At 41.4% G+C, this 144,179-nt stretch overlaps 1 protein-coding gene and 1 long non-coding RNA gene across 2 annotated transcripts; both read right to left on the minus strand.

Moving 5' to 3' along the window:
- Positions 1-24,274: 24,274 nt before the first annotated feature.
- On the minus strand, positions 24,275-82,099 carry LOC128933545 (inositol polyphosphate 4-phosphatase type II-like; the record flags this gene model as incomplete). Its single annotated transcript, XM_054270547.1, has 14 exons — positions 82,035-82,099; positions 66,689-66,819; positions 63,547-63,651; positions 60,207-60,315; positions 54,498-54,675; positions 49,579-49,791; positions 44,760-44,904; positions 36,513-36,684; positions 35,518-35,642; positions 34,485-34,602; positions 32,657-32,797; positions 30,011-30,108; positions 26,250-26,362; positions 24,275-24,424 (listed from the first exon to the last, which is right to left on the minus strand). Coding segments are annotated over exons 1-14 (1,806 nt in total), but the record flags the coding sequence as incomplete, so codon positions are not given.
- Positions 82,100-89,003: 6,904 nt separating this feature from the next.
- Positions 89,004-97,525, minus strand: LOC128933553 (uncharacterized). The gene is made up of 3 exons (XR_008482795.1): positions 97,474-97,525; positions 94,277-94,356; positions 89,004-89,078 (listed from the first exon to the last, which is right to left on the minus strand). It is a non-coding gene; the product is annotated as an uncharacterized LOC128933553 (long non-coding RNA).
- Positions 97,526-144,179: the final 46,654 nt, after the last annotated feature.

Raw genomic sequence — 144,179 nt, forward strand, 5'->3', positions numbered from 1 at the left:
CCGCTCCCGGACCTCTTTCGGCAGAAGCCGCACACCGCAGAGCACTGTGAGCGGCAGAATCGTCTTTGCGCGAAGAAGCAGCTTCTTCGTCTCCGGGAGCCGGAGAGCGGCAACTTCGCAAAGGTGATGAAACAAGCTGTACAACACTGCGATTGTGTGCGCAGCTTGCCAACTGAGAGAAAACAGTACCTGACCACTCTCCTGCCTTTTCTATTCACATGAACATTCGATTGCAAGCTGTTTTGGACAACTTTCTTTCTCTTCTTGCAAAACACTCGGCAGACCTCCGTGCAGCCTCTAGAACACGGTGGGAGATGTTTTCTGTGCTGGCGAAGTTTCTCCTTGCCAGACAGAGTGGAAAAGCTTTTTGCTAAGATGTAGACGAGAAGAGAGGCTAAAGACGAAGGTACGGTGCTCTGCAGAGCTAAGCACCGCTCCCGGATCTCTTTCGGCAGAAGGCGCACACCGCACAGCACTGTGAGCGGCAGAATCGTCTTTGCGCGAAGAAGCAGCTTCTTCGTCTCCGGGAGCCGGAGAGAGCGGCAGCTTCACAAAGGTGATGAAACAAGCTGTACAACACTGCGATTGTGTGCGCAGCTTGCCAACTGAGAGCAAACAGTACCTGACCACTCTCCTGCCTTTTGTAATCACATGAACATTCGATTGCAAGCTGTTTTGGACAACTTTCTTTCTCTTCTTGCAAAACACTCGGCAGACCTCCGTCCAGCTTCTAGAACACGATGGGAGATGTTTTCTGTGCTGGCAAAGTTTCTCCTTGCCAGACAGAGTGGAAAAGCTTTTTGCTAAGATGTAGACGAGAAGAGAGGCTAAAGACGAAGGTACGGTGCTCTGCAGAGCTAAGCACAGCTCCCGGGCCTCTTTCGGCAGAAGACACACACTGCAGAGCACTGTGAGCGGCAGAATCGTCTTTGCGCGAAGAAGCAGCTTCTTCGTCTCCGGGAGCTAGAGTGAGCGGCAACTTCGCAAAGGTGATGAAACAAGCTGTACAACACTGCGATTGTGTGTGCAGCTTGCCAACTGAGAGAAAACAGTACCTGACCACTCTCCTGCCTTTTCTATTCACATGAACATTCGATTGGAAGCTGTTTTGGACAACTTTCTTTCTCTTCTTGAAAAACACTGGGCAGACCTCCGTGCAGCTTCTAGAACACGATGGGAGATGTTTTTTGTGCTGGCACAGTTTCTCCTTGCCAGACAGAGTGGAAAAGCTTTTTGCTAAGATGTAGACGAGAAGAGAGGCTAAAGAAGTAGGTATGGTGCTCTACAGAGCTAAGCACAGCTCCCGGGCCTCTTTCGGCAGAAGGCGCACACTGCAGAGCACTGTGAGCGGCAGAATCTTCTTTGCGCGAAAAAGCAGCTTCTTCGTCTCCGGGAGCCGGAGAGAGCGGCAACTTCGCAAAGGTGATGAAACAAGCTGTACAACACTGCGATTGTGTGCGCAGCTTGCCAACTGAGAGAAAACAGTACCTGACAACTCTCCTGCCTTTTCTAATCACATGAACATTCGATTGAAGGCTGTTTTGGACAACTTTCTTTCTCTTCTTGCAAAACACTCGGCAGACCTCCGTGCAGCTTCTAGAACACGATGGGAGATGTTTTCAGTGCTGGCACAGTTTCTCCTTGCCAGACAGAGTGGAAAAGCTTTTTGCTAAGATGTAGACGAGAAGAGAGGCTAAAGACGAAGGTACGGTGCTCTGCAGAGCTAAGCACAGCTCCCGGGCCTCTTTCGGCAGAAGGCGCACACCGCAGAGCACTGTGAGCGGCAGAATCGTCTTTGCGCGAAGAAGCAGCTTCTTCGTCTCCGGGAGCCGGAGAGAGCGGCAACTTCGCAAAGGTGATGAAACAAGCTGTACAACACTGCGATTGTGTGCGCAGCTTGCCAACTGAGAGAAAACAGTACCTGACCACTCTCCTGCCTTTTCTATTCACATGAACATTCGATTGCAAGCTGTTTTCGACAGCTTTCTTTCACTTCTGGCAAAACACTCGGCAGACCTCCGTGCAGCCTCTAGAACACGATGGGAGATGTTTTCTGTGCTGGCAAAGTTTCTCCATGCCAGACAGAGTGGAAAAGCTTTTTGCTAAGATGTAGACGAGAAGAGAGGCTAAAGACGAAGGTCCGGTGCTCTGCAGAGCTAAGCACAGCTCCCGGACCTCTTTCGGCAGAAGCCGAACACCGCAGAGCACTGTGAGCGGCAGAATCGTCTTTGCGCGAAGAAGCAGCTTCTTCGTCTCCGGGAGCCGGAGAGAGCGGCAACTTCGCAAAGGTGATGAAACAAGCTGTACAACACTGCGATTGTGTGCGCAGCTTGCCAACTGAGAGCAAACAGTACCTGACCACTCTCCCGCCTTTTGTAATCACATGAACATTCGATTGCAAGCTGTTTTGGACAACTTTCTTTCTCTTCTTGCAAAACACTCGGCAGACCTCCGTCCAGCTTCTAGAACACGATGGGAGATGTTTTCTGTGCTGGCAAAGTTTCTCCTTGCCAGACAGAGTGGAAAAGCTTTTTGCTAAGATGTAGACGAGAAGAGAGGCTAAAGACGAAGGTACGGTGCTCTGCAGAGCTAAGCACAGCTCCCGGGCCTCTTTCGGCAGAAGGCGCGCACCGCAGAGCACTGTGGCGGCAGAATCGTCTTTGCGCGAAGAAGCAGCTTCTTCATCTCCGGGAGCCGGAGAGAGCGGCAGCTTCGCAAAGGTGATGAAACAAGCTGTACAACACTGCGATTGTGTGCGCAGCTTGCAACTGAGAGAAAACAGTACCTGACCACTCTCCTGCCTTTTCTATTCACATGAACATTCGATTGCAAGCTGTTTTGGACAACTTTCTTTCTCTTCTTGCAAAACACTCGGCAGACCTCCGTGCAGCCTCTAGAACACGATGGGAGATGTTTTCTGTGCTGGCACAGTTTCTCCTTGCCAGACAGAGTGGAAAAGCTTTTTGCTAAGATGTAGACGAGAAGAGAGGCTAAAGACGAAGTTACGGTGCTCTGCAGAGCTAGGCACCCCTCCCGGACCTCTTTCGGCAGAAGGCGCACACCGCAGAGCACTGTGAATGGCAGAATCGTCTTTGCGCGAAGAAGCAGCTTCTTCGTCTCCGGGAGCCGGAGAGAGCGGCAGCTTCGCAAAGGTGATGAAACAAGCTGTACAACACTGCGATTGTGTGCGCAGCTTGCCAACTGAGAGAAAACAGTACCTGACCACTCTCCTGCCTTTTCTATTCAAATGAACATTCGATTGCAAGCTGTTTTGGACAACTTTCTTTCTCTTCTTGCAAAACACTCGGCAGACCTCCGTGCAGCCTCTAGAACACGATGGGAGATGTTTTCTGTGCTGGCACAGTTTCTCCTTGCCAGACAGAGTGGAAAAGCTTTTTGCTAAGATGTAGACGAGAAGAGAGGCTAAAGACGAAGGTACGGTGCTCTGCAGAGCTAAGCACAGCTCCCGGGCCTCTTTCGGCAGAAGACACACACTGCAGAGCACTGTGAGCGGCAGAATCGTCTTTGCGCGAAGAAGCAACTTCTTCGTCTCCGGGAGCTGGAGTGAGCGGCAACTTCGCAAAGGTGATGAAACAAGCTGTACAACACTGCGATTGTGTGTGCAGCTTGCCAACTGAGAGAAAACAGTACCTGACCACTCTCCTGCCTTTTCTATTCACATGAACATTCGATTGGAAGCTGTTTTGGACAACTTTCTTTCTCTTCTTGAAAAACACTGGGCAGACCTCCGTGCAGCCTCTAGAACACGATGGGAGATGTTTTTTGTGCTGGCACAGTTTCTCCTTGCCAGACAGAGTGGAAAAGCTTTTTGCTAAGATGTAGACGAGAAGAGAGGCTAAAGAAGTAGGTATGGTGCTCTACAGAGCTAAGCACAGCTCCCGGGCCTCTTTCGGCAGAAGGCGCACACTGCAGAGCACTGTGAGCGGCAGAATCGTCTTTGCGCGAAAAAGCAGCTTCTTCGTCTCCGGGAGCCGGAGAGAGCGGCAACTTCGCAAAGGTGATGAAACAAGCGCTACAACACTGCGATTGTGTGCGCAGCTTGCCAACTGAGAGAAAACAGTACCTGACAACTCTCCTGCCTTTTCTAATCACATGAACATTCGATTGCAAGCTGTTTTGGACAACTTTCTTTCTCTTCTTGCAAAACACTCGGCAGACCTCCGTGCAGCTTCTAGAACACGATGGGAGATGTTTTCTGTGCTGGCACAGTTTCTCCTTGCCAGACAGAGTGGAAAAGCTTTTTGCTAAGATGTAGACGAGAAGAGAGGCTAAAGACGAAGGTACGGTGCTCTGAAGAGCTAAGCACAGCTCCCGGGCCTCTTTCGGCAGAAGGCGCACACCGCAGAGCACTGTGAGCGGCAGAATCGTCTTTGCGCGAAGAAGCAGCTTCTTCGTCTCCGGGAGCCGGAGAGAGCGGCAACTTCGCAAAGGTGATGAAACAAGCTGTACAACACTGCGATTGTGTGCGCAGCTTGCCAACTGAGAGAAAACAGTACCTGACCACTCTCCTGCCTTTTCTATTCACATGAACATTCGATTGCAAGCTGTTTTGGACAGCTTTCTTTCACTTCTGGCAAAACACTCGGCAGACCTCCGTGCAGCCTCTAGAACACGATGGGAGATGTTTTCTGTGCTGGCAAAGTTTCTCCTTGCCAGACAGAGTGGAAAAGCTTTTTGCTAAGATGTAGACGAGAAGAGAGGCTAAAGACGAAGGTCCGGTGCTCTGCAGAGCTAAGCACAGCTCCCGGACCTCTTTCAGCAGAAGCCGCACACCGCAGAGCACTGTGAGCGGCAGAATCGTCTTTGCGCGAAGAAGCAGCTTCTTCGTCTCCGGGAGCCGGAGAGAGCGGCAACTTCGCAAAGGTGATGAAACAAGCTGTACAACACTGCGATTGTGTGCGCAGCTTGCCAACTGAGAGAAAACAGTACCTGACCACTCTCCTGCCTTTTCTATTCACATGAACATTCGATTGCAAGCTGTTTTGGACAGCTTTCTTTCACTTCTGGCAAAACACTCGGCAGACCTCCCTGCAGCCTCTAGAACACGATGGGAGATGTTTTCTGTGCTGGCACAGTTTCTCCTTGCCAGACAGAGTGGAAAAGCTTTTTGCTAAGATGTAGAGGAGAAGAGAGGCTAAAGACGAAGGTACGGTGCTCTGCAGAGCTAAGCACAGCTCCCGGACCTCTTTCGGCAGAAGCCGCACACCGCAGAGCACTGTGAGCGGCAGAATCGTCTTTGCGCGAAGAAGCAGCTTCTTCGTCTCCGGGAGCCGGAGAGAGAGGCAACTTCGCAAAGGTGATGAAACAAGCTGTACAACACTGCGATTGTGTGCGCAGCTTGCCAAGTGAGAGAAAACAGTACCTGACCACTCTCCTGCCTTTTCTATTCACATGAACATTCGATTGCAAGCTGTTTTGGACAACTTTCTTTCTCTTCTTGCAAAACACTCGGCAGACCTCCGTGCAGCCTCTAGAACACGATGGGAGATGTTTTCTGTGCCGGCACAGTTTCTCCTTGCCAGACAGAGTGGAAAAGCTTTTTGCTAAGATGTAGACGAGAAGAGAGGCTAAAGACGAAGGTACGGTGCTCTGCAGAGCTAAGCACCGCTCCCGGGCCTCTTTCAGCAGAAGCCGCACACCGCAGAGCACTGTGAATGGCAGAATCGTCTTTGCGCGAAGAAGCAGCTTCTTCGTCTCCGGGAGCCGGAGAGAGCGGCAACTTCGCAAAGGTGATGAAACAAGCTGTACAACACTGCGATTGTGTGCGCAGCTTGCCAACTGAGAGAAAACAGTACCTGACCACTCTCCTGCCTTTTCTATTCACATGAACATTCGATTGCAAGCTGTTTTGGACAACTTTCTTTCTCTTCTTGCAAAACACTCGGCAGACCTCCGTGCAGCCTCTAGAACACGATGGGAGATGTTTTCTGTGCTGGCACAGTTTCTCCTTGCCAGACAGAGTGGAAAAGCTTTTTGCTAAGATGTAGACGAGAAGAGAGGCTAAAGACGAAGGTACGGTGCTCTGCAGAGCTAAGCACCGCTCCCGGGCCTCTTTCGGCAGAAGCCGCACACCGCAGAGCACTGTGAGCGGCAGAATCGTCTTTGCGCGAAGAAGCAGCTTCTTCGTCTCCGGGAGCCGGAGAGAGCGGCAACTTCACAAAGGTGATGAAACAAGCTGCACAACACTGCGATTGTGAGCGCAGCTTGCCAACTGAGAGAAAACAGTACCTGACCACTCTCCTGCCTTTTCTATTCACATGAACATTCGATTGCAAGCTGTTTTGGACAACTTTCTTTCTCTTCTTGCAAAACACTCGGCAGACCTCCGTGCAGCCTCTAGAACACGATGGGAGATGTTTTCTGTGCTGGCACAGTTTCTCCTTGCCAGACAGAGTGGAAAAGCTTTTTCCTAACATGTAGACTAGAAGAGAGTGTTGCCTTCCGATGCAAGGCAGGCGACCTGGTTCAGACGAACAGCACGGTAGCCCTCTCACTAGGGCCACTCGGGCCAATGACACACGCAGACATCAATGTGATGGACGGTCAAAAGGCGTTTATTTTGTCGTCTCTTGGGTTTTTATAGTCTAAGGGGTCTCTACGTCAGCATTGGTCTGTCTTTACCTTCTATGGTTAGTAAGAGGTGGACTGTTACTGGGTAGGGGATGGAAAGTTACTGGAATTTGGTTAGGCGGGTTACATTCCTATGTAAGTTTCTTATCTATGGGAGGCAGATGGTCTTATCTAAGGGGATCTGAGGGTCCTGGCTTTCCGTGACATCGCGAGATCTTCCGCAGCGCCTTTCCCTGTCTACCACATCTCCCCCCCCCCTTTTCACAAATGGATGAGGTAGTCATGCCTATAGGTACTTAAGTGAGGTATAAGGTCGTAGCTTGACAAGGGAAAAGGGTCTTGGGAGTCCTGAGTAAGCTTTTGTCAGACAAGCTCGGAGGATCTTGTGACTGACGGTGTTCCCTGGTTGAATTCCCTGGTTGAATTCTCTGGTTGATTTCACAGCAATTGTCGTCGGCGTAAGAACAGGATGTTGGTCCGTTCCAGGCGGGTCTGAACGAACGAGACCAGTTTGTTCAGCAGGCATGGTCCGAAGGTGACTGTTAGAAACAGCATGGCCAATGGACCTATCAGGACAGAAATCAGAGTGGTTAGCCAAGGTGATTGATTGAACCAGGACTCGTACCAGCCCTGTTGGGCCTCCCTGTCTTTCTGTCTCTGAGCCAGTCGGTTCCGGAGTTCTGCCATGGAGTCCCTCACGACTCCCGTGTGATCTGCGTAGAAACAGCACTCCTCCTTCAAGGCGGCGCACAGGCCCCCTTGCTGCATGAACAGGAGGTCTAGGCCTCGCCTGTTCTGCAAGACCACTTCTGAGAGTGAGGAGACCGACTTCTCTAGAAAGGAGATGGATTTCTCGATCCTTTGCAGGTCCTCGTCAATTGTTGCTTGCAGCTGTGACAGTCCTTGGTGCTGGGTCGCTAGGGCTGAGACTCCTGTGGCCGTTCCGGCTGCTCCCAGGCCGAGCAGCATCGCGATAGTTATACCTGTCAATATTTCTCTTTTGTGGATCTGGCCGGTTCCCTCAAGAAGATGGTACATTTCTTCGTCTGAGTGGTACAGGATCCTAGGAACAATCAGAACTTGGACACAGAAGTCGTTAGAGTCATTGAATTTGGGAAGGAACACACAAGGACTCACTCCGGATCGCTGGCAAACCCACATCCCAGATGCGGCTGGGACTGCCCATTTATTGTTTTTCCTGTTAGGCTTGACGATTTTGGTGCAGACATTGCCTTTCCGCCTAGCTAGGGTTGCATTGCCAAAGCATCTGCCTCAGCCTGTGACTTGACTCAGGGTGATTCCCTTGTGAGGGGTGTCCCATCTGCACTGGTGCGGGGCGTCGGCTGAGGAGTAACTAAAGGGAGTGTTTAGAGCGACTCCTTCGAAAAAGGGGGGTTTGACATCGTAACAAAGCCAGCAGGATTCGGTTAGGTTAGGGTTGGATTCGTTCAGGGATACAAAGGTAGCTTCTAACATGCGAAGGATTGGGTCTGAGTCTGACTCGGTTAAGCGGCTCATCTGAAAGGTCTCCGCTTGACTGGTCGGGACTTTGCTGACCCCTGTGGGTAAGGTTTTGGGGTAGGTTACGTTTCTCCCTTTCGGCACGCTTTTAATCGCTTTGTTGGGTCCGACTGCTCGGGGTGCTGACGGTTGAAGCCTGATAATTTGCACATTCGCCCTCTCTTTTGACCCTTGAAGGACTACTGTCCACGTTCTGCCTGTGGCCCAGCTAGGGTGATCTGGCTGCAAGACCGTCATGTTGTACTCAGTGCATGCCCGAAATCTAGGGATTTTATGTTGGTTTCGATGGAAGTTCCCGTGAAAGAAGAGGGGTATTTTGCAACCGATGGGTGCCCAGGTGAACTGTAGGAATTTGTCTGGCTCTTGTGGATCCCACCCAGGCCCCGATGGCCTGGCATCTGTAACTATAGTTTCGCAACCCCAGTGCCCACAGTATCCCCACCCTGGGTGATTGCAGTAACTTTTCCCGGGGTTTGAAGCTGGGCACCAGTAGGATAGGTACGAGTGTGTGACGTGTGGGGAATAGGGGTGTACCTTTGGCTGTCCTGGAAACAGGTCGGTGATGCGGAGCACGAAGGATGGGGTGTTCGGTGTGGTGATTTGTCTGAGCGCTTTGCCCCTACTAAGGTGTCGCATTACCCACCTGAAGGGCTGATGGGGGTAGTGGTCTGGGCTGGCTTGCCCCCTGGCAACAAGCCCCAACAGCAAAATCGCACAGAAACACCCTTGGTGCTTGGGTCTCACCCGTGCGGGTCTCTCGGGTGCTGCTTGGCGGCTTGGTGGTCTGTCGCTTTCATCCGGAACTGGAAAGTACGCGTTACGAGGACGTCCCACGAGCAGGTCCTGTAAACAGATACTCGCAATTCTCGTCAGTCTCATTCTGCTCGCCCTGAAGGTCCGGTTTAATCGACTTAAGTGGACACCACCTGATTTTGCCGTCCTTTTTGACCGCTGCGTACCCTCGCCCTGTGAGCACCAGCCTCCAACCCTGTTCCCACTCGCCTAGCTCGTTTCTGATTACCACCTGCGGGCCCTCTTCTAGCGTTCGAGTAACCCAGTGTTTTTGAACGGGACTGTTTGTTTCATCTCCCCTAGGGAATTGATTCAGTGCCAGCAAGGCGGTTGCCAGCATACGTGCCTGATCTCCTGGGGGAATGGCGTTGGCAAAGCCCTCTGCTTTTGCCAACACTTCTATCTTGGTTTTCAGGGTCTGGTTTGCTCTCTGTACTATGGCCTGTCCGGTACTGTTATGTGGGATGCCGTGCACTAGCGTGACACCCCATTTCGAGGCGAATTCCTGTACTTGTTTGGATTTGAAGTTGGAGCCGTTGTCCGTTTTGATCTGCTTGGGGATGCCAAGCCAGGCCATGGCTGTCAGCCAGTGCTGAATTGTGGCTTTGGAATTGGTTTTGGGGTGCTGTGTAGCTACGATCGCTCCGCTATAAGTGTCTACTGTCACTGCAAGCCAAGCTCGGGGCCTTAGTATTTCGCACCAGGTGAAGTCTGACTGCCAGATTTCTGAGGGCTTGAGGCCTCTCGGGTTGACTCCGTAGGACCAAAGGGGTGACTTCTGGCAATGAGGGCAAGTGGCTACCACATGTTTGGCGTCCGCCGTCGAGATTCCGCATCTCTTCGCCAGTGCTTTGACTCCGATGTGGAGCGACTCGTGCAGTTGACGAGCTCTTTGCAAGGTCCAAACGCCTTTCGCTGCGGCGTCTGCTTTGTCGTTGCCGATCTGAAAGTAACCTTTGACTGGGTCATGGCTGTTGATGTGGATGACTGACACGGTGCCCTGTCGCGAGGAGAGTGCTTCTTCCAGCATTAGGGCTGCTGCTGATGTTGACACTTCGATGAAGTCGAGGGAGCTCTTTGCTTGCTGTGTCAGCTCCTTGGGTTCCCAGGGGTGCTTTCCTTTCATGAGGTCGTACAGAGGGTCCATGATCTCGGGAGGAATCAGGACGATGTTGCGAAGCCACTGCAGCGATCCCACCAGGCGTTGCACGTCGTGGAGCGTCTCGATGTCTCGGTTGATCTTCATCTCGGGGGATGTCACGTAGGAGCTTGTGATGCCTACTCCCAGGAAGGTCACGCAGGGTCCTCTCTTGATCTTTGCGCTCGCGATCTCGAAGCCGTTGGCTTGAAGGGTTTCCGTGACTGTGGACACCAGGTGATCCACTTGGCTTGTCGATGGTGCTGCGACCAGGATGTCGTCCATGTACTGGATGATGGTTGCGGTGGGGTATGAGTGTCGGACTGGCGTCAGTGCTTTGTCCACGGTGATTTGGCATATGGTGGGACTGTCGACCAGGCCTTGCGGAAGTACTCTCCATTGGAAGCGAAGGTTGGGCCTCTCGCCGTTCCGAAATGCCACGGAAAAGGCGAATCGTTCTCTGTCCTCAGGGTGCAGGGGTATTGAAAAGAAGCAGTCCTTGATGTCCAGTACTGCACACGGCTGCCCTGTGGGGACGGCTGAGTTCGTGGGAAGCAGTGTCTGGACTGGACCCATGGGTCGAATCATCTTGTTCACTTCTCTCAGGTCGTGGACGAGACGATAGCCTTGTCCGGACCTTTTGGGGACCACGAATACCGGGGTGTTCCATGGGCTGGTGGAGGGTTCTATGTGACCCTTTTCCAGTTCTCGATCGACCAGTTCCAGCAAGGCTGCCTGTCGGAGGAAAGAGACCCAGACACCAATTGGTTCATCCAAGTCCAATTTATTGATCGAATACGGCGGGTTAAATATGGTTCTTAATAAGCTTCATACATATTGCAAAAGTTGAGCTCAGGATTGGTTAGTTACATATCAGCAACTACACCTACTTCTACATTCTTGTGCTTATTCTTCTGTTACATTCTGCAGATATTCAGGACTAATCTCACCTCCCTTTCCTCATGTTGCAGCAAGGCCATCCGGCATTCTTGCCTGTCAGCAGTCACTGAATCAGAGACTGCTGACCTCCCTTTCAAGCTTAACCAGCGGCATTAAATCAGTATGGCCTTTCTCAATTAACCAACTCTTAATAAAATCCTCCACATTTCCCCCGCTTTCTTCTTGAGCAAGGAGATTAGTTTGCCAGGTTTTTGCTATCATACGGCTAACCATGTTTTGAATACAAGTAAAAATACAAGGCAAAATAAGCAAAAACATTAAGATCACACCCAGTAAGCCGATAGCATATGTCACAATGTTCCTTAGCCATGGTCCAAGCCCTAAGCCTTTAAGCCATTCGTCAATTCCTAAACCTTCTTCTTCTTTGAGATTGTGAAGTCCCTGTTGTAGTTCTTTTATCTTAGTATGAATGGACACCGAATGATCAGACAAATTCATACAACACATTCCCTCAAATTCTTCACATCGATGCCCTTGTGCTAAGAGCAAAAAATCTACAGCAGCTCTATTTTGTAAAACAGCATGGTTAACACTTTGCACATCTGCAGTCATCATGTCCAGAATTTGGGATGTCTGGTTCAGCTCATTTCTTGTCCAGCACCCTAATTGTTTTGCTAAATTCATAGCCTTATTGGCAGATCCTCCTGGTAAGATATTTGAAACTACTACTTGTCTGAATGTACCCCAAAACTTTGGATCTCCAATCTGGCTGCAGTCCAAGTCATGTATACTACGCCTTTTCCTGTTTGATGTTTGACTGAGCTGCATTAGCAAGGATACATTAGGGTGAAACAAGGACAATTTTCCCAAATAACAGGGTCCACCCTGTGGCTTAGCTGGTACACCATTCCACGCCCTGTCTCCACAAATTAGAAATATTCCTGTAGGTAATTTCATTGGTGCCGTAATGTTTGTGCCGTTACATTGACTGTAATGCTGTGGAGAGAATTCACTCAAATTCAGGGATGAATCCAAGGTGGGCCATGTGTCTTTAGGTTGATTTAAATTCTGGACATCCAAGGGTTTGAAACTAAACCATCCGCCAGCTGTGGTGTTAGACATACTGGCATTTGCACTTCCAAAAAGATCTAATTCTTCAGGAGGAGAACGCAAGGAAGTGTTAAGTGATTGGATTAGTAAACATTGGCGATAGCCATCACTCTGACCTGCAGTATATCCTTGCTGTGCTGGCAATGTGATGTTAGACATGTTACGCATGCATAAGGTTCGATTATTTATTAAACTGCAAAATTCTCCAGGAGACCACACTGGAAGTCCTACCAAGCATGTTCGAAATGGATTAGTAACCCCTCCAAGACTAAGACAAAGTGATGATTGATTAATTTGATTAGCAAGTGTTACCCATAGATTTTCTCTTGGCTGACTGAAGTGTGTTATTCCTACTGCTTTAACTGCTACAGCGTTAAGCAGTATAATAAAAACAAACTTCATTTTTCTTTCCTTTTTGCCTGTTTTTTCTTCCTCTGCTGTCTTTTACTTGACTTGTTAGGCTGATTAAAATGGACCTGAGTCAGTCTTTGAATACACTGATCTAACCCCAAATCAGCATCCTTGCTCACAGGTATAGCATATGGCAAGTTTAAAGGCAAATCAGCTTTACAGCGAGCTGCTATAATGCGTGAGGCACTAGTAACTTCAAGCTCTCTAAGTGCTTGCTGCAACTTCCATCTAATATATGCTATAACCACTTGTTCTGCACTCTCAAAAAGCTCCAATCCTGCCCTTCCTGGCAGACCAGTATTTTGTTCAAGAGCTCTAACCCAGACAAAATCTTGAATCCACTTCCCGAAACAAGGTCCACACCATAAATTTGCTATTGTCTTTTGTGAGTACCAATAAATCTTATTACAACCTGCACAAAGCAAAGCTATCCATGCATAGCACTTATCAGCATCCCTTTTGCAAACATAACAAGGAAGTGAATGTAAGTAGGGACCAGTATAAAAATCTGTCTCTTCGACCCAATGCAACCAATTTAATGGTGGTGATTGCAAAGCCTCTTCACCTTTCTTACTATATAAGGCTAATAGTTCAAGCTCTTTCTTTAGCGCAAGGCGTATTTTATTTCGTAATCGTTGTTCCTGCTCGTTATCTTCTTCAATAACTGTATCCTCCCGAGGGTCCCACAAATGTAAAATTGTCCTAATCATAGAAAACTAATTAGCCTTATTTAGAAGAGGTTGCTCCCTTTCTAGCCTTCTTTTTCTTATCAGTTTTCAGTTTTGCTGCTCCTAATTTCACTGGTCCCGTCACTTTCAAACTTAATTTTTGTAATTTTTCAATGCAATGATCTAATGCTCTTTCAGGATTCCCCCTGAAGGGCCCTACAATAGAACGTTGTGTTAAAGGTACTAATTTTCTACACCTTACAGAGATTATACGTGATTTACTTTGAACCTTAATTCTACTTACAACACATTGTACTTCCCAACGATAATAAGCAAGAATTTTTTGTTCAGGAGACTCATAAAGATTTAAAGCGACATACGCATTTAGTCCCGTTTGTCTCCTTAATTCATCTTGCCAGTTTTTACCCCACGTGTGCTTGTGCTCGCAAGTATGACACCATAAATCCCGTAATAATGATTGTTCTATCCAAAAAGTATTATCACAGCCCCCACAACGTAGAGCTATCCAGGCAGCAAAATGTGGATCATAACAGTCAAGGCAATGTTCCTTTGCTGGATTTGTTAAACGAAAAGTTGATAATGAGTCAATAAAACCAATCAACTCCTGGGCCGTCCGATAGTGACATGTCAGTGCTCTGTCCAACACTTTCGAGTGTCCCTTCAGCTGTAGCAGCAGTGGTTGTAGGACTAGAGGCAGTTTCTCCCTCAGTCGCTCCCTGTCCTCCTCTGTGAGGCGATCCACTAGAGGCTGCATCAAAAACAGGTTTAGTCCACTTAGCAGGCACCCACAAAAGTCCTGTAGGTGAAGAAACACAAAGATACCCCCGACCCCAATATAATACTTTCGCAGGTTTTTCCCATAATCCTGTACTCGGGTTCTTATACCTAACCCAGACCTCTGTCTCCTCAGTATTTTTCTGACCTGACCTTGGATGATGTTTAATCGCAGGAGGGGTATCATCTTCTCCAAAAATACATAAATGATTGATCACATACAGAACCTTGGCCAAACATGATTGTGGGTCTGTTAAGTCTTGATGCTTCTCAATATACCGTTTAAGGGTACCGTTTGCTCTTTCCACTATTGCCTGTCCAGTAGAAGAGTGTGGAATACCTGTCACATGCTTAATGGACCACCGATTTAAGAATTTCTGGACCCTAGCACACACATAAGCTCGACCATTATCTGTTTTGATGCTTCTTGGAACTCCCATAACAGCAAAGCAACTTAACAGGTGCCTAATAACATGTGTAGCTTTTTGTCCTGCCTGAGCCGTAGCCCATATGTAGTGACTATATGTATCTACAGTGACATGCACGTACTTAACTTTACCAAATCTAGGTACCTGTGTAACATCCATTTGCCATTTTTCATTTATTTCCAAACCTCGAGGATTAACTCCCACGCCTAAACCTATTCCTTCATTATGATAACTACATATTGGACATGCTCTAACAATGGCTTTAGCTTCTGATAAACTCAGCTCAAAATGTTTTGCAAGCCCTCTTGCATTTTGATGATATCTGCTATGTGCTTCTCTGGCCAATGTATGCTTGTCAATAGGACAAGAGTTATCAATGGGTAAAGTAACCAATTTGTCTGCACGTTCATTCCCTTCTCCTAAACCTTCAGACCATTTATGGCTCCTAATATGAATCACAGAATACACTGCACTTCTTTCTCGTAAAGCTTTCCTTAATTGTATCAATAGTTCATACAATCGTTTATTATTCACTTCCTTAATTGCTGCTTCCTCTATTCGTCTGGCTACTCCGGCAACATACATAGAGTCTGTGACCACATTTAAAGGCTCCTGTAAATTAGACACTGCCCATACTACTGCCAACAATTCCAAAGTTTGTAAACTATCTGCAGGATCTGCTGTAAGAAGTTGATGCTTCCATTGTCCTTTTTCTTGCCAGGTGACAGCAGCACGCCTTGATTTCTTTCCCGCATCTGTAAAAGCTGTAATAGCTCCTTCTATAGGGCGTTCTTCCCTCAATGGTCGAGTAATCCAGTTCCATTCTGTCATCCATTGCAAAACTTTAGGCACTAATTTGCTGGTTTCTACTTTAGCAGGTGATGCTAATAATGCTTCCTGCAAGTTCTTTGAATTAATCAAGTACCAGTCTGAAGTCTCTTTCTCCATAGGCAATCTAATGGTAGCAGGTTCTCGACCATCCACTTCAATAATTCTGAGACGCCCTTTTTTGACTAACACAGCCCATTGTTCAATTTTTGAGAATATTGTTCTCTTATGTTGTAGTGATGGTGACAACCATTCCAGAACTCGTATCTCCCCCGTTTTCTCCTGTTGTTGAGAGAGAGCACCAAGCAAATGGCAAGGACTATTCCAAATAGTAAGGTCAATAGGGCAGTCGAGTTGTCGACGAGACACATATCCCTGTTGTACACAATTACTAATTTGTTGCAAGGCAAGATAGTGCTCCTTTGTCAGGTGTACAGGAGTAGTAGGATCAATACCCTTTAACAAAGGCCACAGGGTTTCTAATAAATGATTTGGTATTCCCACAATAGGTTTTAACCACTGTAAATCTCCCAGCAACTTCTGTGCATCATGCAAAGTTTTAATGTCCAATTGTAATTCCAATTTTTGAGGTATTACTTTTTGATCTGTTAAAGTCCATTCCAGATATTTCCATGGTGTGGTGGTCTGAATTTTCTCAGCAGCAATAACAAGCAAATATGCTGAAAGAGTATCTCTAATACTGTCAATCTGCAGAGAGGAGAATGGTTGTTGCTGGGCAAACAAAATGTCGTCCATGTAATGATATATTATAGTTGCTGGCCACTTACGAGGTAGTTAGTGGCTGTAATGCAGCATCAACATAAAGCTGACACAACATCGGGGAATTACGCATGCCTTGCGGAAGAGTCGTCCATTCAAATCTTTTATCTGGCTCTCCACGATTTATTGCCGGTAAAGTAAAAGCAAATCTCTTCATATCATCAGGATGCAGCCCAATAGTGAAAAAACAATCCTTTAGATCAATAATTAAAAGTGGCCAGTGTTCTGGGATCATAGCTGGATTTGGAAGACCAGGCTGTAAGGCCCCCATTGGTTCCATCTGTTCATTTACAGCCCGTAAATCATGTATCAAACGATATTTCCCTGATTTCTTCTTGATAACAAAAATAGGTGTATTCCAAGGGCTCGTAGAAAGTCGTAAGTGTCCCTGTGAATATTGTTCCTTTACCAATTCATGGGCATGCATAAGACTCTCCCCTTTTAATGGCCATTGCTTAACCATCACCGGTGTATCCGTTTTCCAGGTGAGTGGAATGGGGAAAGTCCAAGCAATGGCAATTACCCCAAAGGGTGATGATTAGTTAACACCACTCCCAATTGTGTTAAAATATCCCTTCCAATTAAACAAGAAACTGTAGGTGGTAATTGAACAACTGAAAACACAGCAGATACTTGTTGATCATCAATACACACTAACAAAAGTGGTGATCTACTTGCTAATGTAAATCCTCCTACTCCGGTGAGCATATTTGATGATGGGAACAGAGGCCAATGTTGTGGCCATGCTTCTGGAGAGATAATGCTGGTATCTGCTCCTGTATCCAATAATCCATAAAGGGTTATGCTTTGATGTCCATGGGTAATTTCCACCTTTTGTTTTGGTCTATTTTGTAAATCCACAGTTAAAAGTGTAACACCAGTAGAGCCAAAACCCTTTTCATCCCGCGTTTGTCCAGTAAATGATGGTATACCAGATGTCATTTGACATAGTGGTATTAATTGTGCAATGCGTTGTCCTTTTGTTATTTTAATAGGAGGATAAAGGGTGTAAACCATAATTTGTATTTCCCCTGTATAATCCGCATCGATAACACCAGGCAATACAAATAATCCCAGCATAGTTATTGAAGAACGTCCTAATAACAATGCTCCACATTTTTGTTCATTCAAAATGAGAGGATCCTTTACTCCAGTTGGTATCCTCTCAGGCCGATTCGTCATTAATGTGACGTCTACTGCTGCTGATAAGTCCAAGCCGAGGCTGCCTTCTGTGGCTGGTTGCAGACAGGGGGTGGCAGCGATGTTGCGTCGGCAGCTGGTGTTTCCGATGTCACGGCGGCTACTTGTGTCTGGGCGCGGCTCGCCTGCTGCGCGCTCCTGGGATAGTTTCCCGACCGGCGCCTACAAGCTTTAGAGTTGTGGGAACTGGATCGGCAGTTGTGACACCATATCCCGGTTGCTTGACATGTTCGTCGCGTGTGTCCCTCACTGCCGCATCTGTAGCACTTGAGGAATGGTCTCGAGCTCTGCGTGACCGCCAGTGAGCCATTTCGGAGAGGAGCAAGAGCAGCTAACACCTGACTTTGAGTAGACTCTGCTTGCTTTTGTAATCCTAACCCTAGCTCCTTTATTGCATCTACTATAAATGCCTGTGAAGCTGTTGGCATTAATGCCATTCGCTCTAATGCTTCCTCAATGGTCCAATTTGCCCCCAAAGTAGCTAACACTCTTTGTGTTGCTGGATTGCTATTTTGAAGGGCACACTGCTTCAATAGCGCCCCCTTCATGTAGTCTGCGACACCAGCCCGATCTATAGCAGTAGCTGCCCTGTCTATAAAATTCCCAAATGATTCTTCTCTACCTTGTTTAATGCCCATATAAGCCGGTAACCCTCCTGGTTCTTTAACCATATCTATTGCAGCACGCACTAACCGCATAGACTCTCTAAGCTTATCTGCTCCCGATATCATCTGTGCCTCTGTACGCAAAAATGCCCCTAAGCCCATAAGCTCATCTACTGTCACTCCATGTAATGGATCTCCTTGAGCTCGCTGTACAGCAACTGACTCATTTACCAAAGCGTGCCAATGTGCATTAAACAGTAACTGCTGATGCTGAGTAAATATCAACCGAACTATTCCTCTTAAATCATTTGGGCATAAAATCTGAGTATTAAAAAGATAATCTAACATTTGCCTAACAGGTTCACTTTTTACTCCAAACTGACTAACTGTAGAACGTAACTGAGCTAGCAGCTTCCAGTCTAAGGGCTCATAGGCTGCTATATTATGCGTAAGGTTCCCCTGTGCATCATATTGTGGTGTATATGTAACCGGACATGCAAGACTAGAGACTACTTCCATTGCCTCACCATCCCCCATTTGCATTACTTCTTTTGCCACAGCAGCCCAAGCTTCCCTTCTCTGCTTAGCCATCTCCCCCCATAGGTCACTGTGTGCCCCCGGGATAGGATCTGACTCTTTAAGGGTGCTATGCTGCTGGCATTTCGGTACCGAGACCGAGGTTTCCGGCGGGGGATTCAGCCCCCCCGCCGGAGCTGACTCATACTGGGGAAGCGGCAGAGGCAAAGCCGGTGAAACCGGAGCTGGCTCGCGCGGGGGAAGCGGCCCCCCCCCCCACCGAAGTCGAGGGTGAAACCGGAGCCGGCTCACGCGGGGGAAGCGGCCCCCCCCCCCACCGAAGCCGAGGGTGAAGCCGGAGCTGGCTCGCGCGGGGGAAGCGGCCCCCCCCCCCACCGAAGCCGACTCTCGCGGGGGAAGTGGCGGAGGCAAAGCTGGAGACGGAGGTGAAGCTGGCTTGCTCCCACCCCCACCATCCAACCTGCCTGAAGCTGGCGGCGGAGGCGAGCTCTTACCTCCACCATCCAGCCTGCCCTCCTCCCCCAACAGTAAAGGTGCAGACAGTTCCACACTATTTATAGGAAAATCCTGCACACCACTCTGCTGGGGACTCTTAGGCATAAGTATCTGAGTTACAGAAGGTGCCAGGGGATCATCCTCACTACCATACCCTATATTCTTCTTATAAGCTTCTGTTGCCCTTTCTGCTGCCTTTCTCTCAGAAACCTGCTGAAGCAACGTATTATACACCACCCGCCATAACTTGCCAAATTTCTTTGCTGACTTATCATCATCTAACACTGCATCCCACAGGATATCCCCAAACTTTTTCCACTCTGCTATCTCATGAACTGTATGTGGGTTAGCAAAAATCCCTTTAGAATGACCATAAGCTAATAACCCTGGTAACTCCTTTTTTAAATCTACCCCTTTTACTCCTCGCTTTTCTAAATATGAGGAGAATAGGTCGTATGTCGCTTGCCTATCCATACCTATATATCAGCGCGCGCTGTTGCAGCTCTTCCAGGCTCCTGCGACATGTAGAGACTTGAGATACCATTGTAATCCTCAAGGGTGCTATTAAAATCCGGCACCGTCCCGGCTGCAAGGACTCTCACCCAACTTCCTCGACCGTGGCGAATTTATAATCCAAAAGAGCGAACGTTCAGAATGCTGCCTTTGCCCGCATTCTCCACCATTTGTCGGAGGAAGGAGACCCAGACACCAATTGGTTCATCCAAGTCCGATTTATTGATCGAATACGGCGGGTTAAATATGGTTCTTAATAAGCTTCATACATATTGCAAAAGTTGAGCTCAGGATTGGTTAGTTACATATCAGCAACTACACCTACTTCTACATTCTTATGCTTATTCTTCTGTTGCATTCTGCAGATATTCAGGACTAATCTCACCTCCCTTTCCTCATGTTGCAGCAAGGCCATCCGGCATTCTTGCCTGTCAGCAGTCACTGAATCGGAGACTGCTGACCTCCCTTTCAAGCTTAACCAGCGGCATTAAGTCAGTATGGCCTTTCTCAGCTAACCAACTCTTAATAAAATCCTCCACAGAACTCAGGTAAACCAGTTTTGTGCCTCTCTGTCTCTTGGAATAGACTTAACACTGAATGATAGGAAACATTCAGGTATGGGTGAAGGGAAAAATAAGAATATTGATGCCTGCAAAAAGAGACTTGGAAGTGGCAGAGACATTATAAACAGGGTTTTAATACGATGTGAATTACAAGCACTTGATACAGAGGGGATGATATATTGATTTTCCTCATTCTGAACTATGCCTGTCACTAAGATCAATGGAAGTCACAAACCTATATCAAGGAAATTATAATATGTGGAATTATTTATAGAATGGCTGCTCCAGGTACACATCAATTGCAGCATCATAATGGCCCGACTTATGACTGAGGACAAAGCCATCTATTACATATTGTAAATGAGAAAGTGTGCATTGCCATCATTGCTTCATTTTCCACATTTTTCATAAGTGAAAGGAAGAACTAATAGAAGCATTCTTGTACAGCCTTTTTTTATAAAGAAGCAACAAACATTGTAGAGTTTATCACTAAACGACAACAATTCCACTTACAAACTAAGTCATTAAAAGAACAGCTACAGGCAGTATTTTCCAAAACAGAGTTATGCAATGTACACCAAGGCAAATACGCTGAAACTTTGGGAATCACTTCTGGATTGCTCAAAATTCTGGGCACCCTGAAGAAGCTGAAAAGCAGCAGCACACAGGAGGGCAGCATCTCCAAGCTGCTGGTGGCAAGGAAGCATGAACCTGTAAACGCATGCTTCCCTTTTCCACTGCAAAAGCTCTGTCACCACTGGCAGACAAAGAAAAAGTCTAATGGCTACACAGGCAGGCACCTTTATAATTTTCATATCTCAAAATTATGGCATTTCCAATAAAGTCTGCTTTTGAATCACCATTTACTTCTACAGTTCACTTAGTTTCACAGCAGTCTCTACCTCCCACTGTTAACTCTTAAAAGAAGCCTTTCAAAGGTCAACCCAAACTGTTAGGATTCTAGATGGTAAAACTGAATTTTTCATGTCTACTTGTTCTTCTGAAAGGCTTAAAAGCAATTTGTGGCAATCAGCACAAAGGGATTTGATTGACAAACTTTAACAAAGTGATCTAGAGAAGATTCATTGGGAAAAAAACTGCTAAAATTGCAAATTAAATGGCAAATAGTTTTTCTCTGTCTGCCCTTGAAGGAAAATAGGTTCTCTTCTTAGACGTGAAAATTTTGAATTCGGGAGGGAAAAAGAGGAATTTGGCTGGGTTTTTTTTGTATTTTATTTTTAAACCTCTAGTATTGTGTTAGACTGATAGCAACCAGCATAGTTAGAAGATTTATTTCTTTACTATCCTGATGGTGCAAATTATTTTGTATGCTACTGCCACTACTGCAAAGCCTTTGCTTTAGTCCTCAGACAATCCTATTACCCAAGTCAAAGTAACTCATTTTTCACCTACTTTAAGTCAGTTCTGAAATTCATATACAGGGCAAGAGCAGGATAAAGCTTTTGTCTGTTTGAAAGTACAGCATAACTGATAGATTTTACATTTTTGTAATGGTGCTTCAACCTCATATACCCATTTGCTTGTTTAATTTTTAAGTATTATTCTGATTTTTTTGCCTTTACAACATTCTTCTGTGACTTCAAATTACTGTTGCCTGCAAATATAACTAATGTGTTAATCTTCTCAACTTTCAAATCACTCACATGACATAAACCCACTCAAAACCATTTATATTTTGATCTACAAAAACCTACTACATTTTTTTACTAACAAGTTCAGGTTTTTTAAAATTATATTTATGTCTGTGAAAATTTTCCAATCTCCTACTCTACTCAAAGCTATTCTAACATTATGGCGATTTTATGTAATTAAATTATTTTCCTGTCTGGTAACTTACTGTAGTTTACATACTTTTGTATTTATTGGAGACATACCAGAAAAAAAAAAAAAAGCATTTGAAATGCCAACAAACAAAATTTAACACAGAAAACTCAGAATTCATTAATGATAAAATATGTAGTTATGAAAGACTGCACAAAACTCATTCACTCACTGAATCACTACAGAGACTGAGGGATTTATGCAAGGTGCAATACATCCAGAACAATACAGCTCAGTTCAACACACCACATCTCACTGCATTAGTAGCACTTGTAAACTAAACCTACAGCTAAGCCATCTCAGCTCATTTACTCTTTATAAAATTACCTTTTCTCTTCAGAGCAGCTATCTTTGCCAAAGGACAAAGGGTTTATGTGGGCAAACCTACAGTATTAATCTACACATTAAGCACCTATTCTGGCAATAATAAATATGAAGGTCCAGAATTACCCATTACAGACCGTAAACATGCTTGTTTACTTATTAGGATCTTTATAAAGCCACCATACAAACAATTTGTGTTTAAGAAAAGTCCAAGATATGATTCAGTTACTTCTTTGCAGGCTGACCAAAATATTTTCTATTAGTTTTGCAGTGACCTTTGTTATATGTTATTCTAGTGTCGGGGATACACATTTTAAAACTCCTCTTGACAATGTGATTAGAACTGTTACTATATGATTAAAACTATATGATTAAGCTCATTAAAACCAATGATGAAAGTTTCTTTAGATAATCTAGCATGTGGATTAATTTTATGATTGACATTTGTTTGCTCAAGAAGGTTTTTTTATTCATCAAAGACTCAGGTAATGAAAAATCTTTACATCTTTTAATTACACATTCCTGATAATATCAGCCTCAATTTCTGCATAGTTGCAATTTAGAATAAAACATGTTTTAATTCACTTCTTCTAAAGCGCAGTAAAGATTTCATCAGGTATTAGTGGCAAACACCACCAGTCCAAACCTACTTGGATGTTTCTTTTCAATAACGTGACTAGTAAGAATTGCCATGCGTAACAAATTTTTCTTTTGCTTTCTCAGTGTTTGTGTAGATGTCGAACAAAAAATTTAATGACTGCGCAAATGGTTTTTAAAATACCCTCAAAATTGAAAGATAACTTTTTTTAAAAGCAACTGCTGCTCAGACTACTGCTCATATTCTACACTCGGTGAGCTGACCCTTGCAAGATTTCACATATCTGTCTCACAAACTGTTAATGACAGATAAAACACACCGCTGCAAAGAGCCTGCCCTGAGGTGACCCAGCAGCAGTCAGGCTGCTGCTCAGGCAGGCCTGGGCTCTGCTGGGCACTCAGAACCAGCCTCAGACCCTGTGCAGGCAGGCCTGGGCTCTGCTGGGCACTCAGAACCAGCCTCAGACCCTGTGCAGGCAGGCCTGGGCTCTGCTGGGCACTCAGAACCAGCCTCAGACCCTGTGCAGGCAGGCCTGGGCTCTCCTGGGCACTCAGAACCAGCCTGGGCTCTGCTGGGCACTCAGAACCAGCCTCAGACCCTGTGCAGGCAGGCCTGGGCTCTGCTGGGCACTCAGAACCAGCCTCAGATCCTGTGCAGGCAGGCCTGGGCTCTGCTGGGCCCTCAGAACCAGCCTCAGACCCTGTGTGCCCGTGGCCCTGGGCACTCAGAACCAGCCTGGGCTCTGCTGGGCACTCAGCACCAGCCTGGGCTCTGCTGGGCCCTCAGAACCAGCCTCAGACCCTGTGTGCCCGTGGCCCTGGGCTCTGCTGGGCACTCAGCACCAGCCTGGGCTCTGCTGGGCACTCAGAACCAGCCTCAGACCCTGTGTGCCCGTGGCCCTGGGCACTCAGAACCAGCCTGGGCTCTGCTGGGCACTCAGCACCAGCCTGGGCTCTGCTGGGCACTCAGAACCAGCCTCAGACCCTGTGTGCCCGTGGCCCTGGGCTCTGCTGGGCACTCAGCACCAGTCTGGGCTCTGCTGGGCACTCAGAACCAGCCTCAGACCCTGTGTGCCCGTGGCCCTGGGCACTCAGAACCAGCCTGGGCTCTGCTGGGCACTCAGCACCAGCCTGGGCTCTGCTGGGCACTCAGAACCAGCCTCAGACCCTGTGTGCCCATGGCCCTGGGCTCTGCTGGGCACTCAGCACCAGCCTGGGCTCTGCTGGGCACTCAGAACCAGCCTCAGACCCTGTGCAGGCAGGCCTGGGCTCTGCTGGGCCCTCAGAACCAGCCTCAGACCCTGTGTGCCCGTGGCCCTGGGCTCTGCTGGGCACTCAGAACCAGCCTGGGCTCTGCTGGGCACTCAGAACCAGCCTCAGGCTCTGCTGGGCACTCAGAACCAGCCTCAGACCCTGTGTGCCCGTGGCCCTGGGCTCTGCTGGGCACTCAGAACCAGCCTCAGGCTCTGCTGGGCACTCAGAACCAGCCTCAGACCCTGTGTGCCCGTGGCCCTGGGCTCTGCTGGGCACTCAGAACCTGCCTCAGGCTCTGCTGGGCCCTCAGAACCAGCCTCAGGCCCTGTTCGCTGGCAGCCCTGGCCTGGCTCAGAGTTCCATGGAGCCCCACGTACCTCCTCATGCAATCCAGCGCCCGGATGAAGAAGTCTTTGTGCAGCTGGTGCTCGTCCCTCAGGATGGAGCACTGCTCCAGCGTCACTGACATGGATGTCCTGTCTTTGGCACTCTTGCAGCAGGTGAAGCGCACTCCGTTCAGCTTGCGGCAAATCTGAAACACGGGCAGGCCCCACAGGTCAGCCCTTCCTTCCTACCAGGCTGCGCAGCCCTACAGCTCTGCAAGCCCAGCGAGGGCTTCCAGACAGCTACAGCACTTCTCAAGAAGAAAACACCTTCTGGAAGTTAGTACCAGTACACTGAATTCCTGAATTTGACATGGGACTTTCATAACTATAAAAGAAACAGTTCCTTCACCGTTTCCTCACTGAATGCAGCAGCTGCCCTGTTCAATGAAAGCTAAATTGTCTGAATATCTGATGAATGAAGATATGGTGAGTCTTAACTCACAAACATGAATGTAGCAGACTAACTTCTTGTGAAGGTATGGAGTCAGACACATCTAACTTACATAGTTTTTATTTTCAACAGGTGAACTGTTCAATGTATGGCTCACAATTAATAAAGTTTAACAAATTGCTGCCATGGATTGTCTACTTTCACTTATACTTTGAAAAAGTTATAACACATAAAGGAAACATGACATTTTGGAGGATGATTCTTCCTCTTAGGAATCAATCTGTGGTTGTATCATTCCATTAGTTTATACTATGGTTTCAAATGATATTTTACTAGAAAAAGAAAAATTGAAGGAGAGCTTCTGTGCCCAAATCTACCATTTCCCAGATATAACCTGTCCTGAGAAAAGGTAATACTTTGCTTACACCTATCCCTGGGGAATCACAGGTGTAATGGTACAAAACCTCAAAATGTTTGTGAGAATGCAGCAAGGCAATAAACTACAGCAGGAATCACAAAAAGAAACTTCCCGCATTGGCTATCATGGGAGAGCTCGCAGGATGAACTGGAACATGAACTGAAACATGACCAGTGTCAGTCCAGCAAATAAGTGTTTCTTCATCTAATGCTAATTGCATTCTTAGAAATTCTATTAAACAATAAATACTATTAAATTCTATAAAAATCAAAAAATACTTAGAGCCTTTAAGTTCTTTGTGATACCATGGTGAGGACAATCTCAAAAGTTTAATTTAGGGAACCAATTAAGGGAATCTTACTTAGAATCCAAAGAGGTACAGGATAGTGAAGGAGAACCTATGAGTGTTTCTTCCATCATATAATTGAAAATTTTAAAAGTTAAATCTGTTTAAAAATTTGAACAGTTGCACTGGGATTTAAAACAAGTACTATATGATAATCTGCTTAAATAATTATGTGAAAGAACTGTTTCATTGAAGAGATTAATTCTCTTTGCACTAGTATCTTTGGAAGCCCCCGATTCATTGGGGCTATTCGATGTGAATGAGTCCTAAAAAAATTTTAAAATATTAAAAAATCATTTATAAAATAAAGTAAAAAAATCCCAGGTAATTATTCTGGATGAGTGATGGGCTCATATGTGGAATCTTGTACTTCCACTGCAATAAAAAAGTGATATTGCACAGCTACTGCACTGACAAAGTTTTCTTCTTACATCTTTTTCAATAAATAAATGGAATATAGAATAACAGTGTGTAGATCACTAGGACCAGAAATACACATTTCAGAAAGTTAAAGTAAGGGAACCAAGCAATCATGTCCCACATCATACCTCAAGGACACTAAAAAATTATTTTGAGTAATTTTATATTATCAAAGAATGGATATCAAACAAATCACTCAAATTCTAGCAGGTTCTACCAGTTTAAAAAGTGAGAAAAAGAAATTGTCTGCAAAAAACTATTACAGCACATCTGCCTCCTTTAACCAGTGAGTTTTCCAGTCATTTCCTTAAAATCCATTGCAGTTACAAAGTCAGCAAGCTTATGAAAATGAGTTTATGGTTAGTTCATCAATTTCTTTGAAACAAGAGAGCTCACCGTTGCAGCCAGCCACATGATTTCTACATTCTTTCTCTTTTTGGCCTGGATATTTTGATGAAGACTTTCTAGCAATCCCTTTAAATCATTTTGTTCTTGAAAATGTGGTAAACCTGGGAAAAAAGGACGAAAAAAGTTGCTCATTTTGATAAGGTTGGTGATATGATTGTCCCGACTAAAGAATGCTCATGGTAAAGAACAGGTCTATTATTTACAGCCTTGTTTTGGAACACAGGATAGAAATTACCAGCTAAATAAGCAAACCTTATGTCTTTTGAGTATTGCCTTGTCCTCCCTAAGATCTTCACGTGGAAATTTGAAGTATCTTCAACCTTTATCTTATAAATGGATGGTGAAAAACAAAACCAAATCTCTGCTGTAGTTCTGTTCATCAGCTATTACAGACATTCAAAAGAAATCAGAAAAATAAAAAAAAAACTGAGTGTATTACAACCTGCTTTGATGGGATGATTATTTTTTAAAATTAAAGTAAAAAATTAGGGTTTTGTTTTCAAATTGAAACATCTAGTTTTTGTTTTAAAATATGCCTTAGATTTTTCTATAATGTAAGATAAGGGTTAAACAGCACTTAGTATCCCCTTTAAAAAGTAACAAAGTATATTTCTCCTGAAATTAAGTGGGGCTTTATTTTGAAGTAGAAAATAATTTCAAGTTTGCTTAAAATCCAAAAATTTACCTGCTTGTTCTGGGTATGGAATTTAAGTTGAAGTTTAATTTATCCTACATCTCCAGCAAAAATTCAAGAGTAGGCAATTTAATTTCCCCCTCTGTTTCATATGTATATAGAGGAGGGATTTTTCTAATGTTGCATTTATCCTTGCTAGTTCTGAAAATCAATAAAAACATGCAGAATCTGTTTTTTGAAATTATTTCTTCTCATGGTGGCAAAGTAAAAAGAATTTAAATCATAGTTATCACCAAATAAAGGGGCCAGAATCAAGTGGAACAAAGTGAAACTAAATTGATCAATGGATTTCTTCAAGCAGAGAAAGTAAATTATCCATCCAGTGAGGGGAAAAAACCCCACAACCCAAGCCCCAAACCCAAGCCCAAAAACTTATACTCAATTGGAAGAAAAAAAATGAGGGAAGTATTAATGAAGGTCAATATCCATTCTCCTAACGTGATCCAAGTTGGAATGATCCCTCTCATCAACAGGCTTTTACCTTTTACATCTAATAAATTCTGTAGTTTCCCTTATCCATGATTCATAGTAAGAAGTACTTTAAATCTATTCAAAAAGAACTAAGTTGCTCCAGTCATACTGTGCTGTCTAAAAAAACTCACAAACAAACAAGAAAAAAAGAAAAAGGGAGGAAAACATACATCCAGAATCTGTTTTGCAATAATTTTAATGTGGATTGTTTTACCTCTGTATCACAAGCTCTGATTGTACATTAGATAATGTAGAGCACATAAAACCACATCACACTCTGCTAGACTATTACACTTGTGCATCTGTTTCTTTAAAACAGAGAGCACAAAATGGCAAAGATGCTTTGAGATGATGCAAATGTATCACTAAACATTCTGTTGCTCCCAGTAGCTTTCCTTTGGGTCACAGCAGAAAACGTGACATCTCAGAGGGATGACTTCAGCACAGGTACAGCAAGAGTCTCCTAATTCACAGTACTGCCAAAGGGGTTGCACCTTGACTGGAAATGATCAATGGCCTAAACTCCTTGGGTCCCCCACAGTACCAAACCACCAAATCAGGCTGATAAGGGGGAGAAGCCTGGAAATACCAAACAGCCTTTTTGTTTTCAGGTACTTACGTACTACTAAACAACTATCTTACGTTTTTGGACCCTTACTGTCTTAGTATTTCTATAAAAGCAGTACCATTTTGAGCTATATTTGGTCAGCATTTTTGGTAGGAACCTTGCTGGAAACATGCTCTTATTTTCAGTTTCTGCTAAAAGAATTTAAGAAGTTAACAAATGGGTAAATGACGAAGTGTATGTTCATCCTAAAGACAGAAAGTCAGTGGATGCTTAGTTACAAGCAAGACTATTATTGCCAAGGAGAAATACAGACACAAGAGGAAAACTAACAGCGAAGGTGGCAATACCTTTCAGGGAGTGGGAAATTGAATTCTTTGAAAGGGAATATATGAATGAGGCAGCAGGCCAGGGAGGCTGCCAAGGGTGGATCCAACAGCCTGGCAAATAGGGCTGCAAATGCTCAAATTCTGTTGGGCTTTTTGAGCACTGTTTGGAACTGACAGCTTTGGGAACACAGTCCTGCATTGATTTTGTAGCACAGATTTGGCATTATAGGAAATTATCTGGATAGGTGGGACAAAACCATCAAAAAGCCATCAATATTGAATGCCTCTCACGTGGCCCCAGCACCAGGGTTGCTGCCAGCCTTGTATGGAGGTTTGTCTTCCAGACGAGGGGGAACAGGAGTGGGATTAAGTCCTGCCACAAATGAACAAGTTTGAGAGCTTCCCTTTTTTCCCAGGGGGCTGGTTTAAAAGGCACATTTCTCCAAGGCAAAAGACTGACTCTGTATACTGGCAGGGAGCTACTGGGAAGGGCAGTGGAACCAAAAGATGCTTTATGTTCCACAAAAAATTGTATAAAGAAGAGACTGAGTTCTTAAAGGTAAAGAAAAAAAGCAAGAAAGTTATAATAACCAGAAAATACACGATGAACTAGACACAATTAGTTCTCAAAAGCCTTCACAGTCTGAAAGAAGTCCAGGAACTGTGTGGCTCACTAATAATCCTTCAGGAAGGCAGTACAAGTTTAAATTGTGTTAATGAAAAGTAGCCAATACTGTCTGCATGCAAATTTTTGCTTTTATAAAATAAAATCCATTTATGAGGTAGCAGATCTACCTTAGTCCTAACCTGCATGAGGTTAGTTTTTCGAGGATGTTTTCTTAGCAAGATTCCCCTCAATTAATCACCCAACTTATTGTATGAGTTTCTCTGTAGACATCCTGGAAATAAATACTAGGTCTGGGGGGGGATGGATGGGCATCCTGCCCATCATTTAGGAAGGGCTTTTGTTTCTGTCAAAATGATTAACAAATTAAAATCATCCTGATATAAGAGATAAACATGTATACATACGCATGTGATGTATTAAAGTTTTACATAGCATTTAAACATCAGGCAGTTAAATCTCCCACATTTGGGACTATAGTTTGGGCATTAAAACTAACAGGATTCGATTGATGCAGATGTTTTCTTCAGTCCTTGCTTCTGGCAATCAGAGTAACAGCATAGTAATGCTTATGTTTATAATACAGAAGTTCTATAGAAGTGGAATACAGGGCCTATTCCAATGAAACCTTGTCGTTCATATAATGATGATGTGGCTCATTGCTTGTATTTGATCTGCAGATTTCTCCATGGTTCACCAAACCTCAACATATTTTCAGAATAAGAACAGAGGGTATGACTGAAGCTGATGAAATTTCCCACCAAGTATTTATGTAAAAATACAGTAGGTACAGACTGTCCTCTACATGAAATATTAACAAACTTATTATTTTAATAACTTAAAATAGCTGTTCAGTTCATCATTCCTCTGTTTCATTTTCTCTGTAGTTTCTGCTGTGGCACAAGGCCTGAAATCACTCCTGAGACCAGCAGGGTCATGTACAGGTACAAAATGTTTAAATTTATGGAACAAGTTATGGGATTCTGCTAATATTACTGTCTTATAACCTTCTACCTACTCAAAGCTTTTCAAACCGATTTGGACATTGCATTATTTTGTACTCACAATCAGGAGGCATTTTTTCTGTAAATAACTTGTAATATTCTTTGAGAAGCTCTAAGTTTTCCTGGTTAATGTTTTCCTGCAAAGTGGTATCTCCAAACCTATGAAAATACACAATAAATTATGAAAAAAACCCAAAACCCACAAACAACAACAAAAGATAAATTATCCTTCATAGTTATTTCTTTGCATAAAGAAATAACTTTGGTGCTAAATGCATTAGATTTTGTCAAACATGCAGTAGTTAAGTTCTTGTATGCTTTGGAATTAATTTTTGGAAACGAGATCATCGCTGATGCATACTTCTTCCAAAAGTTTATTAACAAAGCAATCTATTTACAAACATGCAATAAGGCACTTATTCTTTTCCCCTCACAAATCGTGAATAAATGGAAAGGCACTTTGGGGGAATTCCAATTCCAAAAATTGGGTACCACAGGCAGAGAACACCAACTCTCCATCTCTTAGTGCTGCTACTGCTTAAGCATACCAATTTCTGTAAGAGCTGGATAATATGGAAGTGACACAAGATGGAAGAGAAGCTTATCTACAAAATAACTGTAGCTATAAAAACAAATATCTTTCTCTCTGAGACCAAGATTTCTACAACAGCCACATTTCACATGCCAAGAAACTAAATCTCACGGTACTACAGGAGATATGATTGTAAAGACACGAATGTCCCCATGACAATTAGGGCCAAAGTTTTGAAATTCATCTTCAGAATAGATTTGAAACGGGAATGGAGGAGTACAGGAAGAGAGGCATGGGCAGATAAGTGAGAAACTCAGAGAGAAGGGGACACAGATCAGAAGATACCAAATATGCTGCTAAATTGGGAACAAGGGAAGCAAATATTTCAACAGGCCACAGGGAGAAGATGTAACTACTTCCTTAGTAGCCATTGCTGCACTGTCACATGAGAACATTTCTTTTAAATCGGAAACATTCTCAAGTGTATTCTATCAAAAAACAAATTAAAAGATTTTTTTTCTAATACAGTAACATTTCCTAGAAATTTGCCACGAAAGTGTTTTTATATTCTCAGGTTCTTTATCCCACAAACCCCTCCATGTTTTTAGCCATAAATCGTGTGTGGTGTTTTCAGTCTCAAAAACAAATGTACAACTTTAGGAGTTAAGCAGCATTTTGAATTAAGACAAAAGCAGACTGTAACTGCATGCATTAAAGCTGCTTCTGCATTGAACTTATTTTCTTGGCAGATATTAGTACATATCCATATTTATAAATATGCAGTTATTTTGTTTTCTCCTATGGCTTTCTTTGCACACAATGTAAAATGACCACTGGGAACAACACTTCCTGCCACTTCACTTGCAAGCCAGGCATCTTTTCATACCAACTCCTCTACAAGCCCCCAGGTAATCAGGCTATTTCTAAATGTTGTCAAATTTTTCCTCAGACTATTCATAACTCAGCCCTTCCTGCCTATCTCACTCGTGTAAGCTCCCACCAGCCTGCTTCTTGCTTACCACATCATGTCTTACCTCTTATTTTTTGAGTGTCCCACTCAGAACTGTCATGACTGATTTTGTTGGTTTTGCACATTATGAGTTTGGCCACGTCACTCCTCTCAGCACTTTTCTCTTTATGTCATCAGAATAACCTATTTTCATTTTCAAGAAGTTTCCAAGTTCTCTAACCAGCTATCCAGCTCTTTCACAGTAAAATGCCAGATTTTACTGTCTTTAGATTCAGTCTATGTCTCCCATTTCAACTTTCTGCCTAAATTTTCTCACATACCACCACTCAACTTGGAGAAGTGTCCCATAAACATTCACAAAGCTACCTGATGACATTCTTTAGTAGACTTCTTTAAAAGACTGGGTTTACTTGGCTGTCTACAGTGAACAGGAGATAAAATCCTGTGGTGTTTAACTTCTTGCCTATTACCCAGGTTAAGGATTTTCACTGTCTCCCTCCATTACTCCAGCTACAGCTTTGCTATAAGCTTTTGGCTTAGAGCAAATGCAACCTCAAGATAAGCATTAGGTATTTTGGACGCTCTGTTAATAAAAGCAGCTAAAAGAAAACAAGTTTTAACAAAGTAGCTGTCTGTATTGACATCTTGACTTCTACTTTGCAGTTTTAGCCCTGCACAAATGTGGTAATTTAACATGACTGACAGATACCCTTCTCTTGGAAGAGAAAATTAATACGTTGGTGAATCCATGACTATTATTATACTAATTAATTCGTTTCCAGCAATCTGTTGCAGAGGAGTACTAATTTCTCTAGCTTATCACTTGTTTGGTCTCTTCAAACCCATCTTCAAGATGTAAGAATTTTGAATTTTCAAACTTGTGTGAGAATTTTAGAGTACTGCATACAACCAAAATTCTGCATCTGAAATAGAAATCCATTTTGCACCTGTATCCAAGAGAAACATGGCACCAACTCTGTGAAACGGAGCCCTGCTTATGATCTTATCTTCATCTAGACTTTTTCACTGTTCTACATTGCTTCATAGCTTGTGTTTATTTCCTTTAATACCTTTGAAAATACACACTGAGTCAATGTGAGATTGTCTAAGAGCAAATAACAAAGAAGATTTGTTTCTAATCCTGAGAGATAGCCTGTACCAGCATGGAGTACTTGGACAGAAAATGCAACGTGACTTTTCCTTACCTCTCTGCCAGTGTTTGCTGCTCATTGATTCCAACATTAAAGAGCACTGGATACATGCGAAGCAGCTTTCCCTCTTTAATCTCTTGTGGCAGCAGCTCAAACATCTTTGCTGGGAGCTGGACCTCTATAATGTAATGTTCACTAGGAACAATGAAAACAAGAGTGAGGATGGGGTTCTTGAATGTCAGGAAAAGTTTCTTCAGCCAGAGAATGGTTGAGCAGGTTGAACTGGCTCCCCTGGGAAGTGTCACAGCACCAAGCCTCACAGAGTTCAAGAAGCATCTGAACTCTCAGGCACGGGGTGTGATTCTTGGGAAGCCCTGTGCAAGGCCAGGAGTTGCACTTGATGATGCATATGGGTCCCTTCTAACTCAAAATATTCTGTGATTCTGTAAAGAATGTTCCAAAAGCGCCTCTAATAAAAGAATGGCCTCTAATAAAAGCATGTGAGCTCCTGAACAGAATTTCACCTCCCCTGGGTGGCTGGTGTCTACCACCCACACCAGATGATCAGTGCACTGCTAGACAGTGCCACACACTTTGGATTGATTTGTTTGTGCACACAGAATGTCAGGTTTAAGCACTTTCCTAGAAAAAACAATTACAAGTAAATATGCTGACTCTTCAAGATAAGAATTTGTAGTTTGATTTTTCTGTCTTGCATTTCTACAGTCTTTCACTCTCATTTATTGAGCCATACCATATAACAACCAAAATAAAAATGGAGGGTTTCTAAAAAAATTATTAGAAAATAACTAGATTTTCACCTTTTCATCTTTTCTTTTTACGGTTCACTTCCAATGCTGTTTGATAGGAGCAGTCTTATCACAGCTCTAAGAGGAATGGCACTCCTCCACATAAACCTTGTAGATTTTATTTTTAAAATTTTTTTAATTTTAATTATTCCCAATGTATTGCCTATCATATTCCAGCCTTCCTGTTATTTATTCAATCCCTTCTCAGAAAGCCCATATGATGAGAGTGAATCATCCAGATTAATTAAGTAAATCAGTGGTGAAAGCCCCCTTCAGAGGAAACATATATTTTCTAAAAGTTCCTGCTTTTAGCTGAATTTAATTTACAGTCATCTTAAGAGCAATGATACTATTAAGGAAGTGATTTTTGCAAAATAAAACTATTTGGAGCTTCAGACTAGAATAATAATAAAGATGAAAAATCCATTCCAATCTTGTTAACCCTCAAATAGCCAAAATAAACGGAGTATTGCAGTTTATGTCCTGACATTCAGCAGTACTCACGTGAGATTCATAAAGGATAAGTGATTTTGTGCAAGGATTTCTGAGACTGCCTATGTCCTGTGTGATTTTCAGCAGCTAAAAAAGGCTTCCATTTTTAAAAGTGACTACTAAGTTTTTAATACTAAGTGGCATCGGAGTTTTTTGGTTTCCATCTTAAAAACAATCAAGGCCTAACTCTTGGAACTGCAGTTTCATTTCTCATGCTGAAATACAAATTCAGGACATTCAAAAGCAAAGTTTCTCTGTTAGAGACCACATTTGTAAACAATGGCCTTGTCACTTGTCCAGGGTTCAGTATCCATGTGTGAATAATGCACCAGCAGCTCTGCACAACACAGACGCTGCTCAGATTAATCTGTATTAGTAACTGGAACTTCAGCTTTTTATCAGGAGAGTAACCCAGAGCCTACTGGCTTTTAGAATCCCTACTAACTCACCTTCTAAAAAGTAAAACAATGCACTTTCAATAAAACAGAACTCAGCAACAAGAAAACCATTAGACGGGTTTCATGGGCTACAGATTAAAACTGCAGCTCAGTTTCCTGGGCTCCAAGAAACAAAGTTCTTACCGCCTTCCACTTATAATAGGCAAAAAATCTTCTGACTTGGCTTCAATTACTCTAAACATTACTTTCTGCAAATCTGAAATGCCCACAGCCATGTCTTCGAGCATCCCTGCTTCTTCACCTACATGAAAAGATTAAAGAGACTATTAACAGAGTTGGCAGATCAGTCACTGTATAGGTCAGGGCAAAGCAATATATTTTCCAGTCTGTGCATCTAAAAATCACAGTTCTAAATCCACATTACAGTAACCTACATAAAACCAGACTCATTTCTTGAACTGCTGACAATTCTGTGCCCTAAATGGTAACCATGAGTATTAAGCAATTCTGAAAATCAGCCTGCTCTATATAGACATAAAATAACCTCAGAAAAGCCATTTTTGTCTATTCTGAAAGTTTTCAAAAGGCTTTCCTGCTGATGGAGGACAAAGGTTTTGAGAATAAAAACAAGCATCATGTAAAATGGAGAAGACAGCTATCTCCAAATGAGCAACTGCATAATAAAGCTGCACAAATGCTAAATTCCTCTACTTTAGTCAAAATCTCTGATTCAGGGAATGATTCTAATAGATCTAGTTCAAAGTTTGAAACATAAGGCAATTTCTCCCTCCAAATTTCCTTTTTAATGCATATCAAATAATGGCATGTGTAACAAACTATGAAACTCTTTTCAGGCTATCTTCACATTATCAGCACTGGGGATCAGGGCCGAGGCTGATAAAAGCAGTAAGTGTTTAAATCTTCCGTTTGCATTAGTTTTATAAACCTGCTATTTTGGGTCAGGTCTGCATGGAACAATAAGCAGGCCGTGTTCTCTGAGGAACTCAGAATGAAACAGATTAATAACTTTTGCTGCAGAATTAACAACACAGTGTCAATGACTTCAGCTGTGCTATTATGTGCAAGTCTACTGTCTTGTAAGGACAAGATTTGATTCAGCAAGCCAAATAAGAGGCTTGCTGAGGTTAAAATAAGAACTTCCTGGGTAACTTCTGGGCAGGGAACATAAGGAACTTTGTCCAAGAGCAATACTTACTGTATGTGCTAAGGAGTCCTTCATACTGCACCAGCAATCCAACAGTGTGAAGCTGTTGTAAAAATCCTTGATCATGTAAACCTGTGTGCAATTTGATTGCAAAACCACAGACCAATCCAGCGAGTTGTAAAGATAATTAAAAGATGTGCAAGAGTGTTACAAGACAAACAGATACAAGACATTTCAACTGTTACAAGACAAACAGTTAAAATGAGGCTTGCCATCATTATACACAACAGAGGTAGCACCTACATATTTGAGAAATCAGCATAGGTATTTCTGTTTAGTGACTAAGTACATGATTTCATAATAATGTATTTTGATGGGTTTTTTGGGGGTGTATAAAGTAGTGAAATATTCTGTTAAGGTATATTAGATAAGCTTAATTTGTTTTGTATCATTGTGTGTTATTTACACTGACATAAATAAGACCAGAACCTCACTTGTCAGGCTTCAAACATGCAAGACTGTGAATTAAACATGTGAATTCTGATGGATTTGAAAGTGGTTCAACATCTAATGTAACTGAATCTCCTAGGCAGCTGCCAACTTAAGAGAGAAATTAAGTGAAATGTTTAGAAAAAAATCTATCTGAAAAAAACATGATATACAGGAGAAGACATAAAGAGCTTCAGTTATTTGCCAAGAAAAGACAGTTCTAAGGAAAGACATGCTAATAGTATTTAAACACTTAAAACACTGCCACAAACTGAAAACAAATTATCTTCTCCCTATTTCCAAGGTGACCAGGAGAAAAAAATCTCCCTGGCTTGGATGCTGCCTAGCCAGTACCATGGATTTCTACTTCCTATTTAATTTCTTACCACATTATAAATTATTTAGGTGAATATAATGGAAAATAAATGAAAAAGCTGTATCAAATTGTAAGGGAAAAAAAAAAAAAACAATGAGAAAGAAACCCACAAACACTGGCATGAAGAGTATGCTTATAATTAGAGCAAGAGAAGGAAGTGAGCGACACAAGACAACCTACTGCTTGGCTGAAGACGATGTCTCTCCTCAGGGTCAGCATCAGGCACTGGGGCAAGCCACAGGCAAGTTCCTGGAGCAGGACAAAGGCCATGGACTGCTTGGCCCTGGTCACCACCTCTGCCATGCAGGCCTTCAGCGTGACCACCTGCGGGTACAGCTGCTCGTACCAGTCACCTACAACACGACAGGTCATCTGCTCCAGACTGGAAAACTCGCAGTGAAAAACCCTTCTTCACTAGGAAGGATGGCAGGAGCAGCTGTGCACATCACCCTTCCCTTTAAAACAACCCCTGCAGCTCTCCCCAGACCACTGTGGGACCACAAATGCCACTGGAGAACATACTTATAAGCAGGATTCCATCTTACCACTGGGAATGGGGTTAAATCCCTGGCCTGAATCCAACTGCACTCTGAAACAATGGTCTTTTCCAACAGTCCCAGCATCCCTGTAAAACTGGTATTCAAGTGTCACAAACAGAGTACACAGGGAAACACATAAAACCTCATTTAGCACACAGAGATTAATACAGTGGCGATGGAGTCTCCTTTCAGGACTCAGAACTGGCTATATAAGAAATGAAATAGCATCAAAAATGCAAAACCAGAGAGAATAACCAAATATTTAAGAAAAGGTGGGTGCTGGAGGGTAAAACACAATAACAATTAGGTATCTGGAAGGGTATCACCTACTTAATCTACAGGCTGGAAATATAAAAAGCTTCAGACCATATTCCTTTTTTTTTAGATTCTATGTTGTTCTCTTTAAACATTTAGAGATTTTGAACTCATTTTAGCTATTTCTATCAGAGAGATGCAGAGTATTTTGAAACATGTTTTTCTCTATGAAAATACACGCTAGGCATATTAAAAAAAACACTCATGAAATGATTGAAAAATGTGATTCCTTAATACATTACAAATGAAACAGTGATAACTAGGAATGGAGGAGAATTGGAACACCTTACACAAACTTGCCCAATAATCCCAGCTACTCCTGAATTTTATATGATTTAATAAAATCAGACCTGCCTTGTAGTTGCATATGGCTTTGCCTACCCCTAAGTTGAGCAAATAATAAAAACAAATAAATAAATCCCCCTCCTTCAGAATCTACATCTCAGTTTGATTGTACAGTTTGAAATGAGGGAAATCAACACTCTAGAAGAATCTATATAAAAGTTGGGAATGCAACTGACAATGCAACAGTCTATAATTGGCTCATATTTTCTGTAGGTCAGTGTAATTAAGAATCAATGATAATTAAAATCTGTTGTAATTAGGTGCAAGACAGCAACGTGTTGTTTCAGGTAACATTCTGAGTCAGGCCAGTAAAACCTCATTAGAACTGAGGAAGTTCTTGAGGCAGAAGACAGCTGCCTGTTGCCAGTCAATTTGGCTGAGCTCCAGAAAAACACACAAATTAATAAAACTGCAGCCAAGAAGACTGCAGAGAGCTTTGAAAGCTGGGAGAAATTAGAGAAAGCAAGGAGCAGGAAAGGGGAACAAGGACAGAGCATGCACAGAGAATCGGATGAGCTCTTTGTTAACTTTGTGGTCAGACAACATGAGTTTTACCACAGTCATACATATTTAACCATGAGTAACACAGACTGAGGAAGCATTCCCTGGAAAAAAGCAGTTCTGAAGCGAGTGTCATCCTGACAAAACAGACCATGAGCCACCCCCAGGCACAAGCTCCAGGTGATTTTATACATGTCATTGGCTAACAGAGTGATGACACGCTGTGTGCCAAACGCTGGTGTACACGTTTTAGAGAGGCTGCTGGAAAAATGGAGAGCTTGCAGCGCAGAGCTACCAAGATTTAATCTCCTTAAGCTGATGAAAAAGACTGAGCAGCAACTTGATTTCCCCTCTTCCTGAGGAGAAAATAACAAGAACTAACTGTGGTGTTTATTCCAGGGAATAAAAGCAAAAGAACAACCAGAGGCTGCTGCAAAACACAGACGAGTTTAGAAATAAGGTAGACAAAAAAGTGTAATGTACTGGAAGCCAGTGTAGACAGATCAGGCAATCTAAAGTCTCAGTCAAATTACAATCCTTTATTAATTTAAGCAATATACATATGCCAATAAAAGCATCAGCAGCAAAGTAAGCTCAAAGTCTAAAGTCTAAGAGTTCTCTTAGAGTGACTCAGTAAATCATATTGTATACATTTTAGAATAAGATATTTTTCAGAATACCTTTGTAGAATCACTTCAGGAAAGGAATAATACAAATTATTGCTTTTAACACATTCATGGACTCACACACATTGAGCCTTCGGATCTCAACTTTCTTTTAAATTAAAATCACAGCGGAAAATTGTTTGAAGAAGGGGTGAAGAATTAACTGAATGAGTGACCATCTAAAAAAAGGAGATTAGAAGCAAGAACAGAAGCGACAAGGAGACTCCGGGATGACTGGCAGGTTGCTAAAATGACATGGGCAGCCTGTCAGTTTGGAACACTTAGCATCCAGAAGAACTGTCAGAGTCTCCGGATAAAGCAAAGAAACTCAGCACAAAAATAGAGCTAGTCAGCCACGGGAAACTAAAACAAGGCATGAAAACCAAACATATTAAATTAAAAAATTAAAGGATGAAACTAAAAGGACAGTACCACCGCTATGCAGTTAGAATGAGATTAAAACAAAAGTGCATGTTCCACAAAGCACTGAGTAAATATTCCATGTTCATTGCCAAGAGAGTGATGGCAGCTCAGTCTGTGACAGGATTTGCCCTTTGGTTACTGGAAAACGCCCTTCAGCCCCATGTTCCTGTAATCAACAGGCTGTGCAGGCAAATGACCTGCTTAGCACCCAGCTAGTCAGTTCTGCGTGCTCATATCCAAGTTGCAATATGTCAAACCACATGTTAAATTTTATAAACTTTGGCAGAAAAGCAAGCTTCTGGTCTTTTCAAAGTCAGGCCCACTGAAATGCTCATTAAAATATGCTGGTAACCAAAAAGGATGCTTCAGCATAGTACTCCTATCTCCTTTAGCCCTAGCAACAGATTAAAAAAGCCAATTTTGTCACTGCTATTTGTGCCACCTAAAATCCATAAATTGCTTTAAGTCACTTCAAAACTTGAATGGTATGAAGTTAAAAAACCAAACCTTAAAGAAAAAGCAGAAGAATGCATAATGTTGTGCCCTTAAAGCAAAGGGGGGCACTACAGCCACACAAATGTAAGAAATACAAATATAAATGTGACGTATAAATGTAACAGCAGATACCCACGAGGTAACGTTTCACTTAAATTAATCACTCGCTACCTGATCATAAAAATATTCCATGACAGAATTGAAATAATTAGATGTAAAAAAACATAAATGAGTTGTCTTTATGTCACAAAGTGATCATTAGACAAACTCTGTTTTAATGAAAAAGGCAGGCAAATCAAACCAACCAACCAACACAGCAGCAGTAAATCCCTAAAATCAGCATGAAATAATTAACCCAGAATTTGATTTTACTGACTTAGGAAAGGAACAGTCTTTGAATTAATGTTTTTTTTTTTTAAAGGGAGGTTTAAAAAGACAGAAGATTGCACATATTCAACTTTGCACCATAAAAAGGTCAGTGCCTTATTTCTTTATTTTGCCACGCAGCTCTTGGAGCTCAGCTGAACTGCAGCTGAGGGCTAAGCTCTTTGAAAAAGGAGGAGGCTTTGTACTCATAATGCTGCAGCAGTTCTTGCAGGAACAATAAAAACCTGAATAAGATTTCCTGGTGTTCCTGCACTTGAAGGTAGCAGTTTGCTTTGCACAGTTTGGGTGTCCAGAAATTTGGAATTCTTGGGATTTATTATTCCACTGCAACCATCCAAGATTTTCTCCACTGTCACATGGATTAATAGCTAAACCCAAAACCATCCAATAATACCTACATGAGCATCTCAGCATGCTTAGTCAGAGTGAAAACAGAAAGAGAGGACAAAGGTAATAAAAGACAAAGCTAAGAAAATCTAATACACTTTAAGCATAGGAAGGTTCTGTGAATGCTGTGCAACTAAATATTCTTATATCTTGTTTTAGTTTGTTGATTCAGTTAAACAGTCTTTCCCTTACATATTTTTCAGCTTCTGTTTTTAGCCAAAGTACTTAGAGAAAGTACTGCTGAAGGGGATTGTCTTGTATTCCTGGGCTACATTCAGCCCAGATAAGGATCCTATCAAAAAGAAAAGGATGACACAGAAGAGAGGGGAAAAGGGGAAAAAAAAGCATAAGTAAAACTTTTGTAAATACAAGCTTCAAAGAAAAGGAAGGAAAAATGTGAGGAAGAGGAAGGAAAGAGAAAGCTTTTCACATGTGACTGCTCTAAATAAATTATGTCTGCTGCTCAAGGACACAGACCACAGAAAAATTTTTCATCTTCATGACTAAACAATATTTTATAATAAAAGCTTTTCTGAAGATTCCAATAAAACTAGAGCACGGCTTTATTTCCCACAGAACATAGCTTTATTTCCCACTTCTACCAGCCTGCATTGGAAGGGATGCAACGAAAGATGTAGTCCCCATCCCCAGGGCAATGAAAGTCCGAAATTTTGAATCTAAACTTATATAGTCCCCAACAGGTATGAGATAATACAAGAAAAATAAACCCACATATGTCTGTAGCAATGTGAGTATGAACAGAGGTCTCCTGTAATTCCAGCTAGGAAATGTGGCAATGTTCCCCAGGTGCTCTTTGCAAACCTATGCTGAAGGTTATCAAGGGCCAGTTCACGGAGCTCATGATTCCATAATTCACTTAAAGGCAAAATCCAGGTGCAATCACACTGGCAACTCAAATTGTTTGTGATGCTAGGTGGATCCTGTGTGTATCAAATGGGGGAGTCCTCACGCAGAGGCAGCGAGGGAACGGCTGGGTGGGAGCTCTGACAGGAGGCACGAGCAGCAGACAGAAACAGCAGCCACATGCAGCAGCCAAGCACAGACATCTGTCGGGGCTGTGCCAGCACCAGAGCCAACGCTGTGTTCCACTGGCACCTCTAATGCTGCAGGACAGGCTTTCACATCACAACTCTCACGGAAAACGAAAAGGCAAAAGTGAAAAGAATTTAATGTTGTCACATATTTCTCCAAGGCAAACCAGACTAGAGTCAGAAGAACAACAAAAAAGCCCTCTCCTTAAAAATCCTTCTACTCTTCCTGATTTATCCTGCAGAGGATTCATAATCCTGCGACTGATGAAACCATAGCATGTTACCTTGGTAACTGTAACTCAAATTCAGTCTTTAGAATACACTCAAAGGTCAGACTGCATGAAAAGTTAAGGCTAAGGAAGGTATAATTCACATTGAAAGGCAGAGTACAGCAAAAAAAAGTGCTCCAGTATCTCCAATTACAAAGATTCCAAACAACAAATATAAACATGTTTGAAAAAAGAGAGTAAGACCACACAATGCCATAGTCACTGAGACTGCAAATATCAACCTACTTTAGGAAACTCTGAATATATGTTACAACAATATCTAAATTTATATGAAAATGCTATTGCATCAAAATATTGTCATAATATTTTCTATCATCTAAAATGAACAGATGTGCATTTTTTGAAAGGTCTTTCATTGCTATATGCTACAAAAAACCAGTCAGGTTCACTAAATAAGCAAAAATTTAATCTCATACTTCAAGGCTTATTTGTTATTATTTTGTTCAAAACTCTGCATTCTTTTTCTTACAAAAGCAGCCCAATTTCTCTGAGTATCAACTAAAGCAGTTTCAGACTTAAAGATCAACCTGTGCCATATATTTGCAGTATTAATGAAATACATTATGCTCAAATATGCTCAAATTATGTATAATATATAAGCAAGATGTGGCAAGCTTTTCATTTATGTCACGTTTGTGAATTTTAAGTAGTGCAAAAGTCTGTTATTTTAGAAATGTATCTATGGGCGTACACAGTGTGATTTTGTATCTAGGAAAATGCTGTGAACTCATAATCAGGCTTCAAGTTTAAAATGAAGCAGAATTAAAGCCAAATTTGTAACTGTAAACGTGGAATCTCAACCTCTGTGTAGTTGCTTCACAGTGCAGCCTTAGGGTTTCACGTTAAATTTCAGAGAGGGAGATGCAGAGAAAAACAAACATCTACACCCACACTCTCATAGAGAAGTCAAGCATGAAAAATTCTGGCCCCAAAGTTTTGAAAATCATTAGGGAACCAACTTTGGCACACACCTGGAAAGCTCTTCGGAAAGCTCCATCTTTCAAGTTAGTCCTATAAAAGAAAGCAATTTTAAAACGTCTCCATCTCTATGTGACCTTGAAAGTCCTATAAACTGTCCAAGGCATTCCTAAAACGATGTCTTACTCAAAAAGGACATGAAAACACAGCAGTTTGCCCCACAGATCTCTGCAGCTCTCATGCGAGGGAGTGTTAGAGAACTTTCAGGACAGCTCAACAAAAGCACTGCTCTCACTGAAGGACACCTGTACTTATTCAAGAGAAATAGGGATGGCTCTGAAATGAAGAAAAAAGCAAGGATTTATTCCAGCATCATAGCAGTTGGATATTTTTTGTGTCTTTGGCCCACCAGCTCCAGAAGACAACCTCTCAGCTGGATGAAGCTCATCTAAATTTTCTAACCATCACTATTATCATTATTGCTAAGCAAGAGCTACCTTTCATTCTACTTGATGACTTGATGGCTGCCTTATTACAGTACTTTAAATGATGCAACTTTGCTTTTTCCTTTTTTGTTTTTGGCTTGTGACCTAAAAGTTGTAACCAATATTTCATTTGCCTGTGCTGGTTAAATCCATAACACGGCGTATAGCAGAGGAGATACTCAGGGGGTTGAAGAGAGTGAAGGAAATTAGGGAAAAGTCTGTAAAAGTCTGTAAAAGGCCCACCATCTAAGGATTCTCCCAAGTTCAAAACTACACCTACCTAGCTGTTGAATATTTGTACTTTCTCTGAGGAAGGCGGGAAAGGTGTAGAAAGCTGTGTTGATATTTTTCACCTGCAAGCCTTCACTAGAGAGCAGAGATTATATCACCCTCCTGTCTAACATTACATGCCTGGTAGACAGAAACTTAGAGAACCAAACAGATAAGGAATAAGCTGCTCTCTGAACAAATCACACAAAATCAAGTCCAACACATCTTGCACTGAAAACAAGGATGCCAGGACTCCAGCATAAACCTCTCACACTGGTAAAATGCAGATGTTACAGCTGCATTAAAAATCAATACTACAACCAGAATTCACAGATCTCACCAGTACTACACAAATGACATAAAACTTTAAAAGTGATTTTAATTCTTGTTGTGTAAGAAATAAATTACAAGTGAGTACTGATAACTTTAAAAGTCTTTATATAAAATGATGTAATTAAATTCCGTGGAGAACATGTAAGGGAAGACACAGGATAAAATGCACAATGAAAAAAAAGAAAATTGAAACTATACAAAACTGTACAAAATAAAGCAGTTGTGTTGGTTTGTTGTTTTGTATGGGGAGTTGATTTATTTAGCCAAAGAGTGGCACAAAGGTTGGCTCTGATGTCCTTCCATTAGGACTACTACCACCATCACTAAGGATCTGTTTCATTTATTGCAACACACTTTCAGACTAGAAAATCCCATTAGACTTATTAAGCAGATATAATCTATGCATCAAGAATGCAAACATGAATCATAGGAGAAGATCAGAAGAAGATCAGAAGATGAGAAGGAGAAGATCAGAAGGTGACAAGGACCCTTGTCACAAAATTTTCTTTACATCATCCCACTGAATTATTCCATTTGACCTTTTGACACAGGCTGACAGGTATATCCAGGTAAACATGAATTTTATCAAATCAGAAAATAAAAATCAGTATATCACCTCAGAAAAGCAGAAGCATTTGCAGGAGAATGACACTGATTCAGAATGTTCACCTTTCCTTACAAATTTTCTATGGGGTAAGACACAGTCCAATTTTTTTTTTCCTCAAAATACTACACGCAAGTAAAATCTAGAGTAAATTAAATTACATCAGCCTACAAAAAGAAAAGACTGTAGTTTCAAAAGGTTTACACTCTAGCACAAACAACTGCACATGGCAAGCAGTCTGAGCACACATTAAAGCTGTACTTTGATAAATAACCTCCCACAAATGTGTAAACCTTGCCATTAGCACTCTCATCAAAGATACTATGGAGTCTTCTCTAGATGACTTTTCTGTAGCTGTGCAAATTTTTCTTTACTCTTGTCAATGACTAAAAAAAAAAAAATTAGGGGAGGTTGCTTACCGCCTGTATGCAACACCTTGCAATCTTCTGCTGAAGGCTCATTTTCACCCTCTTTGATGTTGCTGATGTTGTCCTTTTCAAGCAGCCTGTCCACTATGGCAATAAGGCAGTTCAAACTCTTTGCCACGTTGGCCCAGACCCTGTCCTGAAAAGACCAGAATTATCACTGCATGTTACTGCAGAAAAAAAACCAAAAAGGGACAATAGTAAGTTATTCATGATGTTAGCATACGACTGCTCCTCTCATCCTTCAGCCTATTACCAACCTGAGCCTTTTTCATGGAGATTCTCTTGCAGCGTAAATGAACCCAAAATTTTATGGTTTTAGACACTGTGCACAAGCGCTTCAAACTTGACATAATGCAGACAAAGTTTCAGGTCTAATAGCAAGGAACTGAGCAGCTTGTCTATTTAAATGATACCTTAAGAGTACAGACACACTCAAAGCTTGACAAATGAAACCTTGTGTGGGCCAGTTTTGTCACAGTGTTTAATAACCTCTTTTTGATAATTTAACATATCCTGTATTTTATCACATCAGTTACTCTGCTGAAGAAAATGTTAATTCAAGGACTAAAATGAGAAACTTGCTGTCATGGCATATTTATTAGCTAACACAATTTCAGTTTTGTTCCTCACCTCTCACACAAACTGCAACCGTCACACTTAACTGAGTTTACAATAGGAGAATTAGGGAAGTAATAGAGAGGTACAAAAAGTTCTGTACAAGCAGAGAGGAAAAGAAATCATGTGGAGCATAAGAAAGAGCTGTTATGGATCAGAGATATAGGGAGGGTCCTTCAGGTGCTGGATGCTGCAGAAATCAAAGCTTTTGCACCTACTTTTGCAGCACTGAATAAGAAGGAAGAAACCAAGCCATACAAGTAATGAGGCTGTTCACAAGACAAGCAATCAGACTAAAACCAAACCATAACAAACCCACAGAAACCACCCTTCCCTCTCCAAGTATATGTTTCAATGCTGAGTCATTCTGAAAGTATTGCAGAGCAACCAGAGTTTGCTTGAGGGTTAAAAATGGGAATTTAACATCACTGCTTTGTTTTGTATTTTACAGAGCCAGAAGCATTATGTATTTGTCAGGTCTTCAGGCAGAAAAATGAAGTTGCAAAAATACCAAGAGAGAAGGTTAAAGAAAACTGAGAACTCAGAGAAATAGCATAGTTCCATTTAAATGGCAACCCTTGGATTTTGAGTGGAGGCAAATCTAGAGCCACTGCTAAGGCAAACATTTAAATCTAATGTCGCTTTTCAACTATATGCCTCGCTTCAGCCTGACTAGAGGGATCTTATCTTATGCCCTGCTCCCTCCTCCTGAGGACACAAAAGACTGAGGGCAGGTATAGATTCCTTCCAAAGTTTCCTCCTCTATGCACTTCAAGCAATCCTGAAAAAACATTTACAATATGTGTGAAACTACTGATTTTTACCGCCCACAAGCATAATTCTGGGGAGAAGGATTCTATGAAGAATCCTCCAGAGTATAAGGGAGCTTCAGAGCTTTCAGTCACTGAAGTTGCTGAGGAATATGCAAGTGAGGTTGCTCAGAGAAGTTGGAGCAATCTAATTTCCCTTTTCTTTTGTGTGATGGGGGAACTTAATTCCTGCACAAAAAAAGCATTAAGCTCTTAAAGAGCATCTGGAGTTATTGCACAAGCAACACAAATATGAGCCCTTGTTTCACATTGGAAAGAGCACTTTTTTCAAACCAACTATTAACCCAGCATTGAGATGATTTCTATACAATATTCCCACAAACGTTCCCTGAGGGTTTAGAAGCGAAATTCATAAACATCTGTTGACAGAAAGCTCACTCTTATTATCATGTATCTGGCTTTTTTATATACAAGCAACTGAGAGGGAGCAAGGGCCTGTTTCACAGCCCCTTTTCTCCACACAGGAGGCTCCTGGGATTGTGGGCAGATAGAAAATGTAGAGGCATCTATTTATCATTCATTGAGATGTTATTCTGTCTGCACCAAAGGCAGTCACATTTATCTAAGAAGGCTGTTGAAATTCTGCAGTTTGGCAGGAACAATTTTCAAGTAAAACTGCAGTTTCCCATCACTGAAAATCAAGTGGCTTCTATGATTCTCCATGAGAAGAAATTAATCCGTTTCTTTGTTGGAGAATTTTGCTCAGACATGGCTTGAAGGAAAAAAGGCCATGAAAATATACAGCTGATTGAAAAGTAAAAGGCAGCTGTAAACAGCAAAGTTCTCAGGCTTGTTTTTAATAACAAGTAAATACCTTGTCCTTGGGTAGTGATGGGAAAGCAGTGACAAACATGGAGGCCTTGAGAACAGTTAATAACAGGATGAGAAACACAAGTTTTGGTCTCAATAACAAACCACAGGTATTGAAAACAAGAGGAGGGGTTGCTGTGTAATCTGTAGCCAATGATGAGCTCGGGTTTTGCAATATGTATGAACTTAATTAACACGGTTATAAAAATGTGCATGTTGGATCAATAAATTGGAGTTCGATGCTGATCAATTAAGATGGGCCGTCTCCCTTCACTTCGTCACTTCTTATTGTCATCTTTTACTACTTCCAGAATATTTTCCTGTAGCCTAGCACTGACCTTTCATCTTCTTAAGCAGATGAAAAGATGGAAAGGCAGGCCTTGGCATCAGTGAAAGCTGGGCACCTCTCCTAGGACAATTAAAAATGAGCCTGTAAAATAATTCTCTTTCATTCATCCAACTGAAAAAATTGTAATTAAGTTCCATCTGATCAGAAAGTATCATTAAAAACTAAGACACCTTCCTCATTTCAGAGAGCAGGAATGGACACTCCTTTCTGTCACTGCACCTGACTGGATGTCTTCCTTCTAAACACTGCCAGCCAGTGGAGTCCCAGAGGCTGTTTCTGTTTTTAAAGGATTCTCAGCCTTTCCGAATTCACCACAGAGCTCCTCAGTCACTTCTTGTCCCTCCATACACACCACTTCAGCTGTGTGCTTTGCTTGTGCCATGTATGGCACAGCATCTGCACCTCCAAGCACTCTGAAGATGCTGTGTCGCCTTCATTTCAGTGGATATTCAGATAATTCCTTAAGGCCTTTTTGAGCTCTGCTCAGAGATTAACACCCTCGTGGGCTGCTTCAAGGGTCAGCTTAAAGAGTTGTTTAAGGATGTAGATTTCAGGCAAAACTAAAGTTCCAACTGCAAAATGTAACACTAGTACTTATAATAGTACTTATAACACTTAGTACTGATAATAGTGAGGAAAAAACCTACAACAGCAAAGGAGGATAGAGCATTGTGCATACAAAGCAACATATATTAAAGTTTTTCCCTTTATAGTTGTGTTTCACAGTGGATTAAGTGTTTTTTCAAATTTTACATGCCTTTATTCTTTCTCTTTCCATCGTGCTAATCACAATTTGATTATTAAAACTCATATCACCTCTACTGACAGAAATAACTGAAAAGTTTAACCATTCAAATCCAGAAAAAATCACAAAATTTCTCCAAAATTTATACTGTCTCAAGTTTGACAATGACTCTGACTCAGCTCAATTCAGAAAACAGTGAAAGATACATTTAATTTGAATCAAGATTACTAATTCAGCAGAAAAAAACGAATGCTGTTTAAAATGACCCACTTATGCAGTTTAATAGGTGAGGACCAAGCACCTGGCGGCTTTTAGTTATGAATTACAGCAAAGCTATCTTCTCTTCAGAGATGCTGAACTGCAGTACTAAATTAAAATGCAGCTTTCACAAATGCCACTTTTTCCAGTGCAAAATTTATCTCTTTTACAAAAACTATTGTGTTATTTATATCTCTAAATGTTTCAACAGCTAAAAACAAACATTTTGGCTTTAGTTCAAGCAAAGAGCACCATTCCAGCCCCTCAGGTTGTTGAGAAAACAAGAAAAAGTGAATTAAAGGCTCTAAAACTGGAGGACAAATGAAATAATGAGTTATTTATTGTTTAAATCTCACGAATACTTAATGCATGGGGCTGGAAATAATTGCCTTTCTTCTAGAAGAAATATATTCTTCTTCCTTTATTTTTGGTGTGGAAAAAATTACAGGTTAGGTGGAATACCATAGCTCACACAAGTTATTAATTATTTACAATAGAGATGAATATGCTGACATCCTTTACGTCTATGAGAATACAGTGATGAACTCAAAGCATGAGCCTGGACTGAATAAAAATAGCTTGAGTACGTATGAAATAAAGTAACAGACCTATTAAAGAAGACATCCACCAAAATAATTGATTTATAACATTTCAGCCATATAAATAATACATATCTTTGAAAGATATGCTAAGAATGTTAAAATCCAAACACTGTATTTAATTCTTTTACAGAACCTCAGACAGTTTCTAAGAACAGAGTCTAGGGGCAATGGGCTGAGGGTTAATTCAGTGTATTTAAAATGATTACAGCCTGAGGGCTGGAGAGGGGTGTTGCAGGGGGTGGGGAAGAAAAAAACCATTTCCCTGTGAACAGCATATACTGTTCCAGTCCTTAAATCTGCCCAACTAGCAAAACCAACCCAAGTAAGAACAAAGACTATTCTTGTGTCTGGGCAAGAATACACTCAACACCTTCACTGTTCTATGCACAACTAGGCAGTCTCAGAGCAGCACACTGTACTTAGGCAAAGCCTTGCAATTTAGCTTCAAAATCTGCATATCTGCGATGCATCTGAGAAGCACAATTTTACAGTTTTGCACCCCTTTGCCCCCTGCAACAGCATGTGACAAGGACACTGAGGGCTTGAGGTGGCTTATGCTAATTTGTAGGGTTTCACTGGCCAAGGGTTTCTGTCCGCTTACCCACTCCTCCTCATCATACTCAGAATGATGGGGTATGGAGTCCTGCCTTTTGACGTGAGCAGGATGGTCCTGGTGCTGTGCATCAGCCCCTTCCTCTGCACTGCTCCTGGGCACAGCTGGTTTCTTGAGCACACAGCCAGGCCGGGCCGTGTACAGCGCTAGAAGGGCACTTCTCACCAGCTGGTCCTTGAACGTGTGCACAAATAACTCCGTCTAGGGAAAAAACCAAACCAATGGAAAGGTTAGAGCAAAGAATGTGGTATGGCAGCAAAGCTGTGTAACACTGAATTATCCTTAGGCAGAGCGGCTATTTGTTTCAGGCCTGCCTGGGAGGCAGAAAACAAAGTAGGCCAACAAATAATGAGGAAAATTTCAAGAGTTTTAGAGATCACATTCTACAATCCCAGTGTTCTAAGCATTAACACAGGAGCACATTATCTGTCAGAGATCACAATCTTTTCACATTTTATTTGAATTCCAAATTTCACCTCAGAGGCAAGCCTCAACAAGAACCACTTCCAAGAGTAACCAACCACAGCACAATGATTTCTGAATAAGTGTAAGATAAAACACAATTAACCAGTTCAATAATCTCTCTAAATAAAACCCACCACTCTACAATGCTGAAATAGCAGTATCTGCAAAAGCAGTATTTCCACAGATAAATTTTACTACTGGTAGGTGTCAACCCAGATATCATGGTAGGTGACACCTGATTTCAAGCTTGATTTTTTTGTATATTTTAAAGAAAGGAAACTCTGAAGTTGTCTTCTCGGGTCTTCTGAAGATGCTATTCAATCTCTGCATCATTTTTCTATGTTGACTGTTACAGCTGGCATTTTACCGTATTTTTTAAATCCTTCAACCTCCCTGCATTATTCATCTCCCTTCCACCTCAACAAGGAAAGTATGCCTTTGTGCAGACAATCTTAATTAAACAGGGATGTGGGAAGGTATGTAGATAAGAGTCAGAGGATCCAGCCTCAACCAGCAGGAAATGCCAAAAATGAGGGCTGCCCAGCCAAGCTCTCTTCAGCCCTTATGTGCTGCTTATGCAAAAACTGGAGGGAAAAGTAGCCAAAAAAACCCCAAAACAAACAAGTGCCAAGTGCCAGCACCTCCCTGGAACTCCTGAGAAGATTCCTGGAAGTCTTTTCTCCCAGTTTCTGCATTTCTTATCCTATCCCTTTCTTCATACTACCTGTTCCTCTTTTGCACCCACTCCTACTCAACTTCTTTTTCTTGCCTTCCTGTCTCAAGACCCTCTCAAAAGTTTACAGATATTTAAGACAGAAAGGCTCTAAAAAATTAATGGTTTTCTTAAGGCTCCAGCTGCTAGGTGAGGTACTTAAATGAGAAGTTTCTGCCTTTCCCATTTTCATTATGTTTACCAAAAAAATGCTTTCTGAATTGTTTCACATGGACGGGCTGAAAATTTTACTCCAAATAAATCTCTACAGTTCTAAAAATAAGAACTGCAGGCACATCTAAGAAAAATTATTGATTTTTTAAAACCAAAATCAGACCTGACTTGGGATTCTTTAGACTTGGCAACGCTACTCATCTCCCTGGCGATATTACCAGACCCATTCCTTCTCCTTATTACCAACTTGGTGCCTGAGGGAAAGGCCATTTTTTAACAGTTTTCTCAGGACTGTCTCCTCGTTGTCCTGAATTGCTCTGCAGGACAATTGCAGTTTTCTACATTTCCAACCCAGATGGTGCACGCCTGGAGAATGACTTAGTCTCTGGGCAATAGTGCTATCACACCCCACCATTCTTTGCCTTACCATGGCACAATGAGATTTGAGGGGTTGTGTGGTAACAGCAAAGCTCCTCTTCAACACTTCTACAGTTCCATAGCAAGAGAGTTGAAACTCCATTACTTGTCTACCCTTAAAAACAGCAATATCATGGTTTTGCTGAGGTTTAATATCTACCTTCCCCACAATGTCTGTTTGAGAAAATTTCACGTTTCTGGTTCAGAATAACGCTCAAAAAAACTTTACATTTCAAAAAATTAGGAGAATTGGATAGCTTGATGTAAATAATGCCCACTAGGACTGCAAAGTTTAAGTAATATAATTGAATAGAAATATTTTATAGGGAAATTTAGTTTTTAAAAGAAAATCAGTACAGAAGTGCGACTCCATTTTTCATGCAGCAACTCAAATAATTCTGTAATTAAATTCCATTCAGAGATCCCATTGGTTTTACAGCAGTCTATGTTTTAACTTCACTTTCTAACAGCTCAGTACAGCTAAATTTGCAGAACATCACTATTTATGAAACTGCACTGAAATCACAAAACCAGTCTATACAAAGAAATAAAAACTCTGCAAATTCTTTCAGATACTCTACTAAAGAGTATTTCTGCAAACAAAGATAGGCATAGCTGGAAAGTTAATTTATCAAGCCTGCTGCAAGCTGCAAATGCTGATACACTTGTCGATAGCTAAAGGCTTCCTTAATCAACTAACAAAAAGGGATGATAAAAGGTTAGTCTCAGGAAAACACTACAGGAAACTGTAAATTATATATGGAGATGCTTAACAGGAGAAAATAAGCTCCTTTTAAGAAGCAGCAGTGGAATTATTTGATTTAATTTTCCACTTTCAATCCATGCAGCCAGTCCTTCCATTTCCAACATGAACACTTTAATGTAATTCACATTATTGATAATTCAGATTTACTCACTGCTACCTAATAATTATAGAAAGAATTCTTATATATACCAAGTGATATGTTTTTTAATAAACTTGCAGAATTTAATCACCAGGCAAATAATTTTTATGGCTTCAAACAGATGTTACTTTCTAAATATCTATCCAGTTAAAACATCAGAGCATTTATTTTTTACATACAAAAAGTGCAGGAAAGATGGAATAGCAAAGCACTACATATGCCTCAGGAGCACAAGCAGATATCATGTCATTATACTCAGCAGAGCATGTGCTACTCTGTGTTAAATGCAAGCAGGAACACTCTGGTAGTCTTGGTTCTCCAGTACTGTACCAGACTATACAGACAGAATATTTCAAGACAGCAATATAAGGCTTTGAATTAACCATGAGGGATCTAATTTCAGTATTGTGTGGGTTCACTGAGTTTAGGGCTTTGAAATTGTATTTCTCTTTCCTGAAGCTGTTTCTTGGTCTCTCTTCCCCATCTCTCCTCCCCTCTTTGCAAGCAGCTGTCCCAGCACACTTGCTTCCTCAGCAATCCACCCTATTTCTCTATTGTCCACCTTTTCCTAGGAGTGCATTTGGTAATAGACAGGGAAGCAGGTATTGAACCACTCCTGCTGCAGTTGTTCAGACAACTGGATTTGTCTCTTCCAAGCAAAAGGTGGAGGCTAGACAGACATCCAAGGAGTACATGGGGTGAGACTCCTTCTTCTGGGAACCTGAGCTCATGCACTAACAGCAATTTAATCCTGGTCCTGAAAAGCTGATATGAACACACTCAACTAAGCCACCAGCTATAAATGTAAAATACCTAAGGCTTTAGCAAACTGAATGAATTGTCTTTTTTGTCCCCTTTTTATAGCCAGAGTCTCTAGCGAGCCATGGTTCAAGCAGTACTTTAGTACCATGGCTCCTGCCTCTGAAATCATCCCCTCCTCCTGTCCAGAGGCCAATGGCAGAGAAAATGCACATTGCTCAGCAACCACCCCTTGGATCTTCAGAACAAACCCTTCTTTGCCTGATTGGCTTTGCCTGTGCATACAGATTTCTTTGAACTAACCTCTAACAGAGCAGCTTCACTCTTCTATGCACAGCTAAAAATGCCCTCCTGCATCCAGAGGTACACCATAATCACTACAGTCCCCCTCCTTAAATTCCTCTGTTTCATTTCCAGGCTGAATTCTGCCTTCTTCCATCACCCCTGACGCTCAGAGCGACTCCACATTCTCAGAGCGAGTGTGGATTCACACATCTGCCGCTGAGAGCGATGTTCCTCTCCCTAGTGCTCTTCTGGAATGCCTTCCCAGCAAGTGGCCAAGCTCAATATCAATATTTGAAACCCTCCTATGGCACGAGGAGCTGCTGGGGTAATGGTGCTCAACAGACCAACAGGGCTGTCACTTCCCAATAGCTGAAGATGCATGGAAATGGTTACTGATCGTGTTATTGAGCCATACTGGGATCATACTGCTGAAGGGATGGCCCGTGGAGAAATGGGAAACTCTTCACAAGCTCTCGGGTCACAGGGTTCATATTGTTATTCATATAAGGGCTCATATTTTTATAGGGTAACATATGCTGGGAAGCACTACAGGCTTCAGCTAATCTCCATTATCAGTCTGTGAGACCAGCGGCGAACATTATCTTCTCTAATTTAGAACCAAAGGAACTAAAATGAGGAAGAGGTTACAGCTACAGACAGATATAATAGGAAAAAGAGAAATAAACTTTGAGATCTCCTAGAGCAAATTTCCCAGCTTCTCCTTCCAGGCTGCATCACCATTTCTGATCATGCTGTTATTCTAAACCTTATACACCAACCTGGCTTGAACTACCTCCCATAACCAGCAGCTTGAAATATAATAGAAAGAGAATGAAAAAAAAAGACTTCTCATACTACAAAATTATTTATAATTGTTGATATTTTCATAAACTCCAGTATGTAGCCACTAGAGGATGAAGAAGCTACATGAAATTAAATTAATTACACTTTTTAATAAAGCAATCTTTATAGATTTCATTAATTTTCTATACGGAAGGCCTACAGAAATGCTAAATAACATTATTTTTCTAATAACAACATTTTGATGCTTATTTTAGCTGAGTTTATTTAACATTTCCTGATGCTGTGAAAGTCAAATGATGCAGAAACCCCCCCCCCCCCCTTCCTCCCCAGCAGTTAGAGAGACTTGGTTACTCCATTTTCCATTGCAGTGAGGATTTGAATCTTACTTTTTCTGAAAGCATCTTTAAAGAGTTCTTCAAGCTGTCTGGAGAACGCTGGCTTGCAGAACTGAGCAGCAGGTCTGCATGGCTTGATATGAGAGGCTGCAGATGACTGATGTTGCTGAGAACTTCTTTTGCCTTGGCTGTGTTTTCAGGTGAATAGTAAATACACTGGTATCCAGTGCTGTGATAACAGAGAGTCACATCATGTCAAATTCATTTCTGCCATTAACAGCAATGCTTATGGTGCTAAAAATCTTACCACTACTTTTGCAAAAAAAAAAAAAAGCCAGATGCCTGAACTTCACAGACACCACTGATCCTGCATTTAAGGGTAAAAACAAACCTTTCCTTGAACAGTAAAAGCATAAACGACATGAAACAGCCCACCACCACATGCTCCAAGTAATACAGTGCAAAATTCCTTTGAGTGGGTGATCTGAACATAAACCCCCATGTTTTTATGTGTTTCTTTTAAACACTGTAATTCTAGAGACAGAAAATATTTGACAAAGTCAGGTAATAATATCAAAGAGCATAAGGCTCCTTATTCTTCCAACTGAGCTCCCCAAAAGAGAATTGACTGCCTCACCGAGTCTTTCCAAGTGGGCCATTAATGTTGAATTGATCAGTGGCCCACACTGTGTTTTGATTGGCCTCAATGATGTCCAGGAAGAGACGATAAACAGAGTTATCTCCAATAAAGAACAGGCATCTGATTTGCAAGAAGAGACCCAGCAATGGGTGCGGAAGTGAATTACTTCAAAACCACACAAATGCACACTGCAAACTTCCTACTGTCCACTGTTCAAACTACTGCAATTATTTTGCAGGACTTCTCCTATCCCTCTTTCTTCTTTTCCTCCCTACAAATTATGCAATATCCTCTTACACCACTGTTCTCAAACACCACTTCAGACAGCATGCACACACCCACTGGCTCTTGCCTGCAGCCCACAGCTCCTCACCTGAACCTCTGGTACGTAACCCTTCCTTTTATAAAGCCCTGGTTTAGTCTTTCAGAGAAACTAACCAAAATCTTCTGCAGCTTCAGATTAAAACAGGAAAAAAAGAACCCAAGCCCCTCCTGGCACATCACCAATGCCAGAGGAATGTACATGCTACTCCCAGCTGGTACTGTTTGTATCTCCCTTCTCTCCTTTTTGTCTGAAGTATTTCAGTCCCTTCAGCCATTTCACCACTTTCTTTCTTTCTTAATTTGGCATACCAAGACCAAATACTGACACTTGTTCAATCCTCTGAACTTTACGCATTCGCTTTCATTTCAGTCTTTGTCCAGATCTCTTCCCTACCTCCAGTTCCCCTTTGTGCCTTTTATTGAGTGAATTCTAGTTCCTTCTCTTTAGTTTTCTACAAATTAGAAACTAAATCTTGATCAGTCCCTTCCAATTCAGCATTTTCTATGATTCTGGCAAATAAGGATAGCTTCAAGCAGTTTTAAAATGAAGGCTCTTGCTTACATATTTTGCTGAGGTATACTCTCAATACCCAATTCTAATTTTCTATTCCCCAATATCCATTCTATTTTTCTGTCTTTCACCAATGTCTTCATTCCTAGATACAATTCTTTGTAGAAGCAATCAGGATTAATGGCATATAGCTGCCATTACTACCAGCCACATCTAAATTGCGACGCATCTCCAACTTACATGAGCTACTCATGTCTACTAGACCCATGTCTAGTAGAAGTCATAATTCTGAGTATTTCAGCAAAGTGAATAATATAAACTGTCCCTCCTAATGAATTAGGAAAAACAAGCAAACCTCTGTCCCTCTGAGTAATCAAGAAACTGCCACAGTTCTGCCTTTGAGGTGGAGAGCCTGTTAGTGAGATGACTTCCAGAGTCAGATCTGGCACTACATCCACTGGAACCCTCAAGCAGCAGGCTCAGTGGATAGGGCAGGGACAAAGAGCAATAGTCTATGTTAATTGCAGTGAAGACATAGTCTTAAAAGTCTTGACACTTCTCTAATTCCCCATCAGGCTTTTCCCTCCCTTTATCAAAAAGTCCTTTTTGCAGGCTGAATCTGGCTAATGCTGTTATCAAGTTCACTCCTTTCTGGGATTTCCCTCAGTCTTTAAATCCTAGATAGTTTTCACTGATCTCCCACAGCTCTAGGCTTCACTGAATATTGCAGCAGAAAAGCTACAGACACCACTTGTAAGAAAGAGGGCAGTGACACCAAAGGTGTGGGCAGTTCTCATTGCAATTAAGTAAATAATAGCTTTTAAGTAAAGGAATTAGTGAAGAGAGAATGACTCTTCAGAATGAAGTGCACTACCAGACTGGTAATTATTTGGACAATTTAAACATTTTCAGAACCCTAGAAAGCACGACACAACTTCAAATATTTAGTTCCTCTCATAATTTGAGAGCAACTTTCTCAATCCCCCTAGAAGAATGTGTAATTATTTTTCAGAAACAACACGTGTCGGAGGAAGGAGACCCAGACACCAATTGGTTCATCCAAGTCCGATTTATTGATCGAATACGGCGGGTTAAATACAGTTCTTAATAAGCTTCATACATATTGCAAAAGTTGAGCTCAGGATTGGTTAGTTACATATCAGCAACTACACCTACTTCTACATCCTTGTGCTTATTCTTTTGATACATTCTGCAGATATTCAGGACTAATCTCAACTCCCTCTCCTCATGTTGCAGCAAGGCCATCCGGCATTCTTGCCTGTCAGCAGTCACTGAATCAGAGCCTGCTGTCCTCCCTATCAAGCTTAACCAGCGGCATAATGTCAGGATGATTTTTCTCACTTAACCATTTATTAACAATATTCTCCACAAACACGTTTGAAGTTTCTAACTGTTGTGTTCACACTGCTGCATGTATGACTAGCTGAGGTTTTCTGTGGCCTTAGCCTTCACAAACAGATATTCCCACTCACAAGTAAGCGACATTCCCTCCTCTGCAGCTACTTTTAAAGCTTAGTGCTGCATGCAGCTCTGGTATGTAAGCACTGTTAGGCAGAAGAGAAACTTTTCACAGGTGTCCTAAGGCACAAACTGCATGAAACTTCTGCATTAGGGTAAAGGCCGCATGGGTAGGTCCAGTGCAGAATAGCAGCAGCATAATGAAAACATACCTCTCATATGTAAATTATGACTCAGGTACCTTTTGAAAACTGTATTATAATGCTTTCTGGGAAAAGTTTGAAAGCTTTCACTAAGCATATAAAACCACACTTGACCATTTCCATATATTGGCGCCATCATTAACCATAACCACATGACTGTCAGCGGTCATTTCAGTCCTAAACTTGCTTTATGGACATTCTTCAGATCACATACCAGAAACTTTTCACTTAAAAGAAAAGCCTTTCTTGCTCTCATTTCAGGTCCTATTTTTTTTATATAATGTGCCTTTTATAAAAATTGGATATGACATTCCTGATGGTAATAAATTAGAGAAGAATTGCAAAGCCACTGCATTTTTGTAAATATTATTATACAGGACTTTCCCTTTGTGTCTGCACAAAGATTGATATTCTGTGTAATAGAAAAGACGCCAGAACTATCTTCACATACACATTTTCCACATTCTTCTGCTTGATAAACTTTCACAAAACATATGTCTCAGTCTTGTTTTTGTTTTGCAACTGCAAATGCTACCAGATAACTGTTTCTCTTTGTCTGCAAATTCCACAAGTCTAAGACTGCGCAAGAAATATATTGCAATATGCTGACACTGTTGAATATTTTGATAAACTGCTCTAATAATCAGACTGAAGGTCAAAAACACGCAAGGCAATTCTGTCACATCTTGACAGCTGCTAGGATTGGCTGAGAACTAGTCTCTTCCCACGTCCTGCATTAGGTCTTCAGCTCAGTTAGCCTAGAGAAAACGGCTGCTGAATCTGCATTTTTCCTGTTCGTTCTGTATTCTGACTGATATCGCAAGGTGTCACTTCTTCCTTCAACAAAATCTTCAGAAAATCTAGCCCCATCATAAAACAGGAAATTCAAATTGCAGAAGGTGCCCCGGGGGACACAAGGTGTCCTCAAAACACCTTTATCCAGCAAAATAAACAGGTGCATGCAAAGTAGCACTGTTGTCGCCAGAGTGAAATAAATTTGTCCATTATAAGATTGAGAATGTAGTAAGAAATGGTTCATTTTCTGAAAGGTGAGCACTGTGAGAACTGTAATGCTACTTTATATCATATAACTTTAAAGGATTATGTCTATTATATTATTTATATCTAGCGGCTTCAGTTATAAATTTTTATGATAAAAACCCACAAATCACTATTGCAACTGCATTAAACAGATAGTAAAGGAGAAGATACTTTAAGAAGTGTCTTCAGACATTTTCTTCAACAGAAAACATGTACTTTGTAGGCCCTCATATGATGGGGATGAGGCTGCCCATACCAGTTTGCTGACAGCAGAATATTAACACCGAGTTTCTCGATGCATCTTATGTGATCAACATGATGTACGCGTTTCATTGGCAGGTTTCAGCATCAGAGGTGGTCAGGGAAATGAAAGCTTTTTGAAGATTTAACAGGGTTTTTATACTGTGTAGGGCAAGCAAGACCCCCTCAATAATACAGCTTTCAAAGCAACTAGATCTGCTGGGTTTTTTTGATGTTAATATTAATGCCAGCTCCTATTCAACCTAGAAGTCAACAGAAGAATTGAATAATTTCCCTTTTATTCTCTATGATATTTTATCCATGAAACTTTTTTGAGCATTGACTATAATGGAATTAATTTGCTGTGGACTGTCATGGTAATTTAGATCAGAGCACTCCCTCCCTGCTTTCCCTTTGGAATGCTGTAACACTGCAGTTGGCACCATCAGCTGGAGCACTGAGCAGTCACAACTACTGAAAAAATCTGAACAGCCACAGCAACAAACACAAATACATCCAATTCTTAGGAAAAGATGTGACTAACACTTTGGCGCATGTTCAACAGTGAACAAAGCATTTGAGCTCCACAATAAACTGAAACCTTTATTTTTGATTAGTCTTATTTTGGCTTTCTGAAGAATAAGAGTAGTTTGTTTTTTCACAGCGTACTAAAAATACTTCTACCTTAGCATACACCCAGGCCTGTCAGAAATAAAGCTGCTACCTTAAGTTACAATTTCTGTATTTAAAAATTGTCTACAGATACATTCCTCTTAGCACAAGAATTGCCAAAGAGATCGCTCATTCTGAACAGCAGGTTTTCAAGTACTGATATACCTCCAGCTTCCTAAAATACAAGGAAAAAAAATCATAATTTTGAACCATTAAGGTTGCAGAGGACCTCCAAGATCATCGAGTCCAACCTTTGACAGAACAACCCCCATATCAACTAAACCGCAGCACCGAGTGCCGAGTCCTGCCTTTTCTTGAGCACTTCCAGGGATAATGACTCCACTACAAGTCCCAATGCACAAAAACCCTTTACATGAAGAAATCCTCCCAACCTGAACACGCTGCAGCACAGCTTGAGGTAATTTCCTGTGTTTACTCAAAATTGGTCTTAACACAAGAAGTAGAGCGTGTTTCAATTTTCATCAAAGCAGGGGAAAAAAGGGGAATGTTTTATGAATGCAGTGTTCAATCCTACCAGATTTTAATCTTCCATTCATTCAGCAGGATAAACTGTTTTGTTATTCAGTGAGCTTATAGCATTTTAATGCAACCTTAATGGTATTTTCCCAGCTGCTGGAAAGAATACTTACTTTCGTCTTTCAGCCTCAAATTTACTCAGCAGTTTCCGGAGACCACCATTCTTAAATCCTTGGAAATGTGCTGCTGGGGCTCCCACAGTGATAACATCATACAGAGCATCTGGAATGGGAACAGAGGAACACAGACATCTGAATGCTTCTATCCCTAAATCATGGAAACACTATGACATCTATTCCACAAAAAGTAAGGACAAGTCTATATAATTTCCAGGGAATAATTGATAATCCATGTCCCAAGAAGGCCCAAGAGCTAATCAATCTTTCTATACAGCCACTGCACACTTTAAAAAGTTCATTTGATTTATGGCTATATGTAAATTATGTGCCACTGAGTAGAAGAATATTCCAGCTCTGCAGTTTACAAAGCTGACAAGTAAATTGGCCCATTGCGTATTCCACTCTATTACCCCTTTCATTATTTAACTTGTAGTCATGTTCAAGCATTTTAGAGTCAAAAGAGACCATTTTGATGGAATAGTCTGACTGAATAATAGAGACTACTGAATCACAGCTAATAATTCCTGCATCAAGCTTGTCTCTTGGTTGAGTGAAGGCATCTCTTTGTTTAGGCATCTAATCTTGATTAAAAGATTTCAAATGACAACAAACTCACTGCATTCCCAGAGAAGTCAATTAGGCTAGTAAAAATCCCTATTCCTTTTCTAGCTTGAATTTGTTCGGATGTAATGCTACTGTACTTTCAGATATAATGGTGTTTAATGCTGAATTGGTGAGCCCTGCTCTAGGATATACACTTCTTATATATGTTTATAAACACAAAGTCAGTTGAGAAGCTACCAGAATAGGAAATAAATCATACTAATGAAATGCTTGCTGAGAAAACAATCTGTTGTCTCTTTCTGTATATACCTGGTGCCTTATGACATAGGGGATGAATTCTTTTTGTGGATATATGCTTACAGAACTGGAGGTGAAACATCATTTTTCAAAGAGCTCCTGATTGATTCTCAGGGTGGAGATGAAGATTTAATTACATCCCACACCACATAACTATTTTTTCTAAGTTTAAAAATTTACATTTACAGTAAGTACCTGTTTTGTACCTGAACTTACTGGAGGTACAAAAGTGCAGTTCCAAATGCCTCATCTTTAAAATGCATTTCTAAAGGAAACGTTACAGGATGTTTTTTGAGAACTGTTTTATTCCTCAAAGAAGTTTCCCATGTAAATTAAAATCTAGACCTCTCCTAAAACAGAACTTGCATTGTGATGATAAATATGCCCAGAAGCATGAGCACTGTACAAATGATTCACAGTTAATGAACTATGCCTTACTTCCTGAGCTGAATCTCAGAACACATTTGCTCAAATTGATTTGAGCTCTAATGAGTTGGTGACTCTTCAATATCCACTTAAAAGGAGAAGTGACATAATTTCATTTGCCTAAGGTGAGCCTCAAGGTTCTTAAATAGCCCATTCTTTTAGGTCTTTATACAGATTATCACTAATACATATTCTTCAGCTATTAGGACTCCACTGATACTTGACAATAAGGAGGAGGAGGAGGCAGTCAGTGTCTTAAACTGGCCAGATGCAAAACAAAAACCACTTCAGTTCACCAAATCTATTTAAAACAAGCACATATTGCAAACAGAAACAAAAGCAAAGCTATGTCAATATACAGATTTAAGTTCTCTAGTATGATGAACAGAGCACAATGTGGGGTTTATCAAATGGATAAGGATACCATTGACCCATAGGAAAACAGTGTTTTTCCTCAAAGCTACTCCTACTGAAAGCTTAAGCACACTTTCTCTTCCATTTCAGTACTCAATGACAACCCAAACAAAAGTTCAGGAAAAGCAAACCTATTATTATACATGTCAAACACAAAAAAACCCACATACCAATGTGTATATACAATAGATGGGATAAAAACCTATCTTGCATTCCCAAAATTAAGATATCTGATAGTGTAAGGGCTAATGACACCTCCATGGATCATTAGCTTGTTTAAATGCCACCTCCATGAATTTTTATTCTTCCCCTTCCAGTATCATTCTCCTGGTTATATTCCAGGTGTCCTTTGATATATGCCAAGCAAAGCATGAGCTGAGAAAGACCAACTTCATATCGAAGTGCTGCCTATTCCAGATCAATTAGCAATTGCTGCAAACTGCTTAGCCTGCATATATCTAATACAAGACACAGGGAAGAACATCAGTTAACTAACAGAGGCAGAGTTTTATAATTTGAAGATCCAAATTTGGAAGACAACTAGAACAATTCTAACATTTATCTCTTCCTGTACTCTTTTTGATTATCAATTAATGATGTGTGCAAAGCAAAATGGTTTTGGAGAAGAAGGGAGAAAATTCATTAAAAAGCAAAACAAAACTCCAGTACTGTAAAAGTTGTGGGTGCTTAAGTAAGTCACAGATTTCACTCAAATTCTCTTTTTATTTAGCAAATAGAACAGTGTCCTGTTCACAAAGAGGTTTTGTTGAAAAGACAACGTTAAGCTTCTGGCCCCCATTACAAACCTAAAAATCCTTTTCAGTTAATTAATTAACTTGAAAACATTAAATTAAAATCTGTGTTATCACATTATGTCACTATAAATCCCCATCTTGTTGAAATATTTGGAGGCACAGTTTTTTAGTAAAACAAATAACAAAATATTGAACCAACAAGTATCTAACAGATAATTGGAAGCCCCTGTGTCCCAATTTAGAAGTGGATGTATACTCACACAGTACAAAACAGGAAATTTACCACTGTTTTTATTTCCTGTTTTACAATCTTAGATGCAGAGTGTATTAATAAGGCAAAAACCATATCAGAATGTAATTTCTGTGTTTGTAGTTACAGCAAATTTATCAGATCTCAATTGATCAACAAATTATTCACTGTGCCATTTGGTCATATATATGTATCAATATGATCTTTGATCTGTAAAGGAAGCTGCTAAAATCATATGCAAGTGGCAACAACAGAATTCTGTGTTAAAAAGAACCACAGACCATGTTAGAGAAAGTTATCCCCCTTTCCAGGAGATGTTGGAAGCTTGCAGTATTTTCACTCAACACTGAGCCAAAATAGCACATATTCTCCATTTACTTATTTGCTTGAAGTGTCATAGGAACAACATGAGCACATTCTTGGAATCTGTTTTTAGAAAAGAACTTGGAAGAAATTTAGTTAACCAGCCCCTAGTTTTCCAAGATGTGCAGTAATTGTCCACAACTTGTGGCATCAGAAGACGAGGCAGGGAAATTCCTTGCAGAGCTTTGACTTTGGATGTGATTTCTAGATTTCAGTGAAACTGTGTTTCAAAGCACACTTAGTCATACTTGGGGAATTTCTTTACCTTTCAATCGAGGACTATGCACATGCATTCTTTGCAGATGAAGATTTATTGGGATGAATTCTAGTGTTTTTTCTCCTTTGCTACAGCTTGATTTAAAGGAAGAACCTGAAAAACAAAAGTTTAAAGAATCATTGTCTTAACTACCCAGATGTTTTTGTATTCCTTTTAAAGGGAGACAATACTTGTATGTGAGGAGTTGTCTTTAATTTACCTTCAATGGATAATTATATATTAGGAGATGAAATGTTCACTGAGTCTCAGCATGTATCCATACTGGAAGCAGCAAAGCAGCATTTAATTCACAGAGCAATCTAACTGTTTTATTCTGGGAGACAGATACTCTTCCCTGCTGTCTGAAATCAGTCTGTAGTCTGCTGGAGACAACGCAGCAGTTAATGTGCATTGTGTATATTCTGTGCTAAAACTGCGAGGTTACAGAGCTATGATGGCACTGCATTTTTCCAAGTAAGATTATTTTCTTTGAAGAAAAGTATTGTATTGAATAGGCTATGCGTTCTTCCTAGAAAGGTCAAATAAAGAAACACAAACTGTCTTAAGAAAAGCTATATATTTGTTCAGAGGAGGCATGATGCCTTGGAAAAACAAAACAAAACAAATTAATATGGCTGTATATTTCCAAAACATTAGAATTTGAGTAGTTTTTTGGTAGCGTAAAGAAAAATAATTAAAGTCCGACAGCATTAAAATATAATTTACCTGAACACATTTAATACAGAATCTGTATAAAATAAAAGGGTGTAGATTAGGAAAGAGAGGTGGCCTTGTCTTCTAACTCAGGCAGCCCAACGTTCACCTAGGCCACTTTTCCAACATTCTATCATTTCGCCAACTATTAATTACTAGAACTAAAATTCCTCTCACTCAGATGGAATTTTTAAATAAGTTTTGCCAAGGTTCAGCCTTTTTTTGAAGCAAACACATAAAAAGATAAAGAAAATATTTTAAATTGTTTTTTGCTTGCCCAATCAAGACTTGCTAGTGTTTATCTGTTGAAACTGCCACAGGACTGAGCACTGAGCCTCCCAATATAAACCACTCTGCCAGAGGGCACCAACGATGCTCCAGACCAGCCAAGCATGCTCAGGCTGCTCCCTAAGTTAGGAACTTTAAATTATAATTTAATACAGATGAAGAGCACAGCCAGGAGTCAAAATTTTAGATTAGACAGGAAATCCCATGATGCAGATTGAAACAAACAAATAATTTTCAAAGTTCCACTCCCTCCCAATATCACCAAATCTGTGCTTTAGAGTTACCTGAAATTACTGGGCTTTTTGTTTCCTAACACTTATATCTTCCTGGTATATTTCCTTACAATAAAATGCTTTACATTCTCTCAAATTCTCCCATAACTGAGGATAAAAGTGTTTGCCAAAACAACTCAAATCTGAAATAGTTTTAACTTTCTTAAACATCCATTTTCAATAAATATGCTGGTAAACCAAAATTGCTGTCTAACACTAATGTGGCTTCCTCATACTTCCACAGCAATCTCTCAACTTCAAAAAGAAATTAGGTGGTCTCCTAACAGCCTTCTCCACTAAATTCCCAAATAGTTTGGTTGAGTTCAAGTGGGTATCACTCAAAAAGCCCAACGTGAGATTATTGTGCTGGGGAAGCATGAGCATATTTTGGAGAAATTTTATTTGCAGGTGCCATCTGCCCTTCTGAACAATTCAACACAAACTCAGGCGATGTTTTAGGATGAAGAAAGACACCTGCACTGGCTACACTGAACAGCAAAATGGTTTTTGGCATGCCTTGAAATATGTTGACCTGAAAAGTCTGAATTAAAATTGTACTCACATCCCTAATCTTAGCAATTTCTACTTCAGAAGTACTTGAATTTCAACGTGCTCCCAACGTAACTATTTGTTCAACTACAGTATTAAATCAAATCTATGTCTGGCTCGCTTTTCTGATCTTGTATACAATCTTGTATTAGACTGCTTTGTTTTCTGATTAATGTCCCTTTCTCTTTTACATGTGCTGATTTGCTCCTCCCGGATGACCTCAGTTTCCCAGGACCACATTATTTCTCTCAAGACCCAATTAAGATGGGTCCTTTAACATTATAAACCCTTTAGAAAGCCACTTTGCACAACACAGGTCTTGCAGGGTTTATGTTTAAGAGATTATATTGTCTGTTTTTTAAAATCTCAAAATGTCCCCTCAATATCTTCCTGAATGTTATAATTATTACATTGGATCTGTCATTATCTGTATTTATTGGCTTGTTTACGACACTTTATGGAGCGCTTTCAAGATTAATTAGGCAAAGATTGAAAATACATATAGATACTATTTAAAACAGAATCAGGAAGTGCCATACTGGGCTAGACAGTAGATGCCAAAATTGGAACTGGGATATTCTGATGATGGCAAACAATCATAAATACAAGAAACGTCACTTCTGCCAACAAAATGGAAATAATTATACAACATTTAGTGCAACACAAGAGCTTTTTCCCCCACCAAATATTTAAGCAGCTGACCGACTGCTTTCAAAAAGGTGACTTTCAGTTAGAGACTGGTTTTTTTTAATACACTCAAATCGGATTTCTCCTTTTCTGTGACCAAGATCTCTGCATCCAGCTCTGGGCTCCCAGCGCAGGAGGGACACAGACCTGCTGGAGTGAGTCCAGAGGAGGCCACAGAGATGCTGATTGGAACAGTTCAGCTTGGGAAAGAGATTTCAGGCTGATGCAATTGCAACCTTACTGCCTCAGTACCTGGAGGGAGCTTACAATAAAAGCTGGAGCGGGACTTTCTACAAGATCATGTGATGACAGGACAAGGGGATTCAAACTTAAATGAGGAGATCTGGATTAGACATTAGGAAGAAATTCTTTAATGTGGAGGGAGGTGAGACACTGGAACAGGCTGCCCAGAGGAGCTGGGGATGCCCCATTGCTGGAAGTATTCAAGGCCAGGCTGGATGGGAGTTTGAGTAACCTGGTCCAGGTGGGCTAGAACTTGATAATCTTTAAGGTCCCTTCCAATCCAAACCATCCCTTGATTCTAAGATTTTTATGTATTTTATTCCCACTGAATATGCCAGTATTTTATAGCTAACAATCTAGTAAGCTCTGAAAGGTTCCAGATAAAATCAGATTCCCACCTATATGCTTCCCAAGCTCTGCCAGAGTGTCCTGGTACATGCTCAGCAACTGATCACAGTGAGCAATTACACTTTTGCGCATGTTGTCCCAGTGAGGAGCAAGCTCTCCCAGGTCTTTAAGCTCCTGATTCCTGTACCAAAAAGCAAAAAGGGAAGGCGCTAATTAACTCATTAATCTATCAAGGTTCATCCAAATTAATCTAAAACAAGTTTGCTACAAAACATCAGAAAGATTTCTAATTGAAATAAAATCCGTTTTCGGACTGCTTGTGAGATCTGCTTTTCATCTCTCTTTTACAAGTAAACAATAAATTATGTCAGTAGATAATGCAGTAACTTTTGTGCTCAAAACTCATCTGGTATAAATGCAGTAACCTTCAAAATGAAATACCACTTCTTTCATGAAGGAAAGAAGGCTTCCAGGCTCCAGAGAGTTGTGCTCAGAGCAAGTAACTTTATGTCAAGAGATATTAAACAACATTGGAAAGAATATAAAGTTTCTTTTTCCTGCAAAACTTTCAGTATGGTTGTTTTGATGCACTACTCTTTGTATACTTTCATAAACATTTCATAAACACATATTTCTAGCAGTGTTTCTACAAATTCAGTTTAATCAACACATCAGCTCTCACCACATTTCTTCAGGATTCAAAACAAAATATACACAAAAAATCCCAACACCTGCTCCCTAAAATGTCATGTCCAGTGTTCATCAGGTCAAAAAAGTACTGCTGTGGTAACCAAACAGGTCACTGGAAATCCAAAAGGAAATCCTTTAGTAAATTATCAGTTTTCCTGTACACTCCTGAGAGCTGACCTGAGTGAAATAGAGATCATCTGAATTTCCTGCACAAACAAGCTTAGTATTTTGGGCTTTCTGTTTGGTTTTTCCTCTTGCAGAGGAAGTTTCTCCTGTATCTCTCCCAAAGCCATTTTGTGGGACCTGCTTTTAAGGAAAATAAAAGATCTTCAGTCAGTCTTCAAACATCTGGAATTTAACAGGAGAAAATGTTTGCAACACAACCAGTTTTCATTATTTTCCTTGGAGCATCAAGAAGAGTGTTCCACTGTAATTCTTGGAAGTCTCCAAAAAGTCTTCCAGAAGACAGTTCTTGCATACAGAAAAATTATGTAAGAAAAAGCAAAAATAGGGTAGAAGAGGTGGAAAGAGGGAGGAAAGGACCAGTGAGCTTGCAGCGCAGGAACACAGAGCTCACTTATGTGAGCAGCAGATCTGACCATTAGTCAAAAAAGCCTTAAAATGACTTCTTAAATGGAACAGCAACACACTGGTGGTGCTTTCCCCATCATTATTAGCTTTGCATTAGTGTGAGCAGTGCAGTCAGAACAAACTCCGTAGGCAGACCTCTGCTCCTGGTGTAGGTGACAATCAAAACCAGAGAGACTGCACTGGAAGCGGAATTAAAGCATTGCATTTGTACATGTTCTTGAAAATATCAACATGGAAACAAAGACACAACACGTGGACTTGCTGACAGTCTATGTTAACGATATTATTACTTTCTGCCATTTAATTGCTCCTGAAGCTGAACCAATTAAACTTTCCTCCAGCAATACAAACTGGTAATGCTGTAGCATAAGAACAATCTGTCACGAAGGGATTTGAGAGGATAAACCAAACATTCTCAGGGACCATTTTCTTTGCCAGTTTTTAGCAATATAACATGAGGTTCCCTTTCAATTAAAATCTTAGGGCTTCCTTCTCAGCAAAATGTGTAAAATTTGTCAGGGTATGCAATTTTGTTTATGTGCAGCGATAATGTTTTGGCCCTTAATATTTATGGTGTCTGATTTAATAGTTTTAGCAACAATGTTTGGACCTGGCTGGCTTCCAAAACTTTACTACTCCTTCTGTATAGGAATAGAGTATTCTATCCAAGAACTACATCCCTGCCTCCATCTAAGCTCATGCCTGGAGCTGCTGGTCTCAAACTGAAGTTTGAGTTAACTCCACTGACATCAATAGCAATGGGAATATTAATTTTAATAGGTCTTCAAGAAATATCAAATCCTGTCCCCATTACTGGTGACAAGGTTGGTATTTGTTTCTCCTCAGAAACATGTACAAATCAATGAAGTAAAAATTCAGTCTTCAATATGTGGCAAAAAAAGACACATCAACAATGCTTAAAGTGAGAGTACAGCGCTATAGCAATCTAGAGCATACACAGCGTGGAAATTTTAAAGACTACGATTTCTGAATTTATTTGCATTTTAAACTCCAGCAAAATCAAAACCATTAGAAAACAGGATTATATGGCAGACACTTCCATAGAAAACAGTCTCATAGCCTCACTTTATATCTATTTCTTTTTCTAATGAAATTATAGAAGACAGAGCATTTAAATTGGATTTATGTCTCGTGGTCTTTTTACAGTTTATCACTGCTGTTGTTGACTCCATAAAATTCTGAGTTCTGAATGAAAAAAGAATTGTCTTTTCTATATCTAAACTCCATCAACAATACTCCACAGTACCAAGCTTTATTATTATTACATGAAAGGCCTTTTCTAAAAGTACACAGAGTGGAAAAACCATAATATTTTCCATTTTTGAAAAAGTTTACAGTTCACACTAATACAATTGTTGAAATTTTTAATAATATTTTAATACTTTAATGTTAACTTATTTCATTGAATAACTTTAAAAATCCACTTCAACCAGTAACTGTGTCAAACAACAATTGTGCTATTAAAAAGCACATAAGCTGAAAATGCTGTATGAAGGCCAAGTAGCAATTTTTTATACATACAGCTTCAAAAATCTAATGATGTGTTTCCTAGTAAAGCAAACATGACAAATTCAAAACCTAGAAGACTAAGTGATTTTGGCCTCCGCTAAGCAAAATGAGCTTCTGAAATCTACTTTTGCAAAACATCAGTGCGCGAGGGCGTACACGGCCCTAAGTCCGGCTAGCTGAAGGGGTAAAGCGGCCGACGCCCCTGCGCATCTGAGGCCAGCCCCCCTTGGCGTCCTGGCCTCGGGCTGGGCTGGATTGCGGACTTGGGTTCGCGCTGGACGAGACGAGAGAGGAGGCGACCACTTGCTGGGGGTAAAACGTCGGTTTATTGAAGAGCCCACATGCAGCACAGGGCAAACCAACAGGTGGAAAAACCCACAGCAAAAATGGCCCCGAACACGGGGGGAGACAGAGTTTTACAGGGAAGGGGTGGAGACGGGAGGGGAAGCCCAGCTAACCAATAGGGGAACATGTGGGGAGGTACATAAGAAAACTGACACAAGAACTTATCCAATAAACATAAAACAAAGGCCCTGGGACGCCAGCCAACTATGACCCCCAGAGAGAAGAATGTTCTCGAAAGCAGGGAGGAGTGGGGGGTGATTGACTGGGCCCAGGGAGGAGGAAAACTTTACTTATATGGTGGGATAAGGGAGGAGCAGTTATGTAACTTGAGAGATTGACAAATAAGGGGGGCAGGGGTAACCGTGGTAACATAACTGCCAAAGACTCTGTGGCGGGAAAACTGGAGGGGGAAGAACCATCTTACAAAGAACAGGGAGAGAATAATACCTAAAATGGGGGAACAAAACAAGAAACTTAAAAACACACTACAACATCTCCCCGTTTCTTAACAAATAAAATAAAAAGAACGGGAAGTCCACAGAAACTTAAAATTCAGGATCTCGCGGCTGGTCCGGCCAGGCCTCGCTTTCTTCGAGCTGGAATCCGCCCGCCCCTGGGTGGTCGAAGGACGGTGCGGTCGCCCCTTCCTCATCTGTAGCTTCTTCGGCCTCCGAGGAGAGGTCTTCCAGCTCGATGGGCTTGTCCGACGGGACTGCGGCATGGTTGACAGATGCTGAGGTATCTCTGACCATTAGTCTCTGGACCAAACCGCGGATCAAAATAATGAAAACTAAAAGTACTAATTAACTCAGAACAACCTTGCAAACAGATTCTATTATGGACCCGGCCCACCCGCTGAGGCCCCAACCCTTGAAAATGTCCCCCAGCCAGTCAGAGGTTTCTTGCTTGACCTGATGGACAAGGTCTTGCAGCCTCTTGATGGAATGTCTGGCGTCCTCGGCTCGAGAGGATAGGTTCAGGCAGCAGAGGCCCTCAAACTCCTCACAGTGATGATGATGGAGCAGCAATAGAAAATCTATTGCTGCTCTGTTTTGGAGTGTCGCCTTCCTTGTTATTTCCTCGTCTGTGAGGAGGTCGTAGAGCGCGGCCGAAGTAAAATTTGCTTGTTTAGCCACCCAACACTCTAGACAGCCCAATTCACCTAGAGCCTTCGCCACCGATACCCAAGGCAACAAGATGGTAAAGGCGACGGATTTTGAGTGTGACCAATGAGTAATTTCATCATCACAATCCTCAGTGAGATCCTTGAGATCTCTTTTAGGTCTAGCCAATTTAGATGTGATGTTTGTCTTCTTCCAATTGATAATTTGAGTGACGTTGGGGGTAAACAGTGTCAGCCGGCCAAAAGTGCACGGCCCTTCCGACCAGGCCAGAGGGGATGCCTGCCCACGCCCGGTCGCCACAATTAAAAACACGCCTCGGGGAAGGGAGTAAGGGGTCCGTCTGGTAGTGGTGGGGCCGAGGATCTTTAGGACAGCCTTACACCACTGCTTAGCTTGGTATTCTAACTTGGACTGTAGCACTACCTCACTACCCCTCTCGACGGGGGTGATTGTATAATCAAACTGAAAGCAAATTGATGCATTGGTCGAGCCGAGGAGATGTAACTCTGTGGGCTCGGAGGGTGCAGGATCTAGCCTGCTCACTCCGTCTCTCCAGGCATTGGAGGAATCAAAACTGGGGAGGATAGTGAGGCTCTGGGCTAGGATAGCATTAAAGGCACTTTAGAAGGCAGGGAGAAACTCGCCTGGAGAGAAAGGGATCCCCACAAGGCGACATCGGGTCCTCTGCTGCGCCGGTGTCTAGGCATACACTGTCCTGTCCTAACGATTGAGCCAAGGCACGCCAGACGTTGACTTTCCGCTGGGGGATGACCCACGGCTCCGAAGGTGGCAAAAGGAGTCCGCAGGTCGTCATGATCGCCATTAGCAGGCTAGGGTTGGGAGTCAGCGATGTTGAAACGGGGGCCATGGGGGAGATGTAACTGAAATGAGATAAGATAGTAAAAGTATGACAAATTCACAAAAATGGTTCTTCTCCAAACAACCAGTTTAAGTAAAACATACAGGGGGTAAGAGCTGGAGCAGGGGGTGAATGGGAGGAAACATGACATAAGAGGTCAAGGGGTGGAGGAGAAGCTGGAGGAGAGGGCTCTTCTGTAACTGGGGGAAGATCCGGAAAGAAAGACAAAGATTGATGGTGTGGTTTCCTCCGCCAACGCCAACAAGCTTGCCAGACTTGTGGTACTGCCTCCTTCTTAGTCCTCTGTTTCGGGACGAAGGGCCTGACCCACTTAGATGGAATCCACCTGGGGCCTGAGGGAGTGGACACGCAGGCATATCCCCTCCCCCAGGTCACCAGGTCAAAGGGGCCCTCCGTCCGCCAGGTCTCCGGATCTTTTACAAGAACCGGTGGCCTGGCTTTAGGCTGCAGCTGCTGGTGACTGCCAAAGTGCCGGACCACTGGAGGATTTTGGCTGTCAAAAGAGCAATTTAGAAAGTTAAGCGTGTACAATGCCCTTGACAGCCGGACGTGGGGGGTCTCCACCTTCATCGCCGGTTGTTGCCAGGATAAGATCTTCTTAAAGCTCTGGTGGGCCCTCTCCACCATGGCTTGGCCTGTTGGGGAATAGGGGATGCCAGTCTTATGGACTATTCCCCATTGCTGCAGGAAGCTCCGCAGCTCCTTGGAGGTATACGCAGGGCCATTATCTGTTTTTAGGGCCCTAGGGATGCCCAAGACAGCGAATGCCTGAAGCAGATGCTTCTGCACATCCGCTGCCTTTTCACCTGTGTGGGCAGAAGCATAGATAGCCCCAGAGAAAGTATCAACTGAGACATGGACGTAACACAATCGACCAAAAGATGGGACATGCGTCACGTCCATCTGCCACACTTCGCAGCTCGCCAAACCTCGGGGATTGGCCCCTGAGGCCACAGTAGGCATCTGATCTTGTTGGCATTGGGGACATGTGGCCACTATCGCCTTGGCCTGATCCTGTGTCAGATTGAACTGCCGGACCAGGCCAGGCGCATTCTGATGGAAAAGTTGGTGACTGATCTTAGCCTGGCCGAACACGTCTGGGAGAGGGGCCTGCGTAACAGCAGCCGCGGCCAGAGAGTTGGCACAACGGTTGCCTTCCGCAATAAACCCGGGCAGATCAGTATGTGATCTCACATGCATAACATAAAAAGGGTGCTCGCGGTGGGAGACTAGCTCGACGAGCCTGTTAAGCAACTCAAATAATCTTTTGCTGGTGACCTCTTGAAGAACCGCAGACTCAGCTTGAGACACTACACCTGCGACATATGCAGAATCTGTAACCAAATTAGAAGGCCCAGGGAACCTCTGGAATGCCCTGACGACTGCGTCCAACTCAGCAACTTGTGGAGAGCCCTCCACAACAACAACATCAGTCTCCCACTGCTGAGTCTGAGGATCTTTCCAAGTCATTACTGACTTGTGGTATGCTCCAGACGCGTCTGTGAAAACTGTCAAGGCATCCAGCAGCTTCCTGCTCTGAACCTTTTTCAGTGATAATTTAAACTCCGAATTGAATAATTTGTGGGCCGGCCGATCTACTGCGATGCGCCCGGTGTAGCTGTCGAGTGCAAACTGAAGATATTCATTAGTTTGCAGCAGTTCTTCAAAGGTCTTTAATTTGAGTTGTCCTGATTCTAATTTAATTGGGATATGCATGCATGCGAAATCACACCCCGCCAGCTCCCTGATCCTCGATCTTGCTTTGAGGATCAGTTCGGCTACCAACTCCTGTGGCCGTGTCATTCTTTTGGACCGATGGTGGCTGAGAAACACCCACTCTATAATTAAGAGGGGGTCACCCAGCCCCTGGTCCTTTACACTGGTGTCCCACTGCTGTATCATGCCATGGAGATGTGGCAATTTTCTCAGTATAATAAATTTGAAGGGCAGGCCCGGATGGTAACGGTAGGCCTGCCTGGCCAAAATAACTTTCTGTATCTTCTCCAAAGCCACCCTTGCCTCTGGGGTGAGAGCCCTAGGGGAACTCAGCCCCTCTCCCCCTTTCAACAAATTGAAAAGGGGGGCTAGGTCTTCAGTTGAAATGCCTAGCCAGGGTCTCACCCAATTTAAAGACCCACACAGCTGATGGACATCCGCTAGGGTCTGGACTTTTGTCCTAATAGCCAATTCCTGCGGAACAATGGTCCGCTTTGTGATTTCGAGGCCCAGGTATTTCCAAGGTTTCCAATTCAGCATCCGCTGAATTTTGTCCTGCTGGAGCTCGAACCCTGCAGCAACCAACGCATTGGTTGTCAGGTCAAGCGCATGGGCAAGCAGACTGTGGTCGGGTGCACACACGAGGATGTCGTCCATGTAATGGTGAATGATGACGGCATCCCCGAGGGCTGTACGTATGGGTGACAGCAGCAAAGCGACATACCATTGGCAGATCACAGGGCTGTTCTTTAGGCCTTGCGGAAGCATTCGCCAATGATAGCGCTTGGCTGGGGACTCACGGTTGATAGATGGAACCGTGAACGCAAAGCGCGGGGCATCGTCTGGGTGCAGGGGAATCTGGAAAAAACCATCTTTTATATCTATAACTGCCAAATTCCAGTTTTGGGGGAGCATTGCTGGGGAAGGCATCCCTGGCTGAAGAGGACCCATGTCCATTATTTGTTCGTTAATTTGGCGGAGGTCGGTCAGGAGCCGCCACTTGTCCTTATTAGGCTTCTTAATGACAAACACTGGGGAGTTCCAAGGTGACATTGTCTCCACCAGGTGGCCTTTCAGTAACTGCTCCTGAACGAGCTCATTGAGCGCTTTTAATTTTTGCTTGTTGAGTGGCCACTGCAAGACCTGTACTGGTTTATCTGACAGCCAATTCAGCTTCCAGGTCTGGCGCTCCTCAGTGGCCACTGCCCGAAAAACCTGGGGAGCCTTTGGGAGGTCAATTCTGGCTCCCCACTGGGCTAGTAGGTCCCTTCCCCAGAGAGGCTCGGTGTAATCTAAAACGAACGGGCGTATAGAGGCCAATTGCCCGTCGGGCCCCTTAATTTGCACAATGCTCTTAGATTGATTGGCCAATTGAAGGCCCCCAACACCTGAGATTGTGCCCGCAGCGCTTTGCAAGTCCCAATGTGACGGCCACTCCCGAGAGAGAATGATCGTCACATCCGCACCTGTGTCCAAAAGACCCCTCACGATCTTTCTGTCCCCTCCCAACGAGAGTTGACAAGTCAGGCGGGGCTTCTCCCTCCCCACCAGCTGTGCCCAGGCTACTGTCGGAGGCGATGTCCTCTCCACGGAGTTCTTCCAATTATCTTTATCTGGAACCGGAATAGCCTGGGCAATGATCTGTCCCTTAGGGAGGAAGAGTGGGGGTCGGACACAGTACAGCCCTACCGCGAAACGGTCCCGGTCGGTAGTTACTAGACCAGGGACGATGTGAATGTCTCGCAGTGTGTGCTTTGTGTCCCCGACGACTGTCCACCTGCAACGTCCAAGTTTCCTCCAGCGACCCGGGTGTTGCAGGTCGACAGACACCAGCTGGATGTCACTACTAGGGAGATAGAAGTCCCTAGTTAGCTGCAGCCTGTAGGGACAGAGGACATGGTGTCAAGCGCAGGTGTAGGCTGAATACCACAGGTATGTGTCAAGTCTGGTACTAAGTAAGACAAATCCGGCAGTGGGTACGGCAGCTCTCTGTCGTCTCCTCCCTCCCCGCTTGTTGTTAAGTGGCCTGCCGCATTTTTGTCTTCGCGCAGGGAGGGGCTGCGCTCCAGGCCTAGTTTTTTGTGCCCTTACTCTCCTCCTTTTCCCGCTTCCTTCTATACTCCAAATAATCTAATCGCATCTGGCATTGAGGCATCCAATGCCCTGTCTTGCCACAGAGGTGGCAGGGGTGGGTGGCTGTTGATCTTCTGCCGGACCCGGGTGTTGGGGGCCCGGCAACGGGGGCAGCTTCTATATCAAAGAAGTCCGGTTCGGGGTCCTCCGCAAAAGCCACTGAGGCTCTTTTAGGCCGCGATGGTAAGGATACCTGGCCTACCACGGCCTCTATCATAGCCTCCACCATGGGCCGGGGACTTCGAGGGAGCCTCCTGATGGCCTTCCGACACTCTAGGTTGGCGTTGCTATACGCCATCCTCCAGAGCATCTTCTCCCTGTCGTCGTCCCCGGTCGCCTGCGCCTCCACGTATCTGTAGAGGCGCTCGATAAAAACCATGTAAGGCTCTTGCGGCCCCTGCCGGACTTCATCGTCCTCCCATTGGGAGGTCATCACCTCTAGCTTATAAAAGGCCTGCTCTGCTGCCTTAGCGGTCTCTACAAGCTGAAACGAGAACAAGGCCTTTGCTTGAGCTATCCCCTTTGCCCACTGTCCCTCGCCTAAAAGATATTATTGGGAAATTGCCAAACCGTCCGCGTCATGAGACACTGAAGGATTCCCCCAAAGAATCGGGAGAACCTCCACTATCTCCCTCCTCCATTCCCCCACCCAGACCCTAAACTCCATGGGTCTTGTTAAACTAGAGAAAAGGGCCCTCAGGTCCGCCGGCACCAGATCTCCCTGTGCAAGGGCATTCCGGAGCATACCCCGAAAGTATTCAGACCCGCGGGAGTAGTCCTTCTGCGCCTTGCACAGTTTCTTAATCCGGGCCTGTGCTAAAGGCACCCACTGGGCCTGAGAGCTCCCCTCCCCGCTGAGGTGGTACGTAACCGGAGCGGCTTCCAATAAAGGCGCCTGCCCCGGCTTCCAGTCATCCATCCCCCCCCACCCCGAACACAAGGCGTGAGAACCGGAAGGGGGAGCGTGGGAACCAGAGTTGGAGGAGGTTGAGGCGGAGTCTGGCAATGGGGCAGGGCGAGGGAGTGGGCGCGGCACACCGCCCCTCTCCGCCCCCTGGGTGGAGTTCGGAGGCGGAGCAGAGTATGAAGGTGGAGCAGGGGAGGAGTAAACAGGGGGCTGAACTGGGGGAGGAACCTGGGGAGGAGCCGACGGAGGATCGGAGGGCGGAGAAATGGAAGGAGCAGAGGAAAGAGATGGGGGAGGGACAACCGAAAAAGAGGTTCGGTCCAGGGGAAGGAAAGGGTTAGCATTAGGGAGGAAAGGGTTAGGAGGAGAAGAAAGAGCCCTGGCGGGAGCGGCCGCGTGACCGCCGCCATCTCGGGCACCAAGGGACCCCTTTTGAGGGTCGTCGCAAAACCGAACAACTTTGGGGTTTGGAACCGGGGACTTGGGGACCGGGGTAGAGGGTAAGGGAAGAGAAGGAGCCTGGCCAGGGCTCCTCGAAGGGGGAGGCCGAGCCGGTCGAGGGGGAGCAGGGGCAGGATGGACCCCCTGCCTCTGGTCGGCCCTCAAAATCCCCCTCGAGGGCTCATGCCTACGGGACGAGGGAAAGGTTTGGGGGACAAGGGCAACTGAACGAGGAGAACGAGGGGACAAACCAGAAACCGCGGGACATTTCTTAGGCTCCACAGGCGCGCCGAGTGTCGCATGAACTCTGCGCGCGCAATACGCCACGGTGGCTAGTTTTGTCTCCCCGGAATTTATGGCCTCTTCTAATTTTGCCACAACGGCTGCCCAAAACCGCGGCTCTTTTACGCGTTCCGGGGAGACCTCGGGAAACCTAGAAAATACCCACTTAACTAAACATTTTAACTCCTGCTTGCGGGCTTTCTGACCACCCCCAAGCAACAAACCCTTCACAACATAATAAACCTCCTTCTGGGATTTTCCCAAGCCGGCACCCATTGCGCCTTTCTAGAGCAGAAACTGCTACCGCTAGAAAGGGGGAAAATCCTCTGATGACGCAACCGCACGCCCGGGAAACAACGAGAACTTAAACAATGAGCCGCCTGCCGCCGGCCCCTGCCCCCCCCACTGCCCCAAAGTCTGGGTAAACAGCCGGAGGGAAAAAGAGATTGGGTGATGGGTGCGGCCCCACGTCTGGGGAAATCCGGCACCCAAAGGGAAGAGAAAACAAAAACGGCGCGGGGGCGAGGAAAAACCTCAAGGAGAGAAGGCGGGGGGGTAGGTCCCCAACGCAGGGCATATACCCCTAGGGAAAGTTAAAAAGGCAGAGGGGAAGCCGGAGAGTCCCCAGGACGGGGCCCGAACTCACCAATCCTGCTGCGGCGACAAAGAAAAAACCAGGCGAAGGTCACTTGTCTCGGGGAGTCGTCCTCTGAGGGTGCGAGGAGTCCCGACTCCCTTCCGCCGGGGAGCGCTGCTTCTAAAACGAAGCCTGCTACTACCCGGGGTAGTCTGGCGTCCAGAGGGTAAGTAAATCCCAACTCCGCAGGGTCCAGTCCGTGGTCAAAAGTCCACTTCGTCGCCCCCCACGTTGGACGGCAAACTGCGCGAGGGCGTACACGGCCCTAAGTCCGGCTAGCTGAAGGGGTAAAGCGGCCGACGCCCCTGCGCATCTGAGGCCAGCCCCCCTTGGCGTCCTGGCCTCGGGCTGGGCTGGATTGCGGACTTGGGTTCGCGCTGGACGAGACGAGAGAGGAGGCGACCACTTGCTGGGGGTAAAACGTCGGTTTATTGAAGAGCCCACATGCAGCACAGGGCAAACCAACAGGTGGAAAAACCCACAGCAAAATGGCCCCGAACACGGGGGGAGACAGAGTTTTACAGGGAAGGGGTGGAGACGGGAGGGGAAGCCCAGCTAACCAATAGGGGAACATGTGGGGAGGTACATAAGAAAACTGACACAAGAACTTATCCAATAAACATAGAACAAAGGAGGGGCCCTGGGACGCCAGCCAACTATGACCCCCAGAGAGAAGAATGTTCTCGAAAGCAGGGAGGAGTGGGGGGTGATTGACTGGGCCCAGGGAGGAGGAAAACTTTACTTATATGGTGGGATAAGGGAGGAGCAGTTATGTAACTTGGGAGATTGACAAATAAGGGGGGCAGGGGTAACCGTGGTAACATAACTGCCAAAGACTCTGTGGCGGGAAAACTGGAGGGGGAAGAACCATCTTACAAAGAACAGGGGGAGAATAATACCTAAAATGGGGGAACAAAACAAGAAACTTAAAAACACACTACGACACATCAGAAGCAAAGAGCTTAGCAGGATTCAAAACAAGAGGGGACATTTCTGCAGATTATATTTGCAAAACTTCTGTAATATTGTAACAGCTTAAAAATTCTGAATATTTATCAAACAGGAGCTTTGGAGTAAATATAAACTATAGCTTTGGGATATGACTCAATCATTCATACATAATGAAGTTTAGAAGCTTCTAAGGAAAGGAGCACAGGAATTATTCTTCCTAACAAAGTTCACTTTAAAATGTATGGATAACCACTTCAATTTTTTTTTTTTTTTTAAAGAACAGAATCAGATAAAATTACTCTCATTTTTCTTTGCTACAAGATATGCTTCTGTGATATATAGGCAATAAACTCCAGACAAACAATATAACATTCCCTCCAGAAATAAAATACTCATAGCTTTTTCACTCTGTTGTTTCCAAACCAGGCAAATAATTATTACGGAGGAGTCAATAAGAAAAAAAAAAGAAAAAAAAAAGAAAAAAAAAAGGCATGTTTTTCTTTCTCTACTAATAATCTCATTTTAGACTCTCTTGAAAACAGTTGCAATTTTTTTCTCCTTACAGAATTTCCCAAAATTATTTCAAGTTTTGGTGAGCCTGACCCGACAGGCAACTAAAAACTTCAATGTGAGTTGTGCTTACCTTTGCATGCCCTGAACAGTTGTTTAGAAACAGAAAAAGAGAAAACAAAGCAGAAAAAAGAGACAAAAGAAACCCCACCAGAACCCCATGAGCAAACTACCCACCCCAAAAATGGCAACAAATACATTTAAAATTATTTTAAAGCCTCTTTTCCTATGCATGTGAGGAGAATAGACTGGGGTTTGCAAAGCCATGATACGATTTTATATGGTTCCTAAGAGATGAAAACTTTAAGTTCCTTTTAAATTTCTATCCACTACACTTTTTATTATACAAAAGTGTAGACAATTATAAGCTAAATTTAACTTGTTTCTCCCTTCCTACTTTAAGATCATTTTGCTTCCATTCCTGCTTTAAATTCTTTCCCTTAAAGTTAAAATAAAGTCAAATACTGTTAGAAGTTACAAATTTCAAAGCATCATGTCAATAAATGAAAGGGTTTGGTTAACAATGAACACTGAAGTTTTATCAAGAGACAATCAATCTCAAGATGGCGAGAAAAGGGAATTTAAACTACAATTTTTAATGAATACTGAATAGCATTAACACTTACTGGCACATTTTTATAGGTAATTGCTTCAGGCCTGACTATATTGAAGCCACAATAAAAAAAATGAAACAGGCTGAGTATGATAAGTGGCTTCTGAGACAGAAATATTTATCCTTTTATACTAACAGAGGGGAAAAGACACAGAGAAGAATACTTGAGCCCACACCGAATATAGCAGCATCCTCCTCACACGTTCTACTAGACTACAAGTGTAAGGACTCCACAAGAACACACATCTCCACAATTGCTTTTCTTGAAAAAGAAAGGCCAGACAAAGCAGAAGCTCCAACCCACACTCTTATATGATGGTAGATGACACAGATGCTCCTGTTCCCACCATCTGCTGGTATTCTACATAGTGTTGCTCATTTTGGTTAGTCTTATCTCCTCCTCCAGACTGCATCAATCACTTGGTCTCTTTCTTTCACACCCACACTTTCAACTAGGCTTGAACAGCTCAACCACACCGGCAGTCAGGAAAATCAGAGGCACTTATCTCAATCTTTGTGCCACTGTTACTTCTGTTTCTTTTTCAAATCTTTATTTTGGTGAAGAGAAAACCCCACCATGGTGAATTCTTACTAGGAGTTTGTCCAGGGAGGTGAATTCTATAATATGATACAACAACAAGGGCTATTACTTGTATTATGCCTTTGGAGAGAATAATGCAGAAGTAGTAAAAGTGGTTCAAGTAATCCTCTAACATTTAAAAGGCACTTACCCATGAGGCAAATGAAAATATGGGAAGTGCATGAACTGTGAGACTCAGTATAATCTATTTTTATTGCTTACTGCAAAAACCTTGCACATAAGTATTCTCAAACAAAATGAGGCCATAAATGCCTAAACACAGTACTAAATGAATAAAATAAACTATTATAACAATTCATAGGAATTTTATAACCCATCATCACCATGCATAAGGATGTATCAGTCCAGTGACTTTATTAAAATCAAGATTCCAGCCTCCCACATGCTGTTCTATTGGCATATAAACATCACAGGGAAGCAACAGATGGGGTAAATAAAAAAAGGAAAAGAAGCTTGATACTGCAGAACAAACAGCCACAACAGGTTGTTTTGGGATGTGACACAACAGGAAGGAATTGCCTCAAAGCACACAGGATGGCTTTGGAATGCAGCACTGGGTCCCAGCATCACTCTTACACATGAGACCAGCTGCCCATCTATGTGTTAAGTAACTTGCATGAGGAAGGAGGCAATATCTTCTACATCATCCATTATCGCTGGAAGAAGAAGGAGGCACTGTCTTCAGGGTAGCCCTGGGTTACTTAAAAAGATGTTTCCCCAAATTTTATCAGCACAGCTTACAAGGGTTCAAGGACAGGCTCCATTTTAATCACTGCAATGGCAAATTGGACATTCAAAGGCTTTTGGGACACCTGTGTTCTCTATTCTCCTTTTTCTCCAGGCCATACACATTGTTATGATTCTCAGATATCTCTCTGGGTTATGAGGCCAAACGTTAGGGTTTCAAACAAACATTACTTTGGAATCCTTTTCTTATGCCAACTAATTTAGATTAGCTAAAGGAATGTCCATTTTATCCTCATTGCTCCTTTATTCACTATAAACTTGTCATTTTTCATGGCATAATGTTTGTCTATGTTATTAACTCTACCCAGACACATAGCCAAACACAGCACAATGTTGCTCAGCCCCCTGTCATTTTCTGATCCTTTATAAAATGCTAATGTTCCAGAATATTTAAATTGTTAATCAAACGGTGGTGCTAACAGGTTTAAAGCCATGACTGCACTTTAGCACAGTTCATTGCTCAGAACTTATGAGGTCACTGGAGTCCTATTGAGCAATCAATTCTGTTCAGTTACAGCTGTAAATTCTTAGCAGCTATAAAAGTGCCCATTTCATACTACAAATAAATATATTTTAGCTCCTCGTCTGCATGATTCAAAGTCAGAAAAATATAATTTATATTGCTGCCTCTTCCTTACCTTCTCATGTCCTCCTTTATGTGCAGATTTATTAGTTCTTTAGGAACGTGGAAGGAGAGGGTGGTCTCAGCCATCTGCTCCCGGATCCGCATCCACTTGTTGTCAGAAGTAGGGAATCTATACAACTTACAAACAGGGTTTCTCAACACTGCAAAGAGCAAAAATAATATCATTGCTTTCATGTGCTTATATGAGTCCAAACATTTATGACAATAACCTGCATAATTATTATATTATTTCCCCCTAGCTTACAAAATTAATTTTAGTATCATTAAAATTCCACTAAAAACATTTAATATCTATTTCATTTTTATACCAGCATGTGGAGGGCAAAGTATTACTAGTACATCAATAAATCGCATTTTACCAGCAGAGTAGCTAACTTTTGAATTTAGGTCTTCAAAGTAGTGAGAATGTCAATCAGACTCTCTTTTCTTGCATTTCAGCTGAAGTTAGGAAAACCAGAGAGCACAAATGAACAATGAACTCAGTACAGCCACCACCACAGCTTGCCAGCACCACTCACAATTCCAATAAATTGCACAGGACTCAGGGTTCAGCTGCATCTTCCCCTGGACATGCACACACAAATCATTAATGCAAATTGGAGGTGTGCTTCTGCATTAAAGGAAACTTGAACATATTAGAGTTACCTGGAACTTTGATGGGGTCAAGACACTGCCACTACATAGAAATAAATATAACAGCCCTGTCGATATGTTACACACACAGTTTTCAGATCACTATTGCAATGTGACATAAGAAAATCACATTTCTTTGTATTTTGGAAGATTATGCTTAAAACCCATCACATTTTTTATTTTACAGTTTTCACGTGTTGGCTACATTTCCATTCAGATCTTAAAACGATGCCATACAATCTACTCTCTCCTTTCCATCTTTTTATTTTCTTTTTTTACCCCGCTCTTATTTTCCAGAAAGATCAAAAAGGGGAAAAGCTGAGGAAGAAAAAGTTCTGTTTCACTAGTTTGGTAAGTTTACTTGGAGACAAATGATTGCCATTTAACACACACATCCACAATATCTTGACTTGGAATGAGTGACAGCTACTAACAGTGACAGCTACTAACAGACATTTCACAGACACCATTAATGTTTATGTAGTCTGATTTATAGAGAATTAAAAATAAAAGGTACCCAAACTGCCTTGTCTATCTAAGCAATCAGGATTTTTAACAAATATCCTTTAGGAAAGGCCTAAAAGAAGACCAGAGATTTAAATACACTGATAATAAACCCACTGCTTGCAACCCGAAGAAAGGAGCAATGTTTAAGTGGTCGCACTGCTCTATATTCCCATCACTCCACTGAGATGTCTTTCATCAGCAATCTTGGATGAAAAACTGTTGTTGGATTATGCCCTTTTCTGATCCAGAGATGGAGCAACCGAGTCTTAAAAAACTTTTATTCTATTTTCAATCTCTTGGGAAGGGTGAGACAATACAGATGTTATAATTTACGCCTTTACAATCAGAAGCCAACTATTTCTTAATTACAGTACATTATAAGCACTTCTTGCCATTTTATTGTCATTTTATGAGCCTTTTTAGAGTAATTTTGCCTTTAGTTCTTAGTGATTTTACTTTCAAAAACTAAATTTTCACTCAGTATTGTGAAATAAGCGAAAGAGATGCTTAATTTCTCTGACATATTAAAAAGAGCAATTTTTCTTTACTATCAATACCCAAAATATCTCAATGTTCAAACCTCAGGAAACTAAGGGCTAATTCAAGGGCTAATTCAAGTCTGGCCTTAAACAGAAAACTGCCAAACCAGATGATAATTTTGAGTTGGTACTGTTTTTTCTGTTGTGCCCCCCGATCAGCATATTACCTGGACATTTTAAATGATGATGCCCCTGACACAAAAGATTCTTTATTTTACCTTTTTATATCTACTTCCTAAGGAGTTTATCAAGGGATTTTTTCCAAGAGCAGCCCTTAAATTCACACTCAGAATCGACTACACTGAAAAATGCACATTAATCTGTGAGAACCTAATGCAAATATGTATCTGAAAAATCTCTTTCCTCCCATCTCCCCAATGTTGCCACCATCACAAAGTAAAACAAAGCCCAGAAAACCCATCACAACTGCACCAAGGGACAAAGAACACTAAAAATATGGATTCAAAGTTGTGACTTTTATTGTGGCTAGAATTATTAAACTCCTCTCCCGGTACTGGCTTCATCTTCAGGTCTTTGATTCAGGTCTGAATTTTCAGATGGGGATAATCTCAAGTGTGTTGTAAGTTTTTTAAATGGTCAAATCCATGGGTTTAAGAAGAAAATTTCATTTACAAAGTCAAAAAAAGCCTGGGCATTTTTCCCAAATAATCCCAATATGCAGTATTGCTAAAGCTTAAGATTTAAGGCCAATAAAAGCTGCATAAGTACTTGATGTTTTTTCCTTATAAACAGAACTACTGAAGGCATGCAACTCCATAAAAATCTCAGAAGTATCTTCCCCTCCAACTGCAACAATAATTAATTTCTACCTGTAACAAGTTGTCTAGAACCAAATTCTAGAGGGCATGTACAATAAGAAGGGTGAGACTAGAATTGGTTTTCATAAAAAGTAGTGATTAAAATGAGTGGAAGTTTCATAAAGATAATCCTTGCTGTACTCAGACAGTGATCATGAGAGGCATTGAAGAAAACCCAAAATCCACATGAACTGCAGTGGTTAAAAAAGAGAAAACTCTGTTTTAAAAGCTTTTCTCCACAGCATCAAGCCTGAAAGCCAATGCCATATATTTACCCATGAATATTTTTGGACATTGTCATTTTTAATATGAAGAACCTCTGTGCTTTTTATTCCATGCAATATCCTTCACATTGCTTCCCCTGAAAGTACAATAAAAATAATAAAAGATTGAATACTCTGGTTTTATTTTCATTCCCTATTGAACACAGATCAAAGCATATCTTTGCCATATATTAATTTGCTAACAGTGTTCCTATTTATATCTTTCTTTGTAGCATAGGAATATGATGTGTATTACCTCAGGAATAATAATTAAAGCTTTCCTAATTTTGCTTAATTTCAATTACTTTTCTTATCTTTCTTTTTTAATTTAGAATGCAATTTGTTTACATGTAAACAACTGGCAAACTCTCCAGCATTATAAATAAGTAACTGAATTTTGAGACGTAAATTCAGTCTCTGGAGGTATAGAAGCAATAGTGATAAGGCTCTGAAACACACTGCTTATTCCCACTCGCTCAACAAGCATCTCATAACTCACTGGAGGGCTGAGAGTTCCCTATCCTAGGATTTAAATTTCACAAGAATGCCAGCATGCTTCTATGCCTACAAGCTTAAGGATTCACAGAGGCAGCTTTTTTTTTCAGTTTCATCATTTTGAAGGCCTGATAAACAACAAGAAAATACCAGAAAGCTTTACAGCAGCATACACGTCAACTAAATATGAATGTATATGGAAAACATACTGTTCTGGGGGCAGTTCTGTATGAGCACAGCATGTCAGCAGGAAAGTGGAGGTGATGCTGCACGAGAAGAGAAAGTCACAAATACAGGAAACAGACTGAAGACTAATTATTTATCTGAGAAAAACTTCCTGTGAGTGCAAACTCTTCCCAATAGCCTGCATGCTGTCATTTCTTGCATATGCACCTCTTTCCCCTCAATTCTTTAAAAAAAGCCTGACAACCCAAAAAATGACAAAAAAAAAAAAAAAAAAAAAGCTCTTCAAGGTGTGTTTGACTTTATAACTTTATAAACCCGAGTAGTGTTGGGTGGGCTTTGGTTTTATATTGTGTTTGTATATGACAATAACAAATGTGAAAACGCTGCCTAGATACACTGTAGAATCACATGGAAATATTCTTGACAAATTGATCGAGACTTCAATATTCCTAAAACTGACATCTACCTTGGAAGTTCCAACAAAACATATTCACAACCTACAGCATTTTCCTATACAAAAGAAGTCAACAAAAAACCCCAATCAGACCTATACAAGGGAGGCAACAAACAGAAAACAATCTGTTGTGAATCAGCATCGTTCTCTGGCAGAAATGTCATTTCTTCAAGTCTCACTAATCTGGATGACATACAGAATCACAACCAAAGAACTGCACTGGGCTAGATGAAATCCTTCACCTGGCCTCTGTATCTTGTGCCCAAGAAAAGCCATAAATACACACCTGGAGACACAGGATACCCTCCATGCCTCCAGCTATTTCCAGTTCAGGAATTTCTGGAGCCGGATGTAGCTCCGGCACATTCAGAAATTCTCAATTAACATCTTTCTCACTTTGAATTGATGAAAATAAATGGTATTTCTCTAGAACATATTTTTTCTGATTCTGATCTAATCTCAACAACTCACAGAAAAAAAATGCAATATTCACACACATATGGAAGAACTTAATTTTTGGCAGTTTTTAGGGCTTCCTTCAGACTGCAAAGCAGATTCAGAAAGTCTGCCCTATCAGAGAAATCAGATTAAAAAGTTTCAAGAAAGATTTTAAAAAGTTGTAAAAGTTTGGTAACATTCCTCCTCAACGGTATGTAGCAAACACAGAATTCTTGACAGTGCTGTGGTTTTAGATGACCCATATAACTTATTTGTGACATTGTTATTGCCGAGTAATGGAGATTCATAAACTCGGGCTAATAAAGGTTTTATGGCACAGCACATCAGCATGTAATACTCCTCAGATAATGAAAGAAAAACAGATCTAGTTTAACACCATGCACTCAAGCCCAAGCTGGCCTAGAATTGAGAATGCCTTGCCAACAGCTCCCTTCATTCTAGGACAGACAGTTTCCAGATCAATCTGAAACTGCCACTTCACCAGTTATGAATGAGAGAGATTGATTGTCCTGGGTATTCACTTACAAATAATGCAGAATTATTTTACAGAATGCCGTGCAATGACACAACAGAAACTAATGATGGTAATTCCATGCCCATGGAAGTCACTGACAGTGATTTTTAGTCACTGAAAATCACTGAACAGTAAAGATGCAGGAGATGGAGATTTCAGCACTGCTTCAGAAAGCGCAATTGACACACACTTATTCAAACTTCTCCGTGAAATGATAATGCCAAACATGTATAAAACACTAAAATATTGAACTTGAACATCTGTGCAGCATTTGAAGAGACATTGATGAGCTCTGCCACGAATCTGTGTGATTTCTACAGGACCAGAGGTGGAGTTGCAAGAGCTGTCTCTTACAGATATTGGAATTCTTACCTGCATTTAAGGAAGGCAGGTTGTCCTTCCCACTTATGCCCTCAGTGGCTGTACACTCACGAACCAATGCACACTGCAAAAAAATACAATACAGATGTGACACATTCAGGGGGTCTGAGATAAATCCATGGCAGTTTATAAAAGGTAGGCTGAAAACCATGAGTGATAATAATACAAACTTCCAAAGTCTTACTTAGAATTTACATTTTTCTTTATATTTCTGTTCCAAGATACTGAAACACAATCAGAATTATAGCCAAGAAAATGAAAAAAATATGATCAGCTGTTCCATAACAAAACAGAAATGTTTCCTACCAGTATTATGGCAGAAATGTTGAGAGATAGTAATAGTTTAGCTTAATACGTTTTACTATAAAAATAAGGCACTTTAGTTTAAAACCATTTTTGACAAGTTCCATACTTTCGAAGAGGTTTCTTTAGACAAAGCAGTTTTCACATGCACAGTGCAAGAAAACCCTTCATTAATTTTTAAACAAGGGAAAAGCAGGAAGCACAAAAAAGTCCTTAAAATGTGCTCAGATTTTGTGATTCACCAGTTCAAAACTTATTTATTTTTTATTAATTCAATGACTCACCATTCTCACAATTGCATCCTCACTATCAACATATAATCCAAGACTGTGTTGCCACTGATTTGTACAAACCAAGGACTCCTTTAAAGACCATACATTGGTCATGAGTCTGGTCTCTCTTTACAAGTATTAGAAACCCCTAGAAAGCTGCTATTAAAGCCTTCTGTGTCCCCCAGGCCCAACAGAGCTCAGTAACTACATCTCCAATAACTGCAAGGAGTCTCATTCCACATTCTGCAGTGGAAGAAAAGCCAAATAAAAGAGAAGGCTGAAAAAAACAGCTCATGTTGCCTATATTGTGCAAGTTTTACGGGTCAAAGTCAGGAAGATTTCACAGCATTTGTTGCTTTTTTGGAACTGGTCACACTCATCTAAGGCATTGAAGTTCTCTGAGATAAGCAGTGAAAAAAAAGTGTGAAATTTACCCTCAGACTGATTTTGCTATGCAGAAAAGATACTGAAAATAATGTCCTCTGCTCAAAAAATAGTTTTATATGTAACTTCCAAACAAAAAAATCCTGCATTCCCTGTAGCAATATTTCCTTTTATTCAGGAAGAACAGGATACACCACAGTGTTAAGCAGTGAACTGTTGTATTCTGGCTGCAAAAATTGTGTGCTCCCATTTAATGCAGATGAACCTGCCCCTTTGCAAGGGAATTTACCTCTTCTTTGCTTTGCCTGTCTGTCATTCTTCCAGCTTCTCAGTATTGTGGGCACAGATTGCACATAAAAATCAACATAAACAGGACTTCAAGGGCAGAAACCAGACCAGCTGTCCAAGGAAAAAAGAAGCTGTATTTATGGCATCTCTCTGGACAGTTTTTATCAGAAGTGATCAAATATATTCAGTTGAGATAAAAATAAGCTATTTTTTTCTTCAAGAAGGAGAGGGCCTAGGAAACTCAGGTTAGGATATTACTCTGTACATCTTCATGAATTTGGTTTTTTTGGATGAGGGAGATAAGTTTACACAGCACTTGCGCCACAAATTTTGTTTTAAGTTCTTAACCCAATTTGGTAATTAGTATTTTAGACATCTGGTACAACAGATCATTCTAATTAACTTTGTGCAATAAACTGAGTTTCTACCTTTTGATCCTGAGCATCTGCTGTGATGTGGTCTGTTTCCCCCTCATCCAGCTCTCCCATCTTCATAAGATTGACTTCAATGGTACCAACTGTCTTTCCACCATCAGATGTCCTGGGAAAAAAACCAACCCATGACACCGGGTCACTTGCAGCATCAAATCCTTTCAATTAGAATAACATCAGTAAATATTTAGTGCCCTCTCCATTCTGTAAAGTGCAGCCACCGCTACTGAGCTGGCTATTTACCATCACAAACCAAATGTTAACAACAATGAGGCAACTTCTTCAGGACAATGAAAGCTCTCATCACAACACTGAGGACAGGTAAGTGCTATGAATGGTGCATGAATCCATGAACACTGCCAGGTTCTCATTCTAGACCTTATCCTCTTTGTGGACCATTGGATAAAGGGCTGTAACACTGCACCAATATTCCACTTAGGATCTGCAATCCCAATGCAGAGTACATGGCTTTGTTTCCTAACAATCTGCAAAGAAAGGACAGAGTGTATTAACAGAATCCCTGCAAAACCAAAACAGTGAAGCTAATCTGAATATCACGTTTCCCTTTGTAATCCCTCCACAGAGAAATTATTCAGAATCCATCCCATTTCTTGAACTATATGGGAATGGTAGTATAGTTACAGGTGAATTCCTTCATTATCATCCCCATAAATAGTTTACTTTCAATTAATCAAAAACAAATAATTTAGATGTACATCACCGAGGGAAGAGCATTGCTGACTTCCTTTAGGAAGAAACAAGGATTTAAACTCCTGAAAGATACCAAATGCTTTTTCAGCTTTCACTGGCAGCACAGCACCAAGTTTATCTCCCTGACTTCTTCTGAACAGCTAGATTTTTTTTTTTTAAAGGAAGGAAAGAAGAGTAACTGATAGTTTCATAATAATGAGGAAAGAGTAACAAAAGGCACCAAGCAAAAATAGGCAAAAAGGAAATGACGAGAATAAGTTCAGCACAATTACAAAAACACAGCGAGGAAGGAGAATCAAAACAAATACGTGTGGGGCAATACTGTGTCTTTTCTGAGCAGTGGAAATGAAGAGTGATGAATCAAGAAAAAAGAATACATAGAAAACTTCAATGTCATAAAATCATTAAACCACAGAATTATTGAATATGCTGAGTTGGAAGGGACCCATTAAACAAGTTCAGCTCGTACAGTAAAGTCTCAAAAAATAGTTACCCCCAAGCTTTCAAATTAAATAATTATCTTCCTTGAAAACCATTAGGCTTTACTATGCACTCAGTAGAATACACTCATCTTGCAACTACACAAATCTGGTCTTCTATAAAACCTTGCAAAATAAACATAATTCTTCATATTTTACATGTGTAAAACTTCATCTGCTCTAAGCCAAATTAATTACTGACAATAAAGAGACTATTAAAAATGAACCAGTTCCAGATATTTTTGCAATTGAAGAAGCCTGTATTAATTTAAGAAGTATCCAGAAGAAAAGCAGTAAGGGTTCAGTGTCCAAATTATGAGCAGAAATACATAATAATATTGAAAGGGCCTTCTGAATGAAGAACTTTCCCTGGAGTTGCTACAGCCGTGTGGCTTGACTGCTCCTTCTTGTGTCAAACCAGCACCCAAACTAGGCTCTGTCAACAAATGCACTGCAGCATCCCCAGCAGAAAGGGAATACAGCAGATGTCAGCAAATCACATATCTTTAGAAGCCAAAGTGTGTGGTTATGAGACTGACAATTTTTCAGGAGCTTAAGGTGTTCCGATCAAAGTGCCAAGCAAATGAACTGATCCAAACCAACAGGGCCTGTTGCTCCAGTAAAATGGAAATGCTAACTACACTTTCTCATCCTTGTCTCCTGTTCTTTAGAATCCTAAATATTTCCCTTGGTGCTATTATTAAAAGTTTGGCCTCAGTATGATAGCGAGCATTGCACTGTTTGCCTGCACAAGGAGCAATATGTATTTTGTATGGGTTTAAAAACAGTGATTGATATAATTCCACTTTTATATATTTTTTTATTATTATTTTCTTCTCAAAATCACTCCTGTTCTGGTCTAATACATATTTAATACTACAATCTGTTACAGGTGTTACCTGTAAGAGAAGGTAATGCAACACAATAAAACTAAACAGTGGGACTTGTTGCACTGTAGTTGCACTCCTTTCTCCAGTTCTTATCTTCCCACACAGAAATACGAAGACACATTTTAACGAAAAAGGCAACAACAACAAAATCAACAAATCCCAAACCCAAAGTTTCTTTTGAATGCTACAGGCATACAAATCAACAAAGAGCTCTGTAAATGCCCAGGGTAAAACTGTCAGACTGATTTTAAAACACCAGCAGTGCTTGAGAGTCTTCAGCTACTTGAAAACACGCATTTCAAACTTTCCAGCAATACCATGAGATTAAAATTTCATTTGAAAGAAAATTTAAAAAGAGAAACAGAAGTGACGGAGTGGGAAAAAAAAAAAAAAGCTTAGTGATCATACCTTAGTAGGATAAAACCCTGCATAATTTTACTTTGCACTAACAGTATTGAGCACACACACACATTATGTATACACCTCATGTCCTTTGCTTGTAGAGATGTAAAAAGTCTCACACAGACACACTGTTCAACACAGCACCAGATAAGGAATCAATTGGTTTTAGGATACTTCACAATGCATTAGAATGAGATCAGCTTATTTGCTGTAGTTTAATAAAGCTGAGAAGGGCACTCTGCACTCACACGGTGCAGTGAAGACGGTCCCTGCACCAAATTGCTTTCAGTCATGAGTGAGGAGACACATCCCCACAAAACAAAGGACTGCACCTTGACAACCTGCTTAGGGCGAGTTGGGATGGGGAATCTGGCCAAGAGAATAAACTCAGCATCAACATAAGAAGCCCATACACGGGACAAAACCCACCTGGCTTATGGAGATGGAAAATTGCTGATATTTTTTGGCACCCTGGGACAAGGATCAGCACTCATCTGATACCTGTCAGCAGAGCACCTGCATTTGAAACAGATTTCTCTACTATCCCAGGTCCTTAAGGATCCCCAGGTCAGTATTAGTTCCCCCAAATGTGAGGGAAGGAGATAGCCAGTAACACCACGAGCAGCAGGAATCTGTGCCCACCTTACTCCTTCTGGCCATAAAATGCTGACCAAGGCATCCAGGGAGAAAAAAGGTAACAAGCTAGTGATGGAAAAGTAAGTGAACAAGATGGACTGAGAACAGCAGGCATTTGCCTCCAATCTTCTAAAAAAAAAAAAATAAAAAAAATCAGCTTTTATTGCTAAATTAGCAACCAGTATACCTAGCTCTTATTTAGAAAGGAAAAAAAAAAGTGTGATTTTATTTTTTTCATCAGACACACTGTATCATACACTCAATATTAAGAAACATTCTCCTACTGAAAAATACTTCTGTTGCATTCAACAGCCCATTTTTTGCCATTCATCATCACAACTGTATGAGAAAGCTGGAAGCAAGTGACATTGCGTTATCACTGCAAAATGAAACATGCAAGTCTATAGAAAACCTCTCTCTTCTTATAAATTCCATATTGAAAACTGCAATCCCAAATCTCTAATAACTAAATTCCTCTCCCAACACCTGTTGTGTACACTGAAGTAATTCTGCAAATCAATCTTTTTGTGTTTTGATGATTACTGCATAGATCTACCAGAAACACTCAGCCACCAGTTTAGGACACCTTTATGGAGAAGAAAGGACAATCAAAATAAAAACTTCTTTTGCAGAGGTTTTGTAACTTGTGTCCCTAATCACTATTAGGGCACAATGGTAGGAAAACAGAGAAGTAGAGCACTGTGTGTCAGCAGTAAGAATTTGTAGACACAAGCCAGCTCTCCACAAAATAACAGAAAAACACAAGAATGCTCCTTTGAAAACACTTTTATATTGTTCCATTGTACCTCAGAAAGATAAAGGAAAAACATAACTAAAAAAAAGGAAAAGAAAAACAAAACTCAGTTAAAAATTAAGCAGATTCTATAATTACACCAATCTTTACAGGGCACACCACAGAGCTATTTCTGGGTCCTTAAATCTCTACTTTAAATCTAACAAAGGAGTATCTCAATCACAGGCATGCCCTGATAAACTCCTATCCAAAGAATATCAACAAGAATTAAATAGAATTTATTGCTCTGACAAGTCCCTTGATATATCCTCTATCCTCCTGAGAGGTACTAATATTGCAGGGTAATTAGAGGAAAGCAAGCTTAAATAAGTAGACTGCTCTGGTTAAATTGCCATCAAAGAAATGTGGATCATTTCTACTGACATTCTGCTGCCCAATAGTCATAACCAGAAAACAAACCCACTTTTGAAAGGTTAGGATGTTTTTCTTAAAAAATATCCAACTGACTAAACCCTACCATTTAATGTGTCTGCAAATTAAATTTCATTGGTACATTTGTATTTTAGTGTTAGCTGAACAAAGAGGACAACCAAGACTAAAAATATTAATGAAAACCAATTTTTTCATCTATTTCTTATGAGTTTTCCATCTTAACTTTTTGCTTACAAATTGGATGGCTGAGATACAAAATATTTACTCTGAAACCGAAGCTTTCCGTTCTGTCAATTACTGTGCCACCTGTTGGAGACAATCTTCCAGATCAAATTTTCAATATGTCAGTTACGGAAACCAAATTTATCCCAAAGAGCTGAAGACAACTTGAATTCCTGTAAGAACAGATTCTTACGATCACTAAGCTGGAGTTCATCAACCTAGGTCTGTACCCTGTCACTGATTAGAGTTCTGTATCACACCCCCTGCAGTCTCAGTGTAGCTGCATACAACGAGTTCAGGAGACCACAAGCATTTTCATGTGGGAGACACCTTCAATAATTAGGACCACCTTCTTTAAACGTGCCTAAAAAAACCTGTACACTGCTAATTCTTTAAACCACACACACCAAACAAAACTGACAATTTTATGCTCCTTTCTAAAGGAAACTTTGAATGAATATTCCCTATGCCAAGTTCTCTACAATTCTTCCATAGGTTATCATGGTATAAAATGACCTTTTCTAATCTGGCACATGGGAAGCTCACTTGCTACCTCTTGGGAGAAGAGACCAACCTGCATTTCTCAACATGGCCTTTCAGTTAACTGTGGAGGGTGACAGGGTCTGGCTGAGCCTCCTTTTCTGCAGGATGAACATGCCAGCTCCCTCAGCCATTCCTTGTTCGACTCGTGCTGCAGACCCTTCCCTATCTCTGCTGCCATTCTTTGGATGAGAAATGCCAAAGGTTAGTACTTAGAAAAACCCTGATTTACAACACTTACCTGAGGGTGAGGGTCAACTGCTGCTCCTTTGACTTTACCAGATCACCCACTCTAAAAGTTGCACAGCCCAGGAAGCTTCGCTACAAATCAAAGCAGAAAGAAAAGATAACATATTCATTCATTTTTGTTATTTCTTTTGCTCACACACTTGAAAATCTTTCTTTGCTACAAAGAAAAATATTGCATTTCAATATAACAGTTTGATACTTAATCCTCTAGAATTTTTTTTGTGCAGCATGATTATCAGTAAACTGTTAAAAACTTTGGTTTTATGGGCAGGAACCTTTCTCATTTCCATTAAGAACAGTCTAACAACCTGACAAAATAACAGGTTGTAAGATGTACAGCCACAGGAAGATTTTCATTCAGTACCAGTATTTGCATTTTGCATCTGTTCCTTCCTATTTTTCTAATTTCTGGATTACAAGAAGTGCTAAGTTTTCAGTGTTATACCAAAGTTGTTCTTGTTATGGTTTTTCCTCAAGCCATTGGCACTACCATCCACGTATTCAAAATATGAATGTATGTGCTAGGAAGGCATTCTTAAATTGAGTTCAGCACAAGTTTATTAATAGAAATGTTTTATTTCTCTAGTTCTTGGCAATGTTTTAAGTAGTGTTTTCCTCTATTTCCATTGTAAGGTGAACTTATTTACTGCATTAAAATTGCAGAGAAATGTGGTAATGTAACTAGAATGCCTAAAGTTAAATTAGGCTACACCACTGTATCTTTTTCTTCTATAAAAATCACTCTTCACGCATAACAAAGTACAAAGAGGAAAAAGGGTTAAATCTTCTCTTGCACTTGGGCTATTTTTTAACCTCTGCTCATATCCTGCTGAGATCCCATTTTGTCAATTTGGCCAGCAGTAGTATTCTTGCCTTGGGAACAATGGGCAAGAAACTAACAGCCATCTTCTACCAATTTATCTTTCAAATGTACAACACAACATCACTTGCTCTAAATAAATTGTAAGAAGATCATGACATTATGTTTAATTTTTAGCAAAAAAAAATAAGAAGGGCACAAAGTTTGGTTTTTCTTACATAACACTAAGTTTACTGTTGGAATGGCAAATTAGAATTCCAGGCTAAATTATATACATTCTTGGCTATACAAATGAAAGAAGAATCAAGTTGCTCTGAGTCAACAGAGGCTGCCTACAGAGAGCAATGTTCTCTTCAAGGAAAACAGAAAAGAATTTGTCACTGCTGAGAAGAGTTACTTCTCTGGTAAAAAAAAAAACAAACCTTCAGCCTGCTTTCTTTCAGGAAAGCCAGCAGGATGTTGTGTGCTTGAATGCAAACAATAAAGCTTTACACTAAGATAAGTTTTCTTCCATACACAACGTACAGTTCAAACACCAACTCTGAAATTGGGCAAGCACCCACAGTGCAGTTAGTAAACTGCAAACTGCATGTCTGCAGTTCAATAAACTGAGTCATGAGGTAAGGCTTGTTCCCATAAATGGCACAGCCTTAGATTTCCTAAGCAGCATGTAAGCAGCAATGGAACAAGGACACGAGTGTCTAGGGCAGGCTGGAAAAACATTGAATTTGGGAAGCGATGAACAGGAAGAAAGGAAGAAAAATAACACAGCCACACAAGCAAAGAGCACAGTTAGTTTTCAATGCCAAAATTAAAGGCACTTCTACAAAAAAAGACATCCAGGTGCAACACATGGTGATGCACAGCCTTGCTGGAGTGAACACACAGGTGGTTCTGTCTTCCTTTGGATGAGTCAGTGTGAGAGTGTTTCCACACTAAAACTCTGTGGTCACACACACTTAGCCCAGATTATTCATCTTCTTCCAAGAGCATATCCTTCTCCATGCTGCAAGAACGCATTCCACAGCACTGTCTCTCCACAGCAGCCTTTATTCTGGCATTTCATGACATTTGAGTGTTTGTATTTGAAACCTGACTGCTTGGAAAGGGGAAGAGGGCTATTTGGAATGAAACTGATATAAGGTTTGGTCACCTGGGGCTTCTTTCTGCAGCAAAATAGAACCATAAATATATTTAAGAATCCTAAGTCAGAATCCTCAAGTGACCAGGGCCAAGAGACAACTACACTGCTCTCTCATAAAGCCAAAGAGCTTTGGTCATTGTACCCACTAAACATGTCTGAGCATCAGATCTACTTCTTCTGTGTCATGAAATTAAAGGTGAATGATTTTATCGGCTTAAAATGTTCTACTTAGTTCTCTGTTTCATATTCATATGCTTATTTAGAAAAAAAGAAATTCTTTGCTTGACAGCACAGAGCTATGTGCAAAATCAAATAAAATTTCAAATGATCCCATGACCCAAATTAAGAGAGTTATGCTAATGTTCAAGGGGTCTAATATCAAACTGGAGAATACTTTTTCTATACTGATTCAGATACCAATAGTCCACCCTGGGGCCTGAACTGGCAGTCTACAAACCAATTTAACTTTGCCCACATGACTTGGAAAGGCTTGAAAAGTAGGCTTTAGAACAAAATTTGTGCTGTAATCCTAATCGCAGAGTAATGCTCCTTCGGAATTTTGCTAGTGTTCCAGACACAAATCTAAAGACACTCGCCTTGAGTAGTTTGATGAATAATCTCAACTAGCCAAAGAGAAAAGTCTCTATAATAGCTATATGGAAAGCTAAAACACACTGATTATTTCACTAAGATTGAACTTGCTGCCAAGCTACAGGTTTTTCAAACACTAGCTGAAGTCTTGAAAACCATGCCAAGGAAGCCCTTGTAAGGCAGAAAAGTCAAACCCTTAGGCTAAAAAATTGAAGCCTCCAGGCATTTTCCATATTTGCAGACAGATCTGACACCTGCACCAGGTGAGCTTTGTTCTTCTACTCAGCTCGAGCAGGACCAACCTTTCCCACTCCCACCAGGGGCCCATATTATCCATGAGGTTTTAGCCCTCTCAGAAAATGACTTCCCATCCAGACTGCTTGCTTGATATTAGCAAGGACTTTACAGGGTTATGCTGGTCTCAGGATAGCTTCAGTTGAAAGAGGTTTTCAAAAAGATGTGAATGGGATGACTTCAATCCATGAGACTGCCACTCCTGCCTTGATTATTTTATTCATTCCACCAAAAACTTTCGCTATTAAAAAAGCTTTTCAGCTCCTGTTGAGCACTGAGTGTTAGTGCCTTCCAATGAGATGGAAAAAAAAAAAATCAATTACTGAAAATGATTTCTTACCCCAACATCTGCTCTTGGTTCCTTGTGGTCAGGTAGGACACTGGTGTGGACCTGAGAGAAGGGAGGGGAAAAAAAGGCAAGAAATAATCAAACTCCTTCTGTAAATCTCTCTGCAAAAGACTCATTTTTTTTCCCATGCCCTCAAAAGTGACCCTCAATTCTTCTATTCTAGCTGCAACTTAGTGCACAAAAAGAAACACTCCTTTAATGTAAAGATAATTTAATTGTCTGTTTGTTATTCTAAATACATGTTGTTATAAAGCACCAATATAAAGGCTACCACAAAGACTTGACAAAGCAGAACCACAGCTTTTCTCAGCCAGCTCTTATCCCTTGATTTCCTACAGTGAGAACTTTGATTTTTCCACAAAAGCCTGGAGATAGTAAAAAAAATGCTATAATTAATTTATTAAGGGACAGCATACTTTAGAAATCTGTGGGAGTCCTCATATGGATGCAATTTTACATTTCAATTTTCCACACTAATACATTAGCAACTCCAAAGCATTTGGAAATCTACAGAAAGCTAGTATAAAATGTTCAATCATGATATTTTTATCTAAAATTAACCTTTAAATGCTTCACGCCCTGAATGAAAATGAAATTACTGGCATTTTCTTGTTGGTGATACCCATCTTTCCCTTTTGAAGCTGAGGAAATAACTTAGAGCAATCTGTTTCTTAAAAGAAAGATGGAGTATCAACACCAAACCAAAAATGCTGTGTCATTTTAAGATGCTAAAAAGCTGCTCTATGTGCCAGCCTCAAAGAAGTGACATCTGGCCCAACAACTGAGGTATTTATATTTTCTAATTATTATTATGGCTATTTATTCAAGAGAAATAAACTAATAATGTAAGAATTAACACTCCTTTTCATAATTTACTTACGTATTTGTAACCCAACAGCAGTTCATATTTTTAACAGTGTATGCGTTTTTATATGAGACTACGTTGTATTTCACAGCAAGAGAAAGCTAATGTTTCTTTTACACATACTGAAATCAAGGAAATTCAACATTAATTTAGAATCAAAGAATATTAATTCCTTCTTTTGCTGGATAAAATATCAATTCAGGAGAACATATTTCAGCTTTTCTGACCCAACACAGGAGCAGAAAGGGATGTCAACACCTGACTAACCTAGAGTCTTCCATATAATAAAAGCATATTCCTGAATTTCAAATGGACTTAAAATACAGAAAAAACTTCTGCTGCATTTTGCAATACTTTTTGGTTCAGCTATGTTTATTTGTTTTCATTGGGTTTTAACCCCTTTAAATTAGACTGTACATTAGACCGTACCTCTCTTCTTCCCAAAGTATATTTTGTTTGAAATTAAATCTAGTGCCTTGATCCAAGTGTGTGCAAATATCTGCAATTTCGGAAGCAGTTTTACTATTTGACATTTATCAAAAGAGAAGCCACATATGTGTATGTAAATACATACATGGGTGGTACAGGCTGAACACTATCAGGCTGTCTGTTGGTTGAGTTCCCGAACAAACTCTCTGAATGCTGCAATTACTGGGGTATCATTATGGGGTGTTCACACAGGCCTCATTATAAACATCAGGTCAGCTCATAAAAACTTATAAAACATAAGAAACGAGTCAGTTTTAGTCCCAGTCCACAAAATGGAAGAGAAAAAATGGGAGATAAATACAGAGGATTTGACAGGTCAAATATCCTCCCAGCGCATTTCTTGATTAAACAAACTGCCACACTTTTTAAAACCACGTCATAAATCAACTTTTCCCCTCTGGCCCCATCCAGAACAACTATAAAATCTAAAAGCAAACAGAAAGTCAGATTTTATTCCCAAACCTCCACTACTCTGTTAGAATTTCAGTTTTCCCATTACTCTCTCTAGGTTTTCCTGTGCAAAATGCAAACCTCTGAGTGGGGAGGTCATTCACAACCGGGGTAAGCCCATGCCTGCAGGGAATAGCACCACTACTGCTTTACCTTTGTGACACAAAGAGATCACAAAGGCACACAAGAAACACAGCTTGTGACCTGGACTAAATGCAGCAAAGGTTTTGGCATCTATCCATTCCTGTAATTTTGTGTGTAGAACAACACAGTTACCTTTTTACACCACAGTGGAGGCCTGTGAACCCACTGGGAAAAGGGCAGTGTGATGAAGGTTCGTGCAAGTGAAAGATGCACAAGAGTAGAGTTAGTTTTCAATGCCAAACACATCAGAGTCCAGGAGTTATGACTCCCTGGAATTTCCCAGTCAAACAAATTGCAGCTTCGTGTGTTTGTGCTGGGTGAGCCTAAAATGCCAAAACTGTTATGGGGTTCTGCCACAAAACCAATCAGTTTTTCCTACAGTCCATATAAAACAAAAGAGAAAATCTTTTCAAAATGGACATGCACGTGGTATTGTGGGATTCTACAGTTCCAATGGAAAACCTGATAGGCAGCGAAACTAATAAATGTTAAAACTTCATTAAAGATGAAAACTAATAAAGGGAATATAAGATTTATCAAATTACTGCAACATTGCATAATAACTGCATGATTTTTATTATATATTAATTAGTTTAAACTTACAAAATATTTATATATATATATATATATATATATATATATGTGCCTGTGTGTGTATATATATATATATATATATATTTCCTACTACAGATAGTAGGGAAAATATGTATGCCCCTATCACTTGCTGTATAGCAACTGATATGGCACGAGAGAAGAATCACGAGATCCCCCAAGCAAAGACTGAGTTTAACATAAATCTAAATAATTTTAATATGTTTTTAGTGTATGCAACGAAAAAAATGGAAGGAAGGAAGAGTTTATTTACCTTCTTAACACAGCACACAGCGTGAGACTGGATTCAATTTTTTTAACCAATTTGAAACAGCATTTTTTCTGCAGAGAAAGCTTTGTCACGTAAGGTTATGCCACAGATAAAAAGTGACAAAGAAAAACGTGTATAACTGTGACAGGGACACTCAGGCATCCCAGTGCCCCACAGTGATGAGTGCTGACTGGCACAGACCCACTGGGGTTTTTTTAAGCAGTTGAATTTTTGCAATCCATGACCACTGGTAGCAAGCTAATGAGCCACAGGCTTTTTCTGCCATTTTTCAGGCTTTTTTGAACAAAGCCCAATGATGCAAAGTAGCCTTCTAAAGTCTTAATAGGTACTGAATATTCTAAGCATTTGGTCAGTTATAATTTTAATGAAATAGAGCAGAAAATCACATTTAAGTCTGTAGCTGTTACAATCAGCCAGTTAGCCTTGCCTCCTCCCCATAATAATTCCCAGGAATGAACCTGTTGAAGTCTGTTTTATGCTGGGAACAATCTGCAAAATTTGAAGAGTAAAAATACCCTTCAAAGTGCTTGTGGTGCCTCCTCTTTCCAGCTTTCTTCCACTGTGAAATAAAATTCACAAAAAGCAAATTCTGGCTTCTGTCAGCAAGCTAAAGCTGGAGCATTCCTAAGCTCTTCTGGCTCTTCATTTACATGGAGCAGGCAATGGGGACCTGTGTTCCCAGATCCAAACACCTCAGCCTAGTCACTGCAATGGCACTATTCAAAAATCCCCGAGACAGACTCCACAGTCCAAACAAGGCAGCAGCTAATGGCAGCCAAAGAAATCCAGATGTTCTGACAAATTATATCCCAAAAAATACTCACTCTAGTGCGATGAAGGAAATAGGAAACTTGAGAGGATGCAAGCCCAAGCTGGTAAAAAGCTCCTACAGTTGTCTGATGAACACTCAGGTCAGCTCCACCTCGCTTCAGTGTATGGCAGACAACATGAATTAAAGCAAGTATTACTGGAGTGATCAGATGAGCTCAATGGCATAACAAAATTTCCAGAACATGATCTTCTGCCTAAAAACTTCAGCAAAATTTAAAATTTGACTGTGAATATCTGACAAAATAAACTGAAATCCTATATTTTGATTTACTGAATAAACAGCCTTTTTTGAATATGCTAAAGTCCACGTTTCATAATTTGCATCTATTACCATAGAAGCTGCAGTAAGAAATCTTAGTATAAATTAAGCATGATGCCATTTCCACTGACGAACCAGTTACAAGAAACAAGATTGATTTTATTCATTTTTTAGAGGTATATCCAAGTGTTCCAGTTCCTTACCAGATTGCAACATCTACTCAAGTGACAAAAGATTATTCACATATTAAACACAGAAAAAAAGTCTTGCTGCCTTAAACAAGTCCAGACCCTTCAAGACTCCACACAAAATACCCCTGTCTTCTGACTCATGGCAGAAGCTGAAATGAAGAACTCAGAATTTAACTTGCTGGAGCAGTCCATGAACCTCCAAAGTTCCCTTGAGGAGCTTGTATTATCCCTCTGCCAAGAAGACCTAAGTGCATTTCCAGCTGGGGGCCTTGAGTTCAATATTTTGAAAGAGTTATTTTCATGTGAGGTACCAAACTAACCAAATATAGAAGCAAACAGTGGTTTTAAGATCACCCCCAAAAAACAGTGAAGATTTTATCCCCCACTCCATGTTTTATGGTAACTTTTTAACATAAATTTTTAGATTCTAAAGTGAACACTTTCTAACTACACATTGAAATTATTTTAATTTCCTATTTCCTCTGCCTCTCTTCTGACTGGAAGGTCATTCAAAACACAGGATTGCAATGATAGCTCAGAGTCCTTTCCTAATCTACAGCCCATCATTATTCATGGCAAGTTTATACTCCTTTGCTCTTCTGCCAACATGGTGTCTTAGATAAGTAATTCTTTTCTGTTCCTCATACTGGTCTCCTGATGAATCAATGAGAAAGGAATCATATGCCCTCTTGTACTTCATTTTGTTAGGATAATAAGCCAATCTTTTCCAGTACACTGTCATACCATAAGCTCTGCATTCCCCAAATCACATCATCTGCTCCAGTCCTATGTCACACTTTGAACAACTAATTTACCTTTTTTTTTCCTTCACACCATTTGTTTCTGATGTATTAAGTCTTTGTTCACCCAAAAAACTTCATGTTATTAGAAAAGCACAGAGGCATGTACTGAGAGTCTACTTTATTTCATCCTGTTTGCATTGTTCCAGCTGGCAAACGCTTTTTTTTTAGGAGAACTAAGGGAAATTTCTGCACACACCAAACTTTTCTCTAACACATAGAAGCTGAAGGACTCTCGCACAAACATCCACAAAAGCAAAGAAAATTATATTTGCCAAGAAGGATTTTTCTTTTCTTCTCCTGACAGTTTGTGATAATGTTTAAAAAACAGCTGAGGCTGAGGTCTGGTGCTAGCATTACCTAATGGATAGGATTTCACTTCTCCTTTACAGAATTAGGGGTAAAATTGCTCATCAGATTTACTGTGGCAGAAGGTGTATTTTAGACAGATGAGAGGGAGTAGGAAAATATTCGGGGCTTCCTACAAGCTCTGTTTTTTTTTGCCTTCATAGACAGGATCTATTTATTCACAAAAGTCTGTTCTAGCAAGATTATAGCTGCACTTCCATAGTGAATGTCCCTTCCAGCCTGTGGAACTGCAGCATGAGAATTCATGAGAATTACTGCTCTGTCCAGGGCTCCCACATGCTCCGTCCACATTTCTAACAATCCGCGCTCGAGGGGAGCAAGGAATTTTCTCTAAAGAGCCTCCAGAAGATCCTGGGAAAATAAATGTTGCCAGCTATCCAAATATAAACACTCCCAACTACCCAAATATAAACATTTCTAAAGCTATCTAAAAAGAAAAAATGTACAATTTTTTTTTTTCATTTGAGAAAGCATTTTTTCTTGGGTTAAAACAGTTAAACCTGCATAGCAAGAATTAAATTCTTAAGTACACAAACACTAAAACCCATAACCTCCTGATCAGCTATCTTTAAATAGTTTTTGCTAGTGCTCTGCCCTTTGCTCCCTGTCTTCTGAGATGAGAAACTGAAAGGAGTTTTATTTATTTATTTATCAAATAAATTCACTGCTGGCTTTGGAAGAAGTTTCCAGACAAATGTGTCATCTGTCCCACAATCTAAATTAGTTTCTGTTTTAAAGGAAGGAGGAGGTATCACTGGGAACAAGTATCTCTGTGGGACTATTTCACTATGCAGCAACCCAAAAGAAACTTTGTGCCTACAAGCGAAGGTAAAAAGCAGTTTTCACACAGCACCTTCTCTCTCCTGTACCAGACACAGGTTTGTGTGAAGAGAAGTTCATTTTCCCATCAGTGATACTGTATTCATGGCTACATCCCCATTAAACACACGTGATTTTGCTCTCCAAACCATTTCACAGGAAGAGCAGCTTTCCTCACCAGAGTGTGCGTCATTGTGCCTGACTGCCACACAAAGATAAACCCTTTCCCTCCTCTACAGCGTCAATTCTACTTTTTTTAAAGCACAACTGCAATCTGCAAGACATGGTAATCCTCTTCTGCAAGCATGATCAAGCTCTTGCAGAGATGTTACTTAAAACCAGGTAAGAAATGAGCTCCCTACTTTCAGACTGATAAGCAGGCTCAGGAAAGTTCATAGTCACAGCTGCCTGAGATAAGTAATTAAACTCTGATTCTTACGAAGCACAAGGTGTGAATAAAGACATTAGGTGTATGTTTTTAAGCAATCATTTTGCCTCTTTCAGAATTAATGCAGAAAGATGCTAAGGCTCAGAGAGCCAAATATATTTCAATATTTTCACTGCTTAGAAAAAACAAAATAAGAGTTTTTTCAGAACCTGAAAAGTGGCCTTTTTTTGGGGAACTGTTTCAGTGATGCTTTTTCTGCAAATAAAAGGATCTATTAGGAACAATATTGTTGGCAAAGCTGCTTAGGTCTGAAATTTGACCACCACACTTCTATTTCTAGAAATTACTTACAGATTCTTTCTTCCTTTTTATATTGCATCTTCTTATTTGGAAATTCAGCATGACATTGTTTTCTGGGAAAGATAGGATCTGTTATCAGACAAGCTGATGTAAGATGGAAACAGGCACTTTTTTCTTGGCCCAAGGTTCCTTCAGGAACTAAAGAAAGCTCGTGCTTCTGAAAATTTCTGTGTTTTCTCCATCATACCGCAAGAATAGGGGTTGAAAAAAGCACGTGCACATTTCCACAGCAAGGATTTTATGTAATCTAAATTAGATGACAGAGTTGATTTCTCTCTAAATAAAGTGAAAGGAACAGATACATTTTGCCGTAGACAAATCTAAATTTACATAACTTGAAATGGGTCACTACAGATAATGCAACATCTTGAGGAGGGACTTCTGAAAAACAGTGAGAGATTCTATCCGTTTAATAAACCACATAGTCTGTGCTTCCAAAAATGTGTTGGTGGCCTCATGTATCATAAGGCCACAGGCCACAAGTTGTAGGTATCATAATTCAGCCAAGTACAGAGCAGCTTCACTCCTTCCACATGGAGCAGAACCTCCTTCCCTGACAAAGGGAGTCATTATTTGTAAAAGAAAACCATTTTAACACATGATGGATGATATGAACAGTAACTTTACATGTGAAAATATGGTAACCTCCTCAGCCTGAGGACAGCTGGTGATATAGCATCCCCAATAGCACAGCATCCCATGTGCTGGCAGGATAATGGTAGTTCTGGAAAATTAATGTTTAAAGGCTTCCCCTTCCACAACTCAACTAAAAGGGAAAAAGATATATGCAACAAGGAAGAGCTTATATGTGAAATAATGTTGTATTCACAGAACATCGCACAACTCATGCCATAAATTCTCCGTAAATTATTGCAGACCCACATTGCATCCAATATTACTATTATGGTGGAATCATAGAATCATCAGTGTTGGAAAAGCCCTCCAAAAGGAGTCCTCCAACTCAACCATCTTACAGATGGGTCCTTCTGACAAAAATCAAAAGCAAGACAAAACTCCATTAGATAAAAATGCATTCATTTTTATCTAATTAATTCCAGGAAACATTTCAAGATATTAACTAAGCTAGCATGAATGCCAAGGGTCACGTGCCCAGTTTTCTAATAAAACCCATTCAATTTCCAATGTTAAAAAAGCCATATCCAGCAGCTGAATTGTCCAAGTTAATTCAGAATCAAACCCCAAAAATACAACCCCAAAAACACAACCCAAAACACCTCCTACACACAGATTTATGACTTTTATTTGTCATACCACAAATAAAGAGTCCAAGTCCTCATCCACAACAGCAACAGCCACACTGAAAAATGACAAACAAAACATGAGGATGTAATGAGGTCAATGAACACTGGAGATGAGTAGAGAGTCTAACCTTAAAGGGAGACAGACAGTGTCTGTTTCACACACATCATTTGAAACACCCCATATAAAAGTTTATCACATCTTTCTGAAGACAGAAAAATCCCATTCTCACATATATGCCCCAACTTAGTCATTATTTTGTACAGTACCAGTATCATCAGAATTATTTTGAAATTAATCCTGAGTCTTCTCTCCATCTTTAAAACTTCCATAAAGTTGGCCAAAATTAATTTTGTCACTTCTAGCTTATTTCACAAAGGAAAGAATAAAAAGGCTCAAAATGCTTTTCAATATTTTGGCTAGCAAATCAAAAAAATATTTTTAAAATCTAAGAAGCTAATAATTTAACTTTAAAAAGAACCAAACACCAGCAAAATCACAATAAGTATTTCCATACACATCTCCTAGAATTCGCTACAATTTCCTCTATTTGCACATAAATATTAGCACCATTAAAAACCATCTTTATTCAGATGTACAAGAACGAAAATGGGCAGTTAAACCAAAGTATACCAATTGTTTATTTATGCACCTTCAATAGACATGGCCTAAACGAGAATAATTTCTTTTTGTTGCAGTCTGTGATTTCATTAAGTCACTCTGCTCAGCTTTAAGCACTAAAGATCTTGAAATAATACCTAATTTAATACTGCTGCAAGAACCTTAACTCCAAAGCTATCAGCACAGACCTCATCAGAGAGCCATTAATAAAATGCTCTTTATTGAAGTCTATCTTTTGGTTTTGAAAAGATCAGAGTGGAATAAAACCCACATTAATGATCTTCAGTAATCATTCCCTGCAAAAACTAAAACATGCTTGGACTTGAAAGCACACATTTAAAAATAATAGCTGAGCATTCTTTTAAAAGGAAGGCCCAGCACTGATCTAAATTTCATGTGAGGCTTCAGCTCAAGATTATGTTAGGATTAACAAAGTGTGCATGACAGGTGTGATTTAAAGACTGCAGCTTAAAATTCTCCTCCTTCCACACAAATCTCATGGCACAGAAAGGCAGTGATTTATGTACCACTCTCTACCACAAACCTTTGAGCAATCCACAATTGCAAATACCTTGAGAGGGACAGTTTCAGGGCATGTGAAGGTCCTCAAAAACGCCAAGAATTCTCAAGGTTGGTCTGAGTTAACAATACTTCCCTTTTCCCTTGTGCATGTAAGAATAAACCAAGAGCCCTTGAATGAAGCCCATGAAGAACGTTTTGCAAACACAAGAGTGACAGACTTGCAGACCTCTGCAGGAAGGTTGATTGTGTGAAATAGCAAGCTCAAAAGCTAGACATTTATGGAAGCCATTTTCTGGTCAATATTCATCTCATAAAAGCCATCCATGTCTATGTAAAACTAAATGCCTTTGTCCTGCAGAATGGAGGACCTAAGATGCTGGAGCCAGGACATCAATTCTCTGCTCCACCTGTCCTCTCGTTTCTGTCATGGTAGTTTTTGTTTCCCCTACCCCAATTTAATTCAACTGTTAATTTATTTTCTACCTGGCATCTTTGTCCTTAGCACACAGCAATTCCTTCCATGCTGCCACAGTGAAACACGTCCTTCCTGAGGCAGCACTTCCCTTAATTCCTCACCATGACTCACAACAGGACAAAGAATGACATTTTCAGCCTCTGTCAGAGGGAAGTCAGACTGCACAGCACTCAGCACCCAGACCCTTCTTTTCTTCAAAAGCCATGTGCCAACCCAGGCGTATTTTCTCCTGAGATATTTCTCTCCTGGAAGAGAGAATTGCTTTTCCTGCCTAACAGTGAGCTGAACACAGTGATCTACAAAGCCCTGCTGAGGAAAGCTGGTATTTAACACCTCAACCTGGACAGCACCAGGATGGATCACATGTCATAAGCATCCTTCCAGGATTCCTGGACTCCCATGATCAGAAACTTCTATTTGCTGGTAGGCCAAACTTCTACTCCTTTCCATTCTTCACTACCAAGAATTTGATAATAAAGTTTGCTGCAGAAGTTTCCTTTTCATGTAAGTCATTATGACGTTTTACCACTGGCATATGAAACAAAAGTTAAGTTGGTTACTCTTTTTTATTTTATGGACATAAAAAGGAAACTCATGCAAATAAATGCCTTCATTTAAAAAAATTACCATTCCCTCTTTTTAAGTTTCATTTGTGAACATAGCTGGTAGAAGCCTTGGGAAAAGGCACACAGCTGCTGAAGGACTACTTTTTGGCACATGTCTCTTCCAAGTTCTTCCAAATGACAGAACCCATTTTACTCCTAACTTCAGTTTCTACTTAAAAATACCATACCAGTTATCCATAACATATAATCACAGAAACTTGGTTCTTCCAAAGACAACATTAAGAAGCAGCAGCTGGAAATGTCAGCATCATGAGAAGTATTATTAGTCTCACGGCCAAAAAATTCCTGTTGGTTCTTCTGGTTTGCCATGTATTGATGATCATTTTACAATCATGCACTTCACCTGCCTACACACAAGAGAGCTCCTGCCAGTACTATAGCTACCATAACCCCACAAATCCAAGTGAAGTCTGGAAGATATTTTTTTTTCCCTGCTAAAAAGTGATCTTCAAATGACAAAGAATTATTCAAGGTTTAACCTTTTTGTTCATCTACTGTGTTGTGGATGCTAAAGATCTCTCAAGGGCAGAGCTACTGTTCTTGTTCCATTTCACCAAAGACATAAGCACAGTGTCATCCCAGCAAACTACACTTTCCAGGAAAGAATGTCTGTAGGCTGGCTTCCATTTTGTCTTGCATATTTCTCTGTAAAGATAAGCACCAGTGCCTGGTGAACATCGTTTAAGAACACCAAACTTCCTGAGCAGATGCTCAGTTTGCTTCCAGCACTGCCTCCATATAGCAAAGCAACGACAAAAGCCACTTCCAGTTATGCAGCTCAATTGTATTAACAGCAGTATTTCTTCCTCTCCCTTTTTTTCTCCCCTAAATTTCCCACATCCTGTGCTGATAATAAACAGCTCCAATGCATTCTGTATAAATCCTGCTCTGTTGGCAACCCATGAATCATGTGGCAGTATAATTCCTCGTGCCTGCAGGGCACAGATAAAGGCTGCCCCGTGGCACGGGGCCAGTGCAGCACATTCACTGGTTCCAGACACCAGGAGTCGGCATGGTCACGCTGAACCCAGAAAAGGGTTTTACTCTTTTCTCTGTATATCTTATTCTTTTGTTAGTAACCACAAATCAAACTAGGCTCTGTGCTTGACTCGGAGCAACCAGCTCACTGGCCACCAAGTTTGCATCACAAAGGAAAGTCATCTCTGCTTTTCTAAACTCCCACATTCACAGCCTTTTTATATTAAGGCCTTAACAAACTCCATCTGCAAAGTTTCAAATTCAAAATTATCAAAGTTCGCATACATGTCTTTTAACTTCCACTTACATGTCTTTTAACTTTCTTTTAATCCTTACCGTAACATTGGCAAATATATTCCTGGGTGTGATCTACTAGCATTTATAATAGGATTTCACAGAAATTTTTTCTTGTACAAATATTTTAATATACACCACTTTCCATGAGGAGACACACACACATTAGACTGCACTAAACAACTGTTCGGTTATCTACTCCTGACTTTCCTGCTCTTTATTTTCTGAGAATAAGATTTGCTCTCTCCATATATGAAAGAAAATTATTCATAAACGGTCTCATGCTCCTGCAAACTTCAGTAATTTCTGTACAACAGTAGATCAGTAGATCAGAAAAACCTGACACCCACATTTCAAATTTTAAAGAAACAAACAAAAAACCTCTCCACTTGTTTGCATATTAAAACAAGCAACACCACCATACTCAAAATAAGTGAAAACAAGCTGCAGTGAATAGTCAGGGTGAAGCCCCCAGAGGCTGACTGGCAGCCAAGCAGGACAACACAAAATATTTCAGCAAAGGTTACACACAGTAACGTTTAAGTTAAAGGCAGCTCAGTCGGGTAACTAAACGAAATGCCAGCTCAAATCACATTCCTGACCATCACACACAGTAATATTCCATGGAACTCACTCCAGTGTATCTGCAGCTGCAAAAAAGGGTTAATAAACCAAGAAGCTATGGAAAAGCTTTGGATCCCTATTCATTTCAGGTAGACAGATGAACTCTAGCTACAAAAGCATTAAAAGAAAAAAATCTGTTTCTATTACCTTGATTGCTGTGTATTTATATACCTTTGTGAAAGAAAAAGAAGGAAAAAAGAAACACACTATAGGTTTTTTACTTGGTTTAGCTGTTCAGAAACTGTTTTAAATTATGGCACTCTTCCTCCATTCTGGTCAGAATTCACCACACAAAAGAGTTTGGGCTGAAATGAGTAACTTTGCCTTCTCCCACAGCCCAAGACCCCCAGAGATAAAATGAATTACTTATGAGGAATTTACCTGCAGAAAACTAAAACCATTCCTCTCCACGAGTGATACTTTCACAAGGGGCATGAATAATACTGCTTCAGAACTCCTCACTGGAGTCAGGAACTGCCTTTGGCAGTGGAATGCACGCTGGTTTGGGGAAGAGGTGAAAAAATTATGCGCAAACAAGTTGTTGCACCAGGATGGAAAATAAATTCTAAAGCCGCTGGTAGCCCCCTGGCATCCCAAGGAAGAAACTCAACTTTTCTACTTAGTTAGAATGCAGATGGCTAATATCAGTAGAGTCTAAAAGCTGGGGTAGTCTTTAACCAAAAGCAAAGAACTGAAGCTTTTGGAACATCCCAAACACTATGCCACAGCACGTGGGGACACCCAAACCAGACAGATAGCAGTGTATTAAAGACTCCAAGCAGGTCTAAGTTTCTCAGCATCCCTCTATTTAGAACTAGTGACAAGAAAAGTGGCAGAACCTTACAAGAAAAAGTGAACTTCCTTGCATCCAAATGCAAATAGATAAAAATAGATACAAGTCACTGTTTAAAGACTGAATAATACCAAAATAATTTAAACAAGAGATCCCCTTGTGACTCAGCATAATTATTTTTCTTTCAGAAAAGATTAGTTTTGAACCTAACTGAATCCTATCTTCCAAATGACCATATCTTCAAATGTAATTGAAAAATTGCAAATTCCTTTTGGGCTGTACTCCTCTTGAATTCTTTTGGGCACTCCATGACTGCTGCTATGCTTGCACTGCCCTGGGGACCATGACTGCTATTCTGGGCCACAGCAGACACACTCAGCTAAGAATCTGGCACAGTTTTAACCACCTGGCCTGGATTCAGTGGCACAGGCTCAAAGAACCCAAAATTCCTGTTTTGTCCTGAGGTGTGTAAAAGAGTAAGAGCATTGCCTTGCTTAAAATAGTGACAGTATTGTTGGCCTAATTACATACATCCACATAAGCACAGGATCGGTACTGTAGCCCCCAACACAACCTTCCTCATTCCTCCTTACCCTATTCTCGCTAATTACTTAAAATGAACAATAAAAAAACCCAAATAACAAAACCCCCCACAAAACTAACCCAGCCGAAGAACCTCTTCCAAACCAAACCATCACACTCAAGCACCTCAAACCAATTACTTTTAAAATTAATTTTAAAAATAATAAGCATTACATATATTCACACTGTCAGAATAAGAGGTGCCTGTATCAAAATCTTCTTTGACAAAAAACCCTGCAAGAGAATAGGAATTTCAGAAAGGACTTGCTGACAGAGCTGAAATTTCCTAAATGCATTCTTGTTGCTGTTCTAAACACTTACTTTCCTTTCCAGTGGTCCTTTATAACAAAGATTTAGAAGCAAAAGGCATCACAGCCTTCATGGACCTTCCTGTGACTGTAAGAACAGGAGTAATGAACACACGTTCATATTTCAGTTTAAGAGTTTTATTGCTAAGTTTTTTCACTAAAAAAGGATGGAGAGGGAAGCAAAATGTGTTTGTTTTTTGACTCCCAGGAATGTGTTTCATCCAGACCCCTGATTAATGAATTCTTGGAAAGGTGCTTGGTCTTCCTCTCTGAAGTAAATGGAGCATACTGCTTTGTGTAGGTAGGCTGAACTCTGCATTCTAACAGAGATGCTCTGTTGGGCACCACTCTGGAGAAGTCAGGGTCACATTTTTCAAATGCACACGGAGTCTGAAAATGGTGCTGACACATTTCTTCAAGCAGTTTTAAAAGTGCCTGAGGAGATACATGGGGCTAAAAAAAAAAAAAAAAAGTATCTCAAATACCTAAAAAAAATGGGAAATTGGATGTCTAATTTGATTCAAATCCATTGAGCAGCCCATTGACATCTCCAGGTGTATAAGTATCTCCCATCAGAATACCTTTATAAAATCTACCCATAAGAGTTAACATACTCTTCAGCTACAGCAGAAGTTCTAACATGAAGGAAAAAAATGAAAAAACATTAAAAACTCATGTTTCCTTCTTAAAAAGCACCTTAGACAATCCAGTCCCATTCCAGACCTTTCAGTCTTTTTCCAGCCCAGTGTATAAGCTATGATTTCCCCAAAGGCTATACAGCACATAAATAGTAACATCTACAGTCTTAGTAGGTTACGTGCAAACTCTGTGTGTTAGGGGAGTAACTTTGTCATGCAGGATAAACTGCCTTTTTTCTTTGCACTGCTGTGGTAAATCCATGCTAAAAGGTAAAAAAGTAACAAATAGTGACATGCAGCGGAGCCTATCACAAATTACATAAATCTAATTCTACAGGTGAATGAAAATTATATAAGAATCAACTGCCTTTGCAGCAGCCAACTGAATGAAAAATATTCAGTGAAATTTATGTCAGAAATCTCCCTTTTGTTCAAGGGTATGATGTGTTGTGCTTTAAAAGACAAACAAGGTAGGACCGTGAAACAGAGGATGCCACAAATCATAAAGCCATTGAAAAGAAACTGTTATTTTTTAGGGCACTTTTCAGAAATCTGTAAGTTTGTCAGCAGAACTGGTTTCATTTGCTACTGACCTGACTCTTCAACTTTCTGAAATTAACAGAAGGGAACTACAGCAGCAAGCACCATGAGCAACATAAAAAGTTCATGGCAAATTTAACAATTTCCATGAAGATCAGTGAGGAATCTACTCTTCCCTTTTTCTCTTTGCTTTTTTCAACAAATTTCCTTTCAGTTCCAAATAAGGACAGACTGATTAAGAATCCCATTATATCTGAAAAGACTGGATTCAAATACAAGTTCTGGAGCTGAAAGTAGGTAAATTTTCATGTACATTTACTGCAAAGAAAATTTTCATTAGCAAGAAATTTTCAGAGTTATGTGAACAGTAACACTTTTAACAGAACCCTCAGAAGAAAGACGTGGGAGCACTCAGTACATGTTGCAAATAACTCTGTGTTTGAAGTGATATCACCAGGGAAATCCTGCAGTCACACATCACTTCAACTTCCAGAGAGACACTAGAGAAAAGGATTTATTAACAGAACTCGTACATTTCCAGCTCTGGATCTGAAGCTAACCAAATGTAGCAACACAAGCACTACTTCAGCTCCCTTCCCTAAAAACTGAAAGGTTAAGGAGAGACAGTGAACTTGATCAGCAGTAACAAGGACTATCTAGATTTAGAAAGAGGAAAACACAAACAAACAAACAAAAAATGTAAATAAAGATACCTGATACCGTAGCCTACATTCCAGCCTTTTCCTTTAAACATCTTGAAGAAACTATACCTCAAAAAGTAGCATCTTTTCTAAGACTGCATGTCTCTAAATACAGGTATACAAATTCCTCCTGCATGAATAGGAACTGCTCTATTAACATGCAGCAGACCTTCAATGCTATTCATTGTTTTATCATAGACTGTTTTCATTTTTCATAGGACTTTGTTAATATTGACTCTAGAAGCAGCACACAGGAAAAAGAGCACTAAGCAGCACACTCTGCTCTTGGGTACAAACTCCAGTCTTTACACCTAGCTTAGAAAATAATCCACCTATATGTGACCTCCTTACTGCTCTGAAAACCAGGAGGAGGAGTAAGAGATTAAAGGAAACAACTTAAGCTGCCTTCCAGAAATGAATGTAGAAACCTTCATGTAAGGACATGCACCTTTTAGAATCCTAGCCCTGTCTCCTGCAAATGCCACTGTGGCTGAGACACTAACCTACATTCCAGGCTGCAAGCAGCACCCTGCCCGCAAACTCCGAGCCAGCTCAAGCTCCAGCAGTTACACCACGTGGAAATTCTGACTCATCCAGCCAGCTAGGCCTACGAGGTTTAAAGCACTATCAGGCCAAGGATCTTGACAGAAACAGTGCCTTTCCCCCCTAAAAGTATCTCCCAATCAAACCAAACAAAACCTAATTCAAGGGAAATCAAACACACCAGGTGAACATTCTTGGAATTTTATTTCAAACATTTAAAGGGTACTTTGTCTAATATCAGCTTTTAGAACAGTTTAAATTTCATGGAGGACAAGAAAATGAAAGCATTTTAGAAATATGAGCCAAACCAAACGTCCCCATTAACCACTGTGTTCTTCAGGAAGGTGAGGTGTTATTAGAAGTGAATGGCCTCACAGTAACAGGAGAGGCTAATTTAAGATAAAGTGATGATCTGCTTAAAATAACTGCTAATAATAATGCAATATTATTACATTAGTTTAATGGTAATGACAACGTTTCCTTCTTTGGAAAAGCCAACTTACATATTTCATTGAAAAATTAAATTATTTTAATAAAGTATTGAAGGCTTTTTCTCATATGTTGCAGGGCTAATCCTGAACAAGACATGAATACATCACATAAATGAGCAACCACAATAAAATGAAATAAAGTACTTGAATCACTATTTTGGTATAGGCAAGCACACTAGACAATTTGATATTCTCTGAACATGTTTTTAAGATATTAAGAAAAATACTTGCAAAATTCATCACATATAGACACCTGTAGTCAATGGTTACATCCAATTTGTCTTAAAATAAAAGTGAAAAAAAATCAGGTAACTCTAAAAGCAGCTTCATCTAGGAGTTTCAGAAACATCAAATAAACAGCGTGGTCCATGCTGAGCATACAGAACAGGCTGCACACCTAGCAGGGAAACCAAACTGCAAATCTGGAAAAAAAAATGAACTGGCAGGAAAAGGGGGGAAACAAACCAAACCCAGGGCAAATAATGCTTTGCTTTTTCAAACTGCATAACACCCCTTCACTTCTTGTTACCGTCTCTTCAACTCCTTCAAAAGATAGCTCATGGATTATGAGGAACAATAGTTCAGATGTTAAGAATGCCAGTGTCCTATTCCTGTGGAGTTTATGCCACTGGAGTCAACAGGCTTTTTGTCTTCATACTGAATACCCTGCTCATTATGAGTTTCGCCTGCCTGAGAACAGACATGAACACTTCAGGCCCTGTGGTCCCTCCGAGAGGAGCCTTTTCCAGGGGCCACTGAGATGCTGCCTAAGGAACTTCAGAAAGCAGTAGAGAAAAGGAATACATCCCTGCCCTACTATCAAATACTCTGTACAGGGCTAATTCTAAGTCCAGACAGAGTTATTCACCACGAGAGGACTGCAGGCTGATAATGCCAAGGTCGTCTTAATGGGCAATGAAACTTTGGACATGACTATTTTGGGTCAGAGAGAAAAGTCTCTCGGGAAGCCTCTCAATGAAATTGGGTCTATGTGCCTATACTTTAATTTATACTGCAAAGACAGTCTTCTGTCATACCCAAGCCTGAAAGCCATTTGGACCCAGCTAATTATTCAGAACCTTCCTTGTCTCACAGGGATGACGTTATTTCAAAACAGGGTAGCAATAATTGGGCAGTAACCATCCAGAGCTTCCACGTTCAGAGATAATTTCTTTAGCAAGAGTCTAGCAATTACTTCTTTTTGAAAAGCTGCCAAGTTATTCAGCAGGAACAGAGGCAATGAGAATCTACAGCTATAACAATCAAAGACCTCAGTGTTCGATTTCGCTGAGGCAGCTGTGTGCCAAAATCCAAGCCTTCCAAGGATCTCAAAAACATACTAACCGCTGCCTTCTACAGGCAAAAAATCACATTTGTCCCTCATGACACAGACCTTCTGTTCAGAAGCAAACAAACCTGTCTGAAGGGTTCTCAACAGAGAAATTATTTTTCCAACACAAACTCATGGATCTGCATTTTAAGACAAAACATACCTACACACAACTACTCACAGTGTAGATGCTGTTGCAATGAAAGGAAATAGTTTGTAACTCTGGATGCACTTCTAATACACCCAGTAAAACTTCTGTAAAGTAGGGAAAAAAACCCTGAAGCGCTGTGATACAATGCTGCTCCAACTGCTGCTGCCAGATTTTGATGGAAATAGTAGAGACAAATTTCTAAGACACTTACACCTGCACAATTTGTTTTTTGCTAAAAGACCCAGACTTCTACTCCACGGAGAGATCTAGAAATTTTCTTTCTTTCACTAAAAATACAGTAACAAATGCCCACGGTCTTGCCTTAGAACCAAAAAGCTGAGCAATGTAGACAACCATAGGCAACAGTGAGATACATGAAGTAAAATGATTTCAGATTCCACCAGAAAGGGTTGTCAAGGCAGATATCAAGTCAGACTAACATATAACATAGACACACTCAAAACCTTCATTTTATCTCACAAGAATACATATGCTAGAAATGTTCTGCTTACTTACTATTCCTGATGTGTGTGACAACATGTCTGCTTAGCAACTTGCAGACGAAATACATTCCTCTACTTCCTCTCCAGTGAGAGACCTCTGAATTTCGTTGACGTTAGTGAGACTGTGTATACAGCAAGGGATTTAAGGATGATAAGCCTGCAAGAATAAAGATCAACAGCTGCATGGTACTCTAAAAGTATTCAACTATTCTTGCTTTAAAAATACCATGATTGCAATGAGAAGAACTCAGGAGGGTGGTGGAGGGTGAGGTGGGAAGGGAGGACAGAAGGGAGGGGGAACAAAATGCACTGAATTCTCATCACTGAAGAATGGTGAAAAAAACCACCAAAAAAAGAATAAATAGAAACATAACCAATGTCCCTGTGTCAGTGAATCCTTGGTTATAACCCAAGATCTCACCTAAAAGTAATAAATTCAAGGTGAAAGGACATCTCAGACACCACAAATTGCCAGAACACTACAAAGCAGCTGATGCTCTGCTGAATGCAGTAACTGCTTTGCACACTGAAACCTTGGGCCCACAATTGTTGCTGTTGATAGTGCTCATTCACATTTATGCTGCTGAGATTTTGACAGGACCACATGCACTAAATTCTGACCATGCTACAAGACTGCATTTTTTTCGTTTGTTCTCCTGGCTTTCTGGTCATCACTACGCAAGCTGCATTGTTTAAAAACGATGCATGTTAGAAGGCAGGGATTCTTGCCCTCTCTTTGAGATCACACAATCTGTGACGAACAGGACAAAACAAAGAACAGATCAAAACAAAATCCTCATTTTTGGCATGAAGAAAGACAAGCATGGAGAATTTCAGCCACATGGGAATTTAGCTCTGTAAAATACTGCATAATGATTACATCAAGAGGCTTTGATTACTGTAAAATACAATGATACGTGCACTTCTAACAGCATTGGAAATCCTAAATGATTACACAAGCCTTTCATGTTTATTCATCAAATATTTAAAATACAGCATAGTACAAAACGTTGAACTAGTTTGCTTTGAGAGCAATTTACTGTGCTCTTCCAGCAAAAATTTGCTCAAGAAGATAAAGTCTCACGTTACGTCCAGTGCATATGTTTCTAATGTTATTTTTTAATAGAATTATTTCCTCAGCTTTAGTTTTTAGGTACCAATTTTCAAATGTAAACATTTACTGGTACAAGCATGGCTGTAACTGTAAAAGACACTTTTATGAGGCACACGGCAGAGGAAGAAAAATCTGTTCTAACAGATTGAATTTGCTGCTTTCAATTTCACAGAGCACACACTCCAAAACCTCCAAAGAAAAATCTGTTTCCAACCTCTGAGTACCTGCTCTCATAGCACAGAAGCAAGGGCAGACTTACCACTGCTCCATACACCTTTCTTTTCATCTTTTCAATCCTGATGGGATACTTTGCTCTGTTTGACATCAATCTCTACAAAGGGTGCAATGTCTACAAACCCTTCAGAAGGGGTAAGCAAGGAAGGAGATAGGAGGTGGGGTAGCCCCACATGTTAGGAAGGGCTCTGATTGTCTAGAGCTGGGACTCAAGGAGAAAAAGAGAGTTTGTGGCCCTTGGAAGAAAGGGAAAGCAATGCAGGAGGACTACAAGGATTCCATTCGCTTATACAGGGAGAAAATTAGAAAGACCAAAGGCTAGTTGACATTTCATTTGGCGTCTGCCATCAAAGACAGTAACAAATGTTTCTATAAATACGTTAGCTACAAAAGGAGGGCTAAGGAGAACCTCATCTTTAATGGATGCAGAGACACACAGAGACAAAAGACGAGGGAAAGGCTGAGGTACTTCAAATGCCTTCTTTGCTCCAGACTTTAATAGCAAGGCCAGCTGTTGTCTGGCTACCCGTGCATCTGAGCTGGAAGAACTGATCAAGAAATGAAAAACTGACAACAAATAAAAAATGACCAATGAGAACAAACAAATCTCATCCTTGAAGTGACTCTAACATTTCCATGTTGCTGCATTTAGCTCAAGGAAATCCTTCACCCCTGTGGTGCCTGGGCTCCCTAGGAGGGCTTCAGTATCCAGCACCAGCCATCCCTCCTGAGGGATGAGCAGCTCCTCCAGTGCCTTGTCCAGTAAAATTTACAGGAAAATGCAATCATTTACTAATTCGTTCTTTTCTTCCTAAGCAATTTTCAAGGCAACCCTTTAAACTCTCAGAGAATACCATTAGTCTCATTGCTAGGTACTTGTACAAACCTTTGCCCAAATGTCAGCTCTTAGAACAAACCTTTGCCTGATGTGAGGCAGCAAATAACATTTGATTGGCAGAGCAGGTGGAAAAGGAAAAGAAAATAGAAAATTAACAAACAGTAGGTTACAATTTTCCCTGAAGATACAGGAAGAGGGAGGAGTTTTCCTCAATAAGAAAAGAAAAAAAAGTAATAAAAGGGTAGGAGAAAAAGTAGTAGATAGTTTCAAAGGGAGAAAGATTTTTGCAAAACCAAATCCTCCCACTAAATTTTCAAAGGTGAGGTGCAAAGAGCAGTAAGGCTACAAATGGACTTTAAGCCTATAACTGTAACTTGACCAGTCTTGACACTTCTCCTCAATTCTCTTACAGATAGACTAAGATATATGAAACCTATTTGTACCTCAGCCACTTCAAAGAAAGAATTTATATCAATATAAACCCAAAGAAAAGTCAGTAGTTTGACTTTCCCTTTTTGCATCCAAGACTTTTAAAAAATACGGAAACAACTGACAATACTTTAGAGGGATTCAACATGCAGGTGCCTCGAAGAATCAAAAGACATTCCTCTCCTCCTCCTAATAATGATGTTTAGTAAGAACATCCAGCCTGATGCAAAAGGAAAACTAAATCTATCATCAAATATATATTTATGAAAAAAATAGATGATTTTGCAGAGAAAGATGAACATCTAAAGCTTTAATGCAAGTACTTCTGTGGGTAGGACTGTAGCAGACTACAGTACTGCTCTATTACGGAGAATGAGATAATAGGAGTTTCTAGTTTAAGGCAATATTTCTCTGCAAATCCTGCAGAGACAGCAGGGAACACAACTGATAAAGGGAAGACTTAGGTGTTTTTGTCTTTAAACAAAGTATACCACTTTGCTTCAGCTTTTGAAGATAAACTGTTTCGGTATTTTTAGCATTCGCAGGAATGAGGGACTGTGTGCACTGTGGTGCAGGCAGAGAACGGGAAGGCGAGGTAGAGATTTCACATTGATCTCTGCCAATGCATTTTACACACTGCCCTGCAGCACTCCTGGTGCTCCAGTGTCCCCTCAGCAGAGATGGCAAAGGCACAAGGACCAAACTGCATGGTGGTGGTGGTGTAACAGGGATCAGTGCCCACAAGGGAACACAGAACGCTGTCACTTCAGATTTGGCTTAACTCAAAACGCCTCTGTCGTGATGGACAGGCCTCATTTTCCAGCTCACCCCAGCAGGATTCAATTTTAACAGGGGCGCTTGCAAAATCAAGAAACACACAAAGCAAAGCCTTTTGCAAAATATCATTCCCAGTGAACAGGTTTAATAGAAAATTTAAACCCCAAGAGTTAGAAGACAAGTTATTTAAAGCCTGAGTAATCTTAAATTGCCACTTTACAAGATATATTCCCATATCAAAAACAGAACTTCTAGTCCCACTACTTCTAAGATTATCAAATGAGTAGAATTTTATTCTGAGTGATTAAGATGAAATTTGGGGAGTAAAAAAAGGGAGACCGGACTGTCAAATGCAATATTTTAACAGCATTTTATACATCCAGTTTCTCCTTGCCCTCAGGAGATAACACTGGAGTGGCTGTGTGTAACTTTCAGTACCGCACATGAATTCCAATAGTAATATCCATCCAAAGGAGATTATCTTTGAAGGGATGACGCAAAGATCAGATATAGAAAGTTCCCAGCAGGTTCAGAAAGTTGCTCCTGCCTCTGTTCCCAGCACTTGTCCATGTGTGGATGAAAAAGAAGTGGCCAACTCACTGGGTATGAGGTTAATTCTTGCTGCAGGATAGACATATTCCAAACAAAGAACAACACCCACTGCCTCCCAGATGAGGAGCAGAGGAGGAGGAGGAGTCCACACTGAGTAGACTTCTCTCAGTGGAACACAAAACCATCAGCTTTGTATTCTCTGTGGCTCTGCCATGCAGCAGTGGTACCTGACTCGTGCTATGCAGTATTGTCCCAGAGAATGAGCCCAGCTTCAGCTCTAAATCTTGCCAGACCAAACTGGGCTAACCTACATGCCTATAAGAAAGGTAAGAACAGCATGCCTGTGCAAAAGTGGGACAGAGGTAATTTTTCATCGATTTATAAGCCTATAATTCTGATCTTATTTGACAATGACATAGAACAGGTACAGCCCCAGCATTACAACAAAACCCAACTTTATAAAATCCTAAAGACAGTGTAGCTCAAGCCAGCAAAACATAAATTTGCCCACAGCAATATGAGAAGAAAAATCTTTGTGATGTAGAAACAGATGTCACTATGCATTTCTCACAATATGGCATTACCCACCGATCTGTATGCGTGGCTTCGCTGGAAATATTTAAAGGACATTTCATAAGCGTTTCAGCTACGTTGTTCTGAGTATATCTAAGTGAACTGGGAATACCATAGTCTTTCTTAAAAGTTTCTATTTACGTGAAAACTTACAGTAACGAATCACTTAGAAAGACTAGTCAAAACAAACAAAAACCCCCCTTTCATCAACCTAAAAAGCCGCAATAACAGAAAATCTGACACAGCCAAGATATAATTGTGATCAACATCAGACAGAGAAGCATAAAAAGTGAGAAGTGCAGTCTGAACATTCCGGGTGTCAAGCAGAGTGAATGTGATCCCAGCTGCACAGTATTTCAATATAATTAAACCATACTTCTTACATAATGGAAGTGAAGTGACAGTCAAGAGTGAAGCAACTAAAAGCTTCCTGGTACAGGAATACTAGCATTGAAAGGTAATTTTCAAGATTTTTTTTTTTTTTTTAAAGAGCAGGCCAAAAATAAATTCTGGTTGTTTCTCAATGAGGAGCATCTTCTTTCACTTTAATGTTATCACTTGTGTGCACAACTCAAGAAGTATTTAGTTAGTTTTCTATTATAGTAAAATTCCAGCAGATTTGAAAATGAGAGCAAATTCTCTTGTATAGTCAGAGCCAGGTTTAACAAAACCCAAGTGTCATGGTTTGACCCGGAAACAGGATTTCTGGGATGTTGTGTGGATGGGGCCAATGAGTGCTCAGATTTGAATATTGCCATCTGGCCTAACCACTGGGCACTGGGATCCACCTCTGAGAACACAGGGTAAAAGCAGGGCTCTCCCCCGGCAGCTTCTCTTTGGATTTCCGGCGGCGAAGGAGTTGGGTCTCTTCCCCCGGCCCAGTTGCTGGCTGGGCGGGGGGAGGGGAAAAGCCATGCGGCCCGGCCCGGGAGAGGTAGGCCTGGCCCCCCCCAAGGGTGGAAGGAAGAAGTAAAGAAATGCCAGGAAGCAATGGGCAGCCTGTTCCCCCCCCTTGGAGACAGACAGAGAGAGAGAGAGGGCAGCCTGTGTTTGTGTGCCGTTACCTTGAAAGCAGTAAACATGTGCTGGCAGCAGGCAGCCCGGCTGAGGAGATGGGGGGGGTGCAGCCAGGAGTCCAGCCGCTTGGAGGAGTTTTTCACCCTTTTATTTTGGACAATGAAAACTTCACAGAACATTACCCCTTCCTAGACGAGAGATAAGAGTGGAGGAGGACGAAGGAAATGAGCGAGTGATGAAGGTCTGGACCAGAGAGAGAGAGAAAGTGAGAGATGTTGGAAAGATGGAGAAGAGGGAGTGGCATTTTATGCTGGACTCTTTTGTGTAGCCATGGACAGAGCTATGTTTCCGTGTAATACAGAGACTGAGTCCAGGGGGAGAAATGTCCCAGAGCCAAAGAAGATTCAGTGTGGGCACCCCTCGGCCCCAGGGGGTATATAAAATATGGGGGGGACAGATGTCCCAGAGGTGAGAGATTGAGCTTTTCTGGAACTGGACACAGCCTCCTTAAAAGGACAACCCTGGAAGCAGCCCTGATTCTGGTCCGGTGGTGAGAGCACCGGAACAAGGACGGAAAAGGCCACCATGACACATGGAAGGACTCCCTCTCCTCTTGAGGAACTGAAGTCGAGTATTCTAAAGGGTGGTGCTGGACCCAGAATTGATTTTGGATTGTATTGTATTGGGAATTTGGGGGGGGAGGAGGAGGAGGAGAGTGTTTTTGTGAGGTTTTCATTTTCCTTGTGTTTTTTTTTTTTCCCTTTCTTTTGTGTGTAGTTTGGTAATTGTTTTTGTAGTTTAGTTAATAAATTTTTCTTCTTTTTCAAGTGAGAGCCTGCTTTGTTTATTCCTGGTCAAAATCTCACAGCAGACACCAGAGAAGGTGTATTTTCATGGGGGCATTTGGCCTTGTGCCAATGTCAAACCTTTGACACCAAGAAAATGCTTTACCCGTGATGTACTCACTGCCCTTTTCCCGCCTTCTCTACAGTCTTCTATTTGTGGTAGTAAAATCCTGCTGAGTTTAATTCATGCACAGAATTCACTTCCTATAGTTGCATCAAAATAAATAAGAAAAGTTAAAGTATTTATTTGTGACAAGAGATATTAACTACTTTGAGCTCATTAACTGAGGCAAGCAGTAGCACAGCCCTGATGCTGTGGGAATTATTGCTGTAACACGATTTCTACAGAACAGCTCACAGTCCAATCCAAGGTTTATTTCTGCTACAAATGCCCAATGATTTGAGCTCACATCTGCTCTGGAGCACAGCCTGGAAGAGCAGGGCATGCCTAGCAGGCCTGGATTCCCCCCCACCCAAAACTGGATTACCTGTCCGTTTGGAGGAATGGTGGGACTACATTTGGCAGCTGTAATATGTGGCAGCACTTTTTGAAGAACAGGAAAGCCAGCTCTGCTGCAGACTGGAGAATCAGAGCTGTGACACCACAGCCCTGGGAGCAGTTTCACTGCCAAAGGGACATATCCAGTTTGTTTGGTTTGATCTCCAAGCATGGAGATCCGTGCTGTTGCAGCTATGCTGGTAATGATATCAAATTATAGCTCGTTTTAACCTGACTCTTATGAGCCTACATAAACATCCAGACTTGAAAAAAAATCACCCAAACTAATAGAAAGCATGATGGTTTCTAATTAATTACAGGTAAGAAAGTCAAGTGATAGCATGACTGAGATTCTGGGATGTAAACAGAAGTGGAAATATTGCCACAGACGAAGTTGCAACTAGGGTAGCCTGGGGTCATTCACATATGCTGCAGCTCATCTTGATTTAAATCTTGCATCTTATTTAATTTTTTATTGCCTACATCCAGCTTTAAATGGTTGAGTAGTAAAAAATGCTAAATGTATGTAAATCAGAGATGAGATCAATACTTGCCCCCACAAAAAGGTCCTACAGCACAGATCTAGAATGTTTCACATAGGAACAATACAAATGCTACGACAAAAGAGAAAGGTATTATCTCGTGATTTACAAGCTACATCAGTGGGATTCCCTGGGAGAGACTCTAGTCCTGAACTACAATTGTAAGGAACAGTTACAGAAAGTCCTTACATGTTTGCAAAAAGCTTATCAAGTTCTATTAGTTCTCTAGGGTAGATCTTCTCTTTCATAAGTGGCAGTAGAGGAGCCTGGAGCTAGAAAAGCAGTAACACAGGTAAAAAGTACTACCAACCCAGTTCACTTTTATCACTTACTGATAGGATATTATTTTCCAGCATCTGTCAGTCAAAATGAAACTGGAAGGGAAGGACAAAGTCCAACTCCATTAACTCAATGCCTGTTACCTGTCCACAGGTGACAACTCTATTGAAGAAACAGCAGATCCCATTTTAAGTCCCTGTAGTCTAATCCAACACCAAATTTAAAATATATACATTATAAAATGCATATACATGTCTCTTCCCTTCTTAAACAGAGAAGAAATTCAGATTTGATGCTTAAGACACTCCACATATTCCCATGAAAGAGCACAGTGAGGGGACAGAAGCAACCTGCTGGCTCACAAAGGTTGAAAATTTAAACAAATAGACCAATAATTTTCTACCTGAAAAAATTACAAGTTCTCAAAACATAGAACTTTACTTTTGTAAGCAGCTCAAAGACAGTCCCAAGCTTCAAATCATGTCCTCGATTACCTTCTTCTAGATAATGAACATATATACAGCCAGGACAGAAGCTTGCACTTGCTTTCATCATGCTGGGTGCCAACTACAGAGCAATTCAGTCAATTCAACACAGGTGTCAACGTGGCCATTCTTGATGGCTGAGAGCAAACTAATCAGCTGGACTCCAGCCTGCTGCAGAAGAAAAATACACATCTCCCACAGGTCCTGTTATGACATCTAGCTCTGTCCTAGGCTAAGACAAAGGCTTAGCCCTTGTCTAAGGCTGTCTTGGATTATCTGGAACACATCAAATAGTACTCAAGCTCTTTATTTGGCAGTTTAACCACTCAGATTGTTCCTCTGACCTCCATGTATCAGCCCAAGTGAGTAACTCCCAAGAATAAAAAGCTGACTCTGTACTCAAGAGTGTACAACACTGGAACCCCAAATGATTCACCTTTAGCTGTAGAGTTTGGACTGCTACAAATCAAGAACAAAAGCAGCAACAGAAAGCTGCAGGTATCACCACCCAAGAGATTAAATAGGAGTAGCTCTCTCCCAAGTTACAGGCTCTACTGTCATTCTGGTTTATGCAGAGAAGTAAAATATTATCAGAAATATATTTCTGAAAAGTTATTCACAGCAGTGCTATCAGAGTCTATTCCATGTGTTCTCTGCTCTCAAAAAGCACAAGAGAGCAGTCTTTTCTTTGCCAGGAATACCTGTGCTGACTCATGTAACCAGTTAAAAAGCCAATAGCAAAAAGCCCACCTTAAGTGCATGGTTCTCTTTCTCTAGTCTCTAACATATCAACAACAGATGAAGTAGATTTTAGGCACAAGAGAACAACAAAACCAATTTGACATCAAACCATCTCCCCAATTTGCTAATGAGAGCCGAAGAACAACACAGCAAGAAACTCATTCCTCAGTCAGATCTGTGCAAGGACTGAAGCAAAGCGCTTACCGTGTCTTGGGATTTATCTTTGACATCGTAGACCGTGAGTTTTATTTTAGTTTCCTCATAGATGGGGTATTCCGGTGGGAAGGTCACACCAGTCAGAAACAGAGGATCTTTTGTACCCTGTGCAACATGGGCAAACACTCAGTAAGGACAGCTGAGCAATGTGAAGGGTGTCACTGTGGAGGTACAGAAACCCAGAGGGTGCCAGCTGTCTACAGCAGAGAGATGGAAACAGCTCAGTTTTATTACCCAATCAAAGAGAAAAAACAAACAGCCTTAAAACTTTATCAGGAAAGCTAAAAGCAAACAAGCAAAACCCAAACAAAACTACAAGAACTTCCTGGAAAGTTTTTTTAACTGGGAAGGATATGAAGTGCTTCAGAGGCAGAGCCTGCTATCACATTTTTAAACAGCTCAGCCAGTACCAGGTTCTGGAATACAACCTATAATAACCAAAAAACCTTTCTTACTCCCTCAACACTTTTTGAAAGTACCAAAATTTCATCTTAATTTAGATGAACTAAGGATTTAACATGCACACACATACAAAAAAGAGCAATCTTCATTAAGCCACAATACTGAGTGTATAGAAATGCTACAGAGACTCTCAGTATTACATTAAGGATACTGATTTTGTGGAGAGGGGATTGAAATATTCCTCTTTAGGCTGTACTGCTATAAAATAAAATTCCTGTGCTTTGAAACATTATGATTACACTTAAAAGCTGTACACAGAACTAACTATATCATAGCTAAAGATGTACAATTAAATGAATAATGCAAAACATTATTTATAATTTCTTCATGTTTAATTACACCTAATTGCCAAAGATTACCAGGTGGGTATCATTAAATTTTCCATTAAGTAATTAAAAAAAAAAAAAAAAGGCTTGTGCACGACAAAGGTAATTTATCTTACGGATTAACTTTCTGTGACCCTGCCTTGCCCTCCACCAAAGCTTGACTACAAAGCCAAGAACCTTGATAAAACAAATTCAGGAATTTATTGAGGTCTAGGACATTGTATTAGGAAATGCATCAACTTCTATTTCAAAGAATACATGGTTATCTATCCATCTTTTGCACAACATCATTCCAGACAGTCTGCAATGAGACATCCTGATCAGATACAAGATATTTGAATTAGACAGTTTCAGGATGGTTGAGGGCTGAAACCATAATAATTTAATTAGTAGTTGGTTGAAAGTAATCACACAAAGACCTCATGAAATATTCTCATTGTATTTAAGAGTTAAAACAAGCCTCTGGTGAAATCATGTGTGTGTTTACAATGAGACTTTCCTGCTCTTAATGAATCTCCCCTGTAAGTTAAGCAAGTTACATCTACATTGCTCACCCTTCATTTTCTCTGAACCATTTTCGCTGTTTCTGACACCAATGCTTACAGGGCAAAGTCAGGATTAGCAAAGCAGCCTCAGACGACTTTTGTTGTCACGTATGGTACCAATTACTAATTCTTACATGTAAAGTCACAGACATTACATACACACATTTCTTTCCCAAATTATAGATCTAGAGTAATATTTTTCAAATTGCAAAAGCATCAGCTCTTTAATGGAAAAAATAGAAGAAAAACCAAATAGGATAACAGACCATGTAATACACCTATGCTTTTCTGCATTTAAAAATACTTTCCAAACTCACTATACTCTTAATTAAGTTTTATTTTGCATTGCCTTGTCCCTTCATGAGAGCAACTATTCCCTGTTTCATTCTAAACCTGTGTCTGGAGAATTGGAATATTCTCCATGCCTCCACTTGGAACAACAGAGCTTTCATGAGAAGCCAAGTGAATTTCTCTTGATCCTGCTTAAATGCCAAGAACTACAGCACACTTCAGTATGCTTTACTAACTGCCAGGGTGTGCTTGTCTTACCTGGCACTATGCACCAACTTGTTTTATTCCTAACTCACTTTCTAAGGAAGAAATGAGCAATGGAACAATCAGCATGTTAATTGAGTAAGGAAGACTCTCACCTCCACGATTTCAGTGCTCGAATACCGCGCGGCAATGTGCTCTGCTGGATGCACCACTGAGACCTGGACAAACGTGCTCAGCTTCCGATCACGAGTAGCAGCCACTAGATCCTTGCACGCTGGAGACAGTGCAAAATAAAAATGAAATACTCCAAAGCAAACTCCAGGAAAGTGCTGTCAGAGGCACAGGACAAAGCAGACCACGCTCCAGCTCCAGATTAAATCTCCAGAGACGAGTCCATTTAACAGAGGAAGTCCCTTGGAAGTAACCTACCGAAATAGGAAGTCACATGCCACAGAACTGAGCTGAGGTCTCCTTTCCACTGAAAACATTTGCAGCTTCTGCAAAGCTCCCTGCCAGAGGCTCATCAGCCCCAGCCCACCAGTGTGCACGCGCATACGCTGCAATAGTAAGGAATTTTACCGAAGTACTCATTTCATTTGCCCACAAAATCTCTTTTAGCAGCCTGATTGGATCTTCTCTTGTCTGACAATTTCCCCAGTTACACAACCTTTTCAAACACATTCTAAAACAGCTAATTGCTACCAGTGGTTAAGCTGGTTTCTATCGTTTGTTACTACTTGTGAACTTAGAGCTAGTTGTCAGGTATAAATCTACATACCTAAAAGCAGGCAGCAACAATCAATTCTTTTGTCAGGGTATACAAATGAGAAATGCATTCTGCCTATGTGGCATCATTCTTAAAACCCATTCTACCTCAGAGAGAAATTCTGTTCTAATAATTCACTTTTATCCTGGACTCAGAGTCCCTTACCATGAGATCATTCTTTACACTTCCACACCTTATGCCTTCAAAATGAAAGGGTCAAAGCACTGAAGAAAAAGAAGGAAGGAAGAAATAAATAAACGCATCATCAGCTACTCCACAGAAGGGACACAGATTAATGAGCCATGCATTGAAATATATATGTATTTTATATATATATATATATATATATATATATATATATATATATATATACAGGAATATACAGTAGTGAACACTGCTGTGGGATCTACCCAGTGCTTTCTGCAGGGCAATAAACTATCCTGGGCTCCCAGAAGCCTGAGGCAAGCAAAGACAAGACCATGGTCCAGAGAAGGTAACTGTCAAGAAAGAGCTGAGAGTATTTTTATGAGCCTGCATTGCCTACCAGGGGCTTCCTCAAGTGCAGCTGACCTTTACCTTTCCAAAAGGTGAGTCAGATTATCCTCACAGCAAGCAAGCTTGGTCTGATGAGAAACCAATGCTACAAAAGCTCTGATACATACAAAAGGCCAAGTCAGCTTGTTTTACACCTTTTTTTTTTTTCCTTTGGGCTCGAACCTGCTGCTGGAGTAAATAAAAGGAAAACTAGCTGAAGCTTTTTCACTACTCTTTTATTACAGTTAAGAGAGGCAGGGAGACAATTAAATCTAACCTTCAGAGATTAAAGTTTTTGCTTTAGCCCAAATTGCCAATGAAATCTCCTGGTATATAGTTTCAAATTGACCCCTATTTTAATTTGGCGGAAAAAGTGGGATAAGCATAAAAGTTTGTGCATGATGAAGCCTTCACAAAAGAGCTGATGTAACAGCACCAGGCTCAAACAGCGAGTTGCCAGCAAGTCTTTGCTGCTAAGACTCACTGCCTTATTAAAATGACTGAATACTAGCACTACTTGACATCATCTTAAAAATTACAGTCGATGTCGTGCAAAGCAGTTGTCAAAGCACAAAAGGCTCAGCAGACACCTTCTGACGCTATTTGACTTTGTCCTCTCTAAAGCTGATCACGAGTAGTAGCAGATCACTGAGATTTCCAAATACAGCCAGTTCCCCCCACAGAACCTGACCTCATGCCACCATACAACCCTTAAATACTGCACTCCATAATCATCTTTTTAGAATGTAGCACAGTTTCAGAGGAATGGCAAGAGAGCTCATGTTCACCAGAGGCTGGAACAGCGAGACAGTCCAATTTTTCACACCTACCACACAGGAAGGCTAGCTGGCTCACAACTCACTAGAATGCAACAAAAGTGAGAAAAACAAAGACACACAGAGACACCTAGGAAAAACAAAATCAGACCCCCAAAAAACCTTATCAGTGTCTCTGGTAGGAGCTCTGCAGCCGAACTCTTGGAAAATGTACTACCGCATGATGAATCGAGGCAAAACCCTCACAAATAATCATTTGATCTAGTTGTGTCTTGTCTCAAATACATTATCTAGATGTGACTAAATCTTTTAGCTGCCAAGAGCACAGGCTTTTATGCTACTGAGAAACCATTAACAATAGGAAGAAGATTTGCACTAAGTGGTCACCACCTTGCTGCTATCTGAACATAGGAGGCAATTTATTTCCATGACAGTACTGCAATCCAGTCATTAGATTATTTTTCCTGTAAAAAGGTGGCCTAGCAGCACGATCTTGACTTTCATTGGACAGAGCTGACAGAAAAATAACTCATCTGCATATCTCCAGTAGGGAGGATCAGCACAAAGCATCAGAACTCTTCGGGAAACACTGGTGCAGAGGATACATGAAATTAAATGAAACCTGCATCTACTTCGATAACAGTGTTATTTATCTCTACTGTGACACTGGACTAGTGTTGTTCACCACTCTCCTTTCAGTCAGAGAGGATATTCAATAAAGTTATCCCAGTAAAGAACACAGAAGTTGCCAGTTTGAGCCACAGTACATCACTTCCCTTCAAAACAGCCCAAATTAAAAGTTTCACAAAACAAAAGGACTACTTTTAAGCTGATGCCAAAGAATAGAAGCTTGTTATATCCTGTTCACAGCCTGGCAAGCTCCACAGCCCCATGCTGCATTATCGCCCTTTCAACAATTTTACTATCAGCACCTTAGGTCTTCAAAGAAACAAAGTGGACAAAGTGAAATATTACGCAGTTAGGAAAGTATGCTATATATTTAAACAAGTTTGTTAGGTAGTATAGGCATGCCCCTCAAAGAGAAACTGATAAAAACACAAGCATGGAAGGCATTCTGAGGCTGTTTCCTTAACTGCAAATGTAGCATCGTGAGAGCAGGTAACAACATCAACTCACTTTCCACCATAACCTACGCCCAAGCAGAGCACAGGTTATGTTGCTTCTCAATGCTTCAGAATGTCTGAATTAACTCTGGAAAAATTCATCGACAAAACACAGTGAAATGAAGCACCAGCTTGTACTTACATGCCAAAAGTATATGAATCTACTCATTGTGACTGTTGACTCAGAGTGTAAAAGCCTGAGTCATCCATTCCCCAGTGACCAAACCTTTGCTGAGCCTATCAGCGTACAAGGAATGTTTAAGGAAGAACCTCATTAAGAATAACTTATGCTTTAATATCAACAAAGAAAAAAAGTTAGGATAGCAGGAAGAAACAAATCCTCTACTGATATTTCACTGTTCTCTGTGCTGCACTGACAGGATGACTGTGCCCTCTGCCCTTCTGAGTGTGTGCCTACACAAAGAAATGAAAGACTGGTTACTGTTTCCTCATGGGACCTTGGAGAATTTTTGAAAAATGTTATTTCTATATTGGAAGAGAGTACAGAGAGAAAAACTAAAAAAAAACCTATTAGTATATAACAGTAAGAAGAAAGGAAACAAACAAAACCCAAAATAGAAATAGCCTGGAAATTCACCATCTACCTTCCCTGAAACTGTAACACTTCTGACCAGGCATTTTGCACTCTCTGCTCCAAGCACAAAGCCCACTGGAGCAAAAAAGAATTAGTCTGGCAGAGAAACAGAGAGATGCAGCATCTCCCAGAAATGGAAAAGATCCAGTAGCCAGAACAAACAACACGGGCAGCGGGAATGAAAGACATTCCCAGCTCAGAGTTGTTTGGGAAATGAGCCAAGAAGGATATCAAAAATTGGGAAATGGCATTGAAACGGAATCGTTTATTTTTGCTAGTGAGGAAAAATACAGTACCCTGGTGAATGTCTCCTCATACTCTGGATTCACACAATGTATGTATCAGCCCATCTCACAGCGTGCAAGGTAGCTCTTTCTTTAACCAGGGACAAACACCGTTTCCCCACAGCTTCATTTCTTCCCATATTCCAAACCAAAACATTTTCCAGGGGCTGGCTAGGAACAGGAATTCACAACACAGCCCTGTTGTCTCCAGGGTATGCTATTTTGTATGCTGTCCAAACAACAGAAAATGAGTAGCATCTGATGGCAAGGGGCATGGGAAAAGCCTGTGCCTCACATGCACATATATATGTGAAGGTAATGTTCAAATTTTTACTCATTCATCGACAGCGCAGAAGCATTATTATCCCAGAGCAACTTAGTTTATAAGCAATAATGTACAGTCTGTCTTGATAAACTAATCAGTAAGGTGTAGCTATTCCTTAGTGGGCAAAAGGACCTGATAGAGAAGGGAATGCCAGACTTGGCAATTTGCAATGTGGACTCCCAGAATAATTCACCATGCAAGACTAAATTAGAATGCCCATGCTATCACAAAATGAGAGCACAGTTACACAGCCATGCAACAGGTATGCATTAGGAGGGACACCTTTTAATTGTAGCAACCAAAATAGATGCTCAGACTCAGGTGAACTCTATCATGAAAAGAAACTCAGGGCAACAGAAAACTACATTGGAGCATATATACAAATAAGTAAAGATCCATTGATTTTTACCCATGGAGACATTCAAGATCACTGTTCCTGTCTCTGGGGGTGAGAGGCTTCTATAAAAATAATAAATCTCTTCTCCAGAACATACGGCTGGTTGCCAAAGTAACCTAGTTATATTTTCAAGGAAAGGTACATACATAAAACGATTAGTATCCTTCAGGGAGGTATGTAACAAACAGCAGGAAGAAAATTTCTACCAGTAATCCAAGGAGAAAGATGATAGGGAAGTCTTACCAAATTAATCATTAAAAAAAAATAATCTCTAAGACCTACAAGTACAGGTTTTGAGGGAATAAACCCCCACAAGCACAAAACAATATGAACAGTACTAACCATACATAATCTATCAGTATGCTGCCCAGAAAAACCTCAGTCATTAGCCACTTAATTTGCAGCTAAAAGAACATGATTATTTATGAGTCACTGAAGTAAGATACACATGAATGCTGCTGGGGAGAAATGCTGTACGCTGGTAAGGGATCATGCCCGTGAGTGGAGATGCCAGCTGCACTCATCATCTCATTTGCAGATGAAGCGATTAATGTGGTTAGAATCATCAGGGTGCAACCCAGAGGTGATCTCTCTCAGACCAAGGTTAGAATCACCAGGATGCAAACCAGAGGCGATCTCTGCCAGACCAAGGTTAGAATCACCAGGGTGCAAACCAGAGGTGATCTCTCTCAGACCAAGTTTAGAATCACCAGGGTGCAAACCAGAGGTGATCTCTCTCAGACCAAGGTTAGAATCACCAGGGTGCAAACCAGAGGTGATCTCTCTCAGACTAGGGTTAGAATCACCACCAGGGTGCAAACCAGAGGTGATCTCTCTCAGACTAAGGTTACAATCATATGTGTTCAGCACCCATCCAGTGCTATTCACATTTGTTGTGCATTGATCTGCTGCTAACGTCAGACAATCGGTTCCTGCACATCCACAACCTTCCTCCAGCTTTATTTACAGTTGTGAGAACCGAGTTCTGTCATCTTCATGCTCTAGGCTTCAGCTACACAACAGCAACATGAGGAGAACTTAGAGCTTGGCTTAGAAAAGCTCCTCAAGTAATGAAACAAACTGGTTTTGATCAAAATTTTTAAACTTCTGTAATTTTTGAAAATGCGTCGGAGAATACACATCTGCTTATTGCTTTCAAGTAATTGCGAAAAGATATTTTTTCCCAAGAAGATTTCCTTACTGAGCACATTGTGACTCTAATAGCACAGCAAGCTTTCTCAGAGATGCAGCAGACTTGTGACAGCAAGGCAGATCTCTTGCTGTTTGCTTTAGGTTATCAATTACCCTCTTTCCTTCTGTTCAAAACTATTCTACACAAGGCACCAGCTCCTAATGATATTTAGGCTCTTCTCTTCAGTTTTGTAGGGAGAGAAATTAAGAAAGAAGGGGGCAGGGGCTTGAAGCCTTACAAAAACTTGCTATACATTACTAATCAAAAATACACCCATATCAAAATAAATTTTGCTACTGCAATTCCAATGCTGCAATTTATTTTGGGGTTGTTGGTATTTCAGAACACCACCAAAGGGTTTGAATCTTCATGGAAACAGAGCTAAACACCATTTTCTCCTTCCCCTTCTCCTAATATTGTCATATCAAGTATCTAATGACAAAGGAATCTTGCTGTAGTTTCTCTCACAGATTTCTAGCTATCCAAAAATGAGAGTGGTTACAAGTTAAAGTACCAAATGAAGAATCAAAACATCTGCAAATGGTAAGCAGAACTCCATTATTCTGTGAACTATTACCTGCTTCATACCATAAGCTTATACTGGTAATCACTTCATCTGAAATAAGATGATGAGTGCAGCTGGCATCTCAACAAAAATCACTAAGGACCTACAACAATTAATTTCAGATTTCATTTAAAATATATATTCTTCTGTTTACTAACATTTGACATCTCTGTGGAAATAAAATAAATGTAAAAAAACATCAGCAACACCACAAGAAAATGAAAAGAAAAAAAAGTGCCACGGATTGAAAGTATCTTAAACATGTCAAGTATTTCATTGTAGATGATCTGTGATCCAAATACTTCTTCCACCTTAGAGAGGGACAGAACAATTCTTCCATATCACGATGGTTTAAAATTCTATCAAGCAATGTTTTGTGCTGAAAAGATCTCACCTATTTTTTTCTATTTTTCAAAGAAAATATTCCTAAACGTACAACACATGAGAACTAAGAAATTTAAAAGAAACAAATGAAATGAAAATGATTTGTAAATGGAATGAAATGAAAAGCTGTCTTTTAAATAGGAGCTAAATGTTCAACAGAATTTTTGTACCAGGCATTTGAACGATTGCACCAGCTCCTTTGCCCATAAAGAGAGGCATTTAGCATTTCAGTCTTTTCCAAGGTGTTCATGATCTGCTATGCTGATCTCTGTGTGTGCCTAGGTGTGTGTGGAAGGGGGGGCATGTGAACGGGAGTGTGTAGGTTTGCTTAACCCTTGTTGTGGCAGATTCATGCCTCCGCTCCACATTTTGTTTTAGAAAGGTCACACAGAGTGGATATGAAGTTTACTATCAACAAGAGATCAATTCCCAAACCATCCATTTGACTCTACCTTATCAATCATGTGCTTTGTTGCATATTTGATCAAACATACTTTCAAGCCAGATGGAGGAAGGAGAATGTGGGAATCCCTCCACTGTCTTGCGACTTTTATGCAAGTAGGTTTTCAAGAAAATCATCCTTTCTCTTTTCAATATGTCTGGAACAGGCATGATGGTGGTGTCAACCTGTTGGAGTTTTTCTTGCTGGGAGAAGTTGTACAAAAGGATTGGTTTTTCCATTGAGCAGTTAGTGAAACCAGCGCAGGAATACACTGGAAATTCAACTGGGGGTTCCTTTTCCCCGCAGACTACTTCCAGAACGAGCTTGTCCGCTGAAGCTGACTCTTTTGCTCTCTTTTTGTTTCTTTCCTATTTTCTTGGCTTCTTTGCCACTATCTAGACAAATTTGGATCTTTTTTCCCAACTCAAATGGTTTCAATAGTCTGATAGCGATAATACATTTTTACAAGGAATTTTTAAAATCTTTCCTCCAGTTAAGAAAGTCAAGGACTTAGGTCTTTTTCTTCCCTTATCAATATTGCAATGAAATTGAGAAATAAAGACCAACTCTGTATTTTTGTTTTTAACCCAAGTAGATGATTCCCATCCATTCATCCACATTGTGGACCAATATTTGCCATTCTGATGTCAGTTGTCACTTCTTAACAGTAGACATTCTGTGACTATGTTGACAACACTTTGGGTGAAGATCCTAACTGGTCTTAGATACACATAGGGAGAAATTTGCTCAGCCAGTGTCAGTCTAATGCACGCGTATCAGAAGATCTTTCTATAGCTGAGAATTTTCCCCTGAAAGGGATTCAGTTAGGGAAGAGATACTTGTCCCAGAGTTTTATATTCTTCCTGAACACTGCTTAAGGAACTTAGATCCCATGTCCATTTGGATCTGTGTCTGCACAGAACTTTGTCATGCCAGTGCTTGAAGTGCATCTCCAAGAGAATTCACTAGCACAGAACGACTGAGAGTGGAAGGGGTTGGTGGGGCTAACCAGATCCAACCCCCCTGCTAAACCAGGATACCTAGAGCCTCTTGCCCAGGATTCTATCTGGGTGTACTTTTAATGTCTTCAAAGATCCAGGCTCCACAGTCTTTCTGGGCAGTCTGTGCCATGGTTCAGTCACCCTCACATTAAAAAATCTTTTGGTGATGTTCAAAGGCAATCTCCGGTATTTCAGAGTGTGCCCACTGCCTCTTGTCTTTTCACTCAGCATCACTGAAAAGACACTGGTTCCCTCCCCTTAGCATTATTGCTTCCAGTATGTATGTGTGCTGCCATGCAGAGAAATGCCAAAAACCTCCCTGAGGCCCAGGCAGTCAAAATTCCGTTCATCGACCAGTCGATTCATCAGAGGAGTTTAAAAAGATGTTCAGCACAAAATTCCCCCGGAAAATCCATGCTGACGACCTGAGTTTGCCGTACTTCATGTGCCGGGCAAGGCTTTCCAGGAATAGCTGCTCCATAAACTTCCTGGAGATAAAAAACAGGCTGGCTGGTTCGGACTCTTCCGAGCACACCTAATTGCCTTCTTTGAAGATAGGTGTCATTTGCTTTCATCCGGTCTTTAGCGTCTCTACTCGTCTACATCTTAGCAAAAAGCTTTTCCACTACGTCTGGCAAGGAGAAACTGTGCCAGCACAGAAAACATCTCCCATCGTGTTCTAGAAGTGTCACGGAGGTCTGCAGAGTGTTTTCCAAGAAGAGGAAGAAAGTTGTCCAAAACAGCTTGCAATCGAATGTTCATTTGAATAGAAAAGGCAGGAGAGTGGTAAGGTACTGTTTTCTCTCAGTTGGCAAGCTGCGCACACAATCGCAGTGTTGTACAGCTTGCTTCTTCACCTTTGCCAAGCTGCCGCTCTCTCCGGCTCCCGGAGGCCAAGAAGCGGCTTCTTCGCGCAAAGACGATTCTGCCGCTCACAGTGCTCTGCGGTGTGCGGCTTCTGCCGAAGGACGCCCGTGAGCGGTGCTTAGCTCCGCAGAGCACCGTACCTTCGTCTTTAGCGTCTGACTCGTCTACATCTTAGCAAAAAGCTTTTCCACTCTGTCTGGCAAGGAGAAACTGTGCCAGCACAGAAAACATCTCCCATCGTGTTCTAGAAGCTGCATGGAGGTCTGCCGAGTGTTTTGCAAGAAGAGAAAGAAAGTTGTCCAAAACAGCTTCCAATCGAATGTTCATGTGAATAGAAAAGGCAGGAGAGTGGTCAGGTACTGTTTTCTCTCAGTTGGCAAGCTGCGCACACAATCGCAGTGTTGTACAGCTTGTTTCATCACCTTTGCGAAGTTGCCGCTCTCTCCGGCTCCCGGAGGCGAAGAAGCGGCTTCTTCGCGCAAAGACGATTCTGCCGCTCACAGTGCTCTGCGGTGTGCGGCTTCTGCCGAAAGAAGCCCGTGAGCGGTGCTTAGCTCTGCAGAGCACCGTACCTTCGTCTTTAGCGTCTGTTCTCGTCTACATCTTAGCAAAAAGCTTTTCCACTGTGTCTGGCAAGGAGAAACTGTGCCAGCACAGAAAACATCTCCCATCGTGTTCTAGAAGCTGCACGGAGGTCTGCCGAGTGTTTTGCTAGAAGAGAAAGAAAGTTGTCCAAAACAGCTTCCAATCCAATGTTCATGTGAATAGAAAAGGCAGGAGAGTGGTCAGGTACTGTTTTCTCTCAGTTGGCAAGCTGCGCACACAATCGCAGTGTTGTACAGCTTGCTTCTTCACCTTTGCCAAGCTGCCGCTCTCTCCGGCTCCCGGAGGCGAAGAAGCGGCTTCTTCGCGCAAAGACGATTCTGCCGCTCACAGTGCTCTGCGGTGTGCGGCTTCTGCCGAAAGACGCCCGGGAGCAGAGCTTAGCTCCGCAGAGCACCGTACCTTCGTCTTTAGCGTCTCTTCTCGTCTACATCTGAGCAAAAAGCTTTTCCACTCTGTCTGGCAAGGAGAAACTGTGCCAGCACAGAAAACATCTCCCATCGTCTTCTAGAGCTTGCACGGAGGTCTGCCGAGTGTTTTGCAAGAAGAGAAAGAAAGTTGTCCAAAACAGCTTCCAATCGAATGTTCATGTGAATAGAAAAGGCAGGAGAGTGGTCAGGTACTGTTTTCTCTCAGTTGGCAAGCTGCGCACACAATTGCAGTGTTGTACAGCTTGTTTCATCACCTTTGCGAAGTTGCTGCTCTCTCCGGCTCCCGGAGGCCAAGAAGCGGCTTCTTCGCGCAAAGACGATTCTGCCGCTCACAGTGCTCTGCGGTGTGCGGCTTCTGCCGAAAGACGCCCGGGAGCGGGGCTTAGCTCCGGAGAGCACCGTACCTTCGTCTTTAGCGTCTGTTCTCGTCTACATCTTAGCAAAAAGCTTTTCCACTGTGTCTGGCAAGGAGAAACTGTGCCAGCACAGAAAACATCAGCTGGTATGGAGGGTGAATTAGCAGCAGCAGTAAGGTGACTGGCCAGGAGAATTTGCTTCAATGGATTTTGATCTCCTGGATCTTTTGAAGATCTGCTTCAGCCCTCATTGTCAAACACCACCTTGAAAGGGTGCTAAACAATTGTTCAGGCTATGGATCACATGAAGAAATACTTTCTGGTGTCCCTACTGGGCCATATGCTCTTTATTCTCTCCCTCAGCTTCTCCAGCACCTCTCATCTCTTTCACATCAGCTATCTTCAAGGTCCACAGGCTACTTTTCACAGAATCTTCAGGCCTGATGCAGTAAGAATGATGAATAGAACAGAGCCGGGATCAATTTTCCACTTTGGATGAAATGCACTCTGCACACAAATCCAAGGAGAAGGTGTTGCCCCGATGCCCAGAAAAACTTCCACTACTACCAGTGCTCTACGTCAACCGCAACTAAGTCTGAAAGAAAAGCTTTTTCTCTGAGAGCATCTGAGAGGTTTGCATGAAGCACTGATATCTGACAGATGCAATTTTGAATAGGAGAGGAAAAAGAAAATGGCAGGAAGTTTTTCATGTTACTGGTTTCAATTTTAAATTCCATGCACTTTTTCAAAACTTGTCAGCTCAAATGCCCATCAACATCTTTTAGTCATCTGTAAGTCAGTATTCATCTAAAATGTGCTTCAAATCAAAAGAATGTCAAATTTGCACTCCAAGTTTCTATGCCTAGATTGATGATTTCCTACACATATGAGATGAAAGGAAGGCCTTTTTTACTGTGGGAGTGCTGGAACACTGGAACGGGTTGCCCAGAGAAGTTGTGGCTGTCCCATCCCTGAAAGTACTCAAGGTCAGCTTGGACGGGGCTTGGAGCAGCAACAAAGGAGAATCTTGATGGTAGAGAAACAAAGTTGGACTATAGAAGAAACTGGGCTTGAAGGATAGGAGCAAGTTTTCTCTCAGCTCTTGGGGTCAATTCAAAGTTGGACAAAATGACATTTATCTGTGATGTTCACTACTGTAACAGAAAGCTTCATGAAAACTGTACAGAAGATAGCAAATTTTAAAAGAGATAAGAATTACAGCATAAAATCCATGGGATGGGTTACAGCATGAGACACTCTCTAAGAGAAAATCTCTGTCTTTCAGCACCTCATCATGGTAAGATTTCATGAAGTGTCAAAGAAGGCGGCAAAATATCATTTGGGACATTACTGACTGCAGTTCAGCCTGGCCATCAGTAGGAATTGGGTTTGAACATCATGTAGATATACCACACACACTTTCCCTTCACTGAAAAATTACTGTTTACGACGCATAAGCAATTGAGGATCAAAATGGATTGAAAGCATCTTAAACATGTCAAGTATTTCATTGTAGATGATCTGTGATCCAAATACTTCTTCCACCTTAGAGAGGGACAGAACAATTCTTCCATATCACGATGGTTTAAAATTCTATCAAGCAATGTTTTGTGCTGAAAAGATCTCACCTATTTTTTTCTATTTTTCAAAGAAAATATTCCTAGACATACAAGACATGAGAACTAAGTAATTTAAAAGAAACAAATGAAATGAAAATGATTTGTAAATGGAATGAAATGAAAAGCTGTCTTTTAAATAGGAGCTAAATGTTCAACAGAATTTTTGTACCAGGCATTTGAACGATTGCACCAGCTCCTTTGCCCATAAAGAGAGGCATTTAGCATTTCAGTCTTTTCCAAGGTGTTCATGATCTGCTATGCTGATCTCTGTGTGTGCCTAGGTGTGTGTGGAAGGGGGGGCATGTGAACGGGAGTGTGTAGGTTTGCTTAACCCTTGTTGTGGCAGATTCATGCCTCCGCTCCACATTTTGTTTTAGAAAGGTCACACAGAGTGGATATGAAGTTTACTATCAACAAGAGATCAATTCCCAAACCATCCATTTGACTCTACCTTATCAATCATGTGCTTTGTTGCATATTTGATCAAACATACTTTCAAGCCAGATGGAGGAAGGAGAATGTGGGAATCCCTCCACTGTCTTGCGACTTTTATGCAAGTAGGTTTTCAAGAAAATCATCCTTTCTCTTTTCAATATGTCTGGAACAGGCATGATGGTGGTGTCAACCTGTTGGAGTTTTTCTTGCTGGGAGAAGTTGTACAAAAGGATTGGTTTTTCCATTGAGCAGTTAGTGAAACCAGCGCAGGAATACACTGGAAATTCAACTGGGGGTTCCTTTTCCCCGCAGACTACTTCCAGAACGAGCTTGTCCGCTGAAGCTGACTCTTTTGCTCTCTTTTTGTTTCTTTCCTATTTTCTTGGCTTCTTTGCCACTATCTAGACAAATTTGGATCTTTTTTCCCAACTCAAATGGTTTCAATAGTCTGATAGCGATAATACATTTTTACAAGGAATTTTTAAAATCTTTCCTCCAGTTAAGAAAGTCAAGGACTTAGGTCTTTTTCTTCCCTTATCAATATTGCAATGAAATTGAGAAATAAAGACCAACTCTGTATTTTTGTTTTTAACCCAAGTAGATGATTCCCATCCATTCATCCACATTGTGGACCAATATTTGCCATTCTGATGTCAGTTGTCACTTCTTAACAGTAGACATTCTGTGACTATGTTGACAACACTTTGGGTGAAGATCCTAACTGGTCTTAGATACACATAGGGAGAAATTTGCTCAGCCAGTGTCAGTCTAATGCATGCGTATCAGAAGATCTTTCTATAGCTGAGAATTTTCCCCTGAAAGGGATTCAGTTAGGGAAGAGATACTTGTCCCAGAGTTTTATATTCTTCCTGAACACTGCTTAAGGAACTTAGATCCCATGTCCATTTGGATCTGTGTCTGCACAGAACTTTGTCATGCCAGTGCTTGAAGTGCATCTCCAAGAGAATTCACTAGCACAGAACGACTGAGAGTGGAAGGGGTTGGTGGGGCTAACCAGATCCAACCCCCCTGCTAAACCAGGATACCTAGAGCCTCTTGCCCAGGATTCTATCTGGGTGTACATTTTATGTCTTCAAAGATCCAGGCTCCACAGTCTTTCTGGGCAGTCTGTGCCATGGTTCAGTCACCCTCACATTAAAAAATCTTTTGGTGATGTTCAAAGGCAATCTCCGGTATTTCAGAGTGTGCCCACTGCCTCTTGTCTTTTCACTCAGCATCACTGAAAAGACACTGGTTCCCTCCCCTTAGCATTATTGCTTCCAGTATGTATGTGTGCTGCCATGCAGAGAAATGCCAAAAACCTCCCTGAGGCCCAGGCAGTCAAAATTCCGTTCATCGACCAGTCGATTCATCAGAGGAGTTTAAAAAGATGTTCAGCACAAAACTCCCCCGGAAAATCCATGCTGACGACCTGAGTTTGCCGTACTTCATGTGCCGGGCAAGGCTTTCCAGGAATAGCTGCTCCATAAACTTCCTGGAGATAAAACAAAGGCTGGCTGGTTCGGACTCTTCCGAGCACACCTAATTGCCTTCTTTGAAGATAGGTGTCATTTACTTTCATCCGGTCTTTAGTGTCTCTTCTCGTCTACATATTAGCAAAAAGCTTTTCCACTCTGTCTGGCAAGGAGAAACTCTGCCAGCACTGAAAACATCTCCCATCGTGTTCTAGAACTTGCACGGAGGTCTGCCGAGTGTTTTCCAAGAAGAGAAAGAAAGTTGTCCAAAACAGCTTCCAATCCAATGTTCATGTGAATAGAAAAGGCAGGAGAGTGGTCAGGTACTGTTTTCTCTCACTTGGCAAGCTGCGCACACAATCGCAGTGTTGTACAGCTTGCTTCTTCACCTTTGCCAAGCTGCCGCTCTCTCCGGCTCCCGGAGACGAAGAAGCGGCTTCTTCGCGCAAAGACGATTCTGCCGCTCACAGTGCTCTGCGGAGTGCGGCTTCTGCCGAAAGACGCCCGGGAGCAGAGCTTAGCTCCGGACAGCATCGTACCTTCGTCTTTAGCGTCTCTTCTCGCCTACATCTTAGCAAAAAGCTTTTCCACTGTGTCTGGCAAGGAGAAACTGTGCCAGCACAGAAAACATCTCCCATCGTGTTCTAGAAGCTGCATGGAGGTCTGCCGAGAGTTTTGCAAGAAGAGAAAGAAAGTTGTCCAAAACAGCTTACAATTAAATATTCATGCGATTAGAAAAGGCAGGAGAGTGGTCAGGTACTGTTTTCTCTCAGTTGCATGCTGCGCACACAATCGCAGTGTTGTACAGCTTGCTTCTTCACCTTTCCCAAGCTGCCGCTCTCTCCGGCTCCCGGAGGCCAAGAAGCGGCTTCTTCGCGCAAAGACGATTCTGCCGCTAACAGTGGTCTGCGGTGTGCGGCTTCTGCCGAAAGACGCCCGGGAGCGCCGCTTAGCTCCGGACAGCATCGTACCTTCGTCTTTAGCGTCTCTTCTCATCTACATCTTAGCAAAAAGCTTTTCCACTGTGTCTGGCAAGGAGAAACTGTGCCAGCACAGAAAACATCTCCCATCGTCTTCTAGAGCTTGCACGGAGGTCTGCCGAGTGTTTTGCAAGAAGAGAAAGAAAGTTGTCCAAAACAGCTTGCAATTAAATATTCATGCGATTAGAAAAGGCAGGATAGTGGTCAGGTACTGTTTTCTCTCAGTTGGCAAGCTGCGCACACAATCGCAGTGTTGTACAGCTTGCTTCTTCACCTTTGCCAAGCTGCCGCTCTCTCCGGCTCCCGGAGGCCAAGAAGCGGCTTCTTCGCGCAAAGACGATTGTGCCGCTCGCAGTGCTCTGCGGAGTGCGGCTTCTGCCGAAAGAAGCCCGGGAGCGCCGCTTGGCTCCGCACAGCATTGTACCTTCGTCTTTAGCGTCTCTTCTCGTCTACATCTTAGCACAAAGCTTTTCCACTCTGTCTGGCAAGGAGAAACTGTGCCAGCACAGAAAACATCTCCCATCGTGTTCTAGAGCTTGCACGGAGGTCTGCCGAGTGTTTTGCAAGAAGAGAAAGAAAGTTGTCCAAAACAGCTTGCAATCGAATATTCATTCATTCTCTTCCTTAGCTAGCTAAAAGCAAATTGCTAGAGCTGGGCTGTGAAGGCACCGGGAAGTTTCCACATCTGGGTGCTGGTGGTCCAGCAAACACCAGAGCTGGATGCTGCTGGTGCCAGAACCTGCAAATTTCCAAACTTTGGCTGTCTGTGCCAGCAGATCGCTGGACTTGGGCTGTGCCGGCACCAGGAAGTTTTCAGATCTGGGCGCTGGCGCTGCCAGCAAACACCAGATCCGGGCGGCGTCATTGCCGGCGACAGAAATCTGCCGGATTTGGGCTCTGCCGGCACCGGGAAATTTCCAAATCTGGCTTCTGGTTACATGAAACGCAAGATGTGGGGGCGGTGCCAGACCCAGGAGCAGGAAGCTGCCACAGGTTTTGGATTTCTGTGCCAGCAAATTGCTGCACTTGGGCTGTGCCAGAATAGGGACATTTCCAGATCGGGGCGCTGGCAGTGCCAGCAAACGGCCCATTCCAGGCTCCAGGCAGGACTGGATCCGGATGCCTGCCTTCCTTCCTTCCTTCCTTCCTTCCTTCCTTCCTTCCTTCCTTCCTTCCTTCCTTCCTTCCTTCCTTCCTTTTTGCCCTCCTTCCTTCCCTCCCTGCCTCCTTCCTTCCTTTTTGCCCTCCTTCCTTCCCTCCCTCCCTCCTTCCTGGGCCATTCTGGGGGCTCCGAGATGAATGCTGCCATGACCTGGGGGCATTTGGGGGCTCCCGAGTGGGTTTTCGGGGCACTTGCAGGCATTTGGACAGTCCCGCAGGGAGGCTGAGCTGAACTTGTGGCCATCGCAGCTCAGCAAGGAAAGAAAAGGTAAAACAGAAAGCCCGAAAGCCAGGCAGAAAGGAATTCCCAATTTTTAACCCCAAAAATGCCGGTTGAAGCCCTAAACACTGCGAGATTTTCTCCCTGCAAGGACCCAAAATTCCCATTTCCCCCCCTTTTTCAGGCCCTACAAAGGCAGGATTTTACCCCAAAAATCCGGAGATCCATCCCTGAAAGATTCAGGTTTTCAAGCCCAGAAATGGCGAGCTTGAACCCCAAACGATCCGAGTTTGAACCCCAAATCTTCCCCGATTTTTTTCCCCTTCCAGGACCCAAAGGTCCCGGTTTGGAACCCCTAGAGTCGCGAT

The sequence above is a fragment of the Melozone crissalis genome, unplaced genomic scaffold, assembly GCF_028551555.1.
Source record: "Melozone crissalis strain CALT ecotype California unplaced genomic scaffold, PUWL_Pcris_2 ptg000010l_1, whole genome shotgun sequence".
NCBI lineage: Eukaryota > Metazoa > Chordata > Aves > Passeriformes > Passerellidae > Melozone > Melozone crissalis.